This window comes from Numenius arquata, chromosome 15, assembly GCF_964106895.1.
Source record: "Numenius arquata chromosome 15, bNumArq3.hap1.1, whole genome shotgun sequence".
In the NCBI taxonomy this organism is placed as follows: domain Eukaryota; kingdom Metazoa; phylum Chordata; class Aves; order Charadriiformes; family Scolopacidae; genus Numenius; species Numenius arquata.
In genome coordinates, this window is record NC_133590.1 from 12,267,666 (window position 1) to 12,411,844 (window position 144,179).

At 42.9% G+C, this 144,179-nt stretch overlaps 1 protein-coding gene across 3 annotated transcripts; it reads right to left on the reverse strand.

The window, feature by feature from the left end:
• Window positions 1-15,970: 15,970 nt before the first annotated feature.
• On the reverse strand, window positions 15,971-96,700 carry FGFR2 (fibroblast growth factor receptor 2). 3 transcript variants are annotated; one of them, XM_074158944.1, is made up of 17 exons: window positions 96,535-96,700; window positions 80,592-80,858; window positions 79,842-79,916; window positions 72,652-72,821; window positions 65,775-65,898; window positions 48,348-48,538; window positions 45,577-45,721; window positions 43,222-43,418; window positions 33,303-33,454; window positions 29,786-29,907; window positions 29,064-29,174; window positions 28,114-28,304; window positions 24,476-24,598; window positions 23,051-23,121; window positions 20,750-20,887; window positions 19,855-19,960; window positions 15,971-16,135 (listed from the first exon to the last, which is right to left on the reverse strand). In XM_074158944.1, the coding sequence occupies exons 1-17, from the start codon at window positions 96,650-96,652 to the stop codon at window positions 15,971-15,973; spliced, it is 2,466 nt and encodes an 821-aa protein (XP_074015045.1). In that variant the 5' UTR covers window positions 96,653-96,700. The 3 variants fall into 3 exon arrangements, with proteins under 3 accessions (XP_074015045.1, XP_074015043.1, XP_074015044.1); XM_074158942.1 differs by lacking the exons at window positions 79,842-79,916; window positions 80,592-80,858 and having other exon boundaries at window positions 96,535-96,652; XM_074158943.1 differs by lacking the exons at window positions 43,222-43,418; window positions 45,577-45,721 and having other exon boundaries at window positions 96,535-96,652.
• Window positions 96,701-144,179: the final 47,479 nt, after the last annotated feature.

Sequence of the window (144,179 nt, forward strand, 5' to 3'; positions counted from 1 at the left end):
ATAGTCATTTGGGATGTGAAATATCAAATAATTGGGGTTATCATAATGTTAGATGGACCATGAGATCTATTGACTCTTAGTTATCCTAGAATTACGGTAATTACTGTGACAGTTATAATAATATATTGCAACAAAATTTAAAATAGCTTTTATTCATTCATATTTTTATAAGAAAGCAGTGAAGAACTTCTGAATAATAAATGAAGTAAAAGAGTAGATTTCTCTGCTGCTTTCTGTCATTTCAAATTTGTCTTTCAGGACAACAGTACAGTATCAGCAAAGCAACCCGGAAAAATGAAAGACTCCTCAACACCTAAATATTCCTGATTTCACAATAGACAATACTAAAGATACTATTAACGAGCGTTCATTCTCAAAGCCACATTATTTTGCATTCAGCAAACACTTTTGGTATTTAGGTTGCTCCAGACCAGCATGCTGGGCAGGTGTTTTTCATTCAACTAATTGTAATTAGGGTAGCAATAGCTTTAGAATGGGAAAGACATACGCAAATGGGAGAAAAAAATCTAATAATGAGGTGAAATAAAGGGGTGTGGCAAGGAGTAACAGTGGTTTAAAGCTCATATGGGGACTATTGCAGACTACAACAGGGCAGCCACGATCCCTCAATATAGAAATTGCTTCTGGGGGCATTGGCTCAGGCTGGCACTGGGGCCTGATGACACCACCTGGAAGACGTCAGTAGATTGGCAGTTGTGGGCTTCTTTTTTCTCCCCCCCCCCACTATTTAGCCTCTTCCAGGAAGGGCATCAACATAATTTTACTCATGGGATCGTAGATGCAAAAAAGACTTTACACATAGTCCAGCATCAGTATGTGTTGAACTGTTTCTCAAACCCTGTGCTTTTAAAAGCTAGCTTAAAAATGACTCTAAAAACAACTACCTCACCTCCTCTGAACTATTGCACAATGTACAGCCTCCTGCTAGGCTGAGTTCCAATAGCAAAATGTTAGAGTGGATTTTAAATCCACTATGCTCAAGAGTATATTCAAAACCATGAGGAAAAGGTTTGTTTATTACTTTATATCTTCATAGCACATGAAAATCTTGAACACTAAATACATGATTTGTATTACAAGACAGCTTTTTTTAATGGCAAAATTATTTTGTAATCAAATGGCCACAACCAGAAACCATGACAATAACTTAATGACGTAGAAGCTTGCAATTGGCACAAAATAAAGTACAGCTCACAAACTCAGGCTGCGTAAATTGATGCAACTTCCTTGGTTATTCATTTATGTTATTTTATTCATTTATACTTGCCAATGCTCTCATTTACTTTGGTAATTCAGAAACTTAATTTAAGATTTAATATGAACTCAGGAAAGAATCCATAACCCTCAAACATCTGCAGCGATAGCCAACTGATCGATAACAATGATGGCATTCACATGAATTTCAGCGGAGTAAAACTGAGGGCTTGTGCTTAGCTCTGGGATATGTATAATAAAATATTTTTTTTTAAATCACTCTCTTCTGAAATGTAAACCTAATCTAGCAGTTTGGGATCCTGGATACTCCAGGAGGATAAAAGAAAACAGATTTACTAGACAGTAATTGGGAATCTCAGCTTTCAGCCTTATGAATTTGGCTGTTCTTGAAACTCATGTTTATCTGTTGGTTTATACGCTTATTTAGAAGTCAAATGAACTCCCTGATTGCTCAAATGAATGTTCAATATAATAAGTATTTGACAGATTTAACTTCTGTGAGTGAGGAGACTCCATGAACAGATTCAACCTGTTCCAATGTTCTTATTATTAAAATTGCACCAGGATTTCTTTTCTTATACTCTTTATTTCCCTTCTTTCATCAGTTGTTCATAGAGCTGATAAATGCTCTGTGCTAAATCCATTTTACCTGATACTGAGCTGTAAATACCTAGCTTCTCTCCCACTCCCCTCTCCCCAGACATATTTTCCAGCCACTGCTGCCACTTTGTTCTGCCCCACTCTGTCAGACCAATATCTACATTTACTCCTGTACTCAAGACAACCTGGGGGACAAACCCGCAACACAGCTTGAACACAAGCACACAAAGATTATCTGCAATAACAGACACATTCTTCGGTGGCAGTACAACTGCTGTAGAGCCTCTTTTCCACTCGCACGCCGTGACCTGACATCTCCTTCTCCTTTGGTACCTCCTGCTGATGTAATAATGGATGGGACTGTTCTCTGAGTCAGCTGTAACCTTCAGCAAAAGGCAGGAACAAGTATGTTTTCCTGTACTTTTATTCCCACAAAATTACTCTTCTGCTATGCTTCCAAGGCAAAAATTATCATCATTAATACGTTCCTTGTTATTACTTCAGCAGCTGTTGCAATCAGCCAGGAGTGCTGCAACTACTTTTTGGAGAGTTGAGCAAGTGCCTGTGATGCAAACGTGGCAAGTACAAAACTTAACTTCTGCCGAAGCAAATGATTTTAAAGATTGTTTTAATACATGGTCAGAGATGGTAAAACCACAGTGCTCTTAACGTGAGCTCCAAAGAAAGGGGAACAAGGCCAAAGCAAATTCAGTTCAAAATCCAAATAAATATTCACAGAATACTTTGGCAAATATTCACCAGGTTTAGTCCGCATCACATTTTTAATCTGTGGCCATTTCACATTGCCAAACTGATGAGAGACTCCTGCTGTCTACAATGTTGTCCAGAAAGGCATCTTCCTAACACAGAATTTGGAAGGTGATTAAACAAACAAAAAAACACATCCAGAATTAGTTAGTTGCTAAAAGTGATTTGTTTATGTTTGCTATGGACCTTCTCCTCCTCAGGACAACTTTGGCTGGAGCACTGTTTGCATCAGCATGGAGGTGGACCCAGAACTGTGGAATGTCCTGGTTATGCTGAAGGTGCTCCTGTACCCAAGGAGTTACCACAGCTCCATGGCCCTGTGCCTCAATCTTGCATAGCGTGGGGTAGCCAAGGCCCCTAAAAACCCTTTCCCACAGGCCACCTCCACCTCATTTACACAGAAGCCCTGATTCTAGTGTATAAGCACATGCTTTACACTCAGTGGTAATAAAGGACGCGCATGGGGCAAGTATTGAAGCAGCTTGTTAAATTAATGCCAGGGTTTTACAGCCGTGCTGTAAGGGAGAGGAAACCTCTCCGTGTAGGAGATTCAGAGGGAGCCCATTTAAATGAACACAACAGATACCTCTCCAGTCACATCTCCCAAATTTTATTCCCACAAAGTCTATTAGGAAAAAGTGAAGACTGCAGTTCTGACTGCACTGATGAGTTTCAGCCTTATCTGCAGGCATACAGTGTCCATGCACTGAATCAACCACTTGACAAAGGAATTAAAAAGCCAGCAAAAGTTAGTTTTGTCTTAAATACTTGAAGCACAAAACAATTTGCTTATAGCCACTGAAAAAAATGTTGCTGAGAAAGAATAAGCAAGATATGTATATGGAGCATATTTTATCCTCTAACAAATGATTTACAGTATGGTCAGGGTGGAGTGACTTTGAGTAACAGGAGATAATCATTCCCCTTCTGCATCAAAACATGCTCACTCCCTCTCTCCTCATTCTCACAGCTGTGATTACCTTAGGATAATCAGATTGTTCAGTAGGAGTTAAGACAAGGACAACTTCTTCAAACAGGAACTCTGGTTTATATCCTTAACCATTTAGTTTTGCAGCTACACTGGGCTGTTATTGCCTCATGATCTCGGTTTACATGCTGGGTTATCAAAAAATAAAAAATAAAACAAAACAAAAAGCTGCTCATTATTGTTAAGATCACTGTCATGGGCTAAATCACTTTGGATGCCTTTTTAAACTTCCAAAAGTCCTCACCTGAGTTCCTGTATTACTGCTGACAGAGAGCAGGATGCCTCATCCCAGAGAGTGCACTGGCTCCTTTTAGACTTCTGAGGTTGCTGACATTCTCGTCGCATTATGTGCCAAGTTTGTATTATTATATCTGTAATTCTAAAAAATGTTTTAGGCATCCAGATATCCTGCTGGTCATAAGTGTAATTTGAAAGTAAACATCCAATGAGGAGAATTTGTCTAAAGGCTGCTCCAACAAGTTTGTATTAATTTAGGGTTTTTTTTTCCATGTATCTCTTACAGTCCCAATGTCAAAATTACTTTTTTTTTTTTTTACAAATTCATTTCCCTCTTTATCTAAAGCAAAATGTTCTACACTGATCAGACTGAAGAGCCAGTCTTTTCAGATACAAACAGGAAGCTGCTATGCTGTGTGTGAAGATTACCCTGAGAAGCCAATTTCTCCAGGCAATTAATTCCAGTCTTATCAATTAGCTCTTGTGATGGAAGGAATTTTATCTAGTAGAAATTGGACAGAGAACTGGTCTGAAAACTTACAACATTTTGCCAACTGAACTCATAGTAGGGACACTTCTGTGCATATCCAAGGTCGCAAACTGTTAGAATCCTAACAACTTCTCTGATGAAGTATAAATAAAACACAACAAAAATTATCTGACAAGTTCGTGACTGCTGTATTAGTTTAATTAGAACTCTGTGTTTGGACAAGTTAAGAGACAGACTCAATACAGATAAAGGAGTAAGCCCCCATCCAGTGAACAAGTCATCCAAAATCTTTCTTTACAGCATATTTTTCAGTAGGTCTCATTAGAGGAGCTGAGAAGAGATTAATTTCTCTACCAGAGCAAGTCATTATTCAGATATGGCAGGAATGGCAATGATGTTTTGGCAACACATCGAGCTCCTCAGAGTCCTTCGTAAAATGTAGGAATGAACAGAGCAGGTTTTGTGCTCTCTGGCTATCTGCAAAGCTGAGTGAGGGATGTATCAGCAGCATACGGCATTGGTCAGAGAAGGCTGAACTCAAGTGGGTCCTTTTCATTGCCTGCCAAAATACAGCAGCCTTGAAACGTTCCTGTAGGAAGAGGCCGATTTAGAAGTGTCTCTCTGAACCCCACTGTTCCAGCTGCTTCTCAGGCTTCTGACTTCAAACTACAATCCAGCTGCTGGTATTTTCATTCCAATTAAGTTCTGAGTGTTTTTTAAACAAAATATTTTCATAGAGCGACTATTAAGAGATTTCATCATGACCTGATTTCAAACAACAAATGCTGACTGAATTGCAGAGACCAAGTCCGAGAGATGAAGAAACGTATGTTTGGAGATTATAAAAATGCTAAAAGGATTTAACTTGGCAAGCAGAAGCCTAAGAGCTCAATTTGACTCAAGGGATGCCAAAGTATTGAGGGCTGTGGTAAACAGTAACCCAGACCTCCTCTGTAAGCTGTCCATTAATAAGGGACCTGAGGGACACATTATAAAATTAACAATTGGAAAATTTAAAACAAATCCAAAATCCAGCAGAGTGCGTGCAGTGCCCAGGCTATATGGTCAATGCAGTAGCTGTCTTTAGAATATCATACTGCAGAGGCACTGGAGGTGGTTATTCGCTCTAAAAGGAAATGGAGAATCATTTTTTAGGAGGTGAAGTGGCAGCCAGTAAGGCCAGGATTAAAGATCCTGCAGACAGTAGTGTTGATGTGGATCAGGCACACGTGACTTGGGGAGCTCTAACAAGGATGAGGGGATCCCTTTTGGGGGAAAAAGCGAATGTGGGAGAAGACACTTTCACCCCCATCAGCTGCTTCTTCCCCTGATACTGCCACTGTAGGTAGAGAAGCTGTGGGTGGTGCACCAGGGAGCAGAGAAGGTGTTCCCCAAGAGATGAACCTTACAAGCAACGTTCCTCTAAAGGACTTGGTTTTGGAGTTGTAGTGCCTTTCTCCAAAGCTTCCAGCAGCCCTTCTGGTGGAGACAGCAAACAGCAGCAAACTGTTCTAGGCACTGAGCACCCATAACAGCAAGCTGTCAGACTTGATGGTCCAATAATCTGATCCAGAATTGCAACCAATAAACCTCCTATCACAGCAAGTTTGGGATACAGCCTATGTGAATGCTCACCATATCATACCAGTTACAAGATTCCAGCGAAACCAACATTTTTCCATTAATTATGGGAAATGAAAATTGCTGCAGGGGGGCAGTTCCCTTCTGTAACTCCTGACTGCCTGATTGCGAGGGAAAATAGCTTCAAATTGGAAAAGGGGAGATTTAGATTAGATATCAGGAAGAAATTTTTCACTCTGAGGGTGGTGAGAGTGGTGAGACACTGGCCCAGGTTGCCCAGAGAAGCTGTGGCTGCCCCATCCCTGGAGGAGTTCAAAGCCAGGCTGGATGGGGCTTTGAGCAACCTGGTCTGTCCCTGCCCAGGGCAGGGGGGTGGAACTCGATGATCTTTAAGGTCCCTTCCAACCCAAACCATTCTATGATTCTGTGATCTTCTCAACAGTTGAGGCATCATGTTTTGTGGGTATGGCTTCATGTTTAAAGTGGTCAACATGTTCCTTTCATGTGGAACTTCTCTGTAACTACTTATTATCATGAAATGGCCAAGTGCATGGGGCATAAACACACAGTGATAATTTCCTACAGACTCACAGTGCCAGCACTAGAAATGTTCACAGCTAACTAGAGGTCCATGGCCATTCCACCGTCAGAAGGTTACTGGTGCATGAAGCTCATTTTTCAAAATGGTGTGTTAAAAGCCAAGTATCGCACCCTTCAAATATTCTTTGCCTTTCGAAGAACAGCAAAAAGGGGGGATTTAGAGATGGAGACAACTTCCTCACCGCTTTACTCTGGCAGCATGAGAAGCTTTATCATGTGGCTACTGGCAAAAGGCCTACTTTTAATGGCATCAGATGTACATAGATTTTGCTGAGAGAGTGCCTTGTAACTTTTTTGTGGTGAGTCTTGGGTACTGGCTCCATAGCAGATTCAAAACAGAAGTTCAGATAAAGATGGGGTTGTAATGAAAAATAAATATACAAGAATGACTATTGGCCTTCCTTGACTATCAAACACAGAATTAGGTGCCAGAAACACCAAAAGATTTATTAAGTGACCTAACACATAGATGAAGTGAAAAGACAAAAGCTTTTTTTTTTTTTTTTGTTTATTGCTGCAAAAGTTGAGTGCCATGTTCTTTCGTTGTCAGAAAACTGTCAGATTTTTTCCAGTGGGTTAAAAGGTCTTTGGGACATCCTTTCCCCAGTGTGCATTGGAATATATTCTTGATCTCCTATATAAGAATCAATTCAATATGTAGAGTGCATAAGAAGCACAGGCGCTAATGTCTGAGTATCTTTCCCTTTTCATACTATATGAACAGCGTATATTCATTTACACATCTTCTAGTTGCAATCGATAGAACAGCAATATGACACTGCAGTTGTAATGGATGTAACCTCAAGAAACGCTAAGCATTTCTGCTGAAAGGATATACAATGGATGGAAAAATAAAATCTCAAAATGTTTTGGACTCGCTAAATGAATGTCGCAGCTGCTTTGAGGAAAAAGAATTGCATTCAATAGCAAATAAATACATAAAGAAAATTAAGCTACTTCTGCTTGATGCTAGTTTTCTGGAAATCAGTTGCTGGGGTATGGGTCTACATAGAAACACTGTGGAAATCAAGAACTCCAAGGCTATTTAAGAAAGTGGTTAAAATCCAGCATGCGACTTCATATCATTGCTATTAATTAATGAAGTGGGAATGTTCCCCCCGACAGGGAACATACCGTTCGTGACTGCTGTGCCACTCAGAGTGAAAGCAGACGTTGCGCCTGCAGAAACCATACAGACAGTGACTTACCACTTCATTATCTGATGCTCCTTTTACCCCCACTCCTGGCCCCTGGACTGAAAGCAAACCCCTAGATTCTTGTCTTCTCCTTGGCTCTTTATTTCATAAAAATACATTTAGACTTTTGGAGGTGTATTTTGAGAGACAGAAAATACCCTGGAAAAATCACCATCTTCTCTTTGTTTTTACTCCACACTTCTCAAAGCCCCAACTCTAATGACGTTTGAAAAGGATTTTGTGAGCAGTATCTGGAAACTTCAGCTCAACTGATTGATTGTGTTTAATTGCATTTTGGTTTCATCAACGCAGTACCATAAATCTGCGGCTTGTCAAACAGAGGGAGTTGATTAATGGAGCAACGACTGTCTGTAGTCGATTTACAAAGAAATCTCAACAAAATATGAAAGTCTTTGAGGATATATGTTTTTTAACTACTGATGTGGCGTGTGCTCTGGGCTGTGGGTGCCAGGGCAGGAGGTGGAGGAGGCTCCAGCAAGAAAGACAACGGACAGGGCGCTACGAAAAGCAAGGGGACTGCTGCCTCTTTGCTTCTCATCTGTCTGCAACAAGTGAAGCAAAGCCTAAAGAAAACCACAGCAGATTTTTTCCTCCTCCTTTATTGCAACATCAAGAATAAAGGGAGGTCAGCACACATACTACACAAGTGTGAAGCCAACTTACACACACGGAAAAATAGAGGCTACAAGATCCAAGTCTGCATCCAAGGGACATCCTTCATATTTAGGGCACTCAGTATCAGAAGAGAGACCAGGCATGAAATTCTGGGGTGATTTTAAGACTTGTTGGAACCACCCTGAATATAACTGTTGTTTCCCAGCTATTAAGTCAGATGAGGATCCACAGAATTTGTGAACAACGAAGCAAAAAGACAAATAAGGAGCAAGCAAAGCACTGCCAAACACCAAGGGGGAAAAAAAACCACCCCACAATACTTAACTCACAATAAAAACATTTCTCCTTCAGAATTTTTATCTGGTTAGTAACATTTTTATTTACTTTTCCAGAACCCTGTCACGATTACGTCTGTTACACGACTACTGAACGTTTATACGGCATTAGCTTCATGATTTAGCAACTTGTAGGGCTGGATCTACAAAAATTCTTGTACAGATTTAGTCTGTATATATAATTAGCAATGAATATACTATTTTTACTGAAAAATAAAATTTAAAACAAAAGGCTACTGAACATTAAAAAACAACCCAGTGGATTATACTTCATTGACCAGCTGATAAATAAATATTACATCTCCTCTGACATGAAAGAAGTCCTGGATTACATCAACTGAAGAAGTCTACCATTTGTTATAACAGCTGTCAGGGAAAAAGACTCAGAAATTTTAAATGAGAGGGAAAATATGAATTTGGAAAAATATATAGGTAAATTTTTATTACTTACAATTGCCTAGTAGAAATTCTTGGTTGTGTTTGTTTTATTTTTACCAACCTGTGACCTGAAAAATGCAAATACTTTTTTAAAAAAATCTTATTTATAAGTAAATGAAACATAGCCAGGAAAACTGGTAAGAAGAGGGAGTATTCATGAAAGAAAACGCTTCAGAAAAGTTGGATGCGCCAGGCAAGTTGCGTGCTGGCAGTTTCATTTCAACCCCGTTGGCAGCTCCACAGGAGACGAGCACACAGGCATTTGGGTTGGCGGCTTCCTGGAGCTGATGAGGAGAAAATGAACAGTTTCATAAGGAAACACTTTGAATTAAGAGCCAGTGCCAACTGCACAAGTTTTCTTCTCTCACCTCTTTTCTCGCAGCGTATTGCTCGCTTGTGGCCGACCACCACTCTGCCTTCTGCCTTCAGCTGAAGACCTCTGCATGCATCGTCTGCACCACCAGTGTGAAGGTTGCACTGAAAAGGTCCCTCATCTCCAAACTAATTTTGCACCAGCAGAAAATGCACACTGTGGGCTCTGCCCTATTCTCTCCAAAAAAAGCTGGTCGAGCAAAGAACAAAGGCATCCTTCTGCCATGGCGCTTAATTGCTCTCCTCGGGAAACCTCATCACAGCCCAGCTGCAGGTACGCGTGGTCAGAGTTTCCTCAGGAGCACTGACACCAACCTTTCATGGTGGCAAACTGTTCTCAACTGCTCTTGGCACTTAGGACTTATCACGTAACGCTTGGAATTCAGGCATGATGTAAGAAGATGCAACTCCATTTTCTCCAGTAGTGTCACACCCACTCTTTCCAGACTTGGATGTAGCTTGCTCTTCTGAATACCCATACCATCATTCCCATGGCAGATCCTTCACTTACTGAATTTAACGATACATCAGTATTCAGCTGTCAGTTTGGGCACCTCTGTGACAATAAACTTTTGGAAAAGAAAGTACTGTATGCTGCTGAATAGCCCTAAAAAAAATTACAGTTCTGCCAGGGAAACAGGTCTAGACAAAATATTGCACCTTGGCTACCTTCTCTGAGATGTCTTTAAAACAGTCCTTGGCAGTATTGATCTTTTTTCCAAAATTGTAATTCACTTTGGTTCCAGTATAATGGGCCATAGATTTCTCCAGACAGCAGTGACACTGGGGCTTTGGTTGCTGTCCTATTTCTCTGCGCTCTCCTTATTGCCTCAGACAATTCAAAGGCATGGTGCCACAGCAGAAGAGATGAGTTGCTCCTCTGCCACAAGGAAATATTAGTCCTCCCTGGAAATCCCTTGAGGCTTTGGAAAAGCTTTCCCAGTAATTCACTACTTCAGGGGAGGCAACCTGGTCCCAGCACATAGTGCTGGTCAGTGGAAACGGTACCAGGCTCCTCGCAAACCCTCCTGAGACATACTGGCTCCTGACCTCGCTCACAGCGGTCTGGTTGTAGGGACCAATAGCTGGTGCATCAGGAAAAAGCCTGACAAAGTATCGATATGCGCTCTGAGTAATGCAAACATCATTGATACTTAGAAGTGTATTCCTCAAGAAATTTTGGTACTTGAAGGAAAACTCAGCAGCAGCCCGAAGTGGAAATAAAACATTTTAAAAGTGCAATTATTTGCAGTACATGGGTGTCACTTTGAGTTAGTCGAACCATTCTGTTTTGACAAAATCCAAATACTCAATTCTTACTTTGACTTTATACATTGTTGTCTACCACTAAATAGTTGCAACATAAAATGACTTCATTTCCTTCTGACAAGATGACTCGGATAGGGTCATGTCATTCTGATGAGGTCAAAATACTTTATCTTCTGCAAGACTCTCATGCTTCAGAAAGCTTCTGAAGAAACAGTGTTTTCCACTGCATAGGAATTCAATCAGAAAATTTTTGGCCAGCTGTGATAATCAACAGCCAGCCAGGACCCGACTTCTAAAATCCAAATGCCTTAATAGAGAGGGCTCTCTCTCTTGTTAAATACATCACTAAATTGATTTTACTGAACAATACATCCCACTGACAACCTCAACACGAGCCAGTACAGCTTTCCAGAACTCCTCTGCAGACCTGGGTTACCTTTGGCCAATAATGCAGATTTGCAAAATCACAGAAAAGTTTCAGCTGGAAGGGACCCAGGAGACCATCTTGGCCGACCTCGTGCTGAAAGCAGGGCCTGAGATTAGATTATCCATTGCCCCTGTCAAGCCAAGTCTTGAATATCTATGGCCAGGAAGATTCTGCTGCTTCTATAGGCATCCTATACCAGTGTCCAAGTGGTCTCACAGTGAAGAAATTGCAACTGGTGCCTCTTGCCCCTTGTTCTGTCTCTGTGCATTCTTGTGAAGAGAATGAATGCTTCCATCTTCTCTCCCCTTTAGCAGTTTTATGGAAAATCTGGTTAAGGGGAGTTTTGCCTAGGTAAAAGGGGATAAAAAAGACAACTTGCTCTACAGAGTCTATTGCATTTAAGCTGCTTGTAGCATTCAGGACTCACAGTGACAAAAGCTCAGAAGTACACAGACGTATTTACGGGTGCAAAAGGACTGACAGTGTTTCCGTCCGCACAAATTGTTGGAAGTACCTTATGCTTCATCACAACAAACTTAATACATTTACTGTGGAAAAATGAATGTTTTTCTAATAATTAGATTAAATTATGGAGATACAGAACTTCCTGATTACAGAATGGACAGATGACCTTTCAAAAACAGGTGTTGCTTGGCTTTTCTTTTCTCCCTTTCTATGTCTTTTTTCTCTTCTGTGAATAGCAACTTTTTTGCCTCAATTTTTCCCTTACATACATTAGGCTACTTAAGAAAACCCAAATGAAACTGAAGCGTATGAAGGTTTCTGGAAGGTTTGCTAAAGACTTCTAACGGTTCTTTACCTTCCATTAACAATAACCCTCAGGCACTGATTTGAGCAGCCACTCTCTGCACATACTTGGAATTTCCTGGACTACAGAAAGTCTCCAAAACTTGTTCTTCAGTATCTGCATGACATGAGCTTTCCCATCACAGATGTGGAGGACACGAGGAAACGTTACCACCAGCTCACTTGACTGCTGAGTTTTGCTCACTGCTGAGCCACAGGAGATCATGTTTGCTCCAACTGGGGAAGGTCAATGGCACCCGTCATTATGCTGCTCCTACTACTGATTACTTCCACCACCCGAAAGGCATGGCTTTCCACCTAGCCAGCATGGGTCTTGCCCAACCTTTCAGGCACTGCATCTGGAGCTTTTATGGCAGAGACCTTTATTACTAAAAAGTATTTTACTCTAAGACAGTTTATATACCCTGATCAAGACAACTCTCAATCTTTCCTGGATTAATTAATTGCATTGAGATCACTGAATCTTTCACTAAAAAGATTGTCTCCAGACCGCAGGGTTTTTTTACTGCTTTTTTTCAACGTCCTTTCAATGGATAGACATGAAAATTACTAGATTTTCTACAAAGATTTGCTCATTTTACTTCCAGAAATAAAACCATACTTACTTTACTTTTAACAACTTTGAAACTCAGAACACAGTTCAACTCTTGCTTTTGTAAAAGCAAAACAAAGGAGATACTGAACGATATCAAACCAACAGGCACAACGACAGAATAGAATCTCTCCTCTTCTCTGATGTATATAGCACACGGTACTTGTTACATTACAGTAAAAAAGTGAAAAGAAACCAAAACAGACAACATTAACTTCTTTATGGACTTGAGCCATAATAAATTTGGGTTCTATATCCATATTTTCTCATATATTACACAGAGCTGATTTGAATCAATGCTTGAACAAGAGACAAGAAACAATTAGATGCTGCAGGAAACTGATTATAAACAGAACTTAATCCTCATTATCCACATCAATATAAATTCATTTCCTGACATAATGCTACTCTTCATTATTGCTCCTGTTATTAATGGCAACGTTATTTTTAGATGAGATAGCAATCCAAATTCCTAACCCCTTCTTCTCATTAAAGAGCCAAAGGTAGGCAGGGCAATAAAGAATATTTGCTCTTCAGACAAATTTCAACGCTGGGGTTTATTTTCTGCTGTCTAATTTCCTCTTGCAACTCCACACACAGAGGATGGTCTGCCTCTCCCCAGAAACTGAGTTTGTGAAATTGCGGTCTAATCTCCAAGGTATAAATCTAAATCCTTGAGAATAACATAAAAACGAACAAAGGAAAAGCAAATAAACTATTTAAAACAAAACAAAGTTAACCAAATAAGTTTACATTATTTAATAGCTTTCCATCATGTTTCTGATCGTTTATGTACTTTGATTTTAAAAAGCTATCAAACTAGATGCTTTTAAGTTCATTTCAATACAAGCAGAGCAAGGTTCAAGATCTTCCAATACCCCTTAAGAGAATCTAAAAACCAGACGTGTAATTAAGAATATTGTGGTTTCTGTCAGACAGTAGCTACCTAATAGTAATAGATGTTGTGGGGAAAGGGAATTGTTATTTTTTGGTATAGCCAGTGGGAATTTTTCAAACATATAATTCTTAGTAGGAAAGCACGAGTTTTTAACAGGCACTTTTTTAGAAAGTTTCTGGGGATTGGTACGGGATTTCTGGTGAAAGTAAAAAGAGATGAAAAGAAACCAAAGAATAGTTTGGTGCCTGCAGCACTTTTACAGCATTTGGTGAAGACCAGATTCAAGAATCCTTTTCTGGCTTACCTGCAACAGTAATGTGATCATAAAGTTCCCATTTTTGTCTCAATCACTAGCTGTTTTGGTGTGTCTTCCTTCAGTTTTCAAGTTAAAAAAAAAAAAAAAAAAAAAAAAGACTTTTATTCTCTTTCCATGTCAACTCTCTGTCCATCTGCTATGGTTTTTTTTAAATCTCCTATACAAATGGTTCTCCAACCTCCCCAGTATGAATGAGAAACCTCACTAATTAAAGGATACAGCCTCACTAAATAAAAAAAGAATATATTTTATGTCTACACTGTGAACACTTCAAACCATTTTCCAGCAAATAGTGTCCCGCTCTGCAAACACCAATGATTGTACGTATGTTTACTCAAATAACCCATGTTATTCATGAGCAGACATTTTATAAGACAGAGGCATAAGTATAATTCCTGAAAGAATTGCTTTGTAATATCGGATCTACGATAAGGTCAAAAGGAAGCATTTCTGGACGTGTTCCATCACTTGATGTTCAGGAAACCATTTTGTATGACACAAAGGATTAGGAAAAATAAGCTGCATGACATTTATTTTGTAATTTTAACATTAATATCTGTAGAAACATTTTATTGTCAGTACAAAAGTTAACAGATTTCAATACTTCTTTTACCCAATTTAAAAAAAAAAAAACCCAACAACAAAAAAAAAAAAAACAACAAAGGAAAAACACCACCACGTAAAACAGTGTAATTTGCATTCATATTGCATGGCCATATCAGTGTGAGTGTTCTGAAAGTAAAAACACAAGACTTCCGTATAAAGATACAAACAACAGTGATATTTTAGCAGAGGCCAGTGCTATACCTACTGTTATGGAATGGATTAGAAGGAAATACTGGAGTCAGCATGAATTAATCCTTTAAAAAGATGCTGATATTCCTATGGCAAATTGTCATTATAAACAACTTCTCTCTTTTTAACTTAAGTTACAATAGAGGAATAGTCTAAAAGGCAAAAGATCTAGGCCAAAAGATCTGGAACCTATTATCCAACTCAGGGAAGAGAACTGTACTTAATTTGATGCATGTGCAACTCAGGGTAGAAGCTCAGCTCCTTTTAGAGCAGTACATTCTGCTATGGTTATAGACAAAGTAATGTCTTTCCTTACTTTAGGAACCTTCTTTAATATAGCTTTTTTTTTTTTCTTTTTTTTTTTTTTTTTTTGTAAATGGAATGATTCTGCTTTTTGGCCATGGGAAACACTGCTGAAGAGTTAAATTGTTAAAGTGACAGCTACTGAGAATAAAAGACTTTCTTGTTAAAGGATTCGGTTTTGATAAGAATAATCATCTGACACTGCAGTTTTTAACACAAATAAATCAAAAGTTTAATTCCCCCAAATTAGTTATATACTGTAAATATTTCTTTTTTTAAAGATCTGAAAACTAGTAAAGTCTGAGCAATATATCTACTAGTTCTCTGTGCTGCCTGCATAGAAATGCCATTTAAATTACAAAAACACAACAACCCTATAAACGATTAACTGTTTTGTACATTACCAATTAGTTAATAAATTAATGATATACCATTTTCCCTGAAAGCAAAGTATTTTCCACCTTTGGATGGTGAAAATTAAGAAATTCTGTGTAAGAACAGCATTTAGCAAATAGCTGTTAAAAAAGAGACTAATTTGCTAGGTGGATTGGGACATCCATTTTTAAATCAATACAAAAAATAATTCATTGTAAATATATATAATATATATTTATACATATTTTGAATATATTTACATACATCCAGCACCTATATACTGCACTTGTGCTCCGTAAGTGTGTGCCAACATATATTTTCTCCAAATATTACAAAATAAACAAGAAAGGCAGACCCATAGTTTGCCTTAAGTCCAACTGGTCCATTGTACAAACAAAGTCTGTTGCAGCTCACAGGAAGCCAGAAAATTGATCGCGATGGGTATCTAGACACAGCTCATAAACATTCTTCTTTGTTGGGAATATTTAGAAGTCGCAAATTATAAGATTCTTTATGTAGGTTGTGACTGCTTTCCTCCAAGTTTTCTTTTTTTTTTTCCTTTTTCTTTTTGTTTCCTCCATATTTCATATGTACAAGCAGAAACATTAAGGTCCTGGAGAAAAGATTTTGTTTTGTATATGGTAGGTAGCTTGATGTTCTTGTTTCTTTATCTGTCTGCATGATTTCCTTTCATGTTTTAACACTTCCATTCATGTGTTGGTACTTGGGAAGGCAAGGTTCGTAAGGCATTGGATCGGGAGAAAAAACAGAGTCATCACCTGAAGAACATGAACTCCTGGTGTCAGGGTAACTAGGTGAATACTGTTCCAGAGGTCCACTGAGGTCCAGATACTCCTATGACAAAGGAAATAAATTGCATTTTTAGACAGTGAGTAGAACTGACAATAACACCTTACCACTGCTCTGATTTGGCTTGATTATATCAAGGGTAAAAGAACAGTTTAAAAACGACACTCATTCCTGTAACACAATTGCACTAAAAACTGCCTGTTGCGTAAACATCTCATAAAACAAGAAGCTTGAATAGAGAAAGAAAAACCAAACCAATAACATGGTACTTTTCTGACGTCCAACATCACCAGCATTCACCGCGTCAGTGGAAATAAACATGCCAACCACATCAAAAGAGGACTTTTCACTCACAATGATAAAAATGAAATTTCATCCTAAATAGAACCATTTTTCTTTAGCACATGGTAATGATTTGCAGAGGGAAAGATACTTCCAATTTTATATTCCTTTGGTCACTTTGAATATCTGTTTTATATTCTGTGATATTAAATTTGTGTTTAAACATGCAGTGGCATACATGCAAAAAAGAACTGAAAGGAAAACAAAATGAAATTCACTAGATTTGGGTTTTTACACTACATATTCGTGTGTGTGTCTGTGTCTGTGTCCCAGAGTAGCCATGACCAAAGCAGTCATTAAAAAAGGAAATAATATCTGCTGAATCCAAGTTTTGGGTTAAGGCTCTTTTGCTAGAAACAACAGTTTTGGCAGGAGAATAAAGTTATTTTTCCCCTTGAAATGTTCCTTCTCTTTCAACTTCTAAAGGCAGCTGCATTCATTTAAATGCAATCTCTTCATTTGCTAAACCACAAGTTATGATCTTACTGACGAGACAAGTCTTCCACCTCAGTCAGTATTTTATGCTGCTGTGCTTAGGTTTGGGGCAATTTAGTTCTTTGGTTAACATATTTTCTTTAAGTCAGAAATTCAATCATTACCATATTATAGATAAAAAATGGTCACCATTTTTGGGGGGAATGTATGTTTTAAAATATCGACAAATACAGTAGGCAGCAGGAGAAGGCAGTTTGGATCTATGATTACTGCCTACCTCGCTGCCTGGGCTTTTAAAAGATCCACAAGGACAATCTTCACCCTTATTTATATATAAGCAAACCAGTCCTACGTGACCAGACATAATCAACCCCTTTCTAGGCAGACAGAAGCAGCAAGCAGTCCAGTATTTGAAGAAACAGGGCTTTCTCATGGGGTATCAGACACAGCTCGTCATATCAAAAGGCTTGATACAATTCAGTTCTGAATTCCTTAATGAAGGTGGGATCCTTATCCCTTCTCTAGCCTCCTGATCCCATGTCAAGGGCCAGAGACACAGAAAGAGGTATAAGTTTCCAATGTCAGAATGGTTCCTGATATAACGACACAGCGATGAGGCTGACTCTTGGTGACTTCTACTCATGCGGATCAGGGAAACATTGTACGTTGCTCTGGGAAACTGAGGAAACAGGGTCTTTGGGGGAAAAAAAACTACAAAAAAAAACCTTAAATAGCAAAACACCACTAAAAAACCCCCAACAGGTGATGGTTCAGCATGGAGAGGAGCAAGACACGACCATTTAACCAGAAATAATTACTTGCACAAGTGCAGAAGATGATACTATTGGCTGCCCTAGCAAATTTTTGAGTTGTTGGGTAAATCAGGCTGACCCTGTATCAACAGTCTCATTTTGGGGGGAAAGGGAAAGGGCCACTGTGGAAAGAATAAGCAGAAGTATTGACACACTGATCCCTGAAGGACCTGCACACTTTGGGAAAACCGGGCAGATTGCACAAAATCAGAGATCTCAAAATCTATGGAGGAAAACTGGACACACTGGAGTTCTCAGGAGACACTGAGTGAGAACATGATGAGTTTTCAGGAACATAAAATGTGCCGCAAAGACAAGTGAATTAATTTCCTTTCTTTGTCCAGGGTAAATAGGACAAAAGCATTATCTTAGTTGAAAGATTATAGAGATTAGGAAAAACTTTCCAGAAGTAGGGCTAATGAAACAATGCAATGGACTGTCAAGGGGTGATGCGGAAACACAGCAGTGGAGATCTTTAAGGACAAGTTACATAAACATCTGTCAGGAATGACAAACGTATAGTGGATCCTGCCACAGGCCGGTCAGATGGACTGGATGTGTTCCTGAGCTTTTTCCAGCCGTTTTTCCTATGATTCTAGTCAAAAGTAATTTACATAACCTTAAAGGCCTTTTCAGGTTACCTTTGAGATCATTCCAGGTCCATGAGCAGTACAGAATGGGGAAGGCAAGATGGTTAAACACACACACACACACACGAGAAAGTAATATCCTTTCCCAGGCTCAGAATTGCAGCTCAGAACACCTCCCTCTTGAATCTGCAAAGGAGTATCCAAGTCCAAGCCACCCAGCGCTCCGCAGTGGCAGCCAGCCCACCTCCAACCGCTCTTGTGAAATCATATATAAATTAGGCAGGAAAAGACACAGTCAGGACTGGGTGAGGGGAAAACCGTAACGGTACGCAGAGCTGTGTTACTGACTCCGTAGGGAGCGCAGGTTCCTGCCCCACCTCTGAAGGTACCATTTTTTAGAGTAAGCCTTAAAACCAGAATCCAGATAAATTTATAGCTGCTACTAAAGCCAAAGAATCTTTTTGAAGCGGCTCTACTGATAATGATCATAAAAACCGGCAATTCTTTACTCAGGTTCTCTTGTCATCTCTATTGCAGGCAGCCTTTCCTAATGCTGCTTAATGATCCATTTTTTATTTCTCCAACAATTCTGAAAAATTAGAAACTAATGTTCAGCACCAGTATAAAGCGATCCAAATCTTTTTTTTTTCTACCTTTTCCCCCCATATCAAGAAGTGCTATAATTATAGAAAATCTGAAAAAAAATTATTTTTAAATGGTCAAAACAAGTTGTTGCAACTTTCCTCTCTAAGGGTTTTGTTCTTTTTTTTTTCCTCCCATTTTACATGTAATTTCTCAGAAATTACAGGAACTTGTAAAATGTTTCTGTGACACCAAGCATTTTCTCTCAAAAGAAGTTTCCACCAAAAGAAACAACATTTCCATCACTTGTGATCTTCATCAAAGGCGCATGTGATTCAGTGATAAGAGAACTGATCCCTGTGTGAATACCCTCATCAGTGTGTTCCTTGCTGAAACTAATAATATCTCAGACCTCCAAAAGAATGCACTTCAAATAAAACCTTTTGCATTCGTATATCCCAACCTGAAGCAGTGTTAGGCAGGACCTTTGGATAATTGGATGGCTGTTTGCATGTTCCCCATGGGTCCTCATTCCCTCCACCGAGAGCTATTTCACTGAACCTAATTCACTCTCAGACATAAATTCTGAAATCTACCATTGACTATTTCTCCTCTTCTGACCTAGATATCATGGCTGGGAATCAAACCGAGCTCATAAATGAAAAACACCATGAATCTCTCCTTCATACGAAACTCGTGTTGAAACATAAACACTGCCTCTCAACCTGCCACGTGTACTCGATACTGCTATGCTAAAAACATCAAAAGATGCAATGAGAAATAAACAAAAACACTTTAAAGATGTGTTTCTGTTTAGTTACATAGATGGCAAGAAACCAAGGATTTCATAGGATACATAGTTTAGCTGTGTGTAACCTCAGAGGACAACGACAAACAGAACAAGAAGAGAACTTGAGCAGGATTTCATAATTGAATAAATTCCATCTGTCTCATGAACCAGTCGTCCCGATCAGCAGCTTATGGAGGGTAACAATTTACCTACCTCATTAGTTGTGAGAGTGAGAATCCGATCCAAGTCTTCTACCAACTGTTTAAAAGTCGGTCTCTGTGAAGGCACAGCATGCCAACAATCTCTCATCATCATATAGCTGTAAGAAATGCACATTTTCTTGGCTTAATTAAAATCACGCGTCTTTTTCATACACAGTCAATGTTCTTCATCACAAGCAAAGCAGTGAGCATCCACAGCCCCACACATCCACCACTGACTTTACCCAAATTGTGCAATACTACCCTCAAAGATGCATTTTTACTCCTGCATCTCTCTTGCTCAGTGTCTAAATTACCTTTTTGTGGACCCAATGCTGTAGCCTTCTGTTCCAGAAGGTATTAAAAATATCATAAAATATTAAATATTTTTGCATGTTAGGGATTGCAGTCTTTGTGAAGAAATCAAAATGAGGAAAAAAATAAAAATAATTAAAGATTAAACAGAAGTATCAGAAAGAGAAAACACTCTCCCCTCATCACCAGGAGATAATGCTAATGCAGAAGTTCCCAGATGTATTTTATTGTGTACAAAACCAGCCTGATGTACCTTACACATGATTAGTGGTGTGCCTGCCATTTAGGAATTTTCATGTCAATGAAATTAAGCAAATAGGGGTGTAAAAACTCTGACAAAGACTGGCTTGTAGACGATCTTTTCTTTTTTCAACGGGATCGCATCATGGTGTGTAAAGAAGTATCCTCTGTCAAACATTTCCTGGAGACCTTTTCATACCCTTTCTTTACATATCTATACGCACACATATATGCAAAATTTTTAGAGTCAACCAATTCTGAAAATGTTTGATTCTCTCAGGGGTAGCATTAACCACATGAATGCAGTACAGTTTGTGCCCTTTCACCCTGGTACAACAAATAAGGGTCCTTACAGCTCATTGGTGCAGTTGGCAGGTTTATCCATTCGGTGCCCTTCTTTAAGCAGCTTAAAAAGTTCCTCCACTGGGATTCCTGGGTAAGGTGATCCTCCTAACGTGAAGATCTCCCACATTAACACACCAAATGACCAACTACAAATCAAAGAGAAAACTCCATTAGAAGATCTGTCTTATCGCCAAAAAAAAAAAGACAGATGTGTCTGTGGCAACGGTTGCAAATCCATCTGAAGGGGACCTACAGGAGAGATGGGGAGGCAATCTTTACCAGGGAGTAGAGTGATAGGATGAGGGGTAATGGTTTTAAACTGAAAGAGGGGAGATGAGATCTCAGGAAGAAATTCTTTACTGTGAGGGTGGGGAGACACTGGAACAGGTTGCCCAGAGAAGCTGTGGCTGCCCCATCCCTGGAGGTGCTCAAGGCCAGGCTGGATGGGGCTTTGAGCAACCCGGTCTGGTGGGAGGTGTCCCTGTCCATGGCAGGGGGGTTAGAACTAGATGATCTTTAAGGTCCCTTCCAACCCAAACCATTCTATTATTCTATGATACTAGGAGATGCTTAAACCATCATCTGCCCAACTCCAACCGCCCCGAGTGGGACATCAATCTGTGATGTACATCAGATGCATGGGCAGCATATGGACTAGGGACTGACCTCAGCACATTCTCAAACACACTCTTTGACTTTGTCTGGGGTGCTCCGAGCACCCAAGTTTCCAGGGTTACTGCAAAGAACTGCGTCTTCACCAGCTTAATTATTTACAGAACACTCGCAGCCAAGCTGATTGCAATTATGTGGTAGAATATTTTGGAAAAAACAGACTGTTCAAAACAAAAATATTTTTCATCATTCTGCTCTTCTTTTTCTTTTTTTTTTTTTATTAATTTTTGCTACGAAATGAAGGAGGACAGTTTTAAGCCAGCTTTCCTGCCTGCTTGCTACCTCCTCCAGAGCCTGCCTCATCATGCCTTGTTGGCAACCCAGGGCTTTTTGGCAGGCGGCTTTGCCAGGTGAGCAACAGCACACAGCTTGCCCTGGCTCCTGAGCCTCTCTGCAGCTCTCCTGGCCGTGCAGCAGTGCATTTTAGTAAACTGTTTGCACAAACTTACAATAATATTATCTTTAGCCATCTTCAAAGCCACCATGGGGCCAAGGGCCTCCAAGGTCCAGCACTGAAACCCTCGTTGCTCCGTGGCTGCTGAGGAGCTTGGCCTGACTTTCAATCCTGAACCAGAGGAGTACTTTACTTCACATTCACTTAAATATTTTGCCAAGATGTTATTTTAAAATAAAAATTTGATCCATCCTTAACCTGTGTATATAGCTTCCTTTGTAAATAATGTAAAGATTGCAGGAAAAGCCTCACTAAATGCTTTTCTTAAGAAGAGAGTGGCTCGGGAAGTGCAGCCAGGTTAAAGAACGAGGAGACTCCTCTTATTTTCTCCACGCTGTCCTTTTTCTTTTTAACCCTGCACTGACACGCATAACCTTTTACACCTGCGCTGGGAAGCATCGAGCCCTTTACGGTTAACAGCTTCTCTTGGAGAAATAAAAACCATAAGCTATTCATCTGCACTGCATAAAAAATACATGTCTACTTCAACAGGACGCACGCGAGTACCATAGATGGGTCTAGGAAACTGTAATAGGAAGCAGAATAAATCCTGAGCGGTTGCATCAGCCAGCAACTCTGTGCACACATTAAAAGATTTTGAAGTGTCAGAGTCCAATGATTTCCTACTACATGTGAAGTACTGCTGGGAAGCAACAATGCTTCTAAAAATCAGAGAAAACTTTTCCAGCATACCCAGCCTATGCTTTATCATACCTCATCTTAGCACAAATTTTTATGAGCAGTTTTCAGGAACTTTCTTTTCTTTCTCTCTTTTCTCTTTCCCTTTCTTTTTCTTTTAAAAAAAAAAAAAAACTTGAAGGAAGTCCAGAGTATGTCAAAAGCCAAGCAAATTAGATAGACTCTTTGTAGCTGCACATCCGTAAATAAGTTCAAGGGGGGAAACTTCCGCACTGACAGAAGGAGGTTAGCATTTTCCACCTTTCATGTGCTTTGAAGCTGGGCAGATTAGTAACAGAGCACTGGTTAGCAGTCTACCATAAAATCCTCACTTTCTAAGGGCAAGTCCTGTTCCATCTATTAATACGTGAAACAAAACGAAAACACTTAAAGGTAAAGGACAACAGAAAAACCCATTTAAAATATCCCAAACTTTAACAAATACAAACCAAAACAACCCTTCTTCGCACCCCCCAAAAAACCCCATTCAAATAAGGCCACTTACACATCACTTTGGTGCGTGTAAACTCTGTCAAACAGAGCTTCTGGAGCCATCCACTTTACTGGAAGCCGTCCCTGGAATTTTGGAGGGGAAGGGAAGGAAAATTAAAATGGTAGCAATTTACAGGATGATTTCAACCCCAATTTTTTTAAAAATACTAAACGATTCTCGGAGAACAGTCTGCTAATGTAAACCAGCACAAAATTTACCTTTAAAATTTTTGGGGAAAAAAATAATAAAATGAGCTAAAGTAGGGAAACCGTTAAGAAAAATGGATATAAACATTGAAGGTAAAATTAAAAGCATTGATGGCCCCCAGAAAGTTCCCAGACTGCTTGCTAAGAGAATGATAAGATAAGCAGATCAAAATCAAAAAGACCATTCCACTATGGCTCTTTAAAGACAAAAAAAACTCCAATCAATAATCACCTGAAAAAATAGACCTGTCTGCAAAAATAAGCTGATCACTAAACCCAAGAATTTTGTTTTCCTGTTCCACCTTTCGCAGTGACCCAAAGCTCACGGTCACAACTGCTTGTTGCTTTGCACACAAAGTCTGAGCTGCTCAGAGCCCAGGAATGGCAGAACATTTGATGGGCAGAAGGTTCAATTACCTCCAATACTAATGGACGTAACCGGTTACTCTGTCTTCTGCGATATTTCCACTATAAATGCCATTAATCACTTAGAGCTTTATTTTCCTAGATAAGCACCTTAACATGATTGTTATTAATAATTAATATTACACAAAATATTAAAGTCTGCAGAACTGAATGAGTTCTGCAAAGTTCCCATCAAAACCCAACTGTAGTTCATCAGGATCTGAAGAGATACCCCAAGAAGGAGGTGTAGGTGTAAGCTTTTCAAGCCAGGCATCAATAACTACATCTGAAACGTTTTATCTTCTTGATTTGGTACAGGTTAAACAGAAACACGGTGATAGAGTGGGGAGTAAAAATCCATTTTCTCAACCTTTAGCCCCACTTTGATACTACCGCCATAACTTGCACATAACAAGCCAAGTGCAGGCAAAAGGCACAGAGCTGTATGTGGAGTTACCACACGTAACTAGGATTTTTATTATGGTTATTGCTAGCTCTGTTTATACAGTGTTTTTCAAGACCCTAGGGCTGGAATCAACAGGAATATTTCCACTATTTCCAGTGATTGGAGTCAGGGACACACAAAAAACAATTCTTGTATTTTAGCATTTCTAATAAATTAGAAAATATACAGCCTCTTTGGTTATCTTTAGTAACTGTCAGCGTAAGAGGGGACAGAAACACTTATGTCCTTGATCCCTGTTTTCTGTCTGCGATGAAAAGTGAGGCTGCTGTACAAGAAGCCCATTAAGTTTAACACCATAGTTTTGAAGTGAATCATTACAAGAAATACTTGTTTTGAGAGAAAAGAAAACCATCCACTTACATTAGTAGTCTTTTTATAATAATCTATATTGTTGATGTCTCTGGCTAAACCAAAGTCTGCTATTTTCATGACATTATTTTCAGTTACCAAAACATTTCTTGCAGCCAAGTCTCGATGGATACACTGGAAGGAAAAGAAAAGAAAAGAAAAAGAAAAGGAACACTGAAATAAATGGCTGTAAAAGTGAAATTACATCTACACTGTAAGTCTCCTTTAAGAATTTTAACCTAAATCACAAGGTGGGAGAGCTACACATTTACTACAAGCCTGTGAAATATGATTGTCTTAATTACTGCAATCCATCCCCTCAGCTGGTGTTTCCAAGGTGAACAACAGCCCTAAGAAGCCTTTTAGAAAGGCCTGGTTTATTTAAGACACGTATTTCGCTAAGGCTGAAAAGTTTGGGTGGTGACCCAAACTGTGCTGCGCTGTTTGTGATTCACTCTCCGTTACACGTGCCCAGGTACAGGTATCGCAGCATCTTCATCACTTTCATTGCAAATACTCTTAATGAGCATTTAATTAAGTTGCTTCTCTTAGATTGTATCACCTCAGCAGAGCTAAAACCTGACAGTCTGGACCAGTGCAACCATTTTTAATATAAAAGATCTTAATAGAAGATACATGCACAGTATATAATTTTAAACTAGATGTCTAGGGTGTCTGTATTTACTTCAACCACGAGAGTATAACAATTTAATTTAAAAAAATAAAACAAAAAAAACCCAACCCAAACCAAAACAACACAATCTGGGCTGGGCTGTTTGCTTCTTAAACAGCTTTGGTACCGAGACTAAAAATGTTATCTCCTCAGAGATTTTAACTTCATGTCAGCATTATCCTGAGCACTTGCAACTGATTCTTGACACTGAAAGGACATTGTGATTGCTCTGGATACTATTCCTGAGTTTAAGCAGCCTTATGGGGTTGATGGCAGCAGGGGCATGGTAAGAAACACTGCAATTGGAATCCGCCCAGGATATTCTATTTCTTTTCAAGTTAAATATCTTTTTTTTTTTTTTTTTTTCCCCCTTCTTAATTTTGGGTTACTCTTTATGTTGTCCTCTTTATTTCAGCATGTGCATAGACACGCTGGACTGAACCACTACAAAAAACTGTACAACAGCCAATTTCTTTCTTGCATTATAACTTGTTCCAGCAATTTTCTGAGATCTCTTATCCTGCAAGGGCAAAATGAGCCTACATAGCTTCTGCTCCTCACTGGGTTAGTCATGGGGAACTGCCAGGAAAAACCTGCTCCAGCAATGCCTTCATGTGCGCAGGACCAGACTACAGCACATGCTTTCAGCATCAAATCAGTCTTCTAATTCATCATCAGCACACCTATGGTAGCAGAAACAACATAGGCCAGCCTTCCTGCTTCCCTGTCCCTGTTCTCAAACCCTGCAAGAACATCCTCTGAGACACCAGAAACTCAATTCAGTTGCCCAAACAGAAGTACACATTGTCATCTGAGACGCGCTGTGACATCCAAGGTATCTTGATGAAACTACCAGGGACAACGCAGGACCTACAGCAGACCCATGCCTTTCCAGAGCAGCCGGCTGGGGGTACCACAGAGCATCTCAAATGGTACGTAACACCTCTGAGTGAATACACCAAATGATTCAAACCCTGGTACCTTCTGGTAGCATATTTCTGCTTTCTCATACCCTACAGTTTTACAACTGAGACTCTTCCCATCTTCAAAATGTTGCCATCACTGATTTCCCTCTCTGACAGGTTTCATAGCCAGCCCTCTGGCCTTAACGATTTGCTCTCTCTTTGCAATGATCTGGGCCAGTCCTTGTATCTGTAGCTCCCCTGAGGTTCTTGCACAGTACTGGAACGATGGAGAGGACATGCCAACAGAATTTTTAAAAGCATCCATCCAACTTAGAAACAACATCCCATTTCCAATACACAGTTACTTGTAAGGCAAAAACTTTATGCAAGGCAAAAACTAGGTGCCCAAAAATCTTCTTTACATAATTTTTTTTTTTTTTTCTTTTTTGAGGTCTCAGTGAGCCATTTATTGGATTGAAATAACAAGAACACTGGTCTTCTCACAGTGCCTGCATGATGGAAATACCGTGAGAAGACCAGCTCTCTTATTATTCCAGCTCAATAAATGGATCCCTAAGGGGAAAAGTAGCAGTGAAACACAAACAGAAATGGTGGGATATCTGAAGAACCGGAATGCGCAGTTTTACTATGTGCTGCCTTTGTTTTCCCTCTGCCTTGTGCAATGCCTCACACTCTGTCAAGTTCAGCACAGCGCTGATCGAGTGTTTTTGCAAAGGAACTGGATCACGGATGAAATGGTTCTGCCGCGTTGTGCGAGCTCGCACACCTTCTTGGCAGTGTCCTGCAACAGCACTTCAGAGCTGCTCAGGTGGACGCTGGTTCTCAAGATTTGCCAATCAAAAGATTTCTTTTTTTTTTCCCTTTCACAACAGTTCCATTTCCTTGGGACACAGCTCCTTGCCAGGCAAAAGTTTCATTAATCTTAGAAAGAGATATCCTAAGGTGCTTTACCTAATACAATACTCATGTGTACTCCATTAGGAAGATTTTGTCTTCGTGTCATGTATTGTCACCCTCTCTACACTGCTACGGTAAGAATTACTGTTTCAAAACAAAAGAATAAAAGCAAAATTAGACCTCGATTCCCCCTCCCCCTATCCTCTAGAAGTGCAGAAAAGCTATAAAAAAAATCATGGCTCCATGCAACAGGAGTGGAGGTTTACACTCAGCTCTGCTCTTTGGTTAAAAACAGCTCCACATTTGGGAGTGGACATGACTGGAAATTGGTATAAATCCCACGAACCACACCACACCTTGCAGGAAGTGCTTATCATCAATATCGGGTGCTCTGGTTTAGCCATCGGGGCCAAACACCACCCAGGGTATTCATGATTCCTTGTCCACCAAGCCACAATGTGTTTACAGACTTAGTTATACAGGGCTATTTAAGGTTTCATAACTATAATTTAATCAAATTACTGTTTAAAAAAAAATATTTGAACAAAAGTTGAAGTAGTAAGTGTCCAGGGACAGGACAGGATAAATAAATTCTTTCAACAAGCTTGGTCTCCTGACAAACACCAGTAAGTAAAGTGCATAATTTTACAGTGACTAATTCACTCCACTTATTTTTGCCTTTTCTGTTTAAAATTTTTGCCCCGGCATCTTGCGGTCTTCTCCACTCTGCCTGTTATCATTCTGTAAATCCTTTTACTAACTGAATTCATTTATTTCATGTCACTACATGAGCTGATTTGGTCAATTTGACTAGAAACAGAAGGCAAATGGTGCCTGCTGTCTCACGGGTGGAGTAATGTGTAATCAAGTGACCACCTGTGCTTATGAATTCAAAGTGCAGATATGTACACAATATTTACTTTAAATAATCCATTCTGGGCCTCATTTTAGCAATGTCAGTAAACGGCGATTAAAAACTTTATGAATTTTCCCACCGATTTTCAAGAGTACGGATTATGCAATTTGTGTGGGAAAGGTCCTTCTCCCAGCAAATTCTTGAACACAAACGAGATGGAGAACAAAACTAAACCGAAAAAAGAGCTGAACAAACAGGCAGCACGTGCTTTGTGCAGTATTTGCTGAGTTCTACCTACTTTTTGTGAAGCCAGGTACTCCATGCCTCTTGCCAGCTGGTATGTGCATGACACCAAGTCCTTGAATGTCATCTGCTCTTCTGGTACCCTGTTAATATCAAACGAATACTCCATCCCCGGGGGGCGGCGTGCTCGCAGGTACTCGCGCAGGTTTCCTTTGGAAGCATATTCTACTATCACGTACAACGGACCTTTGGATAAACAGAACCGTGTGAAAACTGGAATAAGGTCGAAAGATAAAATGCTTTGATATAAAGAGGCTTTCAGTGTTCTATAATAAATGAACTGAATTAATAAATGTTTAACTGTGAAATCAGCAAGCACAACTTGAAAGAAAAGAAGGTCTGGACTTGGCAAAGTGACTGTCCCAAAGCTCCCCAGCAGGATAGTGGCAGAGCTACAATTAGTGGCTGAAAATACATAAACCCTGACCCAGTGCCTATTCCTTCCATGCCATTTACTGAGAAGCAAGCATTTTCCATCAAAAAATGCCATAAGATCCTAAACAAGGGCGAAGTGCTTCTTAAGATTTTTAATTTCCAGAGGTTTATGCCATTCGGCATCACTTTACATGACATAATTAGCTTTTAATAAAAACACCGTGGTCTTCAGAGGGTAAAGTGCTCATTTCAATTTCATGGGGTACAAGTTCCACCAAAGCAGGACTGACAATTCAGAACAACAGGCATGGGTAAAGCCCCTTTAAAATGTCTTTTTTTCTCTACAGCAAGGGATTAGAGAGTTTTCGTATGATATAGTGCCCTTTCTCATATTAAAGCTGCAAGCATAATGAGAGACAGAAGTTAAAATATTGCTGCTAAGTTAGGGAAATATCTAAAAATCCCATCACGGCATGACTGCTTCCTTAAAAACTCTTGAAAAAATGATGATTAATGAGACTTTCGGAGACCTGTTGGAAAGTCCTGGTTTACATTCTTTTCCCTACTTACCATCCTGGGTACAGGCTCCAAGGAGATTGATGATATTTTTATGCTTCCCAATCATCTTCATCATCTCCATCTCTGACACCAGGTCAGATAGATCTTTTTCTGTAGCATCATCTGTACAAGACACAAGTTCAGGTCACATTTTCTAGCATGCCAGCCCAAACTTCACTAAAACGTGCTTCAAAATGCAGAATATGGGATTTTTTTTCCAGTATACACTGTATGTTTATACAAAGCCATATGTTATGTACTAACAAAAAATAGTCTATACCCTCTTTGATAGATTGACCATCTCTTCAGTCTTATTTGTAAGAGGCAACACAGTGATATCGGACATAAAAACGCTGTCATCCTCTATCAAACCTCCAATAACTATGCCTTTCCTGCAAACTAGCCTTACAATTAAATTCAAAATAAACAGGCACCAACCACCTGGACTGAATGGGCTAGGATCTACACATGGACAGCCTCTGACATGAAGTAAACTGAAAGCAGAGCGACCCACACGATGCTAATACGTCTCCTGGCTTCTACATACTCACAGCTCAAGATAAACAGGCTGTCAAGGGCACAGATTTACACCCCAAACTGCTGCAGGCTGAGGTCAGCTATGTGCTCTTTGACCCCTCCAACGATGACAGAGTTCAGATGCCACAAAAGAAACTTTTCGTGGATAAGAACTGCCACATTGCCCATTCTGATCCCTAATCACCCAATTTTCTTACCTTTCAACATCTTCACCGCCACAGTCACCGCTTCTTTTGGCCTGTCTTTGTCAATCCCCACTGCTTCAGCCATGACGACTTGCCCAAAGCAACCTTCTCCCAGGGGTTTACCCAGCGTCAGCCTGGAGGTGTAAACAGGAGATTAACACACAGCATCTGGAGAAGGGATGGATGCAGCCAGTGAAATTCCAGGGCTAAATTAAAAAAAAAAGCTTTCAACAACTTGCTGTAGCATGAAGCGTTTATCACATGGAACTAATGAGACTCTGGGCGCGCATCAGTTTTCACGCACGCTGCAGCATGTTTTCGTAGGGATGGCATAGCGAGCATCAGAAGGGCAGATCTGCTGCTAAATCCAGCTCTCCACCTCCTTGTAACAAGAGGCCGTACTCGACGGCTAGAGGTGAGACACAGCGTGGAGGGGCAGAGCTTTCACAAAGGGGCAGAGCGGGGCTGAAATTCGGGAGCAGGCAGCAAGACACAAGCTTCTCCTGTCACTGTAACGCGGCCGGTCGTCACCTTTTTCACCTTGACTGCGAGGGGATGAAAGAAAAGGTTTTTTTGTGTGTGTGCTGCCACGTGGTCGCTTTCAAGCAGCTGATGATTTGAGTGGTAAAGGGTGGTATTAAGAGCAGGGGGATATTTTAAATATTATAAACTCCTGTGATAGAACGGCACAGAGCAAACAGAAAGGCAAATCGAATGTGCTCTCAGGCAGCTTAACTGTAGCTCAAAATTCATATTCCTGCTTTCTGTTTGGGGCTGTGGGCTGTGAACATTTGCCTAATGTTCTCTTGTGCCAAAAGGATTAGACAGGACAGAGCCGGCAAGTCAGTAGACATCGTGTTTGGGTGCAGCTGTGGGTAATTATCACACCCATTTCTCTTTTTGCATGGCTGATGAGGTGGCCAGACAGCCGCCTCCTTGGGGGAGAGAGGGGGAGCATGAAGGGGAGAGAACGGGAAGGGAAAAGAGGGTTTCCTGCTGCAAGAGCCCAGGTGAAGGCACCGGGAATGCTTAGGCAGCCGGAATGGTGGCCAGGAGCCACCACAGCCACCAGGCCCACACTTGCTGCCTGTCCCGATGTGGCTCCGCCGAGGCGATGCTCGACCAGCGGCGGCACAAAGGCAGCACCCCCATGGGACACAGCGGTTGGCAGGTCTCAGCATCCCCTACCAGCCGTCTTCTCCACGGCCTCCCCTCCTCGTTCTTCTGACATCCCCGCACATTCCCCGGCGCTTTGATCCTTCAAGGGGCGAGACGGGACGCTTTATTTACCCCCAGCTGGGTCTAGCACAGATGCTGATTCTTGACTACAGGCTCTTTGCTGCCACAAGTGTCATGCGTGAGGGTCACAGCAGCTGCCTCCTGCCTGCAGCACCCGGGCTCTGCTCAGACAGTGGGGGAAACTAAACCTGTTATTATAACAGCATCAATGTAAGAAACCTTTTAAAAAGAGCAGTTATTAAATGGGCTACGCAAAGCGCATTTTGTGGAGCAAGCACCTGGTTGCAAAACTGCTCAGCTATAACAGAGGGACACAGAGATGTCTATCTCAACTTTAGGAGGATAAAGAGAGAAAATAAAAAAGAAACTTCAAAGCCTGTGAGCAAAATCTTTCTGGTTCCAGCCTCAGTGCACTTCAGGGCCAGATTTGGGCTCCTTTCCTGGCAGAGAGTATCATCTAATGTCCAGAAGCAGTGCCATGGAAGAAATCAGGGAGGGTTTTCAGCGACTTCGATGCTGCTAACGTTATCCAGTGTAGGGGCCAGATTCAGACAAGCATTTTCATAAGTGAGTCTCGGCTTTCCATGGTCAAAAAGCAGGATTCACAGATGTGATATATATAGGGACTTGAAATTCAAAGCGTGGACTTCTGTCTTCCAGTGTGAAATACAGGGACAAGTTGTCATCCCGTCAAGAGAAGAGTGTCAGACCAGGGCTAAACGGTTTGAAAATCCCGCTTATCTGCTCAGGCACAAGCCACAAGCGAGAGGCGGCTCCTCCCAAGGGCAACCCGCAGACTCCTGGTCAAACGCGGTCTTTGCCTGAGTGAGAATTCCTCGAGCTGTTTGGGATTGGTTTCTAAAGCAAAAGCGAGTTTAAAAAGGTGCAAAGACTGAAGGGCAGCGTATGCTATGCTGAGGTCATCCTGCATTTTCTCCAGAACTAAAATTGAATTTAGGATCTTGGCAGAGAACAAACATTTGCATTGGAAACTGGTTAATTTATGTGCTATTGCCCTGCTAGGACTACAGTAACAAACCCCTCATTGTGTGCCTCCTGCCCCCCAACCTAATAAACCGCCTCTAAATAGCCTCCTTTCATTGCAAATCTGCTCCACCTACATTTGTGCTGAATGCTGGGTTTAAATGTTTAGCGCACTAAAATTTTCCGCATTTAGTGTATCCCCCCAGGGTACGGGCTGACAGAAGTACATATACAGGCCCCCACTGTTGACTAGAATACTGCAGGTGGCAATTACAGCATTTTGCACTAGTTTTCAGCTACATCATTAAAATGATTTCCAGAACAGTTGTCAGAAGGTTCAAAATTACAGCTCTTCTATCCAAAAGTTACAACGCTGAACTTTGAAAGAGAACTGTTCATGATAAAAGGTGTTATTTTCTCAAGGCCACCTGAAGACTTCTTAGAGTTAGTACTGACTTTAATATATACAATCATGGTTCTACCTGTGTTAATATTCTCTCTCCTTTACATGTCTTTCTGTATATTAAGAAATATGGTTACAGCTTTAATTAGATTATTCAGCAGCTCATTTTGCATGTTAGTCAACAAACTTTGAAGAAAATATTATGTAGCCATACGAATTTGCATATATCAAGATTTAGTACACTCTGCTTGAAACCTAATACTTTTAAGCCACACAAGTTGTATATGTACACAATATGCAAAATGTACCTCTAAATCAAACACCATAATCTCCATTAATACAGGCTACTACAAAATCAACACAAAATACTACCCAGAAGGTCCTGAGAGAAAGAAAAGATTGTCTAATACCATATTCTAGACTTTCTCCATCTTCTACATGATATTTCATTACTTATTTTATAAATATTAAACAATTAAGCTTAATATTTCAACTAAGAAACATGGTTTAATGTTCAGAGGTATTGCTTGAGGAAATCTCAAATGCCCCTCAACAATACTTGTATGTGAACATCTCTCTCAGGCTAAATCATATATATTTTGAAATAACATTTCAGATTCACTCCTTCCGTAATGGAGGAGTTACATTTCAGCAGGGTATCTGAAAATCTACCAGAAATCTGAAAATAAAATCAGAGTGACAGGCAGAGGAAAGTCAGCTTCTATTTAAAAAAAGACTGATTTCAGATAATTGGATTGGATCTTGATCTTCAGAGGTTCACATAATTGAGGTTTTCCTTTAACTAACGAAACTCTGGGAGACACTGGGAAAGATATTTTCTCTCATACTATGTCATGTTTTTCAGACATGGGTAGATAGTGTTAAGGGAAACAGGATACATACTTATCTCTTGGAAATTCCCATTTTGGGTCTTCTGGCAATTCGTACTCCGAGACTCCTGCCAGCATGGGGGCATCGGCGGTGGAGGAGAGGCGAGTAGTTATCCTCACCAGTGGCGTGTTGGAATTCATGGAAGAGCTCGAGTCGGCTGACACCTGTTTTTGCAATGCAAGATGCAAAAAAGGAAAGAAAAAAAAGGCAGAGATGTAATCTTGGCCCAATAACTGAGAAACAGCAGGACCTGATAACCAAGCCAGCTCAGAACAGTGGTATTAGGAAAAAGCGGGTGAATCTACAGTCCTGTTTCTAGTGCACTATTCTCACACAGTTACTCTCCCTTTAAACACAACACTGACTCTAATTGCTGCCAAGGCTGTAAGTCTGTTCCACAGGTGAAAAACCATTTAAGTTTTAAAATACCTTGACTCAGAGGATAAATTCAATAAACTTTTCCCTCTTTTTGTTTATCAAATTAATTTTTTTTTTTAATCAACTGAGAGTATTTATATCACCACCCTCAGATACATAAATGGGCAGCTTATAACATGAGCAGAGGTTACCAATAACTTCTCTTCTTCCACTCGCTTGTAGTTGTCCATGTTACCATTTCTTTTCCCAAATCAGCAGGCAATTTATTACTTTTTGGTGTTACTACTAAATTGAAAATTTCAATTTTTAATTGAAAAAGGGCAATTTTTCAAAGGTTCACATACTTTTCATCAGCGCCAGTGATTAAGATCACATGCTATTACTGTGTAGGAAATGCTGGATTTTCTCACATATTTTCTAAGCATTCAATATTGAAAGCATCAAAAAGCCGTCACGATAATTGGGGGATATTTAAGTTTTCAGTTAACTACATTCTTAATTAAAGATTCCACAGTCAATGTGGAGAAGAGCTCATAAAAATAATTTAACGTTCAATGCTTTGAAACGTAATTCACTTTGGAGTATGATTTCTCATCAGCCTCAACAACATATTCCATCCATGTCACAAAACTTGTCTTGATGTGAATGGTGCATCTTCCATAAGGCTCTTTCCTCAAACCTGCAAGCAGCAGCCTGCTTGTCTGCTGACCTCGAAGTTTTGAAGTGAATACCAACACAAAACAAAATCCCTTGTATTGCCACTCTGTCCCCTCCTTTAAGTGCGAATCCTTCTTCTCTCTTCAGGCTGCGACAGTGTTGGCCAAGCCCAAATCTGGTGGCCAAGGCAGGATGAAGGTTGTTTCCCGATGCCATCGCTGGTACCTGTCCTCACATCAGGTGGCAGGAGGTGCTTCTTGGCCAGTGTTGTTGGGACCGTCCCCAAGCTGGAAGCCTAGAGCATCAGAGTAACTACCACTCTCGACCTTCGTCCTCATCACCTAGAGTTAACTTTGACACCAAGTTTGCTTATGTAAAGTGCCACCAGGATACAAATTTGTTCCAGACTTTTTTACAACTAGATAAAAAAAGCAATTAAAAGCAAATATATCCTAATAGCATTAGAGTGCAAATCAGTGACATACAGGGATATGAACACAAAATCCTCTTGTCTCTATGACACCTGATAGGTGCAACTTGGTGCTCCCTTATTTCAAGTCCAATTAACAATTACAGTGTCTCAGCCCTCAGAATTACTCGAGCTCATCAGAATGGGGCTGAAAGACATTTGCAGCCATGTCATGCTCTTACACAATGTATTTTGACAAGACAACACTAAGGTGCTCAAACGAATTTCTCATCATGACTCTGACAACCTGTTTTGTTCGAGCGGTCTTTTTGCAGGTGGACATCCTCAAACCCATCTCATCAAATGGGGTTGGCTTCTTAACATGTTTTTCTAGGACCATAGATTAAGACTGGAAAGAGGTTTCATAAGGAAGAAAGCGTTAAGGACTGCTATCAAAAAATTAACCTTGGTAATTGGTTTTGCATCTGACTGACAGACCTTTCTTAATATCAGAAGCTCCAGCTTCTGCATTGGAGGTATATCTGTGGATAGCGTAGATATACATGATGTAGATGTATATCTATAATATCTGTGGAACAAGAGAGTATAACTGCACAAATAGGGCTACTTTTTCAAATAAGAGAGGGAGACTGTTTTCCCCCTTGTCCATCCAACCGTCATTAATGTTTATATTTACTTTCAGCACATATAAGTACCTGGCACATTCCTCTAGCCTAATAAATATGGTGACCACTAGGGATATAAACAGAAAACTACTATTAAGACATACTACAGAGTTCTAAATAAATCAGTAAGTGAATGCTGAACAGAGTCCTTCAAGAGGGAGGACTGGGGAGGTGTCAGTTGACTGGAAGTTAGCAAATGTGATGCTCATCCACAAGAAGGGTCAGAAGGAGGATCCAGGGAAATACAGGCCTGTCAGTCTGACCTCGGTGCTGGGAAAGGTTATGGAGCAGATCATCTTGAGTGCCATCACGCAGCACGTACAAGACAACCAGGCAATCAGGACCAGTCAGCATGGGTTTATGAAAGGTAAGTCCTGCTTGAAAAACCTGATCTTCTATGACAAGGTGACCCACTTAGTGGATGAGGGAAGGGCTGTGGATTTTGGCTACCTAGACTTTAGTAAAGCCCTTGACACTGTTTCCCACAGCATTCTCCTGGCGAAACTGGCTGCTCATGGCTTGGATGGGTGTACGACTTTGCTGGGTAAAGAGCTGGCTGGAGGCCCAGCCCCAAAGAGTTGTGGTGAATGGAGTTAAACCCAGTTGGTGGCTGGCCACAAGTGGTGTTCCCCAGGGCTCGGAACCAGGGGCAGTTCTGTTTAACATCTTTATCAATGACCTAGATGGGGGGATTCAGTGCACCCTCAGTAAGCTTGCAGATGACACCAAGTTGGGCGGGAATGTTGATCCACCCGAAGGAAGGCTCTACAGAGGGATCTGGACAGGCTGGATTGATGGGCTGAGGTCAATGGTATGAGGTTCAGCAAGGCCAAGTGTCAGGTCCTGCACTTGGGTCACAAGAACCCCATGCAGCTCTACAGGCCTGGGGAAGAGCGGCTGGAGAGCTGGCTGGCAGAAAAGGACCTGGGGGTGTCGGTAGACAGCCAGCTGAGTATGAGCCAGCAGTGTGCCCAGGTGGCCAAGAAGGCCAACAGCATCCAGGCCTGCATCAGGAACAGCGTGACCATCAGGGCTGGGGCAGTGACTGTCCCCCTTGGGCACTGGGGAGGCCCCACCTTGAACACTTCAGTTTTGGGCCCCTCACTACAAGACAGACATTGAGGGGCTGGAATGTGTCCAGAGAAGGGAAACAGAGCTGGTGAAGGGTCTGGAGAATAAGTCTTATGAGGAGCGGCTGAGGGAGATGGGGTTGTTCAGCCTGGAGAAGAGGAGGCTGAGGGGAGACCTTATTGCTCTCTACAACACCCTGAAAGGACGGTGTAGTGAGGGGGGGGGTTGTGTCTTCTCCCAAGTCACAGGCAATAGGACAAGAGGAAACAGCCTCAAGTTGCACCAGGGGAGGTATAGGATGGATATTAGGAAAAAATTTTCACCAAAAGATTTGACAATCATTGGAACAGACTGCCCAAGGAAGTGGTGGAGTCACCTTCCCTGGAGGTATTTAGAAGACATGTAGACATGGTGCTTAAGGACTTGGTTTAGTGGTGGACTTGGCAGTGTTAGGTTAACAGCTGGACTCAGTGACCTTAAAGGTCTTTTCCAAAATCCATCCACCAGCCATTCCACCAAGATCTTTATTGAAGTCCTGATTTATTTATCAATTTAGTTATTAACATTGCCTTTACTTTCTCACTTTTCTTTGTCATTATAGCCATTGTTTTCATGGGATATCAGGAGAAGTGAAGCTGCAAAATTTAGATAATATCCCTTATGTTTCAGAAATAGCCCAAAATGTTCTGGGGTCTTTTTTTTTTTTTTTTTTTCCCCACAAATACAATATTTGCATTAGATACTGTTCAGATCTCTGCCAGAGTTTCATCTTCTCACTAGCTCTTACACTCATAATTCAGCAGTCTTAGCATGGTTAAAACCTATAAATGTAAACTTGCAATAAACTGAAATACTCTGGTGATGCATTTCACACACAGAAGTGAAATAGTAATAACACATAGAAAAAGCAGATGAAAGACTCTGCCAATTTCCCTTTTAACACAATTGCACATGTTTACTTCACACGATAACTGGATGATTGGCCAGAGATGCTGTAGGTAACCAAAGCACATTAACATGGATAGGAATGATGAGAAATCCAGAGGAGCTACTCAGTGTCTGGGAGAAGAGAAATGGACTGTACTCCCAGGGAATATTCTTCTGATTGATTAACTTGAGCAGTACAAGGAGTTACAGGAGCTCAAGGGCTATAAAAATCTGGTCCAGAAAAGATGAAGCCAACCCAGGGTGGCCTGTGGTTGGAGGAGAATTTCTATTTCAAAATGGCCTTTCACCTTTTCTGCAATAGTAAAGAATTAACCTTTGGACTCATCCCTTAAGCATCTTTTTTTATTGCCTTAGAGTGCACTATAAAACAATGAGGAAAACCCTACCTACTCCAAGGTCAGTAGACATGGTCAACTTTAATCTACATGTATACATTTAAGTAACAGCATATAGACAGCCTTTTTCCAGCTTGCTACTTGCAGCCTTGCTCTCTCCAACCCCTTACCATGCAGGTTCAAGAACCAGTGATGCTCCTGCCATGAACCGCACATTTCAGCGTGTGGAGCTGCTTTCAGTTATGCGGATACTCTTTTTGCTTTCAGTTATGCAAAGACTGAAGGTACACAGGCATAACAGAGGCCATACCAAGCTTTTGCAGCAAGCTTGTAAGTGCACATGGCCAATATACAGACTCCAGGGCCACTTTTGGGTCTACCGGGTGCCAAGCAGCAGCTGGACGCCTTGTCAAAATACATGAACTTCTTGGGCAATCACCCAACTCACCAACATGGGCTTCCCAGAAATAAAGGAACAAAGCAGAGCCAGGGCAGAGAAGCAAGGAAGGGCACCTGACATAGGTGAATTGTACATCTTCAAGGTCTACTCACTGTGTTGGTGATGCCTATTTTCAACGATGACATTACACTAAGGAGGCATTCTGAGTGTTTAATTAAAGCAAGGAAGGCAGAAGTCAGCTTGACTTGAGCAGAAGACTGGAAGGGCTATTGTGATACATTTTAACCTCAACAGGAAGGTAGATCCCCACCATAAAATATTTTTTTGTGCTTCCTTTCTGCTTTTAGGAGGCCATAACCAAGGAAAAGTACCAGCCTCAGGCAGATCTTCAGCTCCATATTTGCACTTCAGAAGGAGAAAAGCCCTCTGTGTCCAAACCTCACGCACCGATGCATTATTATATCCCCATTCTAACAACACTATTTTCCTTTGGTCAACACACTGTATTTAATCAGCTCTGAGATAATGCTTTGCAAGCATTTCTAAGCAGTGGAGCATTTAAAACAAACAAATCTTTGCTGGAATCTTTAAATGCCATGTGGCAGAATCAGCTGCAGAGCAGTGTGTAATTGTCTGTAATTGATTATGAAGGGTGTTTTCCTCCACTGATGATTTATACCATATCCCAAAGCCTAGATCTGTCAGTTCTGGCACTCATGCTGTGAGATTTTAGCAGCCATGCAGCGATTTGTCAGTCTTTTTGAAGGCTCTGCTATAAAAGTTAATTTGAAGTCATATGCATATATGTATATAAATATAAGTAAGTAAGTAATGCTATTAGGTGTTGATAGAAGCGGTCCATCTGAGTGACTGGATCTAGGAAAATATGAGGTTAAACGCATGAAACATGGTTATATACATGAAACTGGGGATTCCTAACGTAAGTACTGGCGTTTAAAACACAAGCACAACTCCTTCAAGAAAAGTGCTCCTTTTGAAACGCTTATACAACAAAATAGCAAATGAGTCCTACTAGGCAAGTCAACAGTTTCCATCTACAGAAATTCAAGGGTAACACAGGAAACTAAAATATGTATTAAAGTAAATGTCTTGCAATACATCCCACTGCAAGTTGTGTATTAATCTTTGTATTTCAGAGTCTATTTCTTAAAATCAATGATATTTTTTACAGCTCGATACTATGTGAGATACTGTTATATTACTGGTTCCAGATTGCTTTTTTTTTCCAGGTTCCAGCTCCCATCATCATTTTCAATTAGCTATTTTGCGTGCTGAGCTTAAGTCTTACTTTAAACCAATCCGTCTTTGCTCATCACTAGTGTCCTCACTATATGAAGGGTTAGAATCAACAACCACAGCAGATATAAATTAATGGGAATGCATTTAAAATACTAAGCATAAGAAATCAGTCCTCCCTTATTTAAAACACATATATACACCCAAGTTGAAGGGGTCCAAATTTGATAGATTAACTGTGGTAGCACTAATGAAATGCTCTAGTGATGGCAAAAACTTGTACTCGACTTTGACTGGGCAAGTCACAAGAGATGAGACCTCCTATAATCACTAGAGCAGCACTGTCTTTTTGTCTGTTTTAATTATAATTTACTTGTTAAAAGAAAAGCAAAGGTTCTACAAAACAGATGTAATATCCTATCAAAGGCTACCCTTTACCTTTTGGTTCAGTGAACCTGTCACCTAAAGCCTGCGCTGCAAATCAGCTTGTGATGGTCAATCCTACAAATACTTCTTCCCCCTCCCTTGCGAGCTGGGGCTGCTGTGCAGAACACGGCTAATACCAACAGAGCACTGCAGAGCTCTGCTTTTATATTAAGAAGAGAAGCTGCTTGCTGGAGTTCCCTGTAAGCAGTTTCCATTTCCAAAACCCGGTACCAGATCTTAGTGAGGCTGAGGATTGTAGGGGGAGGGAACTGATAATTCCTGACTTCGTCATGACCCTTCCTACGAATGTGAAAAGAACCGCATTTTGGCAGGAAAAAAATGCCTGCATGTGGGGAATGATAAAATCCTGTAGTAGCTCAGACTATATAGCGTAGGAGGACCCAGGCCAGCAAACCAAACCATATGTTACTCAGCAAGACTCTTATCCGGCTCAGACAAGATGGCATCACAGTCATGCGAATGCCTCTTCGTGAACCAGGATTATTTTCATCTCCAGATCCTTAGGGAGCTTGACCCAGCAGCAGACAGCTTCGAAAACAATATCAAGAATTCCCCAATCTATGGCCTCATTTCTCTGGAATTCCAACAAATCCCACCACCCAGCCCCGGATCCCTGCCTGGCTCTCACAGTCTATACCTGCCACGAGCATCTCCCCTGCCCGCTCTCACCCATCCTCTCCACAGCTCGGCCACTGTCTTTATTCCTCCCACACACAGCACAAAGGCAAGGGAGAACCTTCATTCAACAGATAAATAGAGGTTTAGTGTCAAAACCTGGCCAGGCTTTAAATACAATCCTCTGACATACAAATAAACTGAAACACAAAGGTAAGCCTGGTGGTAGAACAAAACAAACTGAGTTGAATAATCCGGAAACACACACCCATTAAATAAAACACCTCCTGACTTATTTTTTAATTATTGATTTGTGGCAACGATTCTGAAATCCAAAACCAGCTTTAAAAGCTGCAGAAACTAAACAACTGCTGCAGCCTTAAAGACCAAGGAGATGCCAACCGGAAAATTAAGGAATCTTCACTGTTGATGAGCAAGTCTTCAGGGACTGCTCATCTCATCCTGCCTTGCAAGCTACTACAAACAATTAGTGAAATGAACAGTGAAGTCATCAAAACATAAATACCAATTTCTTTTAACACTTATAGCAGTTATATTCTGTTCCGTGAAGGTATGAAAGCAGGGAGCCCTTCAATGAGAAAATCCTGTTAATAAAAAAGCACTTGAGAGAACTGAGAGTAGTGGAATTTTTGCTTCAGGGTTGAAATGGGATTCACACTTTTAAAATTATACTGTTTTTCAAAAAATTATTCCCACTTTTAAAAGCAAAAAGCCATTTTTGCTAAGAAAATCTAAGGTATAGAACCAAAATAAACTGATAAAACCCAATCTGACAAGCATGTTATAAGACAGAGATTTTTTTTCCTCTATGAAAACAATAGCTTTGGAGAAGGTCCATATTGCATCATTTAATGATAAATAACTGAACTGAGGGCAGTGGTTGGCACTGCTGTCACACGCAATGAAATAACACTGTCCCCCCGAGGAGCCATTTCCAACTGACGCAACTGAGCTCACACCAAACCTTAGGTATTTTTTATGCCGTCAACTTCTCTCTGAGTCATTAAGATGTTTTTATATTCAGGCAGAAATCTAATAAATATCTTTTATCTAAGCAGCTGATATGTATCTCTCTCTGGTTTAGTACACAACACTTGAAAAGCCTTTTCTTTGTCCAGAGAGCTGCACAGAATTTTAGCCACAGAGATGTGTAAATTGAACTGAGGGGCTTCTCATCAGTTTTTCTCATATACTCAGAGGCAGAAGTCCCTCTCCTTCCCAGTGATCCTCAAGCAAATGAATAAAATCATAAAATTACAACAAAACACCCCAAAATTAGCCAAGTCAGACTAAATAAGAATTTTTGCTCATAAAACAAACTGTTTTTCAGATCAAAGTTCACACCCCCAATCTCAAGATTTTGTAAAATACTGCACTTTAGAGGAAGTTGGCTAAAGCATTACTAGGGGGATTTCTCTGTAGCATTTCTAACCAAGGAGATCCAGAAACCCTGAAAAAAAGGGTTCAGAAGAAAAGTAATAATGCCCAAAATCCCAAGAACAAGCTCTACCCTAACTCTGGTCGATTGCGCATCTAAAATTTCACTTAAACTGAAGAATTATTTTTAAGCTACGTGTATTACTGGTAGTTATAATATTCTGGACAGGTTGTGGAAACAACCTGCAGAAGTTCTGTGCAACCTGTTCATGGTGCAGATGGACCTGAGCTAAACCCTCAGATCCAAACCCCTGACCAGACCCTGGATCCAACCCCTGCAGATGGTCCCAATTGTGAATAAAAAAGTGAACCAAAGCCTCAGATGCCAACACCCCTCCACCTCCCAAGGGTGGGGTGGAGGTGTGGAATTCAGTGGGATTAGAGGTCTATCCTGAAGACCTACTGCAAGAAAAAAAATCACATGTTAAACTCCAGCTTCAAAAGAAACAAGCCTTTCAGGAGAGGGTAGTATGTGGGAATGGAGGCTGTTTTGGCAAGCGATGGCCTCTGACAAAGCCAAAGGCCTGTTACTTGTTCAACTGGTTTGTTGCTTGTGGTATTGCCCTCTCCAGAAACACCCGTTGCCAGCCACAAGCAATTGTAAAATATATTTTATGTTATACTGTTGTGTGCATTCTAAATCTGACATTTGCTTTTGTTCCTCACTCGAAAGCATCAACATCTTAATCAAATTGTCCGAGATCTGATATAGTATCTCCCCTATTTTTACTTTATTACAGTCTTTTTTCTATTTTGGGGTGGTTTCAGGATGCTTGGCTATGAAGTTCCCTCCCCTCAGTCTTCAAAATTCTTCCTGGAAAATACCTCTCTGTATCTGATACCTAGTTACCGCAATAATAGTCACCTTAGAAACATTATAAATACGCAATTAAATAGGATTCTGTTCCAAAGTCCATTAAGTCAGTAAAAATTTTTCCATTGACTTCAATGAGCTGTGGGATCAGGCCCCAAAATACTTCAAATACATTTTTTTTTTCCATCTATAGACTGCTAATACAGACCATATTCCATTTTTCACATTTCTCCTCTGAAATCCCTGCCCTAATTTCCTTGCCTTGAGACACACACTGCTGTGTCAAGATGCGCTTTCTTCCCACACCGGTCTCCCAGGTGCCGGATTAAATCCCACCCCTACTGCCATTTGGTTTAATGCTTATTTATTCCCCTTTCCAAAGCATTCATCGGAAGGACGGGCTGGCTTGGCAGTTTGGTAAAAGGTTTTTTAAACTCTTTATCTACTTTCTGTTACCTGTCTGCGCAGAGGGATTCGTTTTGTCAGCTTATGGACAGCGGGCTGGCTGCTGAAGTCCGGCTTCTTGGTGGTGTTCTTCATGCGACACAGGATGACAGTCAGCACCATGCAGATAATTAAGAAGACCCCTATGCAGTAAATTGCTATTTCCACGTAGTCTGGAGACGTCGGGTATTCTTTTTCTTTTTCAGGAGCTGGATTGGAAGTTTTTAGGAGGGAACAATCATGCCACAGAGTTAGCACACGGTACAAGCATAGTTCAGTACAGTGCTTGGAACAACATAAAATGGTAAAATATCCGCAATTCTCGCAGTGACTGCGTGACATCCAGAATACTGTGGGTGTTTAGGCCATCTTGCAATCTGAGAGTAATTCCTCTCTCTAGATCACTGCTTTGACTTCTCAGTTTGCTACTGAGTGAGAGCTTGTGCATGCATGTATACACATACAGACACACACATGCGCCTGCCTAGATAGGTAGATACATAAACCTTGAAATATTGGATGATCAAGCATAACTTGAGGCGAAAAGAAAAATCTGAGGTGTTCAAACTAGGCTCAGGTTCATTTTGTTGCTCAAGTCAAACCTCAAAAGCACTGTAATTCTTTTTAACCACATAAAGACATATCTAAAGATAAAATATTGAATTAGCTAGCCTAAAAGAAAAGTGTCTAAATTTGCAAATAGATGTTTGGGCTTGAGTCTGCATTGCCTGTTTATCCAAAATTTTCACTGGGATCTCAAAATACAGAGGGAGGGCAGGATGAACCGGTCCCTCATCACGCTTCTAAATTCAGTTTAGGAATTTCAAGCATTTTGAGGACCCAGCTGCTTAACTCACTGTGGTTCATGCCGGGTGCCCAACTCCCCTGAGGTCCTTTGAAGAGCCCAGCGTCAGATTAAAAAGCGTAAGGCAAGCGAAAGTTGAATGGCTAGCATTACGTTAATTAACGAGTCCTCTTCTGTGAGGACTGCCTATTTCAAGTAACCTCATCAGCGGTTACCAGTCTATGAGGTTAGATTTTAGTGGGAGTGGTTCTCCATAGCTGCTGCTCTGATTGAAACCATTTTGAAATTATCTTCAAGACAGTTATATGTGCAAACACTGTCCCTAATCCCTTATCTGGGATTCAACCCCCCCGGGATAAACAGCATTCCACAGCAATCAGCGGTCACTCCGCAAGCAACGCACGTTCAAGCTGAAATGTTCTTGCGCCTCATTCTAGGCTTGTAAAAATATTTCATTCAAGAAAATTGGTTAAAAAAAAAAAAAAATAATGCTGTTCAAGCACTTGCAAAATGCAACCACTGCTAGCAGAAGCAAGCTCTACACGAGTACTGTTTTGCCTGCTTGGTGACAGACCACGCAGGCTCGGTGTTCACGTAAGAGGGAGATGTAATAAAGTTGCCTCATTCAGTATTTTTTAATAAAGGGTAAGAAATTATCTGCAGAAAGTGGGAACGTTTCACTCCCACACTGTGAACCTCAGCAATACGCACATGCAGGTTTTGTACCTTTTACTTAGGATTAACAATTAATAAATGGTAAGCACAAGATGACCCAGCAAACCTCAGGTGGTTCACGTTTTTTTCAAAGGAACTCCTAAGGCAGCTGCCAACAGTTATAAATGAGAAAATTTGACTAGTGTCAAAACCAACTACAGTTACATCTTCTAACAGCTGATAACAATTTTCAGGCAATAAAGCACATTGATGTTTGTTTCTTTTAAGGACAGAAACATCATCAACCCCAGAACAGCAAGACATGCTTTGCAGTAAAAGCAAACGACTACTTGTTTTCTTAGAGCATGCAATGTTTAAAGATGCACGGAGCCAATTCCCAAGATATGGAAGGCACTGCTTCTGTACACGATCCGTTGGCATTACAATTAGAATTTCCAGGAGAGATTTGGATGCTAGGTAAAAGTGAATTTAAGCACACTAAATAGCTCAGGGATTCTGATGAGCCAGTACACGATTGTGGCCAAATTAGTCCCAAAGCTTCATAAGAAACTTTGAATTTCCTCCTCTTGAAAAAGTTTACAATGATTATTGTGCTGATTTCTCACTGAAGTGCTAAGGAAATGCAGCTCCTTAGCATTTCTGGTGAACATTTAACAGATGTAAAAATATTTCAGTTGTGTGCAATAGGCATTCCCCCCACCTTTTTTTGTTGTTAGCTTTTTGGAGTTGCAAATACATGACAAGACAATTCATTGGCTTGAGACAACCATGTTTAAAGTAAATCATTGTAAAAGTCCTTTTCTGAGACAGAAGCCGTGCTAATTCTGCAGCAATCAACAAGGGGAAAATAAAAAGAGGAAAAACCACAGAAAGAGAGCAGTGTATACCTGGCAGAACTGTCAACCATGCAGTGTGAAAGGATATCCCAATAGAATTACCCGCCAAGCATGTATACTCCCCAGCATCCTCAAAAGTTACATTCCGTATATAGAGAACCTCAATTTCTTTGTCCGTGGTGTTAACACCGGCAGCCTAGAAAAAAACAAAAGAGGGAAGCAAGAGAAAAAGCTAGACATTGAGAGAATTCTTGTGGATAGGGAGATGGAGCCACAGGGCTTTGCACTTTGTAAAGGCAGAGGTGTAGAGATGCAAAGCTCCTTCCCCATCCACAATCCCTCATCTAAAAGGCGTTTACCAACAGGTCCCAGCTCACCTCAGAAAGTAATCAACACCCTTCACCAGACCTAAACTCACCACCTAAACATGCATGCAATCAAATGACATGGAAAAATTAACCCACAAGGCTTTTTTTTTTTTTTTTACTACTTCTTTTTTTTAATAAAAGGAAGTTGAAAGAAAACAAAGAGAAAACAAAGTAGGACAGAATGCGGGCTCCTTCACATGTAGTTACCTGTTTCAGAGGGAAGAATTTACTATGAAAATATGCTCTCAAAGGTTAAAAAAAAAAAAAAAGGGGGGGGGCCAAATTCTGCCCCAAAAGACACAACTTAGTAGCTGTCTTAAGCAGTGTATGGTCCTTGCATCATTCACTGCACTACAGTTAAATATTGTACATTGGGCAGTGATGCCAAATCTCAGTTTAATCTGAAGTCTGGTAATATTTGGTGCCCCGCTTAGAAGCACAGTGGAGAGAGTAGGATGGTAGCTCAGGACTTGTTCAAAATAGATCAGTCGTGGCTCAGAGATGTGGAGAAAAACTGGACCCCAAAGGTTCAAAAACCAGGAGATGGAAATAAAATATATATTTCTAATTCTTAGTTAAAAAAATTAATGATCTGGAAGGTTTTTTTTCTGATCTCCTTCCTGACCTGCTAAATCTCTGGCTTGACAAGTCATTATGCAGCAAACCAATCAGCATATCAGTGATTATCTAAACTCGTACAAACAGAATATATCTTAGAGCTGGAACTTTCCAGCTGTCCCAAGAGGGGCGCAGCATGTCACCAGTGTCAAGGTCCCGATGATGGAGATTTAGAGAAATCGTTTGCTGCTTTTTGTCTCTTTTCCCTTCAAAAATGTTACTTTGAAATACACGATGAAATAACCACATTTTTTTACCAGGTCATTTTAAAGTAAATTTAGTTGTGAGCTGTAGTCACATTGTTGCCAGTCTTTATTGCTATTGATGGGTTATTACCAAGTTAGTAACGGGTGAATAACGACAGAAAACCCTTCCACCCTGCACAGTCCCAGGTATGCAGGAAGTTATAAAAGACTAAACTGACCTGACTTATGCTTCACTGGGTGCTTATGTGAGCATTTCATATATATATACATATGTATATATATAAATATACACTAATTAGGTCGTAATTGCATTATTCAATGCGTACCCTATATGTGAACTGCAAAGAATGCAGAATTAACAACAAAACTAGACGTAAACACACAGACACAGAAGACATCAAACGCAAGAGAAAATAAAGATCAGCATCAGAAATCAGTGCTTATGGTACACAGGGAATACTGTGGGAATTTTTCCATGGCTGCTGGTGTAATACCAGTTGCATCACCGAAGGAGGATTACACATATACCACAAGGCCAAAGAGTTATCCTACAAGCTGCCTGCAGTCTCCCAAAGCACCACTTTTTCCAGCTTCTACATCCAGCTTGCTTTAAAAAACATTGTTACCTTGTTTACTTGGCAGAACAGAGAGCCAGGCAGACTGGTTGGCCTCCCCTATATAATTGGAGACCTTACAAATATATTCTCCAGCGTCCGCCTCTGTCACATTGTACAGTGTCAGCACTTCAGCATTGGAACTATTTATCCCCGAATGCTAGAATAGAGACCAATAACACAGGAGAACAACGTCACTGCTGCCCAAAACGGACACCAATCTGTCTACGGTCCCACCACCAACACAACATAAGAATACGCCTTCCACTTCATACAGGTATCAGCGTCAAAACATTGAGGGTTCAGGGGTTGTTTGGGGTTTTTGTTGGATTTTGGGTGGTTGCTTTTTTTTAAAGCCGAAGCATCACATGACGAGTTAGAAAACAGCATCATTGGGGATAAAAAAGCACCTGGGCTGGTACACCAGCTGCATGGAACACGATGGTATAAAGCTGCCTGCCAACACGCTGAGCTCGGAAAATTTTGGAGTTTCCTCGGTCAGGCTTGGTCGAAACGCCTGCCAGTGGGAATGACACCACCCATACGCCCCCACACGCCAGCGAAAAATGGACATCTCTGCAGGCTCAGCATCCAGCAAACCCAACCCTGCCAACAAGCTTTTGGCAGCAGGTGCCACGTTACTTTGAAATAAAGAGGCTGAAGAAATGTGAAAGAAATGGAGTAGATTCTCCCAGGTATGTTTTGGACGCGCTCTACCAAAATGTAAATGTCAATGATGTTCTTTGAGAGGGTTTTCATTTTTTCTGAATAAGTCATGCCTGAAACATTCAGAGATAAAGGACTTCACGGAAGCAAAAAAAAAAAGAGCAAAAGTGTTTATAAGCTGCACAATTAGCATTAGAGTATCAAAAGTTTATCTAACTCATTATTTCATTTGTAACATAAACACTTCCATTCTCAAAAGAAGTTCAGATCTCAAAGTTCTTGGATTTACATCAAATAAATTCAAGGCTTTAAAGAAGTCATCACCATCGCCGGCATCTGTAAAGCCTCACCTTTAAAACCTGGAGATAGGGCAGTCCATCTGGTCCGTATTTACTGCCATTCTTCTCTACATGTTTTATCCACTGGATGTGAGGTTGAGCATCACTGTAGACTTTGCAGACAAACTCGACGTCACCTCCGACGACTGCAGAGGCGTTTGCTGGGAGGCCAGCCTGGAGGATGGGTCTGTGCGGCGATCGCTCTGGTCGGGTGGGGAGGGGGAGCGAGAAGGAGCAAGAGAGAGAGAGAGAGAGAGGAATAAAGATGCATAAATAAGCAGAGCTGCCAAGAAAACTGTAAGTGAACTCGAGCCAAAAAGCCCTGTAAGCCTGTTGGCTGACTTCTCCGAAATAACACTGCAGCCAAAACGTATAACAAAAACTACAGTTCAAAGGAGACGACTTGAGCACTACACTTGTAATATAAAGAATCCCTATTTGGGGGGAGGGAAGAAACCTTGCTTAAAAAATGTAAGCATTTTTCATAGGTGATAGCAAGAATTAAGTAAAATATCTTTTTTTTTTTTTTTCTATTAAGCTATTGTAATAAGCACCTCTGAGTTTTGAAACATTCTGACTGGACTAAACCTCCACAAAATAGGAAGAAAGTCTATTGATTAATTTTTAAAATTGATTAACATATTAAAGGAATTTTTCAAAACTAGCAGCAGAAGCCTCAGCACTGAAACACCTTATGCAGGATGCCCATACCAGAGGGCTTGACGTTTCAAAGCACTCTGACCAGTACTGCCACGATAGATCCTCACTATTTCACCCAGACACAGCAGCAGAAATACCAGTTCTTTCTTATTCTGAGCAAGACACAGGAAACAGAGAGTTCTCTAGAAAACTGCAAAGTATTTAATGTGAACCAATGGACTTGCTTCAGCACTTATCAAATGTTCTTGGTCAAACTTACATCACTAGAAATACTGACTGCACCCTGTACCCTCTGGGTACCCGGAGCGCCAAATTTTCTGGGTTCCCAGCCCCATTTTGTGGCTGCAGTATGCAGAGCCTTTGGGCAGAGCATCGATGGGGGCCTTGCCCTCAGCTGTGACAGCAGGGCAGCCTTCCACCACCCTCACTAAGCCTGATCTAAAAGCTGCTGACATCTTCTGAGTGGTGGGCAGGGCACGAGCCCAGCTCCCCAGCCTCCCAGGCCACCAACAGCCTTTTTTTTTGCTTGAAAAGGCAAGTGGGCAAAGCATACAAACTTTTCATTCAAACATCACAAAAGAGAAAGTCCTCAAAATGACAACCCTGGTTACCAAATTTCTTTATTATCCAGTGAGCGGGGTGGACAATAGCACCCTCCCCAGAAAACCTTCCGAGAGCTGCAGTTTCATCAGCCTGGCTGGGAACTCACTGCCCTCCCTGTGCCAACTTAACTCTGCCCCTTTCTTTTTATAAGAATGTAAAGTTAATACTGACCTATATATACTTTCAACATATGAATTAGAAGTGAAAAAGCCCATTGCCCATCCCCAGCCCGAGCTGTCCATTCTCCCCTGCTCCAGGAATTCTTTTGAAGATAAGTCAAAAACCAGCAGACCTAAATATTTATTTTTAGAGGCTGTACACTGTAAAAGCTTTGACGTTATGAGCCAAATCAACTGAATTTCAAATCAAGCGTTCCTTCTTAAACATACTAGTTTCCAATAAATTGTTTCACAAGCAAACATTGCAAGTGTAATAGCAAATAATGCTGCCCATGGAACAATGGGATCTTTTATACAGTCCAATATATTTGGCATGCGGCAAACATCTACTGGGAATTTATTCACCGAGGCTACACTGGCAGCATACTACAAAGCAGCAGTCTTATTTTACTTGTGGCAAAAGTGCGTTTGTGTTGCAGTTATTAAGTTATTCCATGGCTACGTGTGTCATTTTCAAAGATCTAGGAACAGTTTAATATTTTTTAATTTGTAAATTACAGTAAAACATATAAATTACTATTTTACAGTTCTGGAGAGAACTTTTAGTTTCTCACCTTATGCTAAATAAGCTCTAATTCCATCTCCCTCCCTCCTTCATTTGGGTACAAAAACAGCAAGCAAAAATCTCGCTTTAATAGAAACCTTACACCATCTTCCAAAACTTATTACAGCTGCCTTCAGTATAAAATGAAACCTTAGAGAATGTTATTTAAAATGGTTTTTAGAAGTCAGTAGGCCTCATGTTTCATTTCTCCACATCAGGGTTTGATTTCCTTTGTGACCTTATTCTCTGCCCTTAAACAAACCAGAGAATGAGGCCTGAAACATCTTGGAAAAGTTCCTACTATGCCAGCATCAACACACAAAATGTGTTTAGTTTATCCCGATAGCCATCAATGATTTAATCTTTTATTGATGACTGTCAAACGCTTCCTCTACCAAAAAAGAGTAGGCAGAGCAAAGAAGTAAAAGCAAAGTTATTACATTCTTGGTCGCAAACTCCTTTAAAAAAAATTAAATAAAGCACGTGCATATGTATAGGTGTATATGTATAGCCATTTGTGAAATTTCTTCTCTAAGGGTAAATGTGTTAAAAAGCAAACTTTAGTTGCCCTCCAACATATGGAGTTATGATTAGTGTTCATCAGCTCCCTGACTGCAGCAGAAGGGAGTATTCCTATGCCCAGGCAGGCAAACAGCACGGATCAACATCACCATCACGATGCAAATTCAGTGGGGCTTCATGACAATCCTGGAGTCCAAGGACCACAAGAAATACCCTCCGTATTGGGGAAAATAAATAAATATAGAGAAACTTCCACTAATTACAAGTGACCAAGTATAATTCTGCACAGTATCATTTCTTGGAAATAGTCATTTCAGGATGTTATCCTGTCTATCCCTGTAAACCACACCTAAGGACTCCACTTAAGCAAAAGGTACTGTCAAAATCATGTTCATAAATCTCACGTCACTATTTAGCATTTAAAATACAAGCTGTACATTTGTAAGCAGAAATCATCACTCAAACAACTGGCTACACTAATATTAGATGGAAGCGCTGTGTTCTTTTCTACTAAAGACTAGCAAAAGTCAAAAGTTACCTTTAAAAAAGAATCTTAAAGGCTGGTGAAACTAATTTTATCATTAGCCTTAGATAACCTAATAATCAGGATCATCACTAAACTATAGTGACCACATACATCTCTAGTTATTTAACTCAGGCAAACAACATTTTCATACAAAACAAGTTGGCAACCAAATCTCATAGCTCCATAGACTTACTGATTTCAATATTCCCCTTGCTCATTACTACTGAATTGAATCAGAACCTCAAGAAATAAATCTTTACTATTTGCCCACTGAAATGTTAGTGTTTCATTCCTAACACGATTCAAAAACAAGTCAACAGCATATGCTATAATACAGAAAATCACCCCATAGATTAGCTGTCTTCAAGTGTACCAAACACTACTACATCATAAGGACCATAAGAAGTAGTAGATACTAATTTCATTACCATAAATATTAGTTACTCAGTGAACTACATACAGATCTACAAGGTTTTTCATAGATATGCCCTGCTTACTTTAACAGACCTTCCTGGTTCAACTGGAGCGTAATAGATGTTTAAAAGCAAATGTAATGGATGTTTAAAAATTTTTTAATTTTTTTCTCTATATTGATCTGAAAGTAATTGAACCAAACCAATAATTACACGTAAGTCCCCACCTGTTATATTTCATTTTTATTCTAGTTCTTCCCAAAGTCTAACTTTATAATACTTTTTAAAGACAAAGCACATTTAATGCTGGATCCCACCTTAAGAGACAGACACCAGCTTTCTTTATCCAACTTGCAGTTTAGATACAAACCCAACATCAACCCCATTTGAGGAGTCAATTATCTACAAAAGGCAGAGTGAAAATGATTGCTCACATGAGGAGTATCATACTCAAGGCTACAAACATCTAAATTTTACAACACCATAAAAGTGCCCAGGGCTTGAGTGTTTTGCTTGAGCAGAACTGAGAATTGCTTGAGCAATTCTGCTTCCTTATCTGTAGACAAACAGACTCACTATCTGAATTCGACTGACAAAGAAATGTGTCCAATGGCTTAGAAGAAACTGTCATTTAGCCTGTTAATGTTAAAACTTCAGAATACCTTTCTCCAAGAGAGAAAACTGCAAAGAATCCAGGAAAGCTGGAAAACTCCAAGTTTCTGAAAAACTGGCACAATGGAAGGAGCTGCCCCGGAAGCTCCCAACCCTGGAGGACATGTAGAGATGGGTGGGGGCCCATCCTGCCACAGATGATGGAGGGAGAAGAGACTGGAAGAACTGTTCTGGAAATGACTACTGAGCCTGCACACTTCACAAGAGTCCTGAGACTCCTCTTTTGGAAGTTTAAGTCCCTGGACAGGTAGTTCCTACAAAAGGGCCTCATCCCTCTCCCATCCCTGGCTTTATCACCTCCAATATTTTTTGTTGAGCAGCTGCAGCCAAAACAGAGGGAACTCAGAGACGAGAGAGACGGGCAAGTCATGATGCCAATGCATGAGGTGAAGATGCTGTCGATAGGGACTAAAAAAGCAAGCCAATAGAACCCAGAAGACGCAATCCCACCACTGGGGTCCTAGTGCAGGGACGGAAAAGCTGCGGGAAGAGAGGACTGCTCGCCAAGAACAGGGAAGATGTAGGGCAGGATTTGCTGCTGCCAGAGGCCAAAGTAGAGCATATTGTGATAGAAAGAGTGTCTCTGCCGCTACTGGAGTGCTTTGGCAGGGAGAGGGGACAATAACCCCGGAAGGGGTAAGCTCGGGGGCCCATCCCGAGGCCAAGTCTCCTTAGCAACCTGGCTGTGCCAGGGGCCGAGAAGAGCTCTGGTAATTGTCTATCCAAGCCTCCTTGTCACCCCAGCACAGACAGTTCAGGACCTTTCATGGGAGCTAAAAGCCAGAACCAAAGCCCATTGAAGTCAGGGGGGAAACTCACATGGAATTCAATGGGCTTTGGATAAGGCATTCGATTCATTTCAAAAAAAATGAAAACTACTCTTATTTTCTCCTTTTGAATGTGCTTGTTTCCTCTCCTTGCAAATGTGTGATTCAAGTGCAGCCTAGGAAAATAAAAGCTGAATACCAAATGCAGGACCAAACACGAGTTCTGGGGACAACGGGGAGAGATGCTCAATAAAGGGGGGAGAGGAGGAGAGGGAAGAAAAAAGTTACCTAATTCTTTTCCACAATTTTTAATTAGACACATTTATCAGTGCCTTTAATACCAGTTTTGAAATGTTACTGACTCCTAAGAAATCATCTTGATGGCTGCCACTGTGAAGCTACAGAGGGGTCCTTCAACCAATGCCTCTCAGGCCACCAGTAACTGTTCTGGATCAATAGTCCCTGGTAGAGGTTCTGTGTATTCAGTCATCACTGAATGAAAAAATGAAGCAGCTCCAGCTGTCTCTCTGCTTAACTAAAAACACAGACCTGCCATGCCCTCCTTCGCTTGCCCTGGTCAGCACAGCACATTCAGCTCTAGTTGCTTATTTTGCCTGACTCCGAGCGTGGGAAGCCTTCAGCAGCAAGCTGGACCCCGTTGGGTGAAAACGCTGCCCATTCCCAACCACCTTCCTTCCGATCGTGCAACATCTGTTGCTTTGGCAAATGCTGATTATCCTGTAAATTATGGGTCTGAAAAACATCCTAGTGTTTTAGGCCAGACTATAATCACAGGTTCTTGCCTTGTCTTTGGCTTAGCGTCCCGAACTTGCAAGACTGACTCTCATCAATCACAGCCTTTTCATCATTCACTTGGAATGAAATATTTCTCCCCGTGTTTCAGTACACAGCGCTCTCCCACCATTTCCACCGAGCCATGTGCCTAATACAGGAGGTCCCCAAAGGCCACCAAGCTGAGGGAGCAGCACTGCTGATGGAAGAACATGTTGCTACATGGCTCTGTCCCAAAATTAACTGCATGTGTCCTATCCAACATGTCATGTCTGGGGATATCCCTGGCAGGTACTTCTCAGACAGATGCATGTCTGCCCAACACATCCCTCACACCGCCAACAGACCCATGGGCAAGTCTTGTGTGGCATCACTCATCTCTGGGACACCCAGAGCCCCCTCACTCCTCAGACCCTCTTTCATGGAATTATCAAAACTGCTCCAACAGAAAATGTGGTAACTTCTCAGGTGACTTAACCACTGCCTGGAGTAGACAGGAAGGTGAAACCTGTCAGGTACAGCTCCAGTTTCCCACAGGGCCCAGCACACCCCATGCCACCTCAAAGCTGAAATACAGTTTCTTCTCAGAAGTGGCACTGATGGCCATTTCACCCACAGCTTGGGGAAACAACTCTACCTGTGCAAGCCGCTCTGTCTCTGCACTCAATTTTTGGCATCCCTGTTCAGACTGTACACATGCATACTATTATTGTTGGCTTTGATGGTGTTTTTTGGTGGTGTGGGTACCTACCACCAGGTGAAGGCATTTACTAAAGCCACTGGGCCAACCACAGGATATCAGTCTCTGATCACTACCTATTGGGGCTAAATATCAACCATTAAAAGAAAGACTAAATCCTTATCAATCTCTCACCCTCCAGTAAGTGAAGGCCTTCCAAGTTTCTATCCTGCTCTAGCTGACAGCAAAGGAAGCCGTTTGGAAGGAGAGACACAAGGATCACTGTCCTTCACGAAAGATCCCACCTACACGAGCTGCAAATCTGGCCTCAGTTCACGAGCACTCAGAGGCTGGATTAATTACTGTTCTCTGAATTAGAGAGCTCTTTTGAGGAGAGTTCCAGGAGCAGCCAAGCCATGAGGAATTGCAACTCAGGTTTCCCTATAAATCCAGCATTATCCAAGTTCATACAAAGGACTTGATTTGAAACTACGCTTGTTCTCCATATCCCTAGGTGGAGTGGTGTAGGAGGGGTCTAACCAAACAGATGTCAGAGTCCCCACAGGAATTTCCTCCTTCAAGGTAGCTTTCTACACACGGGCCAAGCCAAACCTTCACTTCCTTTCTCCAGCAATAAGCAATTGCTTATGGGGGCCTGTGCTCCGTGAAATGCTGGAAGGAAAACACTGCTAATTCCACAATTTGCTCCATGGCGTGGAGGAGTAAGGGTTGAGTGCTGGCTGCTCTTTCAAAAGATCAGAAACAACTGAGCAGGTGTAGGCAAAACGCCTCTACTAATTAATGTCATACACTATATATACGTGAGCCAGGAGCTGAGCCGCTTCTACCAGCTGCACGTCAGTTTGGTTTCCTTTCTGCATAATATGAAGCACTGCATGTTGTTTATAGCCAATTCAGAAGTGCTGCTGAACTGTCATGTTCCATTTATATGTACATACGTACACACCCCTCAAATCATCACTTGTTAGATAATTTATACACGCCAAGGTAGCACCCGCAGAGAGTTAGGGACAATGCCCTCATCCCAAACCCTGCAAAATGAGAAAACATTTTAAGGCTACAAGGATCACTTCATTAAACACTAAGAGATAAAGACCATCCCTGGCAAGAACGCTTGATAAAGAACAGGAGCCTTTCAGGCAGAGTAGCAAAATAGCTTATGGACCAGACCAGCATTACCGGTGCTGATGAACTCATGCCTTACAAATTTTGGCATCTTTTATCAGTAGGCATTAGCCAACAAACCCTCATACTATTCAATGCTCCTGTACGGCAGGAGTCTCCATGTATAGCATTTCCTATTGGCCCAATGCTACTCGAAGAAGTCATCTCGGTGGCCAAGAGCTCAAAGGGGTATTGCTGCAGCTGGAGCTCCTGGCCCTCACAAGTGAACACAGTCCGCAGGGATCCGCTCACACAGACAGGGGTGAGGGACTAACCTCCATAGCCACTTTCTAAACTCCCTCTGTCCTCAAATTTAGAAGCCTTTTATATAAACTTGAGGCATTTCTTTCTGCTGCTGTGTCACACGCTTCATCACTGCAAACTAATGGGCCCAAACGTCCATCTCTGCTTTGGTTTGTGGACCAGTATCAGCAACCAGCATAAAGTGAGACAGCAGGGAACCAGACTCCATATGTTCCCTGCTGTCCCTGAATGCTTTCTCATAAAATTAAATATTTTAATACTGGCTATTCATGAAATTCGGTTCTAAAGGTTAAAACTTTGACACAGACACCAGAATCAGGCAGCCTCCTACCCACAGCAAAGCCTTTGCCACCCAAGCTCTCCTACTTACCAAGGCCAGCTCAGTAAAAGGCAACATCTTTTTAAAATCTTTACAGAAACTAATCAGGTCTTTGTCCTTGGCTTCACCACCTTCACCTCTGATTTGAAGCAATAGCATGGTTTCTCCAGCAGGCAAAGCTCCCACTGATGTTATCCCATCTGTTTCTTTGGATAGCTCTACAGCATAGCTTCAGCTTGCTGTCCTATCTGCATTTTAGCTAAAATTCATCTTCACATAACACCTCTACAGCGTAAGCTCATCTGCACACCCCTTTCTCATATCGCAGCAAGCCGGGGAAAAGAAAACAAGCAAGACTGACTTATTTGGCTTGATACAAAGCCCACTGATATCAGTGAAAACAGTAGGGGAGAAAAAACCAATCATAATCAGAACCAGTTAAAATCTATCCTTTCAAATCACACTTATATCAGAGGGTTAAAAGAGACAGGAACATCCAGTGACCCCAGGGCTAAGGCAGACAACATGAACGCTCTTGTTTTAAAACATGAAATTATCAACAGGGCTTTGAGACCAGTTTGTCTTTAAAGCAAAGCCTGTTGTCAGGCTGACACAGCGTGGGTTTCATCAGCCCCACGGAGCAGAAAAAGTCAGAGCAGCCAGGGTTGTACAATATTAATCTTGGATTTCGCTTGCAGTATTCCTCGCACAGTGCGTGCGTAAGCAAAAGCTTCATGCATGTCTGAACAAAGAAGGGAGAGGCCTTATTTTGGTTTGAAAAACACACCGGGAAACAGAGCAACAAGGAGCTGAAATTTTCACTGAAATTCTTTTCAGTGTGCCCTAAAAGAACGAGGCTCCAAGAATATGTGAAAAACAACTTGAGACTTCTCACTGACAAGTGGTAAATTTTTTATGGTTCTGGCCATTTCCAGAGGCCGCATTAATTTTTACGCACAGAGCTATCACCCTTTGTACTGTGCGTAGCTCCCAGCACTCGGCTGCTTCACAAGAACCGGAGACAATGCCGGGCTCCAGCACCGTTGGCCTGGGCTCTCCAGTAGGCTCTGCCAAAGGTTTACCGTACGCCTGGCAAAAGCACTTCTCCCACAGGGATGATGTCCTCTCCCAGCTGCGGTGGCTTTAACTCACCAGCGCACCCAGCGATGCCGTAAAGCACACAGAGTTATTACTGCTGTTGTTATTGTGACCTGACTGCATATCTTTCATCCTCCAAATCTCCTTTCCTGAAAACAGCTCTGCCTTTAAAGCAAAATGGAAAAGATTATGTAAACCTTTAAAAACCCTCTTACCTTTCTACACTTCTCCCCCTTTTATTACACAGCACGCTCACTCCACTGAGGAGTGCAGGTGCGGAATTATTGGAAGGACCGTGGCGTTCTGCCTCCCCTGCTAGACACGGCTGACTGACCATACCCGTGCACAGGCTCTCAGGGTAGCAGAGAAGCTCCAGCTCCCAGAGTTTCAATGCTCTGTGCTGGACCATCAGCCTCAGGTCAAATCTATGTTGGACCTCACTCAGCCTTCTGGCCTGCCTCACCCAGTGATGAAGTTTGCCATCACATGTGGTCCCACGCCAGGAGGGGAGATGTCCCTCCATCAGGATCACACTCATTGCTGTGACACAGAATCCATTAGTTATTGTCCGATCATTCTGCTAAGCAACCTTGAAAGTCAAAGTTTGGTTCAGGAAGAATTACTGTCACAAAACCCTAGTAAATAACAAATGAAACATCAACCAACACATGCATATTCGCTTGTAAAGGCAGAATACAACTTAAAAACAACTACTGTGATCACCTAATTTATGACAGTGGTCAAAAATCCCCAAAAGTATATAATGTTTTACTTTCAGAAGCATCTTATCAAAATGGTAAAGACTAACATTATTCTAATTAATATTGTCATGTTGAGTTCTTCACTCAGCTCAAGTTCTGGCAGCATCAGTGTTTTTCTTTCATGAACAGTTAAAAATTTCAACAAATCCATGCAGCCTTTTAAAGAGCAACCTGAAAAAATAATCCTAATATTTTATATTTACGAAGCAGTTCAGTATTCAAGAGCGCAACAAACTATGACTTTTAATGTGGCTTTTAAATTATAATTAAATTAGCTTTCACTTTATTTTCATATTTAAACGAAGCAACTGCTGTTGAAGATGCACCATGGGAACGGTAGTAATCCAAAGATGATCTAATGACTTACAATCCTGAAAACCTTTAAAATACAGCCACCACTGGATTTCAAGTCACAAAATGGTTTGCAGGGCAGTGAGAGGAGGGGACACCAACACAAAGGTTGCAAGTGCAACCTTTTCTCTAATAGCCACAGAATTTCACATTTTACTGATTTGTCCACACTTTGGTACTGCCAAGATCTCACACCTCCTCACCTATCTCACCCCTGTAGTCATCCCATGAGGTTTTTTTCTCTCCTGCATTATAAACCACAATGGGAAGACCATCACACACCTTTTCACTCTTGTATCTTCCCAGTGCCATCAACCCCAGCCGGGGCTGATTACAATCATGCACAACCCCTGATGCCTACTGCTGAGTGCCATCTCCATCCACTTCCACCTCTGCTATGTCTCTTTTAACGTTAATTTAGTTCCAAAATCACTTGTGTGGTGGTCTCAGTTCAGACCCATCTCACCCGTCACAGGCAGCTATCCCATGGGGTTGTCCCACCTCTACGTTTCCTCCCACACTTGGGGACAACGTGAAGAAGTGCAGGCGTAAACTCCTCATTAATAGGGCAAACACGATTAATAAACTTCTGTTTCCCTTTAATAAGGTCTGTTCATCCAGTCTGTATCACGGTTCATTTACAATTTTTCTGTATTTGTGATAATTCAAGCTTTTCTTTTTCCTCTTTTATTTTGTTTTTGTTTATAAGAGGACATAACTACCAATTTACTGCCAAATACACTGCCAACTTTTTCAGTAACAAAATTGTTGAGAAAAGACCAGCCCAGGTCAAAAAGCCCCTCTGATTAGGCACAGACACAGCTTTCGACACGTGCCAATTGCACATTTAACAAGGCAACAGTCTTGTTAGCATCTTCAGACAACTCCTGCAAATTCCTACTTGCATTTCCACAAGTAGGATTCAGCAGGAATTAGAAGGCACGATTAAAAATGATAATAACAGAGCTGAAACAATATCCTGTTCATTATTCATCAAAAGAAAGAGAAATACCTGCCTTGGGGCTGTAATAAGACAGAAAGTGGGGCAGGGAGACCAGTCCTCCCCCAGCAGACTCTGCAGGAAGCATTCCAAACATGACAAATTCACTGTTCGCCCAGCAGATGAAGTAATGACACTAGTATTTGTCCATAAAAATGTAATTTAGCCAGACTACACCAATGAAATCAGAAGCTTTAACGCTATAAAACTAGGGGGTTGGAATATTTTTACCTTATTAAGAAAGGGGATAAAAACCCCATAAGTTTTCATTTTCCCCTTAGCTGAACCATCACACTGTGGTCTTTGTTTTCAGGAGTGAAGCTCACAGCCTCCAGCACTAAACAATTTGAGTAATTTCTTCTCAGATGCACACACCTTGCCAAAAGCCTAGTGCCAGGTGTAAAGTCCACACTCGGGCTTATCAGTACATTAAATAAAATCTTCTTCCCTCTCGGCCTAACCAAACACCTGAGGGCAAGCATCAGTGTGGATTCCTTCATGCTTCTTCCAGCCCCTGTCTCATCACGCCCCACGCCGCGAGCGCTTGGGTGAAGACGTCAAGCCAAAGCTTGCCCATGTAAAGAGCCCGTCAACAACTACAAGCACATCTGCCAGCAAGGCAAGTTTAGGCTTGGTTGTAATACCTACACTTAACTCCTGCCAGACATTAGTGATGCAACGTCCAAGGCATGTATTTAGCTGGTGTCAGTTCCTTTTTCGTACGTAACCCGAATCCTAAAAACAATTCTTTGGAAATTAAGGAAAGTACTGTAGTTAAGTCAAACTAATTCTGAACTTCATGTCGACAAAACAAACCTTGGCAAAAAGCAAATAACAATGCATATGTTTTTGTGAATGCGGGAATGACAAAATGGAAACATGTCTTTAAAAAAAAAAAAAAAAAAAATATATATATATGTGTGTGTGTCCATGCCATGTTCACAGCTAGAGACTCTGAGAGCACACGAAGATCCAAAAATAAAACTGACTAGAAACAAAGGCAAAGTTTTTTCCTCTGCCTAAACTATGGGAAATATAAACAGTGAAGTACCAATAGCAAAATGTTGATTCCATTTTAATCAGATATTTTTTAAGAATGTGCTGTAAAAAGCAAGAGTAAAATTCATCTGCAAGCCCTCTAAAACCTCCAAGAGTTCAGAATAAAAGTGCTTTTCTGCACACCCATCAGTAAAACCACTCATACATGAGATTTCTGGGGCACGAGCTTTAAACTGAGCCATTTAAAATGCTTCCTGGATGAGAAGTTATTCTCACACTGTTTTCATATGAAAATAGGAATTACTGTTAAGGGGCAACAGCGTGGTGCTCTACTACCTCTGGAGTTCACTCCTCAGTAATGAGTACCAAAGGCACGGCTATTAGGCAAATTAGAAACCGGTCAAAGCACGGCTAAACTGGCTGCAAACGGGCTTTTTAAAAAGAAATTATATATATATATTTGTGACAAGTTATGTTCATCTTTATAGTAAACAGCAGGGTCCTCTTACACATTCTTGGAAGATGTGTCGTGCTATAGCAGCTGCTTATAAAACCCAGTAAATGAGGTAATGTGCCGAACTTCAACTGAAATCAAACCATCTTTTGTTTCCCTGGATGATGACATTAAATAGGACAGACATGGCTACCTGCACTAGAAGTGTTCAAAGACTAACCTTTTTTTTGCCATTAAAACATAAATTCAATTAGTTACTTCCATGCTTAAACAGAACTGCGGCTGCTGAAACTGTACTCTAGCGATAATTGCAATCCAAGAGTGATCTAATTATATGCAAGTCTCAGTGGCTGCATTCCCACGTTGCTTCCTACAACCCGGATTCACTACAATACAACTCATAAGTGAAAACCACATCGTTTTCATTCATTTTCCCTTAAGACTGCATGACTTTATATATGTTTAATGAGAACGGAGTTAGTCTATTAGTAAGCTTACCATAAAAATGCGAGTTTCTACCTACTATTACATACAAAAGAACAGAAAGGCACTTCAACTGTGTGTAAAAAACCAGCTGATGGGCTAAACTGTACAAGGGAAAGAACATTCTTTTAATTAAGGTACCGGATTAGGATTCAAGTACCAGCTTTACTTTTTGGCTCTGCCACGGGCTTCCTGTGTGACCCAGGGCAAGAAATTTCATCGCTCCACAGCTCGGTTTTTCATCTATAAAATGGACAGTGACATTTCCTTCTCCCGGTCTCTCCGCATTTCGGTTGTGAGCAATTACTGTGCACTGGCACGTTGCCTTGGACAATAAGTATCCGATATTAATTGATGCCTCTGGGTAGTACTCCCAATAAAAAGCAAAAACCAACTTGTCTCTTTTCACAGGCTCCTAACGGAGTTTCGTATCGCCACCATTTGCCGCTACTGCAACCCAACACGTTTGTATCCCCGAGCAAAGCCCTGCACACAGCCTGCCTAAGTCCTTGTTTTGAAATGGAGAAGAGAGGAAAAAGCAGTCAATTGGGGTATCCTGAACATTTAAAGAATAATGTTGTCCAACCCAGAATATCCTCGGCCAACTCGACTGGATGATTCTCCGCTCTCACTGTCAACGTGCACAAGTCTCCCGTGCGATACAGAGAGGCTGCCAACGACTTGCTGCTTTTTGCTTCACTATTTTCTACTCCCATTGTAAAAAAATAAATTAAGAAAAAAAAAAAAAAAATCAGTGCAACAGTTTTGCCAGGTTTGTAAATCTGAATGAGGCCATCTGAGCTGAGTTGACTATTTTAAGAGGGTTCTTGCAAGTAATTACAAGGTAAAAACGAGAATACTTCACACCTACATTCTGACTGAAAACTACTCAGCCCTGCTGGCTCCAGGCTTTTAATTGTCAAAAGAGTTCAAGGTTTGGAAAGTTATTGGCATCAAGTAATGCTGGATATTCCTAACTAGCATTGTGTCATTACTTGGCATGATTTTTGCTGGGATACCTCCCAAATCTGTGACATAATCAGAGGGTTCTCTACATTACACCATATAGTCAGATGCTCATGTTAGTGTAATATGTTACCATGTTTAATACCATTTGCTATTACTTACACTTAATCAACTCTGGAACCAGTTAAACCATATAGGAAAAGCAATTTCAGAGGCTTTCAACTGACAGTTTTCCACACACAACTTGATCTAAAATTACAACCTGAAGTTTCTAAGATGCGGTCTACAAACGCAATTGCCTCTAAACAAACATCCATAACTTCACAACCCTCTGGGAACTGAAAATTCATATGAAAACAGGGAAAAAAAAAAAAAAAAAGGCACAAAATTAACTTCTGTAGGACTGTTTTAACTAGAAAAACTGTCAGAGTTTCCCCTTCTGGCCAGCCTTAATTTACTGCTTCAGCAATTTTATGCCCAGCCTCCAGAATTATTACAAGCTTTCAGCAACACAGAAATGGCTGAGCTCTCTAACATCAATCCCTCTTTCAGGTTAAAGTCCCAATGCAGCATCTCTTGAGAGAATCACGCTAAATTCAACACAGGTATCTTAAGGTATCTTAAGGTGAGTGTTCCCACCCCTATGTTTTCCAAGTAAACTAGCGATTGCATCCTTTAACTCGTCAAATTAAAAGAAGTAAAATTATTAAGTACGCAGAACTCCAAGATGCAGACTGGGATTTGCAGAAGTAATTTTCGGACTTCTGGTTTGCTATTCTCATCGGGTTTGAGCATCAGAAAATGTTGAATATTCACCCAGGGAAAATCTGGGCTCCTTTGGGTGCCATCAGCTGGGCACCCAGCACCCCAAATCCCTACTTACTTTTGAAAAACCTCATTATTTACTTTTCTGCCTCTCTATAGGAAAGGAATAGACATTTAAATAAATGACATAATCCTTATTACCATTCCATTCATTCATGCAGGTCACTAGAATTTACTGCCAGGAAAAATAAACTTCTGCATAATATTCCTCAATGTAAGACATTCAAAAGGCTCAAAGGGGGAGAGGAGGCGAGAGGGCTTCTGACAAATATTTGCTCAAGTGACCGCATCATCCATGAACACAGTTGCCAGAAAAAATGGGTGAAGAAATTTATGATCAATGTGAAACATGCCAGATTGGGACTGGGGTGGTAACAAGGAAAAAGAACAGGGGACAGAGAAGGGAAGGGGAATTTTTAACCATTTTTGTTTCAGCAAGAAAAACTCCCAGTATCGCAAAAATAGCTTTTCCCTCCAACGTAGCCTATGAAAACACAGTTTTAAGCAAAACCAAAGTTGAATCAATCTAGGCTCCCTAGAGGATTATGGAAAAAAATATATCAAAACCAAATAAACTCCAAAAATGCCACAACTCATCAATCCCTTACATTCTTCCTGGGCCAGGCTCTATAAACCAAGCCTCATCTTTGGTGAGCCCATGCGAGCAGCCCATGCCCTCCAGCAAGAAGGTCACCAGAGGACCAAGGCATGCAGAACACAATTTACTACCATCTCCAGCAACCGTTGCTGCTGCACCCACCATAAACTTTGTTTAACCAAGTGTTCAAATAAAAATGGCTTTGACAGTCGCTCAGTTCACCTCAACAATACCCGTAGCTCACTTTACCGAGGATGACAAAAATATCACCAAAGCTATAAAAATCCTCACCATTTTCGGTGTTGGCTACCTAAAACCAAGTGAGGTGAGCTGGGTGGTTCACAGACTGGCTTTGAAGACTTAAATGTATGGGGGCTGGTGGTAAGGCTTCAGTCTGATGGCATCCCCACCACAAAATCCTCCTCTTCCTCCTCTGCTCCACGAAGAATGGCTCCCACTGGCATTTTCATGGGAAAAGTTTTCATTTCTTGCTGCCTGAGAAGCACTTGGATCTGGGAGCTTCCGCAGATTTAAGCAGTCCCAGACAAAATAAGACGCTACTTTTAAAGAGCATCCAAAACAATGTGAGAGATGCATTTTTATTCATGTTAAAACCAATCAAGAAATAGGGAAATGAAAATTTTGTCACTGTTCTGGTCATATAAACCCAAACTCGCAGTAAGGTTCTCCATCGAAGGTAAGTTGGGCTGTTGTAAGCTATTTTTGTCTGACAATCAAATTAATTTTTGCTTTCAATTGATTGATCAGAAGTTTTACTCGCAGAGCTTGTGACGCTCAGGTCACCTCACAAGCCCGGAGAGAGCAAAGCCCACTCAAGACATACTTCAGAGACTGCATCTCAGATCCCCAAAGGCACTACCAGCAGGTCTTATATCAGCCAAACTGATCACTTTGGGACACCAATGCCTTCAGAGTCAATAAAACTGCTCACGCCCATCCAGGCTAATCAGCAAAAGTAGGGGGTGAATGGAATTAGTTTCTGAGATTTCAAGCCCTAATTTAGCTAAGCACTTAAAGTAAGCCTTATTAAAGCCAACAGGATTTTGGTATTATTAAGCTAACATTAAGCATGTGCTTAATAGTCCTGCTGAATCACAGCTTTGCTACTACTAAGAATCCACACACTGTTTAGTATTTGTCCTCAGGTAAAAGACTTCTTCACAATTTTTGTCATCTGTGTTTCAGGGACTGCTCAGAGCCCACACAACAGGCTACAGTCGGATCTCTGTTATACTGCTGTGAATGCAAAGTACCTTTCCTGAAGCTCCAAATCTCCACTAGCTTCACCAAAGTCAGTATCTAGCTTTGCATTAAAAAAAATAAAATTGTTTCCACTATAATAACTGCAATCTATGGGATCACTCAACAGTTTCCATAACTGCAGTTATTAAAATTTGTGTTAGCACAACTGTACAAGTAATAATTAAATTGTAATACTAACGATTAAAATTGCATCAGTATTTATTATTTGTTCTGCACGGTAAGCTTGTAGGTGTATCACAGCAACACAAACCCGCTTGCACACATGAATACTACATCTTTGCCAAGGCATGGGTAGATTAGTCCTACAGGCACGCGTCAGACAGATGAATACACAAAGTTATGTAGCAATTGGTTATGTAGTCAAATCTTATCTTTAGACTACTGTGAAATCATCTTCAAAATTAATGCAAAACGCATCGGCTTAGTTCTGAATATTTCAATGGAGAAACGCATTCATTAAAAACATAGTCTTACATGTGACTGAGTTTTACTTACCAACAACATCGAGATGGTACGTGTGATTGATGGATCCGTACTGGTTTTCCACTATGCACGTATAATTTCCTTTGTCAGACGGGACCACGCTCTCCATGATGAGACTCCAGTGCTGGTTGCGGACCTGGAAGGTTGTAACCAAAGAGGTTGGGAACTTGCCTAGCACAGCTTCACCCTCTCTCCCTCCAAAAGAACTGTTTTCTGAAGAGTTAACCTTTTGTAATCCATGTTTAAAAGCAACTTCTGTGCTTGTTTGACAGTCCTGGACACTGAAATGCTTTATTTATGCCTGATGCAGAACAGCACGGCTGCAGCAGCAAAAGCTTTCAGACATTCTGCTATAAATTTACCTCATCCCCAACCTGAGCACTGCAGATGTTGATGCATACTCAGTCCTAGCATGCCCACAAGGATGGCACCAATTAGCAGCAGTTTGTCTTGCCAGGCTTTACCTCTCGATCCACTCTAAAGCAAATTCACACCCTCAGGATATTTCCCATCTGTCTCCAAACAATCATCCGATAACATTAACTACCCCATCAGCAACACGGGATGGAGAGGATCCCCTAGCATCTAAGTCTTTCTTTAATAGCTTAATCACACATTTTGGAAAAACAAAGTACAGAAGGGCAAGAGTTGGGATGTCTCCAACAGATAACACAGAGCGGCCACATCTCCTACTGCTCTGGGGTACCACAAAACAGAAATTAAGATGCTGCCTGAGGAAAAACGCCTGAAGAAAATCCTCACGGAAACAGCACATAAGGATATACATTTATTTCCTACAATCCCAGCCGGACAGAATGTATTAAAGGTGCTGATTCTGTTCCCACTTGAACTCAAAAGGCACATTGGCATTGGTCTTGCAGAAAATCGGATCCAGCCCAATACTGGAAGGATATAGAGTCATCCGGTACACATATATATTTCCTGCATCATAAGTTGGCTCCCAAAATGACCTTTTGCTGGCTATCCACTAATCCCTTGTTTTAGCATTACATTTTTGACAAAGCGCTCAAAGATCTTAACATTGTGTAGCTGTAATGTACAACTTTTAAACTGCAAATGGAATAAAAATACAATCTGGTACAGTCATTTTAATCAGCCAAATGGAAAGTGGTAATTCAGTGCAATACACCAGAAAAATTTATGGACCATTCGGTGACACTTCCAGTAACTCTACATTCTTACAAGACCATTACAACTACAGGTCTGAAATCCTGCTTCGTGCCTGATGATTGCATAGGTCCTTATCCAGCAGGAAAAGGCTGCGTGGGGCTGCGGCCCCGGTGCCAAGAGCTGAGCTCCCACACTTGCTGGAGGTAAAAATGCCGTCAGTTCAAAGCTTGGAAGAGGAAAGTCCTCTCTGAAAGGGGCTCCTGGCTTTCCTAGTTCCCCCAGCTAGTAATTAGCTCGTTAGCCAGATATTACTATTATTGTCCTGTTATGGGCTAATTATTATTTTATATATAATATAAAATATATTTTAGCTAACGAATGGCCACGAGGGCTTTGAAAAGCAAGGAAAATGTAGACAAGACTCCAGCAGCAGGTGAAGGGCATGGATGCTACCCAGGTGTTGCAGAAATATGTGACAACGTGACCTCAAAATCTCCAGCCCAAATTTACAGCTCCTCTTCCCTGCCCCCCCTTCTTGATGGTATACCTCAAAACTATATATTAATTTTTTTTCCCCCCACGCTATGAAGAGCTAAGAAATAAGTTTATAAAGCTAGAAAGAGTTTATCAGGGTTATTTTATTGTCTCATCATTCTGTTAAGCAACCTTGAAAGTCGAAGTTTGAATCAGGAAGAATTACTGTCATAAACCGCTGGTAAATAACACATACAGCAGCTACATATTCTGAATATTTTACTTCTTTATGAGTTACTTTGTGGGAAACTTGGTCAAAGTGACCTGTCCTTTTGCCATTACAAGTTACATCACACTTCTGAGAATCACAGCAAGCATTTTTAACCTATTTGACTGCAAAACAGGAAGAACAGACTATGGTTCTGCGGAAGTTAAAACAAAATAAAAATTGGTAACAAGCTGTAAGTAATTAATTCGATAGGAAAACACAAGACATTGTTTAGCATTCAATAAGAAAACACAACTAACTCACAGCCACAAGTGATGGCAATATTAAAAAGTATTTGCGCAATTTCCCTTTTTGTAACTCCAATGAGAAGAGATAATATCTTTATAATAAAACAACAGCTTAAGCCTCTTCAGTTCAAGCTAAACAACTGCTGCAGAGGCCCAAAGCATTTATGACACATTGTCACGCAACTGGATTTATGTCATGGATCTGGATTCAACTAGATTCAGCTTGTTGGCTTGCTGCTTTCTGGTTACAAGTGCAGCACTGCAAAGCCCAGAAAAGCTCCCCTTTGCTGGGGATGACGGCATCTTCTGCTGAAGATTCCCAAATTGAACCTTTCATTTTCAGACACGCAACAGTCCTGCCACGTCCCCGCGACCACGCAGCTTGCAACACCCTGGTCGGCCAGGCTTTGGTAACATGGTCTTTTTAAGTAACCTGCCCTCACTCCCTAGTCCCAGTAAAGCTCTCCAAATATTCCCTAATAAGTTTCGCCAACTGGGTCCCTTGAAGCTGTTTAAATAGATGGCTCATCTGGCAGACAGAACATATTAGGGAGCTCATGTGAACCAACCCCCTAGGAAAAAACACAAGGGCAGCAACAAGCGGGAGCATCCTCACCAGGCACAAGTGTCCACAGCCAGAGATTTATCAGTTGTAGGAAACTCCTCCAACTCCCCAACCTGACTAGCTCCTTGCCAGCTATTATCCTGTTATTTCTACTATTTTGTTGCCTGAAGCCCTACTTCAAAATCCCAGAGAATACGCACACAGTCCCACCCACTCCATCACCTGGTCTTCAGGGTACCCCTTCCAAGTTGTCATTGCCTTTTCTTGACATCGGGAAATTCAGGGACAAAAACACATTCCAAATATCCCGATTCACAGCTTGACCCTTGAGATACTTTGTCGACAATTTAACTGCTTTTGCCCTCTTTTTTTTTTCTTTTTATTGCTTTGCAATACCTATTTTCATATTTTATCTGCGCTTCATACTCAAAAATGATACTTTAGCAAGATAATAAAAATAATCTCAACATGTTTTTTTTCCTGACCAGGTGTGGACTCTTCTAGCAAATTACTGAGGTGCTTTTTTTGGCAATCTTCTCTATCAAACTTTTAACCAATTCTTCAAAACAGTCTCTCCAAACAATTAAATTCTTAAACTAAATTATCTGTATCAACTGCATACAACCATACCCTTAAGATACAGCTTGGAGGTGGGAGGTGGGAAATCTAAACTGGAATCAAAATGCGAAGAAATATTGGTCAGAAAACTAGGAAAGGGCAAGTAGCATTTCACAGAAATGTTTTGCTTTTGGAGTATCATATAAAAAATTGTGAACAGTTCTGTTTAATTTTAAAATACATGTCTTCAGTGAACTGATATATCAAGAAAAGTTGTCACAGCAAAAAATTATTAAAAGGGCTCAACTTTAAATAAATTTCAAACAAAGGAAGGATTAGAAACGAAAATATGATTCCCCGCAAAATCAGCACAGTTCAGACATATACTGATAGTGCTCAGCAGAGAACAAGCTCAGAACATCCACGCAAAAGCCATAGGCTTTTACAGCTCCTATAGAGTCTGCACTCTTTCTTTGCTCTGTATTTACCTGGCTGAATTTAAATGTGTATAAGATGACTGTAGTGATGAAACTTATCAAAATGCATGTGAAAACACACACCTGTTAAACAGTAACAACTGATAGAAGTACATTTGCTTTCCGGGTGGCGTACAGAAAATAAAGGCTCCTGTGGTGTCTCATAGAGGATTTAGATTGTTCACTCAAAGAAATTATAAAATGCCTTTAAATGCACAAGAGCAAGCTATCATCACTTTAGAAACAGGTAAATAAATAAATAAAAAGACTGAACAGGGTTTAGCCATTCAGTAACTGATCCCTTTCTCCTTGCTGTAGGAACTTTGGGTATACCTTGAAAAATCATAAAAGGTTTGATTTTGAAATTCACCACCCAGAATTAGTCATGGTGGAAGAATTTCACTCTGGAAGCTATCTTGGCCAGCATATACACCCTCCTGCTAGCCTGCCTGAGTGCAAATTGACTCAAGACATTCCCCAGGCAGCGGGACAAAGTGCTACAGGCCACTATCTGATTGCGATAAAGAGAATACAAAGAAGAGATTTCTTAGCTCAAGGCAGCAGGAGAGAGGTGGCTGGAGGATTACTGTAAAGCTTCACATTTTCCTTCCCTTTACTTTGTTCTTAAAGTCTTCAAGGAATGATTGCCTCTTCCGAAAGAGATGGATGGCGTTACATCAACTGGTGATAGCAGATACAGCCAAGTTTGGTTCCAGCAATTCTAGTCCCATAAAGTATTATGAATATGAAGATCTCGGGCAGAAATGCCTTACATATAGCAATGCCCAGATTCAAGACAAGCTGGCGGGCAAGAATTACCATGACTTGCTGTGATATCTGGCTGAAGACAGACCAACAAAGAAAGACTTAGTCCTTTCTGAGGATTCCTACATTACAAGTTTGTCAGTATAGAGATGTCAAAAGAATACAATTCTCTCTTTATTCCAGAATAATTTTGAACTAAGCCCACAGTGACCTCAACCTACCCCTCTAACAAGAAGACACAGCCTCCAGAAGCTCTGGAGACCTTGTTCTTTAACACCTATTCACCAAAAATAAGCTTTCCACCTTAAAAAGATGGTTATTCAAAACACCGACAGAACCTGGACTATACATAGGTTTGGTAAGCAGAATGACAATGATACATAAATGCTACCAGATCATTTACAATTTGCTGTATTTCTGAGCAACAACAAAGTCTAAAATCCATGTCTGTTCCCCCTTTCTTTTTCCTTTAGATTAAAAAGATGTAAGAAGTTATGATCTAGAGTTATATGGGTATACTTCACCTATTCAGTCGGCTTTAGAAACAAGCAACTGTGGTTTCTTCCCAGACTACATACATTCCTCGGAAATTGTATGCGCTTAGTACAAATAGCAAAAATTTAATTTGTGCCCCTTAATGGGCACAAGTCTAAATGAGCTCACCCAGATGCCTAGCGCAGGCTAGCAGTGGCAGCATGGAGCTTCACACCGGCCGGTTTCCCCCACTGCAGCTCACCCTCCCAAACCAGAGACCAAGTACCTCCATCCTGCCTTGCAAGACACACATTTTCCTTCACAGTTTTCAAGAGTGATATCTGCGTTTCTCCTTCATGAGACGTAAAGTGTTCAAAATACTGTCTCAGTTAGCATCGAAACAGTTACTTTTATTTTCCAAGTCAGGATTAGTTTCTGGGGTTTTTTTAATTGGCTTTTGTTTTGTTTTCAAATGCGCACTGAGAAAGGTGAAAATCACTGAATTGTAGCCAATTCGTTAACACTCCACAGCGTTATGAAAGGCAGAAGGTGTTGCCAGGTGTACACTCATAAGCAACAGCAATTTATGGTGTAAGCAAACATAGATGGAAAAGTCTACTTAGATAATTAGCGTTCATGCAGGGAGATTTTCTGGGCTTCGCTCTCTGCTAACACAAATGTTGGAAAATTTGACACTTTCTACAGTAAATCTAGCTAGAGAGGAAAGGAGACTACGGCTTGTCCTCCTCTGCACTGGAAAACATTTTTTTGTACCAAGCAGGATCTGAGTCAACAGCCCATGAAGCAATATACACCCTGACTCCACCAGGGCATTGCAAAACACCGCACCCTGAAAATACTGGGGTAATTGCTGGGGTAAAGCAGCCCCCAGGACTCGCTCTTGAGCTTACTGTGTCGTCTGGAAAAGTCAGTTAACTTCTATCTTAATTACCATTACAAATTGCTCTGAGCTCCTCAGCAGATGTTCTAGGCTGGGGCTCACAAACATGACACAAGGTGACTAACTGGGAAACTTCTCATCTTTGGATTGACATTGCTGAGGTGTTGGGTGGGCGAGGAAGGAGGAAGCCACTGACAGAGGGTCCACGGAAGAGGTTATGGTAACTCAGGATGGCAAAGGTAGTGCTTGAACAGCAATTTCCCGTCAAAGTCACACACTGCCATTCCCTGTGAGGAGCGGGATAAGATGACCGAACCCTGACTTCTGACCTGACCTAGGCAGATACCGGGAGGTTAAAGGTCCGTGCACTAACCCCCAGAGCAAGCTGGCCTCCCTAAAACTCTCTCTTAATCAGTAACCACCAATTTAGAATGAACCATCTAATCTAAAGCTGTTTAAAATTCAAACAAACCCTTGTAAGTAATTGCTGTTACTTTCCCTCAAATTCTGCTTCCCATTTCAGTTTCACAGACCATAAACTCCATAGAAAATAATAACTTTTGACTTCCAACCCTTCCTTTATTAAACTGTCTACAGCCACCAGAGCGGATGGCCACATTTTTAGCAACGCAGCTGAAAGTGAATAGAGCAAAAGTCTTACTCTGCTTTGCAAAGCCAGTCTTTAGTTTTCCAAGTAAGTCTCTATAAATAATCCTTAGCTCCACTGCTATGCTACAAGCTTGAATTTGAGAAAAAAAAAAAATATAGAATTAGTGCTCAGTAACCGCCAAAGGAACCACCCGCCTTTCCCCAGAAGAAAACAATTATTTATTTTTTTTGCTTCTACATTTGATCCAAGGCCATTAAAAGAATTTTTGTTGACTTCAGCAAGTTGGTTTTTGGTTTGGTGTTTTGTTTTTGGTTTTTGGTTTGGGGTTTTTTTGGGGTTTTGTTGGGTTTTTTTTGGTTTTTTTTTTTTACAGCCTTGGTCAAGAACAGAAATTGCAAAATCACATCATGAGAACATACCTTATATCCGCCAATACGATGCTCTTGTTTAAACTCTTTCCCATTTTTCAGCCATCGCATGGTGGGTGTTGGGTTCCCCATTGCCGGACAACGAAACTTGACGGTGTTCGCCGCTGGCACCGCGTGTAGCCTCTTCTCCATTTTGTCTGTATGTGTCCAATAGGGTGCCCCTGTTTCAAAGAGATACATCCAGAAATATCAGTACTTGGAAACTAAGCTCCCTTTCCAGCCCCTTCCAAAGACACTAAGTGCCGTGTGTATTCGTTTTAGCAGAGACAGCGTGGTTTAGAAAGACTACACGACTGGAAATCATGTGCCACAAGCGGTGACCAGAGTTTTTGCAAGTCTGTAGCCTTGAGTGGATAATTTATGACAAAATTCCAATAATGAACCACAGATATCCTTTGTTTTGTGTACATCAAGTAAGACAGAGGGACTGAGTTTTCAGCAGACTCAAGTGATCAGGCGCTTTCGACCTCAAGTTGAGTTACCATGCCCGCTCGGCAAGCTTTGGATTCTTGGACCCCAGCTCTGAAGCCACACAGACCAAGACAGAAGACCTGTTGGAAGCCTCAGCCTGAACCTCTCCCCATCTGTTAGAAGGGGGATAAACACAGCTACCTGCCTGCGAGCACGCTAAAACCTACAGTGTACCACGGCAATGGGAGCTGTGCCGTTACTGTCACAGAAACCACTAAAATATATTTACAAATGGAGGATCGGCAGAACTCAGCTATACCGTTGATCATTTTGCCGGGATTTCCCACTCTTGTGAGCCTGCTGAAGGCCAAATGTTCACTGATGTCCAACACCGTGGCACAAAACAGGAGTGTCTCTCTGAGCCCGTATTTACTGGAGCAACCGCTTTTACCAGCTCCTGGCAAGGCGTCACTTGCTCCTTCCCATGCCCACGAGGAGCGCATGGAAAACCCCTCTCTTGTCCAGGTTCTCAATCGTTTGTCACATACCAGTACAGCAAACACAGCAGAACAAAACCATACAACTACCCATCTCTTTTTACCCACCAAGAAGTAAATTTGGAAAGACGGATCCACACATAAGCTTATCTCATGCTCTGGATCCACACAACACTTTGGCCACATTGCACAGCATCTTCATGGCATCGCTTCAGTTGTCTCACCATAACAGTTTTTAAAAAGTTAAAGATTCAAGATCTGTTTAATAGTAGGAAACATTAATTTCTTTTACAATGGAGTTTTCCTGAAGCAAATCAGATTAGTGTGGAATTTTTAGGACTAGAGGGGTCCAGAAAAATAACTCCATTTCTCTCAGCCCTGTTTCATTTCCTTCATTAGCAGCCTAACACTCCACTATAAATAAACTCTTCCGTTCCTCAAATATTTATAGCAGTTCTTACAATCAGTGCAAACTCAGAAATCCTGCCACCCCCCTCTCTAAATAAAAATACAGCTGGATAGAAAATACAGGAATAAATCCTTTAACAACGTCTCTCTCAGTATAAAGAAAACATTCCAAAAGCAAGCCTTATAATGATGCTAAGACCGATAAGTGATATTTTTTTTTTGCCCGAAGTGGCAATTACTGTTAAAATTAATGAAGTAGAAAAGCAAAGCAAATTTGTGCATGTAATCAAAACAGAAAATCAGGTAACTATTGAAAATTTAGCTGCAACACTAAGAAATTGTTACACGGACTAAAGTGAATTAGGGATGCAAGGAAAATCACTGTTTAAAACCAGGATTGCATTAAAACAACAGAAGACTTTAAACAAAGCCAACCAAAGGAATTAACTACTGCACGCAAAGACCAAATTACATTACAAGTATACCAGGCAAAGGCAGAATTACATGTTGGTACTGATGTTTTAAAAGGGTATTTTCTCTGGATCGCTAAACATCTTCCACAAGGCAATGTAAGGCGACCACTATTGGGCCCTACCCACAATTCCCACAACGTCAAAGTAAACTGTGGCAAGTCAAAGCCAATCAACCATCTGAACCAGTTATATTGGTACCTCAAAGGGAGCAGAGTGCCTAGATTTGACCCCAAATGGGCAATGCCAACCCAGCAACTTTGCAGCCAGCATGGTCACTGCTCATCACATCCACCACATGCACCTTCTCACACCTACAGAAGGAGTCACCAGCAAGCACAACCACTGAACCACAGGCTCCTCAGCTTGCCCAGGCGAGCACAGGCTGGATGAACCCAGCTCCAGAGAAGCTCCCATCAGGGTGCAGCCTGGGACCAGGGTCAGGATCCAACCACCAAGTTCCCCAAACAAGGCTGCTTTGTGCAGTCAGGTTTCTACTGCATGCTGGTGCAGCTCATCTTCTGGTTTTCTTGCATGGAACTCCCCTCTTCCATCAACATACACCCTTTAAAGAAAACAACTCTGCTCATAGAAAACAAGTGCTCTGATAAGCTTCATATACAACTAATGCACAGGGAGGAAAAACTTTGCTCTATAGAAGAGGTGGGAGCAAAGAGGACGGAGAGGAGTGAAGAGAATGGAGGAATGGCAAGAATGGAGAGACGTGTCTCAGTTCTGTGCCATGGAGAGAGAGGGAAAGGAAACTCCCCGGGCTGAGAAAAAAGGCTCTGCTTGGAAAGCTTCCCCTCGCACAACCCTCAGAGAAACCTGCGATGCTCCAGAATTCCAGGGGAGCTTGGAGAAAAACACGCGGACATCACATGTTGAAAACGCTTCAAGACATCCCATCATTTTTCACTAGGCAGTAGCAACGTATATTGGCAGCTCCTCAGTACATTTGAGGGAAAAGAGAAAAAGGCAGCAACATCCACAAACCATAACACTCACCCTCATTTTGTGCTTTCGTACAGCGACTGATTCGATTAACGCACGGCATTTCTCTTTATCCATTAAATTGCCAAAACCTAAAAGCAGCTTTTACTGCTTCTGTTTGCCTTGAGAGGAAAAACATCCAGATAGACTAAAAGCAAGAACAAACACAGTTGACGAGTATATACCATCAAGTGCCAACTCCTCTTACAGACTGTGTCCATGGCATCCCCTCTTTGCCAACAGGACAGGTGGAAGTAGGTAGCACCGCTGTTAAAAGATCACAGTAACAACAGGGCAAACTCTGGCCCATAGCAGTAACGAGCAGCAGGGGAACGGGTGGGAATTCCTGATTGCTTTTTAGAGCTCTCATTAGTGAAGAAAATATCCTGCTGACCCACACTGCACTCCACTGCAAATACATTACATCTAATCAGGCAAATCTCCTGCATGTGAAATTGAAATTAGGCAGCCCAGGGGACCACTTCACTTCAGGACTCCTCAATTTTTATTTGGACTTATCTAATACAAAGAAATACAACTCCAAGCCTGCCTGACAAGCACCTCGAGCAGACAATAGCGCGACTGAAATGACCACATCAACACACCCCCTCCCAAGGTTTTCAGTACTATTGTATTTGACCTTTAATTAAAAAACACTTCTAGGCAACATCCAATTTTTGCTGCTCCCTTGAGTGGGTTTCCACTCTACAGGATTTGATGAATTTGAACCTTGTTTCATCCTTTCTGAAATTCTTCAAGGCATGAAAAGAACAGCATGTGGATTACATTTAGATACTTTTTGTTCTTGGTGCCAATTTACCATTGCTTGGCCCAGAAGAAATTGTTTAAAGGGTGATAAGGAAAAAAGCCATAAAGCTTCCAGTCACCTGACTAGAATTCAAGGCAGAATAGCAACATCTTCAGGGCTACCCAGGAGTCTCCAGACTAAATTACGTGTTGGTGGACCTCAGTGCAACCATCACGACAGCTGCTGCCTTGCCAGCACCAAGCCAGGATTATAGAAATCCCTTAAATTAGGGTTATCTATCAAAATCACGATGAGGACAAGGCAACAAGCACCAACAATGTATTTTCCACCGCTGCCAGCAGGAACTGACGATGATCAGCCCTCGGCTTTGTAAAAGGACGTCCCAGGTCAATGTCCTTGGAGATGAGTCTCCAGAACCAAGCTGAAGCACCTCTTTAGGGCAACAAAGGGAAAAACTGAGCTGCCAACAAAGTTGTTTTGTGGAGAGAGAGGACTATTTTGCAGTGGAACCAATCCTGCACCTTCCCCACAAGCACTAATCCCTTCAACAAAAGCTGGAAGTAATAAAAAGCTATGCAGGATGCAGTCTGGAACAAATCTACCACAGTGTTTTTTCAGACAGTTAAAATATCTGTCAAGCTAGAAGGACACCAAATGCAGAGTGAAATCTGCTATGCATGCCTTTTACTTAAAAATACACACAGGGCAAATGGTCAAACGCACACGTGTACACACGAGTGCCCTCCTCTCCCAAGAGCAAGCTGCTCCTTGCAGCTACTGAGCCACTTACAGCCTCCGTTGTCTTCAAGTGCAGTTGTGTTTTCTGGGCAGCCTTGAAAATTAGGCTAGATTTCCTCAACAGCCTCACTGCCTGCACTGGAAAACCTTGGCCTCTGAAAATATATTTGTAACAGAGGCAAAGAAAATAAAAAAAAAAAAGCTTAAAAGAATACTTACCATCGTAAATAAAACAGCTCTAAAAGGTTTGCTTTAGTTTTAAATATGCAGGAATGAGAATGCCAAGGTTCAGTTTCCTGTGGAAGGCACTACAGCCATTTCCTGCCTCATCACATCATAATTAACATGCCAGGACAGCTGGACTTTATCAGAATTGTTTCATCAAAAAGCAACAACCTTTGAAGACTATGGCCTTTTGTTTCCATCAGTAAAGGCATAACCAGGCCAATTTCCATTGCTTATCCTTAATGATCACAGCTGTAATTTGCATGTAAATTATCAGTTAAATTGTTTTAGATCTGCAAAGCTCAAACCATGATTCAGGAAACACTTAAAGACTTCTTCTCTTACAGAGCAGCAAGCAGGGGCTCTCGTGAGAGCCTGGACTTCCCCAGGCAGGAGAAGGCGGTAAAGGACACTTGGCCACTACACATCTGCCACACGGCAGGCTCAGGGAGGCTATTCCTCAACTCCTCATTCACTCTTCACTCTGTCTTGCAACAGTTTCTTAAACTAGATATAAAAATCTAGAAGGGGAATACCAAATAATACTGATGGGAAGGCTTAAGAGACGCTAGATACGCAAGCTTTGGTCCCATCCCAGCTTCCATGCAGCTCTGATCTTGCCAAATCACAACTCTCTTTCAGCAAAGTTGTATTAATCCAACCAAGTTGCTGTGATGCGACTTCTCATTGAAAACAGATGGTTTGTAGGGATGCAGTGCCATGATCATTCCTCCGGTTCCGGTTCTTCCTGCCAAGCTCCCAGGCATGAGGAGGATGACCGCTCTGCTCCCTGTGCCCCTCTGAAGCTTGCGAGAAGTTCCTGGGCACCTCGATAAGTGCAATCTCACGAGGACTTGTTTGTACAATGCTCCGCTCAGGAGCAATCTGTCTTCTTGCAGTTTCCTCCCCTCCGCACCGCAAGAGCTGGTGCTCTCCCCGCCGTCTGAGATGTTTGAACGTTCATGCTCTAGAGGCATCTTTCATTTTGAGCAGGGAAAGTGCGACTGACCCCTGCTAAAGTACACAGCCTGTCCCTGGCGGACGGAAATCATCAATGGCCTTTCAGCAGCTCCTGAATCAAGATTGATTAACAGTAGCTTAAAATGATAGCTCCCATTACAAGGACATCACTTGTGTTACAGAGGACACCACGGGATAGTTCTTCCCTGTTGTGTGGAAGGGCAGGGTTCCTCACCACGATGTTACAGAGCACAGATGCCTTGAGATCAGGTCCTTTTCCTTTTTCTCTCGCCATAGGCACTTCCAGAATCCACTTGCGCTCACAGTGAATCTCCAAAGCCATCAGGGTTAGATGCATGATTGTCTTCGCTAACACACCAAAAATATTGCAAGCCCTTTTTCTGACCAGCTCTGAAGCGATAACAGACATAGGGATGTTTCCTAAAAGGAATTTCTACCCACGAGTCCCTTCCAGGGGAAAATGCTAACGTTGCCCAGGTTGGTTGGTTTTGCCCAGAAAAGTTCTTTTAAAAGCAGCGTCCCTTTCCCAAACTCGCCAATTATCTTTGCCACGACATTCCTTTGTCAGAGCAGCCTCCAGCTGCTTAATCTCAGCCACTTCAAGCTGCACCTGTGAATCAGGCCAGGCTAATCACACTAACAGATGGCAGGGGCCAAACAGGCAGCTAAGAACTTATATCATTTTAAATAGCATCTAATGTTTCACAGCTTCAGACCAGGGGCAGTCGTATACAACAGCGACTAACTAGAGGAGCTGAAATCAGGCTCCTGACTTTATCATCTCAGCAAGTGTTTCGAGCATACAGTAGAGCTGCTAATTACTAATCAGGCTGAGGAGAAAATATACTACCTGGCTATGGAGTTCGGCAACTACCTGACATCTCGGGTGAAGGATTTCTGTGTTCTGCCTGTTATTGACTTTACGAAGCACGAGCGATAGCAAACTACCAGGCACCACGGGGATTTTGCAACAGTGCATAGGGGCATAAGGAACCAATATGAATTTTACATATTTTTTTTCTTAGCAACTGCTCTATTTAGAGCCTATTAATAGCTTTCCAAATTCTCTGAAGGGACCGAAGTTTAACATTCGGATAGGTTTAAAACTCTTTTAGCCCATTTTCATCATGCATAAGTAACATAAAATGTGGGTTTAGTGCTGGATTGCTTTCTTTGCGACAAAACCTTGAGGTCCTTTGCAGATAAAAGAACCTCATTGTCTCCAAATTCATTCTCCCCAGGGAGATTTCTGCCAAGATTAAGGATCGAAGGATTTGCCTCGTTACAACTTAATTTTATTTTTAAAGTTTCCATACCACCTTTTAACAAAGCGAGCTGGACCTTTGCTGCTTCTGTTAAATTTCAGCTCAGGTTCAGGGAAAGCTAGAGAGAGGCTAAACCAAAGACTGAACTTCAAGGAGAAAGGAAACCACAGAAAAGCTAGCAAGAAGGGAGAAAGAAAGTACAGACCAGTAAAGCGTGTTCAGAAGAATATTAGTTTATTTTTCTTTTTCTTTTCCAAGTTATGGACTACGTGAAACAGAAAACAGAGAAAGACAAAGATACGACTATTTTACAGCCCATGCAGTTAACAATCAAGAAGCTCTGAAGGCAGGAGCGCGAGAGACGGGACATTATTTGCCACGTGGATCTTGCTACAGTGACTTCTGGCAGCTCGCTGTTACTTACTCATCTGGTTGCTGTCATTCACAAAGTCCTCGGACCCATCATTGTCATCTTCATCATCCCCAGAGGAAAGAGCATCTGCACATTAAAAATAATCAAGTCTTTAAACCGGCCTATTTTTACAGACAAATAAACCAATACGCTACATCTTAGATTATCTACCAGGGAGAACAGATGTTGTGTTAGTTGTGCAGAAGCTATAGAAAAAGAAAATCCAGTCACAAAATGTGTGTTATTCTTATAAAATGCTAACAAAACTAGCTAATAATCCTGAAATGCTACAGTTACCAAAGGGAGTTTGCTAACTCCAAAAAAATCTCTTTCCACTTACAATTTTTATTTTTCTTCAAGACATTCAGTTGAGCAGAACTGAGTGTCTCCAGAACAATTTCTCTCTAAACTTAAAGGATGTAGGACACCCCTGTTCCTCTTCTGATGCGATGTGAAAAAACTTGTGTTCATTTTACTGGCTTTATCATCATCACAGTGACTGTATAATTTAATACTGTCATAGTGGCATAAAACAGAGGGCTACTCAGCAGCTGTTAATCACTATAGAACCCGTGAAGTAAAAGGAATATATACAGAGTCCCTTTCAGGGTCAGGACAAGGGGGAAAATACCTGAATTAACTACAGAACTCAGCTCAGCTTCACTGTGCCCGAGTGGACTGTTTCACGTTAAATCAAAATGTGTCTTTATATCACATTTTACAGCTTCTACATGCAAAAAAACCTATGTTTAACTCACTCACCTGTAACATTTACAATGAAGTACAGAGTATCACTGTCTAGGGTCCTAACAGCAGTGCAAGCATAGAGGCCCGAATCTCTGGGTGTAGCATCCTTAATTTGTAAGTACTCCCCAATAATCACTGTCCTATTGTCGGGCCCCAAAGGGACCCCATCCTTAGTCCAACTGATCATGACGGCGTCTTTCAATTGACAGCGCAACTCAAGCGGTTCTCCTGGAAGTGCTGAATATACATCTGGCTGAGAGATTTGGTATTTGGTTGGCGGCTCTGCGAAGGTGGAAGGAAAGGAGGAAAAAGAGGAAAGAGAAGGGAAAGGAGAGAATTTCCAACAAAAGTCAGTGAGGGCCCTTTTCATCCACAGAAATCAAGTTACGTTCAATAAAAAAGTTGCATCCAGATTAGCCCAGCAACCTGTCTCGTAAAACTGAACCATATGCAGGTATGGGATAGGCTTTATTTTCAAGAAGTCCACCACAAAGAAAGCTCAGCCTCTTTTGATTGGTGTCTCGGCACGTGCCTTGTCCCAAGTGTCACGCAAAGGCACTACCCTTCTCACTGGTCACAGCAAGCCAGCCCTGGGGAGATGAGTGCTGCTGAACCCGGGGGCTTCAACGGATTTAGAGGTGCCAGAGGAGTTCAAAAAGCAAATGGAGTTTTATATCTTAGCATTTGTGTCTATGATTTGAACAAACATTTATCTTTCCCCTTCCGATTTTTTAAAAGAAAACAAATTTAAAAAGAGAAAGAAAAGAAAAGAAAAACGGTTTTTGGCCGTTTTTGGCCAAAAACGATGGCCAAAAACCCCTTCACTAGCTAAGCTAATAAACATGACTTCCTAAACACAGCATATATTATATCCTTTTTTTTTTCCTCCCTGCACCTTTCCCAAAGTATATTTGCCTTCTACACTGCCAACTCTGCTCCCAGTGACAGTAACTTTTTTCTTTAATGGTTTTTTTTTTTTTTTCTTCATTTCTTATTTCACAGCCTCTCCTGAACAGAACACAGCAGAAACCTGGGAACACAAACAAAGCTTTCAAAGTCACAGCATACGCAGAAGTTCAAAACAAAATGGCTCATCCATCAGTTCCCTTTTGTAACTAAATAACGAGAAGAATGTCAAACCACAGTCTTTTTCCAAAAAAACATCCTTGGAAAACTACATCTGCCTATAGTTACTGGGGCTTCACCACCCCCTTCCGAGGCCAGCTCCGAGCAGGGAGAAGGGAACCGTGGCCCCGGGCACCCAGGATGACTGGGCACAGGGTGGAGGGACTCCCCACACCACACCTATACCACACTCGAGCTGTGCCCAGTATAGGGACTGCTTTTGTAACTGGTTTCTCCCTCCAACCACAATATCCCTCTCCCATGAGCCTCCTGGCCTCACCAGTGCCGGCATGAAAAGCAAATAAGGGAGAGCAGCATGAAGGCATCTTCTGTTTGCTCAGGAGGAGGGTCACACCGCACAGACAGCTGCTCCCCGGCACACATCCTTCCCCACGCAGGCACCAACTGTGCACCCCTCTGTGCACATATAAATAAAACACACGCCTCTTTCTGTTTGTTTGAGAGTCTGAGGGAATATTAGAACAGGCGACTCCTCAGTGTCCACCCTTGCTTCTAAGAATATCGAAACCCTGAAACCTGTGTTCCTTGTCCTTGGACACGGTGTTCTCATTGCTTGTGTCACACCTTCAACAGAGAAGTCTGAAACAAGCGTCACATCTGAGCTAGCCTGTGGACAGGAGTTTGGAAATGCTGAAGCTCTGACAGTAGTTCAGCTTCAGGTGGTCCTGCAGGGAGTTGGACTTAATGATCACAGAATGGTTTGGGTTGGAAGGGACCTTAAAGATCATCTAGTTCCAAACCCCCTGCCCTGGGCAGGGACGCCTCCCACCAGACCAGGTTGCTCAGAGCTCCATCCAACCTGGCCTTGAACACCTCCAGGGATGGGGCAGCCACAGCTTCTCAATTCTATGACTCTTCATGATCCTTATGAGTCCCTTCCAACTCAAAAACAGTCTATGATTCTATGAGCACCAGAAGAGGCCACCACAGGGGGACACTCGTGCATTTAAGTATTGGGTTATATGGATGCCCTTGAAAACAGCGTGCCCAATTTCTCCTCCCACTCATCCTGGAATCATGTCATTTCAGGGAGTTCAGTGGGAGTTTGCTCGAAGCCAAGGGGAACACATCCAGGGATGTGCCCTTGCAAAGCTCCTCCTGGCTTTTTCCCTAGTGCAAATATATTTTTTCAAACAACAGATTTGACACACGCATCACATCAAGAAGGTGGGCAGGACAAGTACATAGAGCCATTTAAACAAGACCAGTTATGAAGACTGTAAAGATTCTTGGATTTAGATTTTATAACAAGGTCTCTCAACTTTCTAGTATGCAAAGTTCCAGCTCAAAGTCTAGGACAAGCTACAATACAGCTTTATACTCCTTATAATTCAGTCTCACCGATCTGCACGATCTGCAGTGCAGGTGTTTCACTGAGCACTATGCTATGCTGTTAATTTCCAGAAGGAGTAAGGGCTCCTTTCTACATATATTTTCTAACAGTAATGACTATATTTGAGTCTGCTTGAGATTTTTTTTAATTCAGATTCCACTGTAAAATAATAAAAAAGTAGCTGAAGCCAGCTAGCTAATTTTCTTTGAAGTATTTAAGACTTCTTTGTAATGCTCTACCTGCAAAGAAAATTTCTTTTACGGAGTTTACGCTGTGCCAACACTGTACAGGAGTCTTTAAAAACGTCTTTGTTTAAACTTTTTAAAAGCCACTGAGGGTGAAGATAACTCAACCCTCCTTTAAGTGCATTAGTGGCTTTTGCTGAGGAGCCCCAGGAAACTTGCAGGATGGTCACAGGGTCCTCCTGGGCAGATCGGTTGCTCTCATACAATTACAAAGAAAATAGTTTTCTGCCTCCCATCCTGTCCTTTTTAACTATTATCTCCAAATTTACACTGAGTCTCTCAATACAAATCCAAATTCAAACTCAAGAACAGCAATTTATTTCAAAATTAGAAAAAAAATCCTTTTATAAGGAGAATTACTAGTATACTGAAGAAAAACAACTTTCAAATAGATATTAGCATTTGGTAAATATTATCCTCCTCCATTTCTTTCTCTCTTGAGTATCAGGGAAGATACAGCACAGAGTGTTGTCATGAAATAATGAAGTCATGTTTGGAAATAGTGAGTTATTTCAGGTAAGCCTTTGTGTTGCCAAACTAGAATGTAGCAGCACTTAAGACTGTCACTTTTTATAATGTTTGCCTATAAACTTTTTCCAGTGTGGGTTTGAAATGGTGCCCAAAAGCAAACAGAGAACAGGTGGGATTCTGAGGCATGAGTCCGCCCAACAGCTTCGCTGCGAAAATCAACCAGTTTAAACTGTTAAAAAAAAATTCCCAGCACCACATAAACAACGTACGCTGCAAAGTTAACTCTCTCTCCAGGACACCTCATGAGGATTTTTACACTGCTCTGAAATTTAGGGACAAATGTTGAGCTCATGGGAACGCTGAACAATCATATCAATTGTTCCCCTGGGGCTGACATCAGGATTCTTTCCCTGCTTCCACGTTTTTTGAGCGTACCAGAGAAATAAAGCTGCAAAGTTTGCTCAGCCCTCACTCGTACCCATCCTCTGGTGTTTTCGCCTGCATCCCTCTTGAATTTTCCCTTAGTGCAAATAGCCGGATGGGAGAAGGGGGCAGTAGCCCTGTAGAGCCTGCAGCACCAAGCAAGGCTTGACGATCTGGTATCACATCCATGCTCCTCCAGCCCTCTCTGAACCTCTGCCTTGAAACTCCATCCCTCAGCCACCACCATCAGCCTGTACATCAGCCCTTTGCTGGGCAAGCTCTGCACGGCCACAGGAAGGCGGCACGAGATGCCTTTCTTAGCAGGTTCTCCTGCAAATCCTATAATTGTAGCATTAGTTCCTACTGCAAAGGTGCATTACCTGATGTGAATAACACCCGTCCATCACCTCTGAAAAAACAAACAAGCAACAAAGGCACGCATAAAATTCCTGGTGGTGCTCTTAAACACTGGGGGACGAGGGAGGGCACATTGCTTCTGCTATTGTCTGCTCTCAGCTACATCCTTATTTGTAATAGCGGTGCACACAATGTATTTTAACTTTATAGGTGGAGCTATTGAACAATACCGCCATGGAAAACCATGCTGCTGTTAAATAAACAGACGTGAACTTTTTCCTTGCCTGCTCATACAGTCTCGCAGCATGGTTTATGCCATCCAGCCATCAAATGGAGTAAATACCGTTTGTACAAAAGCCACGGCCACAACAGAGGGCTGGGGACATTCTGAACGCTCTATTTCAGATTATTATGAGATAAGCAATTATATTCCAAATCACGCTGCTGTTCAAGATTCGGTCACTGAAACGGGAGATTTACACTTCCTTAGATTTTAAATTATTATTATTTGTCTCCATTTATTAAAATGTTTAACAAAGAGCTGCTTATCTTAAGGCTCAAGGCATTTAGTTACTTAGTTACAGAGCCAAATAACTAACAATCAGCTAATAGCTAACCCCAGCAAAGATTCTCACACAACTCTCCATTACACAAAAGCCTCAGACCCCATCAAGCCACTTTCCCTTCAAAAGGCTTTAGTAAATAACTAAACACTCACCACAGTGTGCCCAGAAGGGTCAACAGACCTGACCCGTCAAGAATCCAGGAGGTTCATTGCAAAACTGAATGTCTCCACGGGGAACACCAGGCTGCCAACCACTACCACCGCTCCTGCTTCTCCTACCCCTTCTCCTGTTTGTCCTGCCATTGAGGAAGGTCCAGCAGGACCAGGCTGGATGAGCCACATGGAACGGGGCCGTCGAGCTATGCCTGAAGCAGAATAGCCACGGGCCCCATGGCTTTGGGAGCAGAACCCAAGGCTTTCTGCTTGCTCCAGGAAGGAGCCTCTGCAGGATCAGGATGCCTAGGGATCATCACTCAGGTCTGCAACCTTCCCTCCCACCTCTCAGCAACAAGCTGATGGGCTTCTCCCTCAATTGAAGTTGGCAGGCTATTATTAACAGTAGCTCCATGTTCTTTTCTGGTGATGGATGATAAATTCAGCCTACAAAAAGAGACAGCCACCAGTTTAAACAAGCAAAGAGTCATTCCTGGCCACAGTGACTCCCATTAGCCAACAGCAAACCAAAGCCACAGAGGCTGAGCACGTCTCCTTATACAAAGGGGGACAGAATAGCATTTGCAACTCATCCATCTGCTCCTCCAAAGTCTCTGGATTCCTGCTGACTTATTTGTACTGCGTTTCCGTCCACTAGCTGCCAGCTCTGCCCAGCTCTGCCTCCGCCAGGCATCATCAGGAAGTCTCTGTTCTGATAAAATACTTTCCTTTCCAAGTTACTACAGTTCCCTCTGTAATTTTAATATACAAAAAAAAAAAAAAAAATTAAAAAAACCCAAACAAAAAAATTTAAAAAAAACCAAACCTTTGTCACTGAACAACACTCCAAAGAGCAGGAATCATTTCTCCCCTCTCTCCAATGTATAAAAACATTAATTGTTCAAATTTGACAAAAAAAATCTAGACCTTGTAGAAAAGCTTCATCAAACACAAAGCATCAAAGAGATATCCCCGATAGATACAAACATAAATATGCAGCGGATTCTAAACATTCACTTGTTCCTTTAAAACAAGCTCCTGGGCTGCTCTATTTGAAAGCAGTGTCTTCCACAAAGTGCTAAGCAGCAGACTCTCTAAAATAAATTGAGATGTTTTTCCCTGGCATCTTCTTTAACCCTGTTATCCTTATTCTTTAAGGACCTACTCATCTGATGGCTGGACAAGAGACAAAAATAGACTAAAAAAAAATAAAAATCCAAGGAGCAGGAAGAATCCTTTTGCCCTGGAAGGGAAAACTTGCAAAACAAAGTGTTGCCACATAATACATGCCTGGTGCTCTAGCAAGCGTGTAGCTTCCAACCACACTGACCTGCTATAGCGTGGACCTCCAGCATCATGTCAACTCTTATTGAGCGTTACATAGACTAAGACCATAAAAAGAAGTGAATCTCCTCCAATTGAAGCACTCGCCAATGTCATCATGGGTAGGGGAAAATATTACACTGCACTCACTTGTTTTCCTAAGCTTTGAAGACTTAGAAAAATAAATAATTCTGGTGAGCAGCAAAGAGTTTCACCACTTGTGAAGAGAAAAGCTCTGCGTATGCACCTCAAAAGTTATTCCCACATAATCACATCTATCTGCCTTGTGTAACACTCTTTGGCAGAAGAGCAATTAACGGAACTGCAGCTCCTTGAGGTAACTACCCCCAGGCCGCATTTAGCCCTGGCTACAGACACACGGGCCACATCACACCCAGCAGGAGAGGGCAAACCTCATGAGGTCCCCTGCCTTTTTGGTGTGTTGGCTGACATGGGGCGAGGTGCATGAACTATTTCAGCATGGCTTTGACGGCTGCAAAGAAGTTGGGTTGATGTGTCTCATCCTGTGGTTAAAAGACGACAATTCCTTCTCAAAAGGAAAAAAAAAAAAAAGAAGTTGTACTTGTCTAGACTTCGTGCAGAGATTAAAAATTCCTACAACTTGTAGCCTGCTTGCTCCTACCTGTCTTTATAGTTGTGATCGTTGAGTTATGGCTACATGGCCACGCAACATGCATCAAAAATGCCAAGTATCACATGCTCATGGGCTTGGCTGTGTGCTTTATGCTTTTGGAAGCCAAGCCAGGGAAGACTCAGAGCATGCCAAGTTCAAAGTAAACAGCGGAGAGACCAGCGAGGCCACCTCCCGCTGCTGGGAACTGCCCTGCAATTTCTTCCTGTTTGTCCCCATTCTTCACGGTCTGCTCCTTGCAGGATGAAGACTTCTTTATACAACAGTCATCAGAGGATTTATCGCCAGGTACAGGACAGAGCAAGAAACAGCAAAGCATCAGTACGCCTTCTGCACAAAGACTTGGTAACCAGGGAGGGAGAAAACACCCCCAGCCTTGAGCAGCTACACCAAAATCCCCAAAATTATTGTGCTGCCTTTTATAATTTCATCAGTATGATGAGAAACTACAGGCCACCTTCAGGATTTGAACCTTTTGGTTCCAGGCACCAAATCTTGACCATTTCTGTTCAAGCCGTAAGCTCCATCAGCTGCCTATAAAGTAATAGAGTGATAGTCTCTGTGCTAAGTGTTCTGGGGAGTACAATACAAACCTAACACACATGTAACACAATCTCAAAAATAATTAACTACTCTTCAATCTCATTACAGAAAAGGCTTCTCATGTAATCTATTATACAATACAACGGGGAAATGTATCACCTTTTGCCAGAACCTCAAATGAAAAGCTGGAAAAAAAAAAAGTAAAATTAACCTTCTCTCTCTCAAAAGCAGAATCCAAGACTAGGATCATTTTCTCACTGTTTCTACTTTCAGCAACAGCAGAACATCAAATCTTCCTGACTGCACATAACCAAGTGGCAGAGCAATTTAATCAACTCCCATTGTCCAACTTCGCGTTAAGCTCTGCTTGGGAAAGGCCCCTTATAAGACATACAGCCTTGGGAAAAAGTGTGAGCATGTATATTTAGTCGCAAAGGATTTTTCTTGGTTTTAGTATTTCCTTGCATCTATTCCAACCTGTAGCTTTTTTCAGGTTCTTTATTTGCATTTCAAGAGCAACATGAAAACATAGCAGAATATAGCATAAATCAAAACATAAAAACACAAACTTTTTCTTCCAGGTTTGCCAAAGGCCATACTCAGAACTATAACTACTTAACAAGCAAAAGAAAGAAATTAAAACTGCGAGGTTAAAAATTGCACAATTTCATGTTCAAATGTTAGTTCTGGATGCAGAGAACATCCATTCAGATTCCCTATAAGCAAGTCAGCAGTTGTTTCTTTTGTACGCGGTCCCATTTTTACTTGACTATACAAATCCTCTTAATTTTAGCAGCTCGTCTGGAAGTCTCATCTTGCCTGTTCCCTTGAAATTCATCTTCTCTCACTTCCTAAAGTGGGATTTGAAAAAAAGTCACTGGAAACAATATCCCCCAAAACATCCCCCCCAGCCTTTTGAAAGTCCTATCCACAACCAGTGGATATTCTCCAAATACTTCAAAGCTTCAAGACATACCAGACCAACCAAGAGCAACATCTAGTCAAAAGGCATCAGAGCTAATTTAACTCCAGCTCCACACCAAGAAGCATCACCAGTGGTACCTGGGGACAAGGAAGGAGCAGCAGAACAAGCCCTGAAGTTAAAAGCTAGGCTGGCTACCTGCACTTCCAGGTGGCCCACAACCATTTACATGGCAAGGGTTATTTTTAACTTGCTGACACCTCCGTCACTCCCCACTGCAGCAGTGGCTGTGGGCACTTTGCCACACTAATGGAAGATGGTTCAAATGCTTCTGAATTGTTCGGAGAAGGGCTATTACCGAGCAGTGGTGCGCTGCAGATTTATTACAGAGCCTCCATGTTAATCCTGCACAGCTGAAATACCTGTGAGCAAACAGTATCAGATAAATCTGTGTATTTCAACACTGTAATATCTAAACAGGATTATTTTTCATGATTAAACTATGTTTAATAGAGCCAAGCTCAAGAAACCGCTCAAAATTTAAACTGGGGTTGCAAAATGATTTTTAAGAACTGTTGGGCGGCTTTCAGAACCATAAATCATATTGCTTTCCTTGAAACAAATTAAACATTGCAACACGGAGACACTGAGCAGGGCACTTCACGAACTGGCAAAGCGAGTCCCACGAAAGCAGGCTCTGCTCTGCTGCCCAGCTCACCTGTGCCCTGCACACCCGCAGCCCAAGGCTGAAGAAAGAGGACCATGAACCTTATGTAGCTTTTCTACACCACAACGTTTTATTACGTGCAAAACTAAGTTGCAGCACGGTTGCTCTGGTCAAGCCCTGTTCCATCCAACCGCAATTTAACCTCCTACAGACCCATCCCGGTCAGGCATGCCCAGCCCCAGCACCCAACTCCCAACCCTACTGAGAAACAGCCACCAGCCCCCTGGGAGAAAGCCCGAGGTGGGAACTACCACATCACAAAACTCCTTCCAAAACAGAAACTCATGAAAAGGTAAGAGAAAAAAAAAAAAAAAAGTAAAATACAAACAAAATATGATTTTCTCCTCTCCAACCAGCTTTTCATCCTCCTTTTTCTCCCTTCCAGTCCCCAGCACATCGCCCTTCCCAGTACACCCTCACAAACACGAGCCCGTTTCCTTGGTACAAAGGAATTTTCCCCTCCTCTCAGTTCCTGTGCCTTTGCTACCGTAAGGCAAAGTGTTGCGAGGCTGCTCGACATCGGTTAATGTCCCAAACCGATGAGCCAGTTCTTTTGCGGGGGAGGAAAAGCAATAATTACACACAACTTGCAACGGCATGTGAGGAGGGGAATGAAAGTAGGTCAGATCTCACAACTCCTCGGCTTCGCTGAGGTTCACCAAATGCTTTCACTTACAGTCATTTTAAAAATACAATTAAAATAATAATGGCATGGCAAGTGAAGGAAGCGGCACGGTAGAGTTCAGCTAGTGCTTGGTTTGCCTTTATGTCCCTCTTTTTGATACGGATAATGTCATTTGTGTGGTGACAGGCAGCAAAAGGACCTGAACCAGCAGAAAGTGAAACCCACGAGACACATCTCTGTACCAGGTGCTGACTACTCTGATTCTCAGAACTAGGTCCAGGAAAATCAAACCCCTAAAAAAAAGGGTTCTTTTTCAAAAACAAACAAACATACAAAAAACCACAGCAGTGACAATTAAGAGATGGGAAAGGATAACCTGGAGATGTACATAATTAGTATATGAATTGTAAGCAGTTTTTAAAAGGTTTTTTTTTTTTAAAAATCCACCAAAATATGTACCCAGAACATCTCATTTTGCAGCTGTCCCCGTTGAGAGGCGCAGTCCCCGAGCAGTAAATGCCGACGCAGTTTTTTGCTGACGTCTCAACTCCAACTGAAACCCAAAGGGCCAAACTTCCAGAACAGCCCGGCGCTCCCAGCGCACGTTTCGTAATTATAACAGGAGCTGTTGGCTGCCGCACTCTTGCAAATCTGGTCTTTATTTAAGATTTGCCTGTACACAAAGTTGCTCCAACTTCTCTTTCAATCAGTTTAAAAGGCAGTTTAGTCCCGGGTACTACAAGATGGCATCTCTGATTTTGGGGGCATGCTGTGCCAAATCCCTCTCAAAAAAAACGCTACAGGAACAACACAGCGTGAACTTAAATTCAACGATCTGAATTTCAAATCAGTTCCCAAATTGCTGTAAGGATAACTTTACCCCAGCAGGCTCCATGCCAGATCAAGTTTCCCCAACATTGGACCCTTTTAGGATTCAACTAGACAGGGTGCTGGGCCATCTTGTCTAGACCGTGCTTTTGCCAAGAAAGGTTGGACCAGATGATCCTTGAGGTCCTTCCAACCTGGTACTCTAGGATTCTGTGAGGTATTGTCCACTTTCCCACAGCCACCACTAACATAAACTGGTGCATCCCCATCGTCTCCACAGAAGAAGCTCCCATCTGCAATGGAGGAGCCCAGCCTGCGACCAGGTCCCAAACCCTTGGTGTCACACTGCTTCAAAACTTCCTTCATCATTTCAGATGTGTTTTGGGTTCCTGATGTCTTTTCAGCACAAATTTTGCACTTGTTTAACTACACTGAAATAAATTTTCTCTTCTAGTTAAACCAGGTGCACTATTACAAATAGACAGGACTTAACTTGCCCAAGTGGGTGATGGTTCTTTAAAAACACGGATTTATATCGCTAAGGAGTGCTGCTTTGAAGAAAGTCTGCCCTTTCGCTCTAAACCTTCAACCTTGAGGACTCACAAATGTTTAACATGCAAAAATCTGACCCTTCTAGTACTAAAATGTTCTCTATTAATGATAGAAAAAGGGACAGTGAAGTATTTTTCTCACACTCCCATCTGTTCCTAAACTAAATATTTATTCTAAGAAAATACTAATCTTTGAATGTATTTGTATAAAGGCAAGTTATCAATTCTAATGAAGCTGGGAAGCTGGATATAGAAATATGCTCATTAAGAGCTATGCTATGGTTATTATTAAAACACCACAATAGTCCATCGTCTCATGCGTACACAACCTTGCATAACTGGAGTCGTCAGCATTTTCATTGTAAATTCTGCTTCCAAAGGTTTGTAACTTGCCTGTAAAAAAGAAAACATTACTATAGCCTGAAATTTGTTGCAAGTTCTCTGCCAAGGAGGAGCTATTTTAAGATTAGAAAACTATGTATCCATTGGAGTTGGTGGCTGGTTTGGCGTTTTATCTATACAAGTGGTTTTTTTTAAAAAAAAAAGATTAAAAAAAATGAAAAACCCTAAAACTCAGCATCTTTGAAAATCTTCTGGCTCAAAAAAAAAAAAAAAATCACTAAAGGAATCAAATTCCTAAAAGTTAACTCTTTTTTTTTTTCTTCAAAAAGCTACAATTGTAAAATATGGCAGATAAGCCTGAAATGTGCAATTATTTGTGCTACTTTGCAAAATAGTTGCCACGCTGACACATTACCAACTCCCAGTGTCTCATCAACACCGACTGTAAATAACAACCCTACCCATGCCCAATTAGTCTGCAGCTCAAGACCATGCCTCTGCTAAAGGACTGCGGATTTTAAACGCAGAATGGACACATTAAGACTGATTTAATCTGGCTGCTTGTACAGTTCCCCAGAATCTCAGCTAGCAATTCCTGTACCGGGCCAAATAACTTACTGAACCGGATCCCTGAAAGGGCATCCAGCCCTCACCCGAAGCTGTGGGGATGTCACATTCCTCCATAATGGGCTGTGATAATTGCCCTTCCTTCAAAAAAAAAAAAAAAAAAAAAAAAAAAAAAAAAATCACCACCTTTCTGATTTAACTCATCAGTTTGAATTGTTAATCATAATTTGCAGATATCAAAGCCACTGTTCTTGTTAAAAAAATTAAAAATAAAAAGGTAACAATGGAACCCTGGGTGAACTTTTTGCTTTATTTTTCCTACCAAATTGGAAGCAGCATCCTGGTGCTTCTCCTCTGCCCCTGTCCCAGGAAGATGACCACCGTGCAGGGTCCCACCAGCCCTGCAACCTTGCATCAGGGTGGCACCGGCAGGGAAAAGACCCATGGGGTCACCCCAGGGTGGGCCAGGAGTCATACCACCACCACAGCATCCCCCCTCCACATGCAGCCCTCCCCAGGGAGCGTGGGAAGAACCTCACAAGACCCCACATCCCAATCCAGGCAGGTCACGGTGGCTAATGAAGGAACTCCAAGTGGACTGTGCTAACCACTGTGACCACAGGTGATGTTAACCTTTAAGCACTGCCAACATTTTTCACAAAAAGGGAGGTATTGCTCTGGGTACGGCACTGAATGTGTTTATATTTCTGTGTTGTTTGGAGCCAAATAGCTGTGACTCTGCTAAAACCCAAATGACAAGCCGTTGCTCAGGTCAGAGCCCACCATAAGCACCCATCACCCATGGAAAAAGGTCTCTCCCCTTCACTGCTGCTCCTAGGAACCTACCAAATGCACATTTAAGCCCATTTTGAACTACTGTGTTTTTCACAGGACACAGAATTAGGCTGTCCCTTGTGGAAAGCTTCAATTAGTCCTTTGAAATTTGACCTAAATTAAGAGAACTGAAACACATTGTCACTGCGCCAGGCGAGGGCTCTGAGTGGGTGCTCCAAGGACAGTGTCAAGGCATCGCATGTGGGGTGGACACTAAATTAGCCACCCAGCAGAACGATAACATACAGCCTGGGCAAGGGAAGGTCAAGGGGGAGCTTGCTATTTATCAAATATATGTCTAAACTAATTATTCAGTTCACAAAGTAGCCCTTCAACCTATGTGTGCGGTCAGAGCCCTTTTGAAATGTTGGCTATCATCAAAGGCCTTCGTAGCCTGCGTACACAGAAAGAGAATGGCTCCTTTGTACACGCTGGGGTAGAATTATTCCTAAATACTTAAAAGCAGAAAGTCTTTATACTCCCTAGGATATAAAACATACACGTAAACGCTTGATGCAAGCTCTAATTCGATAGTTGACAGTCCCCAAACGAACTCCTCCAGGTCCTGTTTCTGCTCACACAGCTTGAGGACGAAAGCACCACGACCAGTAACCACCACACTCGGGATCCAGCCCTCAGTGAACACTCGCGATATCAATAAGGACTTTAAAATAGTTCAAGATCCCATTGTCAGCATCAATACTTCCATATGTACCTGAGCAATATCTGATGGTCACAGGAGAGATCCAGAGCTCAACCAGTCCAGCATTTTATAGAACCACCCAAGCAAAACATGCTACCAAAGAGATCAGATCAACTGCAGGTAACCCAAAGCAAAGAACCTTGATGCACCACAAGGTCATGCAATGACCCATCTAGTTGATTTCCCTATTAAATAAAAACTGCTTGTACTAAACTACATACTTAACCAGGTACTCTTAAGAAAACGATTGCAAATGTCCCCAAAGTTCTGTTTAGCCAAGAGACAAGAGGATATTCTCCATTACAATCAAAGGAACGAAGAGCCACATCCAATTCCTGTTAACGTTGCATACAGCTTTTTGAATATTCTGAGTCACTAAGATAAGTAGTAACAATAAAGGCACCATACATCAAAAAAAGGACAAAATTTAGGGCATATCCATGAAGGAAGACTAAGGAACAGATCAACACGTGTCACCAAAGGTCGTGGCCCTGTCGACCTTCTCAGCTGGGATGAAATGTCATAGCTCTAATGACTGCACAGTCAGCAGCCCTGCTGAAAATGTACATTATTAGAGCACCTGACTCCCCAGATTAGCTGTGGCCAAAATGTTTGGCATCTACTAAATCAAAAAAAGAAGTCTGCTTTGTCTTTGAAGAGATTTTTTGAAGGGTTTTTTGTTTTGTTTTCGGCTTGGAGAGCTTGTGGGTGGCAGTGATGGAACCCAGAGAAGGTGATTGTGTAAAAACTTGAGGTTTTCTTTTTTAAAGGGGTTTAACAAAGTACATAAAGGAGGTTTTATTTCCCAAATCTCAGATATAAATCCCACACAATTCTGCAGCATAAAAGCTCTTATTATACCATTAACTTAGAAGCGTGGTGGGTTTTTTTTCTCGTTTCTGGTAATCATTCGGGTTCTCACATCTAAAATTGTTTCATGTCAGTAACATTCCTGCCCAGGGAAGAAGTTTTAAAACCGTTTTAACAATTTACTCTTTGATAAAACCCAGATTCTACCCCCTGGATATTCGCTGTGGAAGAAACATATTTTTATACTGTGCTTTTTAAAATAATAGAAGCTATTCTTTCCCTGAAAATGTGAAAAATTATCAGGTATCATTCAAAAAAATATTACTCTTCTCCTTGTAAAATACTCCACCAATCATGCAATCACATTCTTTCCAATTTAACCCTAAAACTAGGGGACCTCACTACAAACAGCTAATCTGAAACCAGAATTATTCATGATTTTGTCATTCCTCTGAAAAGCCAAAAAAGGCACCAGATGTGCAATTAACAAATCATACAGCAAGTGGTGATGAGAGTTGGGCTTTCGTTTTTAATTCTCAAGTTACCTTCAAAAGAAAAAACAACAACAAAAAAAATCTTTGCTATCAACAACGTCTATGGCTGACAGATGACAATATTGCTGTACTTTGTTAATTTTTTTTCAAGAACGCTTGCTGGGGAGGAGGGCTCATCGTCTCTAAATAGTTCATCCCCTGCCATCAATAAAAATGTACTTGGAACGGATTCTAAAAATGTGTTAGTTGGTGACGTCTATTTTTAGAGGCAGTGGATAGAAACAAATAAGTTTTGCATGAAAATGTATTAAATAAAAACAAAGCCGTATCCGTGGACATCAGTAGTAGAATGTGTAAAGGCCAAATTCTCTCCAGCGAGCTTGCCGGATGAGAAATGCTCTATTGGTTTGACAGTTGAGTTATTAGAAATTTAGTCGCTCCTCCAAAGGACAGATAAAACCTTATGAAGGACGCCCCGCTTTCACCCTAAGGTGCTCAGAGAGCAGGAAAGATCCTACACAATACAGTGAAATCATTCTTAAATACAATCAGCTCACAACAATAAAAACCAAGCAGCTCTTCCTTAGCTGCTTAGAGAAGAAAACCACTTCGCAAAGCCTGAGGAACGGATGTACCTGGAAGAACATACCAACAGGTGCAGGCTCAAAATAGGAGATTTTTGTCAAAACACCTCTTCCAGTGCGAGGGGCTCAATTAACCTCTGCTTTCACAGCAGTAAACTGCAATCCCTGCTATTCAGATCTCAACATCTACACTTCCAGAACTCGCAATCCAGACACTGTACCGATTGTTCTTGGATATTAACAGCAAAAGGGAAATTTATCCCAAGTACAAACACCAATAAAGCTGCAACACTCTTTTTCTGCAGACAGCCTGGCAAAATTAAACATTCAGGCCACATGAAAACTATTGGATTTCTTTTTCCCTGAACTTCTCAGGTTAAGGCAATCAGAGACACGCAGCCAAACAGCCGTGTCCTTCCTCGAGACAGCAACACGTAACACGTATGTAAGTGCACCGGACTGGTTTCCTTAAAGACCCATTCCTGAAAACTTTCAGCCGCACTCTTTGATTATACAACGTGATGACAGTCCCAAGTGAAATCACTGACACCACTTGCTTGCATAAGATTAAATAAACGCATGCTCGCGTGAACATGGCCCGTGTGCGAGCAGGAAAAGTCAAAAAACATAACTCTTGAGGGCTAATCTGTTACTTGCCTTAGATTTACCAAAGCACATAAAGATGTTGACTTCTATTTCAGATGTTCAGGCATTTAAAATTAACTCGTTTTGCGGATTTAAGGATTCTAGAGTGATTTACCTTCAGGTTCCAGCGTAGCGTCTTCAACAACTAAATTAAACGAAGGTCGAGCCAGGCAAAGTCCAGCCATGGTGACCACCACCAGGCCGATAAGGCAACCCGAATCCCAGCTGACCATCTTTTTAGAGTAAATTCCTGGTCCATTTCCATATCTCCATGTGGACTTTAATCCCATCTGAACACCTCTAGAGAAGCATGGAGAGAAAGCGGTGCCTTCGGCCAGGGTAATACCTCCTCCCTTGGAACGACGGCTGCTGCTGTGGGGAGGAGAGAGATTGAACACTGTCAGCGAAAACATCTTAAAACACGGACCAAAAAAAAAAACTTCAGAAAGCCCCGAACGAAGCTGAGGTGAGAGGGGGAGGAGGAGGAGGATGGGAAAAATAGTTTTCCAGCTTCAAGAATATGTGAAAAGTGAGTGACTTTTCATTTTCTGTTAGCGGTTTCCATCATCACCTGAGGCGTAACCAAGTCCTCCTTGTTTTCACAAAATCACTTCTCAGCACATATTTAAAGAGCTGTTTTACTGACAGAAAAATATACAGTTTTTTAAAAAAATAAAACAAGAGGTGCACACATGTGCAGGCACATAACCTGTAATGTTACAAAATTACCACAATTATACAAATTATATTCTTGTTATTGTTTGAAGGTTTATGTAAGGTTGCCTTTTTTTCTTTCCTTCACCTAGGCAGTTCTGCAGCCAGCTGAATTTGCAAGAATTTTCCGCGAGAAAAAAAAAAAACACAGCTGAAAAATACTCTTTAGACCTGGATAACCTGTAAAACCTTTATTTCACCTCAGGACTTGCAGCTCCCCTGTGGATGTACCTTCTTCTGACTCAGTTCAGTGTCCTTTTAAAGCCTGAGGGTCCTGTACAGGTGAACGGCTCCAGTCTTTGCAGGGATACTGGTTAGCTACACTGCGTTACAGGCAATTAAAACCTGTATAAAGTCCAGTACAGATTGTAATTTCACAGGAGACCTCCCCAGCATCATTTTCCATTCATATGTGCTAAACTACATGCACGCACATTTCTCTCTCTTTCAACAATGCTTGTTGATAGACTTTTATCCCCCATCTGAAAAGTATATATTTTACTCATAGTAAAACTAATTTATTAAATGGATGGAGTTAACTGGTAATCCAGGCATGGGTTGATGGAAGAGAGAAGCAGTACAAAGTAACTGGCACTCCCTTCAGGGGACCCTGTTGCCACCACGCTAAGATGCCAGGTGAGGGTCAGAAAAGCATCCTCACAGAGCGATTTAACAGCTCAACCAGAAAATTAGACCTGATTTTCCGCTTCAAAATAAAAGATGGTAAACCTCAGTAAATAGAATAACTAACTGCAGCAGTTGCTCTAATCTGGCCAATGATTCACCTTCGATGTGATGAAACCCAACTAAAGCTTAGAGAGCACTCATCTTGATGGGAAAAATAACACAGAAACCTCTTTTATCCTCCTGCCCTCACTCTTTAAAAGCAAACAAACAAACAAACAAACAAACAAGAAAAAAGGGAGGGGAAAGTGTAGCCATAAAGGCAAACTTCTCAAAAGTCCCTGTCATTTGGATGTGGTACCTCAGCATACAGTACACAGAAACACACACAAATATTCTCCCTTTATAAAGCCAACCATTGAAAAGCTTACTCAGATTTTATTAGCCCTTCGCTACCTGCACGTACAAACCAAGCTCACAGTGCTAGGGACAGAAATGCTGGTGAGGCATCTTTTGTCTTAGGTACTACATACAGTGACTTCTGAAGTCCGTAGAAACAGATTTTAGATGACATAAGGAAGGCACTGGGGGAAAATAAATAATTCACAGTATTTCAGGTGAAGCTTTGCTCACCTCAGCTGCTATCGGCTCAAAGCTCTGTCCTTCCTTTAGAGACATAAGCACAGCCTGAGCATCCCAGACCACAAGCGAGAAACCACCATTAAATCTCCAGTGAAAACACCACCAGACCACTGCAAAAACATTTGCGAAGAGCTTTCCGAGCACTTCTCTAAACAACCAGGTGGAGACCTGAAGAGAGCTCTGTCTCCGGGACCGGTTTACATTGGGTGAAGGACCGGAGCTCCTGGACTCCACCAGCCAGGTCAGCCGCCTGACTCGCTCTCCGACAGCCACAGCTCCGTAGCTCAGTTTATCCAGCTGTAAAAGCGGGTAGAAACGCAAACTAACAGACTGGATGTAATGCTAATTTAATTGCCATAAATCATCCTGTAAAACCCGATTTCAGTTTATCACAATTTTGCAAGTTTGCAAAGTTTAACCATAATTTTGCAAAAAAAAAAAAAAAAAAAAGAAAACATACCAGAATGCCAGCATATATTCCACATTCTTTTTTAGTATCATTAATTCCACTTATATTTCAGCTGTTTCAGATTTTCAGGCTATATTAAATGCCACTGACGGCACGTTTGTGGTTCCTACCCTCATCCTCTAAGTCCTGAAACGCAGCACAAGGCTACCTGTCCACGCATCTTCTCACCTGAAGATTTTTGCCAGCTTCTGCACCTGAACATCTGCCAGCAGAAAGAACGGATTCTTCATCCACAGGGCAGCAGAAAAATTCAAAACCGTGGCTTGCAAAGGTGCAGCAAAGCAAAAATCAGAGCTCCGGACCCATTCATGGAGCCAAATCACCTTTTACCATCACAACAGCGACTGGGCTTCGAGGATTGCCCTTTCCCAAACGAAGCACAGTCCAATGAAGATGAAACAAAACCAAATTCTTTTCATAGTTTAATCGCCACAGTTGCTGGGGGACGAGTCTCTGGAAAGACCTCCTGCGCTGGATAATTATGTACCTCTATCTCAATGTTTGGAACACAGCCCCAGCATGCTTTTTGGCCTCCACAATTCTGGCTTCCTGACTACAATACCATAATCCCTCCTGGAGTCTCAGACTCAGTGAAAGCCACACGTAGTGTTTATTTTTCCCCTTGAAAGGGAACTCTGTCTCTCTTCTCAGCCTACACTTTGGGGAGGAGTTGTCAGCCTCCAATGATTGATGGCTCTCCTTGCCACTCGCTCATCAAGTCAATTTTCACCTCGTCACATACCTGCCCAAATTTCTTTGCCAAACTGACAAGCATGGGAAAGCAGACTGGTTTGGGAGCCCAACCAAATTCCTCCAAGCTGTACTTCAGTTTAAACACACTCACACACACAAACAAGTAGTACTTGTTCAGCAGTGGCATTAATTAAATTCAATGCTCAGTGTTCTTTTTAATCTACTTCCATTGTTGTTTATAAGATGTTTATCACTCCCCAGGGAGAGTACAATTTGTAGAGTATGTTAACCAAATCAATACATTGCTCGTTGTACGGCTCTTCAGCATCTTTCTCCATTAGGCAGGGAATAGCAAAATCTGAATGAAATATGGATCTTCCCTCCGCAAGGAAATCTCAAGCGTCCTAAAAGCCCGGTAGCTTCATCAGAAAAATCCAGGTATGTGCAGCTTTAAAATTAACAGCTTCATATACACATACACAAATATATATGCCTATATATATATACACACACACACATACATATCTAACAAGACTCTTCATCATAGTTCAATCTCCAAGCAAATCTGAGCATCACAGCTATTAAACATTAATTCTGGAGGACTAATGGGAACCGGCTGGCAACTTCAGTACTTTTGCATTGTTTGAACTTCTTTCATTTGCTTTCCAGGACTATCCTGTTTTTCTCAAGTCTTTTGCACTAAGAGATCGGGGGGAGGGGGGGGTAAAAAAAAAAAAAAAAAAATCTGCATTTTAATTGACATTCCACAGGGAGAGAGAAGTCCAGAGGCTGCTGATTGCTGTCTATTCAGCCCAAACAGGCTTTTCAGATGAAAATGAGTAAAGGCTAGTGGAAGATTTACAGGGATTTGGTACAAAGGAGACAATGAAGTTTTAAATGTTGATAGCGTTTCACACCAAACGCGTAATGGGTCCCTGTTTGAAGGGGCCGTTTTGCATTTAAATAAATATATATATATATATTTCACTGAGGATTTTTCTTTTTCCCCCTGATCTCAGGCGGGGGCAGCTCCGCTCCCCCGGCACCGCGGCGGGCAGGGACCTCCCGCTCCCCGGGCGGCCCCGTCGAGGCGGTGCCGGAGTCCGGACCGGGGGGATGTCGCTCCCCGGAGGCTGAGCCTCCCTTCCTCATCCCCCGCTGTCACCGCCGGACACCGTCCCCAGGGATATCCCTGCATCCCGCGGCCGGCACGGACCCAGCGGGGAACCGTGTTGCTCAGGCTTCCCCCCCCCGCTTCCCTCACCGCGGAGCAAGTGACAGAAACACCGGGGGGAACCGGCAGCGGGGGAACGGAGCCCCGCACCGCATCTCGCCCCAGAGGGCGCCGGAATCCCGCACCCCGTACTGGGGGAGAGAAAGAGCCCTGCATCCCGCCTCGGAGGGGGTGCCCGAGCTCCGAACCGCATCCCGCACCGGGGTGGGGGGGGTGCCCGAGCCCCGAACCGCATCCCGCACCGGGGTGGGGGGGGGGGTGCCCGAGCCCCGAACCGCATCCCGCACCGGGGTGGGGGGGGGGGGGACCGAGCCCCGAACCGCATCCCGCACCGGGGTGGGGGGGGGGGGGACCGAGCCCCGAACCGGGCACAGCTCGCCGCAGAAGGTGTCCCAGCCCCGCACCGGGATCCACCCCAGCCCCGCACCGGGCACGGCTCTCCCCGGGGGGTGACCCAGCCCCGCACCAGGAGGGACCCTATCCCCGTCCCGGCGCATCCCGCCCCGCCGCCGGCGTGCCCCAGGTGCGAGGCCCCATCGCCGGCAGCCGGAGCGAAGCCCCAGCCACCAACACACCCCCCCGCCACCTTCCAACCGCCCCGCTTTTTGTTTTTTAGGGGGCTGCACCTTCCCCCCGGTGCCATTTACCTGCGGCGAGGAAGCTCCGCGGTCAGGCTCCGGCTCCCCCCGCCACAGGCGGGACTGAGGCGCGGAGAAAACTCCTCGGCGGCCGCGGTCACTCCGCGGGCGGCCCCGGCGGGGCCGGTTGGCAAACCCGCAGCGGCGCAGCGGGGCGCATCCCCCGCGGGAAGGCGACAGGAGGGGAAGGCGAGGAGAGGGTTAGGCGAGGCGAGGAGCCGGCCCGGCGGTGCGGTCCCGTCCCGTCCCCGGGCTGGGCTGCAGCCGCTACCGCCTCAGAGGGGCGAGCCCGCCGTGCCCGGCGCCAGCAGCCTCCTCCCCCGCCCGGGCATCGCCGCGGGTCCCGCTCCGCTCCATCCAGCCGCCCTCCCCGAGCTTTGTCGAGCCGACAACCCCCCTCCGGTGGGTGGGTGGTTTTTGGTTTTTTTTTTTTTCCTCTCTCTCTCTCTCTCCCCCCCCCCCCCCCCCGCCTTTCCTTCTCCCTCTGTCGGCGAACTCCTCCGGCTCCCTTCCTCCCTCCCCTGGTCACTCCCCCCGCTGCAACCCGAGCCGTTTCCTGGACGGCGCTGCTCGGCTCTGCCAATCGCGGCGGCGGCGGGGAGACCCTTCCCCCGCACGGCCCGGCCCGGTGCGGTGCGGGGAACCGAGAGCCCAGACCCCCGGCCCCGCTCCCGGCTCAGCCCGGCGGGTCGGGGCTGCTCCCCCCCCCGCGGTGGTTCCCTGCGCATCAGCGGGGTGATGGTAGGGCGGCATCTCAAAAATGGTACAAGCTCAACAGCTTCCCCCCCCCCCAAAAAAAAAAAAACCAACCCTCCAAAAGTTTTATTTTTGGCTCAGAATTCAGGGTTTGTTGCAGCTAGAGAGGGGGGAGTGGATAGCACCCACTCAAAAAATCACCCGCAGTTTAGGAGCTTTTCCGTGAAAAGCCCGATTTCAGCTGCCGTGTGAGTTTGCCTGACGGTGCACCTTTAACAGCTGTACGTGCGGAACAGGGAAGGTTGCCCAACAGTTGTGCAAATGTTGTCACAAACATCATTTGCCTGCACACACAGATTTAAAGCTGCATAATATCGGTACTCAAAATTCAGTATAACTTAAGCCGACACTTAATAAAACATTCGCTTTAGACACCATTAACTGAAAGGTTGCTAATACTGAGTCCCTGTAATGCTTGCTTTGTAGAATCAGCTTGACAACAGAATCAATAAGTGGTGGTTGCCTCAAATTAAATCAGCGTTGATCAATTTAATGTTACTTTGTTTAAGCATAGCCCTACTGTACATTTGACACGTTGTGTGTGATATCGATCACGGGGATTTTCAAGGACTGCGGCTGCACGGCACAGTGTAACTCTCTATTTACATACTTTCAGACGCTGAAAACTTGAAAACAAGTTTTCTGTAGAACATGCACTTACCTCCCAGAAAGCGCTTTCCCACCATCCCCAGCAGTAATGCAGGCTTTATGAGGGCCGGCAGGCAAATTTGTAATTGATTAGAAACACAGGTTTAATTTTTTTTTTTTTTCGTTCCTAAAGCAACAGACATCTGAATGTTCTAATTGAGAAGCTGAGATGTCACAGTCAAGATCCAATTTTCCCAGCTCCGAGCATGTCCATCGCCCATTGAAAACATTGTTAACGCATTCTCACATAAATTATTGTCCGACACAGGAAGCTGCAATACCTTTCCCCATTCACCCGTATCTTTGCAAACTCTGAAAGAAAAGGAAGCATTCCACTAAAAATGACAAATCAGAACACCTATTTCCAACGTCTGGAAGCACTTGTCAGATTTTATTCTTTTTGGGGATGAAAAGATAGCAGTCTATCAATAGCAGCCTTTTCTCTTAAATGAGTCACATTCTCCTAAAGTGGCCCACAACAGCCCAACTCCTCAATCTGAGAAAAGCAGAAGCATGTTTGGAATTAAAAGGGGGGGGTTGGGGGGGGGATCAATTCTGTCATCATATTTAGGCTTCAAGAGATCTCAGTGGGCCCAGGGAGCCTTTCATAGCAGTTAGGCTGCTGAATGAGAGCATAATCTCTTTACAGTTTTTTCCTCCTCCTCTCAAAGTGGCTGGGATCTTTTCTGTGAGCCCTCCTGCACGTGAATGGTGTGGCTAATAAGCCTATTAATGAGGTTCCACAGCGGAGTGTGAATAGGTAAATAAGCCCCAATCTGTTGAGGTTCAGGAGCAAGGGCAGTAAAGCCATCATGAACTAAAGGTGACAGTTTGAACTGAAATAGGAACAACAGCTCCAGGTTTCAAGCGAAAGAATAGACAGACAAGGCACGCATTCAGGCTCCTTCTACCCCCTACCGAGTCCTATTTTCTTTCCCATTCTTCCTCCTTTATAAAATGTCTTGAGTAGTCACCCATTTTTTCAAAAGCTCTTGAGACGTCCTTTTTCATCCTGGCAATGATACATCAATAGGGAGGAAGGAAAATGAGGACACCAATGTGCTCCTTTGCACCGCAAGTTTCAAAAGCAGGACCAGCGCTGTCCCCCCTCGCATATGGGAGCGGGGGAGGAGAAAGAAAGTTAAATTGAATCTTTCAGCCCTGCCAGCTCTTTGTCACCGCTGTCAGCTGGACCCTGGTCCCCCTCTCCGCACGCAGGCAGGGATACAGTTAATGTTCAACAGGGGCAGGGTACAAGCGAGGGGCTCCAGATGCAGGGAGGGCACAGCTGGGCTCAGCCAAAGAGGTGAGGAGACAAATTAATTTCCACCCGGCATCTCTTTCACCTGGCTGGGTAAGGGGAAGATGTGCCTGACGTCAGGCTGCTCCTGGGCTGGATCTGCAAGAGCCCAACTCAAGGGCTCTTAGGGATGAAGGCAGAAGGTTAAGCAGAAGACCAAGAGTTTGTGTCTATGGAGAGGAGAGGTGAGACAGGCAACCAATGCCTCTGAGTAATGTAGGAAAAGTCACCTTAGAAGAAAAACGTAACACACAACATCTGAGCCCTTCTCAGTTCTAATCCTTAGAGAGCCTCTGACATTTCTTTCTAGTGCCAGAGACATGAGTGTAGTCAGGGGCCCACGGAACCCAGCTCCTCCACGGCAGCCCAGTGAGGAGCAAGCCCCAGCCCCTGCCACATCCCAGGCAGATGGCGAGGGAGGCCACAGGTGCCTAAGCCAAGCAAATTCTCCAGCACTCATCTATTCTCCAGGTGCTGGACCTGCTAACGTGTCACATTTCTATCTGATGAAAATAGGAATATAACGCAGAAAACTAAATTTTAAAAAGCAAAGCTACACATTAAAGTTTTAGAGAACTATAGAGAGATATCCTCTAGGTCCTAATTCAGCCATGCACATTGCTGAGGGTTTAGCTTCTCCATGGAAAACAATGGGAAGTAACAATCCTTCCCTGTTATTCAAGTTGTCCTGTCCAAAATTTTTGCTTGACCACGCTCGATACTATTAAATACTTGTCCAAGATTTATTTTATTTTATAGTTCTTCTAAAGCTAAGTGCCTAAACCCAAAATCTGGCAGATAAAATGTTTACCTGGCTTCCAAAGTATTTATGGCTCCCTTTCCTGGCAGCTTTGAACTTTTCTTTAGGGTGCCAAAGAAACAAATCATAGGAATCCACTTCTGAAAATCATCTTCTTTTCAAAGATAGGTGAAATTGCTCTATCTATGTGTCAGTGTCTTAGGGGAAAGTCACGTCATATTCATATAAGAGCGAACCCTTTCTAACATAAAAGCTGCCACCGAGAGACTTCCATCACTAGTCCTCTCCGTGTATTACTTCAAGATGCTGCTAAACTGAAAAACTGAGATAAAAATGTCTTTATTTTAACGCCAGTGGATCAAATAATTATCCATAAAAGTGTGAAGCAGATGGGCTACCAAGGTCTTCCGCAGCAAAATGTATACAGGAAGGAGGGGGCTGCAGTTCCCAGCCCATAAAGGGACAGTTTTACTGAGTGTTCATTAACAAAAAACCTCTCATTTTGGTTAAGCTACAGAATGTGGCAAATTAACTACTTTTGCCTATCAATTTTTTATCTCTCTGCATCATGCACAGCAGAATCTTCTAGCAGCTACTTCTTCAGGCAGTAAGGCCAGGCAGTTGGAAAAAAAAGAGATTATTTTCACTGCTATCGTGTCAATGTCTTGTAATGGCATTTTGAGTGTCAAAGCTCCCTCCAGACTGTTATGCCTCGTAGCCATGTAACCTTTCTGGTACTCCTCTCATTTTGTGTGTCTTAAAGAAAAGATATTTGTTGTTATGATTACGCTGTTGCAAGATATATTTAAACAGGAAATGTGGTGTGTTATGAGCAGGGTATTACGCTGGGATACTGGACATCTGATGCTTTCTGCCCTTCTATGTCGCCTTTCCTACGCAGCCCTGGGAAAGGCACTTAATTTGTCTGCGTCCAAGCTCTCCAGCTATGAAATGAGAATAATAGATGCTTCCTGTCTCCCACCCTTTATCCAGTTCATCTATTTAGATGGTAAGCTCCTCATCTCTGACCATGTTTTTATGCATGGCTTAGAACAATAGGACACTGATCTCAGCTGGAACCTCCAGGCACTTCCATAATGCAAATATTGAATACTAAATAATCAAAATAAAAGAAAATCCTCAATTTATTATGTATTCTCTCATAAAGAATTTGTCACACGCTGTCCTGGTAGAGCACCTCTGGCTCTTGGGGCACAGCATCTTTTCTAAAAGAGTGGAAAGCAGCATCCATTGAAGACTATCTTTTAATAGTGAGCTCCCCTAAAGCAGGCCTCAGAGAAACCGTGTGAATAAACCCCTTTTCAGCGCTGAGCAGGGCACAGCGAGACAGAGCCAGACTTATAAAAATGAGAAGACAAAGGCTGCAAAGACAATTTGTCTTTCTGTTACGGATCTTGGATATATTTGGCTGGTTGGCCCATGCGCTTCTTACTTCTGTTTCCAGTTGATCAATACACACTGGTTTGTTTTACTGAAGCTCTGTTGTCTAACTAGACCCACTGGTGGTTGTGGCAGCTTCCCATGCAATGTTACATCAGATCAGATTTTTCTCTGGTGACGCCACAGGGTTCAGCAAGCGTGCTCTGGCTTTCAGGCACAACCTCGGAGCAGAAGGTGTGAAGTTGGGCTTACACCAGGGTTCCTGGTACAGTTTAAACCCTGGAAGGGGCAGAAAACTATATGGCAGGGACCCACAGTGTTCCTTCTGGGCAGGGTGCTGTGACCCAGCCGTCCCACACCACCGAATCCCTGCAGACCCCTTCTGCTTCCCACATCCTTCACTGCGGTGCCAAGCTCCGCGTTTCCAGTTCACTCTTTCAGAGGCCCAGCTGCAGACACAAACAGGCACAATCACTCTGTAGCATTAAAAAAAAAAAAAAAGAAATAAATGCCCTTTTTTTACTTTCCACAACCCTGGTTAATGAAGAACTAAATGCCTCCGACTGTATCCCTGCCTCATTCTTCTCATCCCTCAAACATCTTTAAGTCAGCATTCCCCAAGCAGTTCATAACCTTTCTTGTCTCCCCATCCTTTGCACGTAATTTTACTTCTCTATCTCCTACCATAGTTTTCACAGGGATTTGCTTCTTCCTGTGTGTCTCTCTCAGTGAAAGCCATGCCTTTTACAAGCTCCGGTCCCCAGTGTAAGATGACCTCCTCCTCCCCTTTGCCAGGTGATTAAGGTGCCCGCAATTTCACTTGAGAAACTGGATTGCCTTGGAGAGAAGCCAGTGACCTGCCCAAGAAAGCCTCCATGTTAATAGAGGTGCATCAAGGTTTAACAGCCCTTGTTTGTTAACTCTGTCACCGTGTTCACAAGCTGCAGTCCAAAAATGGCATAAAAAGGTAATGGTCAGGCAGGTAAAGCCCAAACACAAATAGGGATTTGCTATTTGAGAGAGGCACGCAGAGTTCCTTAAACAAAAGTCATAGAATCATGAAATCATAGAATCATTTAGGTTTTAAAAGACCTTTAAGTTCATCAAATCCAACTGTAAACCTAACACTGACAAGTTCACCACTAAACCATGCCCCTAAGTGCCACATCTACGCGTCTTTTAAATACCTCCAGGGATGGTGACTCCACCATTTCCCTGGGCAGCCCATTCCAATGCTCGGTAAGTCAGGTTTTATCATAGAAAGGTTCCCCAAGCCACCAGACAGACCCAAACCATCCTCTTTCCCTGCTCACACAGACCCAGAAACACACTTTTCTCTTTCATTCTTTCGTCTTTTAAAGGGAGGGCTGCAGGGAAGCTCAGTTTGCATGAAATCTAGACTTGCATTACTGAATATTCATACACATACCAATGAATATTCATATATGTATGAATATACAGCAACATTTCAGGGCTGCTTTTCATTTAGGTGGCCAAGTTGAGGTCCTTTCCATCTCTTAAAGGATAGCAAAGGTCGTATCGGTGATTGCTGGATGAGAAAAATGGAGTAAAAATCGTTCATCTCTTCTGATGTCAACTGAGCAGAGAAACAGATACTGCCGGAGACTCCCAGGGCTGCTGAACGCCACGGATCAGGAAATGTTTTACATTGTGGATACAAGTGAGGAGGCCAGAAACTTGATTACAGGGGAGACTTAGTTAAATATTCACTGGGATTCATTATGTGAAAACCACTAGAAAGGAACATGTTTCTACAGGAAGGGTAGAGCTGTTTTATTCTTGCTTCTGTTCTTGCTTCTCTACTGAGGGCTGCGCACACCAGCTACCGTCCTCTAGTGGGAGGAATACAGCAGCTCTGCGCGGACGCGAAGAAAGGCTTTTGCTGGTTGGTAACGATAGCTAGAGCTAGTGCTCCTTTAATTTGCCAAGGGGAGCCTCGTAGAGCCGACAGGACTTGATTATCTGACCACCTTGCATTTGATGAGCAGGTAACCTCAGCGCTTTGGGCAAGAGGAATGTTATAAACAAGGTTTATGAAATCTTAGAGCTGTTGCTCCTTCAGTCTGCAATAACCATGAGTGCAAAGACCGAAAACAAGCTGCACAAAAGCTCAGAGACCGGGAAAACCCCACAAGGAACTGACCCTCAGTCGCACCCTGTTGTGAAAAGGCGATGGCCGGGTCCCAGATCGCCACATCCCAGCCGGCATCGATGTGACCAGATGCCGGTGAAGCCATCACGCTGCTCATCCCACCTCGCAGCGCAACGCTTCCCCCTCGGCCACCAAGCGTTGAGTGAGCACCGAGCGCTCGGGGACAGTCCTCGGCGCTGCCGTCCAGCTGGCTGCGCAGGAGAAGTAGTGCTTCCTGGCCCCGGCCCTCGGCTGTTTGGGAAGATCAGGTCCTAAGAGCATAAACACAGGGGGGGAAAAAAAAAAAAAAAAAAAAAAAAGGAAAAAAGGCAAAACATCCCGGCAGATCCCCCACGATGCTTCCTGCGAGGAAGCGGTGTGTGCGGGAGGACGGGGGTGGCCTGCTGTGCTGTCCCCTGCCATAGGATCGTGGAATCATAGAATCGTTTCGGTTGGAAGAGACCTTTAAGATCATCAATTCCAACCGTTATTGCTCCTTGCTCTGGGCACAGACGGGCAGTGCTGGCTCCCGGCTGGAGACCCGCAGGACCCTGTCCCAGGGGTGTCCCCACGGGGGGCTGCTTAGCAAGAGATGGCCTCTTACAAACCATCTCTTCCCCCCATCTCCCCAGGCTGGACGGGTCCCAAAAAATTGCACGTCCTTTGAAAAGGGCCGTAATGATGACGAGTGACAGATGATAAATCCCTTAAAAGAAGCTTTTTACACAAGGCTCCGATTTTTTTACTGGCATATTCAGCCCCATTACATGCAAATAAGAGCAATTCAGCAATGAATCTGAAAGCAACGAGTTTCATTTTCACCACAGAGGACGAGAAAAAAGTGCAGCAGGGAGTCAGGGACTGGAGAAATGTTGAAACCTCAGTTATAGAAAGCCTTAGCACTAGTGAGAGCTTTTCATGGCACGCAAAGGGTGAAATACCGTGTTGGCCAGTGAGGTAGCTCTATGGTAAAAACACACAAGGCAATTTCTCTCCTGTAAATTTTATTCCCTGAAGCCTTACATTCAGCAATCTACTTTCTGAGGGGGGAGAAAAAAATAAATAAAAAAAAAAAAAATAAGAAAGGGAGAAAGGGAATCGGCAGTCCCACCCTGCTCAGCGTGTAGCAACAGGCTCCCAATTAAATTCTGGAAAACAGAGAAACTGAAACATTTTAAACAGAAACTACTGTGATCTGCAGTGCACAACCAACAGGAGGGGCGTGGGGGGAAGCAAACGGTGAAAAATTGAGCTAAAAGCAAAGGAGCTGCATTTGTAACTGTGCTCACCATGGAAAACATCATTTATAGATAAGAAATAACACACTGTTTAACCCTGTTTCCACAAACAGACAGGCAGGGGTAACTACAAGCGATAGCTTGGCAGCTCCACCTCCTCCCAGGGTGAGGTCTGGGGGCCAAGGGGTCCCCTGGTTTGGGGAGAGGCAGAAGGAGGGAAGGGAAAAGATGCTGAAAGAGGGAAGAAAGGGGCTCATATGGCGCTCCCATAAAAATGTCACAAAGCCAGGACACGATGTGGAAATACAAGGTTTCTCTGCACATACGTTGGCCTGCTTGAGATACCCGGGTTCCTGGTGGTTTGGGTGTAAGGAGCAGACCAGGGGCATTCTTCCAGCAGAATATGAAAAATAATGGGGTTAACCCCAACTTCCTCAGGAAATTATTTGCAAAAGATCCCAGCGGAAAATCATGCTGTGATTCCGTCTGGTTAGAGATATCCAGTTGCTTTGTCCTCCAGGAAAATCTGTCCAGTCCTTGAATGTCACACCCAGGGTTTAGTATTGAGGCTTCCTTTTCTTGGATGCTGAAAAGATCCCCAAGGAGGCCCAGAAGAAAATTCCTCTTCATGCTTTGCATCCAAAAGTCTGACAAATCTGTCACCCATTTGGAGTTCTTCTCTCAATAGAGAAAATGGTGGGAGAAGGAAATTAACTTCACCAGAGGGGAAAAACTTCTTCCCAAATCTGTGTCCGTATTGGAATCAGAGAATGGTTTGGATTGGAAGGGACCTCTAAAGGCCATCTAGTCCAACCTCCCCCTGCAATGAGTAGGAGCATCTTCAATCAGATTAGGTTGCTCAGAGCCTCATCCAACATGACCTTGAACATCTCCAGAGATGGGGCATCAACATCTCTGGACAACCTGGGCCAGTGTTTCACCACCCTCATTGTAGAAAATTTCTTCCTTATATGTAATCTAAATCTACCCTCTTTTAGTTTAAAACCATTACTGCTTGTCCTATCACTACAGGCTCTATTAGAAAGTCTGTCCCCTCTTTCTTGTAGGCCCCTTTTAGGTACTGGAGGTGGCTATAAGGTGTCCCCAGAGCTTTCTCTTCTCCAGGTAGAGCAACCCCAACTCTCTCAGCCTATCCTCATAGCAGAGGTGCTCCAGCCCTTGGAGCATCTTTGTGGCCTCCTCTGGACCTGCTCCAACAGGTCCATGCCCTTCTTATGTTGGTGTCCCCAGAATTGGATGCAGTACTCCAGATGGGGTCCCACCAAAGTGAAGCAGAGGGATAGAATCCCCTCCCTCGTCCTGCTGGCCACGCTGCTGGGGATGCAGCCCAGGATGCGGTTGGCTTCCCAGGCTGTAAGCGCACAAGCCGGCTCATGCCCAGCTTTTCATCCACTTTTCAGCCTGCTGTGGAGCTCCAGGTCCAGGAGGTGGTGAGTCCACCAGTGTGATATATGCTGGGGAAGAGGCAGCAGCCTCCAGGCTGATCGGGTTGTCGGCTGGGGTGGGAGCTGAACTGCATCAGGAGAGCAGTGAGGAGAAGCAGTTCACAGCTGTTTGCATGATACATATCTTGTGAATAAATAAACCTCATCTCCAGCGCTGCCGCTCTCTAAACATCTACAGAGACGTGCATTCGCTCAAAACATTCAGAAAATAAACAGAAAGAGTGCTGCCCGGCTGAACCTTCCTCCAGCCAAAACCCAGCACTGGAAAACTGTCCCCTTTCAGCACAGTCAAAAGTCTCATCAGCCCCCCAAATTTCTCTTCTCAAGGAATGCCCTGTCTCCATTTTCTGATGCAGAGATGCCTCAGAGGCCATAGGTTAGGGGTTCCAAAACCTGATGTACATTTTTTTCCACATATACAGGGAGGCAGAAGGAGGTAAAGAATAGTTAAACGCAGCACAAATGAAAATTAGCTTAAAATGCCCCAAGCTGCAATTCAGATGGATTACAAGATAACCTCAGTAGTTTCAAGAATGTAACAAGAACAGCCTTAAATCAACATAAATACTTGCTCAGCCATTTTCATCTCAGGATTAATGTCAGATTTTTTTTTTTTTTTCCTCTTGTCCTGTGGCAGTAAAAACCATTTTCCAGCTTTTTTAGGGAAGGCATTTGTGGTTGCCAGGAAAGGGGGTGGGAATGGTGATGGATGCGGTACCATGGGGGTAGAAGCAGGGGGAGCAGGGTCTGGGCACCCTCTGGAGAGCAGGAGTGGAGCTGGGCAGGGAAAGGTCGACGCTGGTGGGTACACCTGGTGTGTTATGGTGCTCCAAATACCAGGATTTGACAGAATTTGGTGGGGAGCCAACATCCTGCCAGCTCCCCTTTGTTTCTACCTGCTCAGTTGTAGCAAAAGGCAGCTTTAACCATTTTCAGTGCTTTCTTGAAGCTTTTTTTGTTTGTTTTTGAAGCTCTTATGGACCATGCCCAGAAGACACTGTGATGTGTTCCCACACTACATCCCCACTCACCCTCAGCAGCATCTCAGGCCAAGTGACAGCCTCAGGATGCAGCCCTTTATCCTGGGGTGAATTCTGGAGATTTCTTGATAATCATTAAAAAAAAAAACAAAAAAAACAAAAAAAAACAAAAACAAAAACAAAAAAAACAAAACAAAACAAAAAAAAAACAAACAACAACAACAAAAAAAAAAAAAAAAACAAAAAAAAAAACAAAAAACCACCCAGAGAGTCACCTGTGGCCGCTGGGATAAATTTCTGCTTTATGGTCGCCTGCAAGCTGGCCGGGAGACACACCCTTGCTTGCCGGAGTACAGATAAGCTCCCGAGGACTTCAAAGGGATTGCTGAACCAGACTGCAATGAATTTCTGCCGAAATGTAATGCACAGCATGTGTCTGAGGGGATGGAGAAGAGCTGGGGTGGTTTAGATTAGATAGCACTATTTGGCTTTTGAGGGGCTCGAGGAAGTGAAGGACGCGTAATTGTCTTTTAAAGTGTAATATTTGACTTCAATTCACCCTCATGGCAGAGGGGCTTGCAGATAAGCAATGGAAATTATTTCCGTGTGAGGGCTGGGTATCGCTTTCATACAACTAATCTCCCCGAGATCAGTTTTCCATTCAGCACATCATTGTGCCGGGGGAAGGCTCAGTTCCACACACTCGGTTATGTCTGCGCCCATCAATTTATTGCTGAGCGACCCTATTGCTAGGGAGCATCTCAGGACCATGGCTCCCTTCATTCATACAGTATCACAGTGAACGGCGACAGCACCAATGCTGGTCGTGACTGACGAGCTCCTAGTCACGGGGGAACCCATATCCCAAGTCACACCTCATAACCCAGCTGATGACCATCTTTCCCATGTCAGCACTCCTCGCTAGTTAGAACGCGGATATTTTACCACCTGCTGGACTAAAACGTAAAATAGGGAATCCTTTCATCAGAAGAACAGCAGAAGGAAGAAATAATGTCAAAAATGCCTGGACATTACTTGGGGTCTAGTGCCAGCTCTGTTGCTGTCTGTCCTGGGGACACTATAAACTCATTGGAGATGGGTCAGTCTCTTACACAATATTTGCATGTATCCAGCATGCCAGGCCCTCTCCATCTAACAATAACATTAAAAAAGAAAAGGCCTAAGCAGCTAGTTGGCAATATTTAATATGCCAATGATTAGGGTTTCTGGCCATTGCACGCATGCCTCATCTACTGGAAGTTTAGTGATTGTCTTTATTCATTGTTTGTGTCCTGCTCTGCTCTGTGAAGGAGTACAAATACACAGGCTTTTACATATTTATCAGGAGCTTAGGGTATGCTCTCTTTCTTGTCAGCAAGATATTTTTTCTTTCTGTTTGAAGTAACAAATTCTTTCCAGATTTAAACATGAGTTTCTTCTTTCTTTCTCTGCACCCAGATTTCCAGCCTTTATTCAGTTTCTCCTTAGGTGAATATTCCCCTTTTGATATCAAGATTTGTTTTCCTTGAAGAAATGTGCCAGACCACGCCAACAACATGAAAAATCACTGTGAATTTGTCAGCAGAAACATTTGCTCTAGAGTAAGTACGAGCCTGAAGAGCAGAGTCAGAGTCAAGGCTAGGACACTGAAGATTAACTGTTTGTTCCATTAAATAATTTACTGGCCAAACAGCATGAAGCATTTTAAAATGCAGTGTGTGTCTCAGGCCAATAAAGAAACATCTGCCCAGCAAAAATTACCTACCCGTAGTTCTCAATTGCGTGCTTTGAAACTCCTTGTATAAATCTCAACGCCTCGCCTGTCTGGAGGGTATTCTTCCCAACTTAGTACACATAGTCTCCTGGCGAGCTACAACCTTAAAATGCCACCCTGCCTGTCTCTGCTGATGAAATCCATGAAGGCAGAAGAACACAAGAGCTTTCCCAGCTGCCAGCCCTGAGTGCCAACCAGGAATCACAACCCAGCAGAGTTTTTCAGGTCCACACCTCACTGCCAGTAAAGGGAACTTCTGGAAGGAAAATTCTTCTCTCTGTTTATTTTCAGTAAACACAGGGAGATGTACATATGTACTTTTCCCCAAGACACTCTTCAGTAAGGTGCTCTTTTCCCTTTAAAAATGAGAATACTTGTCACTTACAGGTTTTTTTTCCCCCAACAGTGTGCCATTTTTGAAATGAAAGCATTGATTTTTCTGTTGGTTTCAATAGCTACTGGGCAATAAGCTCAAAAAAGTCCCACAAATTTGTGAAGCTGCGTTATACACAATGAAGAATAATTTAGCACTGGCAAAAGGATGGATTCTGACTTTAGCACAGTAACAAATCAAAGAACTATTTTCCAGTATTTTATCCCTTTGGCATTACCTGCTTTTCACAAGATCTTCACATGAAGTAAACTGGCAATTCAGCTCTCTTCTAGCCCTGCTTTGTTCACAGTAAAATAACAAGTTAAAATAATTAGCAACATTTATTAGAATGATTTCCTGAAGCACAAGAGAGGAGTCTGACTGATGTAGTTGTGGGGACACAGTCTGAGGGCTAATCAAACCAACTGACCAAAAAAATTTAAATGTAAAATCATGGGAAACACTAGAGTCACGATGTTGGTTTCCCCAAAAAGCACTTTCTTGTTTACCTACTGATTCCAGAGTATTAAGACTCATTATTCACATACAACACAATTAAGTTTGGCACTCCCTGTATACACTCATTCACCACTATGATTAGCGACAGAGAAAAGTCAAGTAGACCTCGTATATAGGCCTTTCTTTTCCTTTTTCTTCAGGGCTCCTGTATAGGAGCAGCTGAAATAAGCACAAGAATTCATCTAGATCATCATTACCAGATTAATCTAGCAGATCTATACAATGCTGAGAGTATGCAGGGTACTCTTGGGTTGTGCGGGAGGCTTCTATGGGATTGTATCGAACAAAGACCCTCTTCTCACTTGCCTTTTTCTTCCTTCTCCTCAAAAGCCTGTTACTAACTGCTCAGCACAGCCGTGGTAACAGCCTTGTTAGCTCCTGCTAGCCAAGGTGTTTCCAGTGGTGTAGTAAACATTTCCATGCCCATACTCATCCCAGTTCATCTGCATGGGATCATGGACTGGGGGGTCACTGGGGCAGGTAACAGTGGTTTGGATGCCGCTGCATTGGAGCTACAGCTCCTCTACAAGGGACCAGGAGAAGGAGAGGTCCTGCTCCAGCCAGGGAGGTCTCTGCCCTGCCAGACATAGGGCCTTTTGTAAAACTCCCCTCTACACAGCAGCATACTACGGGAAGAGTAGAAAAAATATACTTAATAGCTCACAGTCACTACCACCATTTTATTTTGCATTCCTTAAATATTTAAGCCCAGGGATTGTTTTTCCAGGAAAATGAGTAGAAAGAGGGCTGCTGTACTGTGCAGTTCATTCCTTGGCCTGGGATATTTCCTGGTGAATTATCCCTTAGTGCTGGTATTCTAACAGGCAGGCAGTAACCCCTTCCCCAGGACAAGAAAGGATATCAGGAAGCTCTACAGAGGTGATCTGGTTCCTTTTAGGTCAAGCACATTTAATGTCAGTGAGAAATTATTGGAAGATTAGACAAAAAAATAAAAATAAATCACAGAACAAACACTTCAGAAAGTGTCATTTGTTCTCACTTTTTCCCCATTTCTTCATGCAGGAGAGGTTAAGATTCAAAGCACGAAGGTAAGCAATGATTTAATATAACATTCAAACCATTTTATTTCACCCAAGTGGAGACTTGCAGGGTCTGATCTGAACTCTTGCATCGCCTGGGTCGTATACTTGCTCCCAGTACCTCCAGCATCAAGCCCATAACTTCTGGTTGAACCAGATCGTTTAGAAAAAAATAACCCCATCTTAATTTAAGTTTTCAAAGAGAGAATTCATCATGTCCCTAGGCAAATTGTTTCAGATATTAAATTCCCCAGTGGCCAAGAATGCACACCTTATTACTGGTCTGAATTCTTCAGCTTTAGCTTTCAGCCACAGAACCTCATTATAACTTTGCTTTGTTAAAGAGCCCTTTCCCCACACCAGTACTCTCACACTAATAGTTTGTCCACACAGAGAAGCATGGAGTGATGCACACACTGTCGGAGAGCCTTCGCATGGAATAGCCAGTAAACCCAGTGTAAATTTACTGTACAGGAATTTCCTGAGTAACCTCAATTAAGGTTGGTTATCCAATCTTTTATTTTGACCAATTTAATATTTAGAAGAAAATAAAGCTTGGTCAGTGCGGTGGGAGGATGCTCCTAGCATGCACCAGCTGTGCCATATGACCAACGGCATGCCCCAGGTTTGCTGGTGGCTCTAGGCAGGAAAGAGCCCTTGGAGCCACACGTCACTCCTGCTCCCCTATTTCCCTCCCTGGTGCCCACACTCCAGCCAAGGGCACCATCTCAGGGCGAGACGCAGCCCTGGCCATCCCCAACCCTGATCACACACGCCACACAGGGCAGTGCTCATGGGGTGCTTGTTCCCACCACCAAGTGCTCCTTGTACAGCCATAGAATCATAGAACTGTCTCAGTTGGAAGGGACTTTTAAGATCATCAAGTCCAACCATCAACCTAACACTGACAAAAACCATCACTAAACCATATCACTAAGCACCACGTCTACCTGTCTTTTAATGACGATTCCACCACTTCCCCAGGCAGCCTGTTCCAATGCTTGGTAATCCTTTTGTGTAAAGGTTTTTACTAATATCTAATGTAAACCTACCCTGGTGCAACTTGAGGCCGTTTCCTCTTGTCATACCACCTATTACTTAGGAGAAGAGACTAACCCCCACCTTGCTACAACCTCCTTTCAGGGAGTTGTAGACAGCAATAAGGTCTCCCCTCAGCCTCCTTTTCTCCAGGCTGAATACCCCCAGCTCCCTCAGCCTCTCCTCATCAGACTTGTGCTCCAGACCCCTCACCAGCTTTGTTGCCCTTCTCTGGACACGCTCCAGCCCCTCAATGTCTTCCTTAGCCCTTGTTCTCAGAGGTTACCCTCACACACTACGACACTGTCCATCTCCCTCTGCAAAGCCTAGGGTTGCACAGCTATAGCCCTACTGTAACGATTTTCTGACCAGTGGAGAGAGGTGATTTGCAGCAAATGGGTTATGGAAGCAGACAGAGTAGTGCCAACAGCCACTCCTTTGGGGTGAAGCTGTGTCTCAGCAGTTCCTGGCCCCCAGTGACATGCTGAGACCATCACAGCTCACAGAGGAGGGCATGTGTGTCCCTCTGAGAGACCCCCCCATCCCTTCTCCCGTGTTACAATAGACCAAACTGCATCAAACATCATTAAAACTGCAATAGTAAGCATGCGCAGGGCTGGGGCTGCTGTCGTCACCGCAAGCCCGAAGTGCAAAAAGCCACAGCCACGCACAGCCACAAATCAGCAGGAAAACGCACGGCAAGGAGGCTGTTTCTGTGACCATCTATACCTCACAGCACGGGGAACGTGTGTTGTGTTTGGCACAGAAAACTTCAAAATAAACAATACAGTACCTGATTGTTATTTTCCATTCAACTTTTGAAGGCTAAAGCAAGGAAAGGCGAAGGGGGAGGCGAAGCACCGTTCCAATAGGTGTGTCTCGGTGTCTCCGGCGTGTTGCAGCTTGACAGTTCCCCCCCGTTGCGTGGGCAGGGTTCATGCAAAGAGCCCGACTCGTAACTCCAAGCTATAGCATAGCACGAAGTTAACTCACTGCATGCCTCGTGGCACCCCACACGAGGTACGATAATGACCAGCACGATATACTGCCCTCTTACTCCTTCTTCAGGCTGCGATGTTCAAATATCCTGCAACGTGCAGCGATTCGTTGAGATTTGAGAGCTTTTCTCTCTGCTGGGTGAAGAGGACAGAGGTGAACAAGGAAACTGGCAGCTCTGGGCACAGCAAGGTCTCTGGTTTTCCGCACGGGATGAGTTGGAAGGTGATGATTTCTGCCATGGTCAATGGTAGCCGCATGTGCTGGGGGTGCACACCATTGGCATCCTCAGAGGGAAGCTCCGCTCCAAAGCATGGGATGCTCCTCTGTTGCAGATGCCACGTTTTCAAGGAAAAAAAGCTGCATTGGTAACAAGCAGCTGTTTGATGACATACCATCATAGGCAGCAAGCCTGTGTTTTAGTCAAGGTACTGGAGGGCTCTTGGTGACGAACATCCCATTACCCATGATTCTTATAAACCCAACATTTTTGTGGAAGAGGCCATTCGTTTTCACACTCAACTCTTCAGTGCTAAGACTGATAACAAACAAATGTGTTTTGGCTCCGAGACAGCTCCAGCTTCAAGAGTTCTGCATTTTCCGATCATCTTTATTTTAAAAAGATGTACTTCTTGGCTTTACACTACAGAGCCAGAAACTGTTTCTTGCATGTCAAAGGGGGGGAAGAGGCTTACAGCATATTTCAGCCACCTCAGGAGACTATAAAATGCAGCAGCATCACTCCACTTAGCTCACTTAAGTCATCTCCCCATTCGCTCCCCCGTTTACCTGTTTCCAGACTGCCTTCAATTTTGTTTTCGGCATAGCCTCTGGAGTCAACAGTTAGTTATTTTTCTCATTTGTATACCAAAAGAGCACTCATTATGGAAATTATGACTTTTTAGGGCTTCTTGTCATCCCTACAGTATTTTGTATAGCAAAATAATTGAAACACAAATCAAACCCTTGACCATTTTCAGTCTGGTGACCCACCAGACTTAACTAGCAGCAAAGGCACGGGGTACCAGGGATGGAGGAGGGTGTCCGGGTGCAGCAAGCCATCAGTCTCACCTCAGGTCTTGTGGGGCTGCCCCCAGCTTTTGAGCAGAAGAACAGGCAGAGCTCAGCATTTCTATCAACTTCTTTGACCAGAGAGGCAGAGGGGAAATTCTTAGAGAAGCTGGAAGTGTCATCTGAAAATGAAAGGGGGCCATCAGCATGGAGGGAGTCAAAGAGGAGAACTCCCAGAAGCTTGGTCTTGGGGCTGAATGTATTAGATATTTTCATTAATATTCTTGGCATGGGAAATAAGAGCATGTTGATGAATTTTGCTGATAGTGTAAGATTGGGACGGACTGTCAGTCAAATAGAGGAAGATGGGAATGTCCATTCTGGGAGAACGAGATCAGAACAGACCAGAATACAAAAGTAAACTGAATTTATTAGTACAGTGAACAGAGTTGTGCTGCTCAAGACTAACAGTGACAATTTACGTCAAGCTTATCCACTGAAAATGACAAGAAAATGTAGAAGACATGGAGGTTACCTGGAAGCTAGAAAGTTTCTAGCTATTGAGAGAGATTCTGAAGTATCTTTCCAGACGAGTGCAAATTCCTACCTAACCCTAGTCTGGAGCTAAGTAGATACGCAGAGGATTACATGAGGTGGTTGCCTGTGACAGCTGATGATGGGGTTCAGTATTTCTGGTAGAGGCAGGAACCTTGAGTTGCAGCTGCTCACATCTGTTCCACAAATCACACAGAATGGTCAGGTTTGGAAGGGACCTTCAGGGATCATCTAGTTCAACCCCCCATCAGAGCAGGGTCACCCAGAGCAGGTTGGACAGGAACCCATCCAGGTGGGGTTTGAATATCTCCAGAGAAGGAGACTCCACAGCCTCTCTGGGCAGCCTTTTCCAGGGCTCCAAAAACCCTCAAAGTAAAGTTTTTACCTGTGTTGAAATGGAATTTCCTGTGTTCCAGTTTGTGCCCATTGCCTGTGCTTTTGCTAATTAAGTCATCATGAAAAGGGCCATCTCCACTACTATTTCCTACTTTTTTTTTTTTTTTTTTTAGGGACACCACTATAGTCAAGCTGAACATCATAGCTCCATATATACATTTATTTGCAAAATATTTACTCAGAAGGGTTCAAAGCAGACCTTGCTCCACACTGCAGCAGCATCATGCCTGACAGCAGAGATCTTCCTCACCCCCACCACCCGACCGAACAGACTTTTCTCTACAAACAAATCCTTCACAGAGATTCTAGCCTTTGTGTATATGAAACTCTAGTACCCTAAACACATCACATACTTCAGAGGGAAGAGGCAAGGTACATAAGGTCACTGTCTTCTGAAGTTTCTGCAGCGTGGCTAGATGAAAGCCAAAGCCACCCATAGCAAGATGGGGTGATACTGAGCAAACCAAAGGAGGAACCCTAAGAGTAAAGCTGGGGTGTGGGCAGGGAGAGGAACATTCTTTAACGACTCGCTTAGAAGTGAGTGTGTGCTACGCTCGATACACGAAGGCTCTATTTCTCCTCTAAGTAGCATGATGTTTCCAGAAAAACCTGGGTTAGAAATAGAGATATTTGCAATGCTTTTATTGCCATTATAGTTCATCCAAGATGATGTGTCTGGTTTGAAAGTCGCAAAAAAAAAAAAAAAAAAAAAAACAAAACCAACAACCATAGTCTTGTTAAAAATGCTGCCAAAAGGCTAAATGAAAACAGCCCGCTGCTGAATCCTGTGTTTGCAGCATTACCAGTGGGTTTTTTCAAGGGTGTTTATATAGACCGAGTTTCATTTAACAAGGCAAAAGCCGGAGCTCTCACATACTCCATTATTTCTCTGCAGGTCCTTCTCACCAGGGTTAAGTCTTTACACTACTTCCAAGCAAAGCAGCCAAGAAAAAGAAGAAACAAATGCTACTACTACTGAGCACAGAGGCCTCCTTTGCAAGAAATGTGATTTACGGAATGAAGTTCCTGGCATGTCTGCCGCGGGCTGTCACAACGTGTGCCTAAAATCCAAGGCTGAAACATGATCCTCGTTCCTTCCAAGATGCGTTGTGGCTTCTAGCAAGTTCTTCAGAAAGCACAAGCAACCCTTTTCTCGGGAGCTCTGCTCCTCCTGCGTGCTGCTGGTCCCGAATCGCTCTTTGCCTACCCCAGCGCTCTTTGGGGGCGAGGACCCTCCTGATTTCCTACAAAGCTGGTGTCAGTGAGCCCTGCTTTGTTGAAAGTTCTGGAAACTGTTTTGTGTAGTTTGGAGAATTAACACCAAATTTTAAAACGAAAGAGGGGAGATTCAGATTAGATATCAGGAAGAAATTCTTTGCTGTGAGGGTTGCCCAGAGAAGCTGTGGGTGCCCCATCGCTGGAGGGGTTCAAGGCCAGGCTGGATGGGGCTTTGAGCAACCTGGTCTGGTGGGAGGTGTCCCTGCCCAGGGCAGGGGGCTTGGAATTCGATGATCTTTAAGATTCCTTCCAACCCAAACCATTCTATGATTCTGTGAACACACTTGGAGAGACACAGAGCAAAGCCAGTCCCTGTACCTCAGCTTAGGCTCTGTGTCCATGCTATCTTCAGCTCTCCACTGCCCACACTCGTACATCAGACACCTGATTGCTGGGAACTGAACCACAGTGGAGATCTTTGCCCATAAGTTGCCAAAACAGCAAGCAGACAATAGCAGCTTGAGGTCTTTCTGGCCCTAAATTGCTGACATAGAAGACATTTTCACGCCCTTTCTGCAATCCTTTAGGCATTCCTTTTCTTCTACGTGAAGCAAATGCCTTTTCACCATTAAGCTTTTCCTCAGCCGCAATTCAAACCCAGAAAATATTTTCTCTCTAATGAAAATTCCTCCTCATTTTGCTGCTGTCTTCAAAACTAATGAGATAACAGCATTTGTAGACCACCATGGTCTACCTTGCGTTGCACTAGCAGAGACTTCACCTTTTTGCCAGCCTCCCCCCAAGCTGCAGGGTACCCAGCCCTTGCCCACAGGTCTCATCACATCACATGTTGGCTGATCCCATGGGAGACAACCCCAAGGACCTCCAGGTGGGAAACTGCAGGAGAGCAGAGGTCAGAAGCTCCTGATGGACTTCATTAGATTATTTGTGTTTGCAGTCTTCACTTTCTCCTATGATTTTGGAGAAAATCCAGTGTATCAGTTACACAAAGGAGAAATGTTGCTAACGTATGTCATCTGCTCGACGAACAGGTATTTTCTAAGCTAATGAACTGACAAAGTTTTCCACAGAACAAAAAGACAGACATAAGTGAGTCAAAAAAAAGTCAGCCTGACCGTTGACTTTGTGTTTGCTTCAGTGGGTTTTGGCCGTGACCCCACTTGAGCCACAAAGTTTTGAAATTCATGCGTTTCTTCATTCTCATCTTTCAGTTTTACAGTAGACGAGTTTTTTTTCCCCCACAAATGTCTCCGAGGCCATGTGGGATGTGGTCCAGCTCCCATTAAGGTCAATGGGAGTGCTGCCACTGGCTTCCCTGTGGGTCCCAGCCCTCTCCCATTGTATTACATTTCCAACTGCAATTGGAGACAGCTTATTTCAATTTTTTCCTCTCCTAGTGCCCACAATGGGCAAAGTATTTTCCAAATAGAAAAGAAGGTCCCACTGAATGTCCCTAAATTCTCTAGAGATACTGGAAAAATCCTTATAATTAAATACATTTGACATGCAAGATCATGACTGTTCTCTAATAATTTTTTTTTTTTTAAAGTTTTCTCTCCCATGTAGCTTTGCTTTACTGTAAAATAGCAGGGATTAAATCCTGATTCTGCTGGATTTTATAGGAGTTTTTCCAATTAGCTTCATTGGGGCCATATTGTCTTCCATCGTTTCCATCTTTAACGCTATGAGACCACTACTGAAAACAAGAACCAATGACAGCACAAGGGTCAGTTTGTCACTGCCCATCACACACTTATTTGCCACATATCTCAGTCAAAATGCACCAAAAAAAAAAAAAATCTATAAAAGGAATGGAAGTGCATGCAAACTGTATTAGTTTATCTTCAGAAAAACAGAAGCCTTATGCAAAAGTTAATTGCACTCAAGGAGCGGTGAACACAGACTAACAGCTGACAGCAGAAATGGCAGGGCAGCAGCTCCCCGCTCTTACACAGAGACTGAAAACATCATGAACTATTACAAAGTCCACAGCAAGGATTTAAGAAATGCCACAGTGCTGAGAACCACTTGGAAGTGGAAACATTAAACATAATTCTGTTTACAGAAGTTTTCATCCTCGTATTAATGCATGTTTTGGATGACCTGATTAATCTTCAGAAAAAAAAAAAAATTAGCAAAGTTTCCCCCAGACAGCAAACCAATAAATAGTAAAATGTTAGTTACACTGTCTGATGTGAAGTGCTAAGGAAAACTGCTACTAGCGGTACTAACCTTGAACCTTTATATAAATGCTTCAAAACAGATGCTTTAAAGACACCACAGACATCCCAAAGCATAGATTTCATGAAGGAAATATGAATTTCCAGTGATTAAAAAACCATCTTTATGCATGTCTTCTCCATAATGAATTGATTTGGGCTCAATCTAGTTTGCTAGGAAAATTCAAGTGATATCTGCCAGCCACCAGAAAAACAACCGACAGTGACTAAGAGCCCCAGTTTGCTGCATGTGCTACAGCGATCTGTGGCATCTTGTTCTCATTCCTTAAGTGAAACCAACCCAGTTACATTTTGTATTCACGATCCAGACTTGAATGCAAAACCGTCTTCATAGATGTTCCCATCTACCCAACTTCTTCCATAATTTCGGGAAAAGGTAGAGATTTGCTGTTATTGTGCGTACGCCACATAGTACCACAGATTAATTACATCATCCAGCACTGCCATCCTGCCACCAGTATGCTTCTCCTCAACTGGAGTTTTTATTGATTATCCCTATTATTTGGCATATTGGGACTTATCCTTCAGCAGCCTGGCAGGGCTCTGCCTCCTACCAAGAGGTTGACTGTGCATGGAAGATCCTGCATTGCATCAGTGCTCTTGCTGAGACATTTGCATTATAGGGCTAAGCCAAAATGGCTCACTTAATCAGAGGAGGGAAGTGATTAGAAAAACCCACTGCAGGTAAGAACCCTGTGATGGAGAGGCAGATCCCTAACCGGGATGCTGGGAAGGCTGGGAGGATATGTTCCTGCTGTGCCAGGCTTGCTCACGTGCTAGTGTGATCATCATGGAAATGTTTTTTATAGAAATATAGAACAGGTCAGGTTGGAAGGCACCTTGCAGGTCATCGTTCCTCTTCCAGTTGGATCTCACATATACCTAGGCTTCCTGGTTTTGATCCATTATTATCTTCTCTGCACTGATCTTGTTAACATCTGCTATGGTTGTTGTGCTGTTCCATCAGCCTTGATGGCATCAATACTGCCTTCTTTACTTGCAAAGGCTGGAACCCTAAAACCAGGCTGCCGTGGCTCCCCAGCTGCCAGACCAGCCTCTCAAAGTCACAAATTCTGCACTAGCGTCAGGCTTACGCATACACTCACGCTTTATTTACCAAGGTAAAGCGAGCTGCACGCATTCTTTATTTACCAAAAAAATATCCACCTTTGGGTGGCATGAACCCAAAGGAGGAACTCTGAAACCACTTCCTGCTGCTGCTGGAAAGAGGCAGAGCCAAGATGCCTCCTGCAATCAGCCTTGGTTGAATTTGTGGCCACCGGGCCTGAGTTAGAGCATCCCTCAAGCCTGTCCAACATGGCTTGTTGGAGGGACTTTAGCAGCGAAGGCGTGTGGTAGAGGCCACTTCTGCACACCCAGTTCTGGTCTTAGTCATCTGCCTTTTATATCAGCTGGTTAACTAACTGCTGTGGCAAAAAAGGGTTTGTGGATATCTAAAGGTATATAAATTCCATTAACTAAGAGAGATACATAAACAATGCCTGGAGCTTCTACAGCAATATCTAAAGTGATGAATATCTGATTAGGGTATCAATCCATAGCATCTTCTGTCCTAGCCATGACTCAAAAGCCGTGTATTAAGTTCTCGTCAGAGAGTTTGGGTTCTCCTAATCACCTAGCAAGGGGTTTGGAGGGTGTACTAGACTTCCTCTTTATCCCCGTTTTCTCTCCTCTGTGTTTTGGTGGGTGGTAAATGAAGGAAAAAAGAGCATGCCTACAGTGAGATGCCCCAGGTGGGGGCTCCTTGTGTTCCTCTGCCCAAAAGTGCCAAGCCCTCCTGGCAGCTGAAATTGCTGCCCTGGTTTTTTGCATCTGCTGGTTTTCCCAGCTGTAGGACTGATTTCCTGCAACATGAACAAGAGAGAGAGTTTATATTTCTAGAATAAGCGACATTAGTTTTCCCCCATTTTAGGCAGACTATTAGCCAGCCAGGGGCTTCTCAGCAACCTTGATGAAATGCCACTTCCTATTGGAGCTTGGACTGAGAGCTGGAAACAGCATCCTTGGTGTGAAGGTATTATAGCTTAAAAGAGAGGGCAAGTCAGAGATCTTTTAAGTAGCACCATACTTCAAGTTGATGCACTGAGAAGCACCAGCAGGGATGGCAAACTATTGGTTTGAGTGACGCATCTCCAGGGAATCCGAGAAGGAGAAATACACTTTGTCTATTTCTTTAACATTTTTAAGTATTGATAATACTACTTCAAACACAGCAAGTAGTTTTACCTCTAACTATCAGGACAGGCTAGACAAATACCACTATCCATAACTTAAAAAGCAGACCTGGAGCCCCAGTTCAGCAGAGCGTTTATTGTACATTACACATGTGTAAGCCCCACTGAAGCTAATAAAAGTTAAAGATATATTCACATTATTTGTTCAACAGGGATCAGCTCAGGGATGTCCTTAAAGTATTTCCAGGGTTCAAGGAACTGAGCCGAAGACACTGTTCCTGGTCTCTCTTCTATTCTCATTATTTATATATTCATTAAGAAAGTTATTCACTTTTTCTCCATCATCTTTCACAATAATGACTCTCCACAACAGCTGTAGACAAGATCCCTCCCCCATTTGAGGGCACATAATCCTTAGCATGGGCAAGATAAACAGGCTCAGCTGCATAAAACAAATATGGATTTTACTAGTATTTTTTTCCATATCTAAGAAAACCTACACTTTTTTTTTTAAACATCAAAAAGTAGAAAAGTGGAGCATATGCGGCCAAAAGTGGTTATATACTTTGTAAGTTTATTAAAAGTTAGAATTGTTGTTCACAAACATACTGAACGGATTTCACTAGTTTCCCATGATGGAGCCCGGCCTGGCATTGCTTTAGACATTTTACTGCGGCAGAAATGTCAAGCATGCACTCATCCCTCCGACTGCCGCTCAAATCAAACAAACCAGGCTAGACATCTAATAACAAGCTTTGTTCACTCCAGAATGGCAGCTATGGACATACACCTCGGTTTATATATTATTACACGCACAATCTGAAAAGAACACTGCAGAAGCAACAAGCACTGCTCTTTCTTTTTGAAATGAACAGTTTGAAGCTGCTTATTTAACCAAGGAAAGGAAAAAAAATAAAAATGATAAACACAACACATAGGACTTTCAGTAAGAAAGTGTTCATAATTCCATTTTCCCTGTCATAAATTGTGATTCATGTAAATAGACTTTTCCTACTTGTAGCAGTTGGGGACATATAAGGAAACCAATGTTACCAAAACTTGAAAGTCAATTAGAACTAATTGTTTTGGGTTAATTTATGAAGGCAATATGACATGCCTCGTTTGCAGCTCCAGCGTCAAAATAAAGAACAAGCACAATTTATAGTTTGTTTCATATATAAAAAAACCGAGAAGTTCAAGTGTTAATTTTTTGCAGCTATGTTCAAGAGATGGTCTGAAGACAGAAGAACACTTTGTGAGGTCTGCTGCTTCTCTGGTGGTTTGCTATTTCCCTTTTTAGAAACCAAAAGCCCCCATTCAATTGGCATCTGACAGCTTCGCAGGGTTCCACAGCAAAGAGGGGAGGAAGGCGCTTTCCCCTCCGTGTGTGTCGCTGCTCTCTTGGAAGTCAACTTGAAGCAGTCCTAGAGATGCCTCCATAACTAGACCCTCAAAATGAGCAATCCAGTGCCTTGAATAAGTATATACATTAGCCTCTTTACATTTCTAAAATTCTATGCCTAAATTCTAAATATTTACCCTAGCAAATATCATCCAGCCTATGGAATGCAGCCGCAGAGAGCACCGCATAGATGGGCGGAAAGCCTTTGCATCCAAAGACCAGACCGAGTTTCTTCCAAAACAGCTTCTTATCATAGTAACGCAAAAAGGTCACAGTAAGAGTTTGCAGCCTCTCTCAGCAAAGGGAATAAATGTGCAAACAAAGCCATTAGCAGTTTCCAAAATAAACTCCTACACTCCGTGGCCGGGGCTGCAGCATGCCACATACGCACTGCACAGAACCGCCTGCTTACATGTCAGCCCAGCAGCTGCAAAGAGCTGCGAGCCAAACGAGCACTCTCCATTCGACCACAGAAATGCCGCCCCAATTAATTATTTTGCTACTATAAGCTTAAAAGCATTAAAGATAAGTACAGGGAGATCAAGAGAAGGGTTTTCACCTGTCAGCCCACTTCTTTAGTGCTCTCTCCAATTAAAACTCACATCAAACAGGTGCCTCTTTAAAAATAATTAAAAAAAAAAAAAAGTTGTCCTGGAGGAGCATATTATTCCTGAAAGGATGTACACACAAGTTACCAGGGAGCCATCTGTGCCACAAAAATTTCAGCAGCAACACAGCAGCCAGAAGAAAAAAATACAACAGAAAAAACCCACAGCAGTAAAAGCAAACATTCTGATTTAAGATATGGCAAAAATGTTTGAGTCAGCTCTAATAAAGATTTTTGCTGATTATTATTTTCCTTATCAGGCTAGCAGGGACGATTCACCTCTCTTGCACTTCCCTGGTGCCCCAGGACAGGTGACCCTCTCTCCCTCCGTCCTCCCTGTCCAGCTCCTTCTCACTCCGCTCCCGGGGGCTGTCTCCTTTGTCTCTCCTCTCTCCTGGAGTTTGTTTTCCTGCTGCTATGGTTCTCCTGTTGCTGGTATAAACAGGAGCAGGAGTCTCCTGCGTGACTTGGGCTCCATTTGCTTTGGTAGAAGCTCCCAGTCACATCTGTGAGACCTGTACTAGGTCCTCCAAACACCAAACCTTTCAGACCTGGGCTTACCCTCAGCCTACAAGTGTCCCACAGATTTTGTAGCATCAAACCAAAGCACACCCTCCTCACTACCCTCCCTCAAGTCTCCCACTTAATCTCCTACCTTCAGATTGTAGAGCCCACGGAGCAGGAAACACGTCCTTCTGGATTGAAGAGGTCCCGATATCTTCTGGCAGCACCAGAAACTAATAAAGCCATATAAAGCCTGGTTTGAAACAAGCATTCAAACAGCTGAGGAGGAGTTGAATAATTGATAGTGACAGGTATTAATGGGGCAAACAAATTTACTGGGGCTGCAATTATACCCAGGTTGTACTTGCCTGAAATGTTAACTGTCTGATGAGACTTAACACCCAGCTAATTAGCTCTAAAACGTAATTTCCACTTGCCACCACCATCGTTTACTCATAGAAGGGAAGCAGAGTGTCTGGCAATTGCCATGGCCATCAATCCAGGACCAGCAGCTAATCCTGTTTTATTACCATCATTAGCCAAATACATGAGCCATCCAAAGAGCAGCTTCTGCTCTTCCCCTCTCTCCCAGCTCTCCAGCCTCTGTGTCTCCACACACCAGATACTGCTTCCCAGCCCACCCAGGTTACTATCTCCCAGTTCTCTTCCCCGTTACCCCTCCCGTCAGAGAGGTATTGATGTTACACAGCTGGCCTGAGTCTTCTTGTGGTCCAGCATGGCCCTGGAAGCACACCTCCTCCCACCTGAAGCTCTGAGAGGGGCTTCCCCACAGTTGGGTTTAGTTCTGAAAACTAAACTCCCTTTCCTGAGGCTTCATGTGTCCAGTCCTCCCCAAAACCAGTTCCTCTGCAGCTGGAGCTCCTACCTGGGCTCTGCTCACCCATCCCCACTCCTCTCCTACTCTTTGCCCTCTCTCAAGCTCTCTGTGCTCTCAGAGAAGACACCGCTAAACTCTCAGTAAAAGGGTCTAAGCTGGCTAAGATCAAAAAGCATTTACAAAAACATCCTTAAAAGGTTTAAAATACAAAAGACTAATATAACCAAGAAGAGAGTGTGTAAAGAGTGTGCAGGCTCCGGTCAGGGGGGCCGTGGGGATTTGCAACACCTGAGAGGTGAAAATGTGCAAAGATCCATGCCAGGAAGCAAAACTGAGGAGAGTAATCCACGAACATTCAAAGTTTAGCTTATTTCAGGGAGAGGTGAGAAGAATAAATGAAAACCATTGTTAGAGCCTTGCATGAAACAGTTTGCAGATTTTATTCATTTAACTTTAGCTGGCCCTTGGACTTCTTTTTGCAAAAGGCATGTGTCTTTTCATTAAAAAAAAAAAAAAAAAGGTGGCAAAGCAGGGCTTTAAAGAATATTCTTCAGTACTTGAGTTATTTTACCTGCATGGCAAGGAGCAGGCAGGCTTTCTTCCAGCCTGCAGAAAGAAACAAAGAACCAACTCACACCTGCGTCTCATGCCAAAGTAAGTAAACAAATGCACCGTGAGTTATGGGACCTTCATTCCCTCAGCTGCGTTTGCTTGTTTGCTTGCCCAACTCCTTTTCTTCATGGCAACGGGCCATTTAAAAAAAATCCTTTATCTGCTACTATTTACATTAAGATTTCTGTTTTACAAAGCATGTCACAGAGAGTACAAACCAACATCTTCAAGCCCAGATGCCAAACGTTGGGTTTCTCACCGTGTGCTCACCCTCCTAAAGCAGAGCCATCCAGTTTCTCAGAGTACAAAATTCCACCAGATCTTATTTTTTTCCCTTTTTTTTTCCTCCGCTATGAATGCCCCAGGCCAGACACCCACTTTTTGATCCGTTCGAAGTCTGCCCGAGCTGCTGGTAAGCCACCCCAGGAATTTGTGAGCGTATCGATCCCTGCGCTGACTCTGCTATGTCAGGAATCCCGCCGTTGTGTTGCTGCCTGATAACCGGGAATATCACCAGATGAAAGGAGAAGCGGAATGAGTCGGGGGACAGAAAAGGGGGACAGAGCAGAAAATACCAGAAAATAACCTTACCAACATCATATGCTAACTTAACTGACTAAAAGCACTTTCTTTCTGCATTCTTCCCCCAGCATCAAATGACAGACCCAATAATGTTATCATGTGCCAGCCCGCACAAGCCAAGCCTTGCTAATCTTTCCTCATTCATTCTCTCTGCACCGCGGCTGCAGTGCGCCGTCCCGAGGAGCTGAATTGCCCCTTTGTTATTTCAGGTACAGTTACTAGCCCTGGTACAAACCCATTCCTCCTCCTAAGGGTCCCCATTGTCCCTTGGTTGTTTACTGTGGGCGCATTCGGGCTCGGCAGCGTGGGGACATCTGGTGACTAGCAGCACTAAGCATCACCCAGCCGCCCGGCCTCCCCATCCAGGCGCTGAAACAAAGCCCATCAGTATCTCTTTGTGTGGCAGCATCTCAGATGAGAAGGGACCAGATAAACGAGGTTTCTGGAGGGGAGGTTTATCTTTCCTTTTGTTTCCTTCGTGGTATCGTAACCCCAGATAGGAAGGACCGCAGCCCTGGTGCAAGAAGTCCATTCAGCTGACTGCAGCCTGCACTACCCAAATCACAATGTATAAAGTGACACTAAGGCACCTCACCTGCAACTAACAGCCACAGACCAGCTTTGTGTCCTGTTTGCAATATATATTCTCATGCCATGTTGTGTAATTCAGTGATCCCAAGCCAAAACCCTAACTCAAAGCAACTAGTGGGTGGGAGGTTTTCAAAGCAAAACAAGCTGGTGGGAAGAGTTTTCAGACACTCACCATTGGCCTGTTGAACCCCAGTTTCACCAGGAGGGGCTGTGACAAGGGACTAAGCCAGGACCAAGCATGTTGGAAAGGCTCAAGGAATTTGCCCGCTTGATAGAAAGACTTTGTGCTGCATTTATTGTCTGCTCTTTAGAGAGGAGGAGACTAAGGAGCAAGGGAGAGCTGTAGTGCAGGGGGCTGTCAAGGAACGAGAGAAAGTAAGAGCGGATGAATAAAGCTGCTGTACTTTTTTTAGTTGCGTGAGACAACCTTACAGAAAGAAAGACACAGCCAGAGCTCTGAGGAGCATGCAAACAAAACTCATCGTGGCACAGCAGGAGAAAGACAACATTAGGCAGAAAGGAGGAAACTGAGAGATTAAAAAGTTAAAGAACTGGGTCGTTTAATCAGTAAGGCAAACCCTTACCTTAAATTAACTGCATTTAGACAGTTTGTAACAGTTTGTATTTATGTTTTGCAATTGCTTTACTCATGGGTGGCACGATTGAAAAGTACATAAGAGTGAGCCTGTGTCGGATCCATCCCACTTCCCATAGCGGATGCGGGATGGCATCCATAGCAGTGGATGCCTGGTCCTCACAGCTCCTACCAGCTTTCTGGGGGATTTCTCAGTGGCTTGTTTCATCTGAGTCATTGCGTTTCATAACAAGTGATGACTCCAGCCTTCAATCATCTGCTTAGTTCATTATTTAAAGCCTTTTTATTTCTGTTCTTCACAATATCCTGTGGCAATGAGTCCCACAGTTAATTTTGTGGGGGACAAAAATATTTTTGTTCTTTACTTATCTTACCTGCTACTTGATCTTTTCACTACCTATGCTCTTTTCATTGTAAGAAACAGTCAATAACTGTGCTCTAGTTATGTCTGCCTTGTAAACTTGACCAGGTTTCCCTCTCTCCTCCAGATCAGTGAGAGGATTGTTCAGCAATCAGCTTTGGGGAGAGCATATTTTCTCAAGGAGCAGGCAGCAAGGAGGAAGGCAGAAAAGAGACATTAAGACTAACGTAACGGAAAGAACAAGGCTGTGGGAATTGAAAAGGTGTGAGGCACAGCTTGGGGTTGAGTGATTGATGTGAGGTCTTAAAGCAAAGCCCAGAGTGTGATGAGTTTCATTTTCATAAAAAACACTGCAGTCATTATGTGGTGGCCAGAAGGCTGTACAGCACTAAATATTGCTGATGTTTAAGAGCTTCTTTTTAAGAGCTCGGATCTTAAAATATCATGTGTGGGCACCGGCAAGCAGTTATTTGTGGTAAGTGGTTACCAACGGACAGAGAACCCAGCTACCATAAACATTGCAACTTTATTTTCTTCCTTTGTACTGCTATTCCCAAAATGTGCCAAATAAAACACATTCTTCTAAACAGGCCCGCTATTATTTTATGGCCTCACCATGCTGGGTTAGAAATTGCAGTGTCATGAAAACATCCTTTAAATAAATAATAAAACCCGATATCCCTAAGACAGGGTCTTTCATCTTGAAGGAGCCTGCACAGCCTCACAAACCCCCCACCACTTCCACCACTGGGACAGGTAACAGCATCCCGCAACACCGCCCAACAGTTAAGGCCAGCAAATGTGGAGTAAAAACCGTATGACATTTAACAAGCAGTGGAAATGCAAGTATCAAAAAAAAAAAATAACATCCAATTATCCTTACTGGGAAGTGGGCCAAGAGGCTGGAGCGAGCATCCCTCGGTGGGTTGCGAGAGACCAGGGTCCTGTTGCGGCAGCTCCTCGGGGAGGTGGGTACCACCAGCAATTCATTGCTTCTAGCAAATTAATGAACATTAAATTTAACAGTATGAACATCCAAATCCTGGAGTTTTTGTGAGTGATCTTCCACCTACCTACTGCCTGTATGATATCTGATATTGTCTTGGTGCTCCGTGTAGTTTGAACGCAACAAAGAGCACAAAGTAATTAATCTCTGGGAGCTTATTACAAAGCTACAAATTCCACTCGATTTCCATGCTGTTTGTCCATCTGCAAAAAAATGGTTTTCCTGAAAACACCCTGGTAGCCCATGAAAACACACAATATGTCTTCTGCGTTGTTTGCTTACTGCTGTGGGAGTGTTTTGCACACAGAAGTAAAATTTCTAACCCAGAGATTTTACAACTTAAATTGCAACAAAGCAAGGTGATGAATGCAGTTGAAGGACAGAACGAGGAAAATTAATCTCAAGACGCAGAAAGAATTATGTGCTTGTTACAAATACACATGCGCTGCAAGTTCCCGAGTGAAAGGCAAGATGGAGAGGAAGATCAGAAGCTTACCAGAAAGGATGAGTGATAAGAGATTTACAGAGCTTTTCCAGGAGAGGAAAAAGGCTTTGCCTGACACAGGTTCAAATGAGTCAGGAAACAGAAAAAGCAAATTCAATGCCCAGTTATAAAAAAATCTGAATTTTTAGCCCTGACACAGCATTAATCATGACCCAGACTGAGAAATGCAGCGGAGACCACAGCCTCACAACAAAATGCAACTCCTACCCAATGACCTCATTGCAAGTGACGTCTTCCTGGCATGGGCTGGCCTCTCTGGAGAAGTCTCCAGCCACCATCCACAGCTGGTGTGTTTGGGCACTGGAATCACACCCAGACGACATTCACTTCCAGCTGGAAATCAGTCAGATCACTGAGATCATGCTCCCAGAGAAGAGGTGAGCAGACATCCAAAACCTCACGCAGAGTCGTTGCTTCCATGTAGAGACTTTAATTTTTTCTTCGTAAAATAAAACAGTACTTGTGAGAATCACGTACTTCAAGGTAAGTCCAGTCATTTTGCTCCATTCAACTTCATTCTATAAGTGAAGTCCATCATTCTGTGAATGAGGTTGTTTCAATATGACGTCATCCAGCAGTAAATGCAAATTTCAGTGATTACGTCAAATAGTGTCCCAGAAAAAATATACCTTCCCCTTTCATACTTATTACATACACTCAGGAAAGAAATGCAAAAACATGTTTGGTTTTTTTTTTTCATTTTACTTCCATTACTTTTTCTTTCAGGTGTGGAGTGACATTTTAAGTAAGGAAGCAGACCAAGGGACCATTTTCCCGTCATTAGTGGAGAACAGAGGCTGCAGGATTTTAATTTAAACTGGTTTTTCGCACCGATGGTGACAAGAACAACAAGGTTGTGCCATAAAGCCCCTCTGTGACTTCCTCCAGATTCCGCTGCAGCAGAAATGCCAGTAAAAATGACAGTTTTCTGCCGGGCTGCGCGGAGCAGCGTTCCCCTGGAAGAGATGCCGAGGCTCCGGCTGCCCTCAGGCACGGCCCCGAGCTGTGAGCGCTGCCTTTGAAATGTTCCCGAAGTCTGGATTTGGAAAAGGAAAGGAAATAAACATGTTTCAAAGAATCCCCTCTAAATTAAATCTCGTTTTAGGAAGTGTGTGGGTTTGGGATTTTGTTTTTAATTTTAAAACAAACAATTCTGTTTGGGGGTAGCACGTCGGAGGAAAGCAGCCTGGGATAAACGGGAAAGCTGCAGGGAGCGCTTCCAGACACCGAACGAGGACCCAATGCCTTTTAATTCTCTGTTCGTAACTAGTGGTGGGAAAAAACTAGAGACATTTAGACTTTTAATTATCTAACTGTTCTTTCAGATCAGGCAGGCGATGTGCATAGTGATGGCATTAGTCCTGCAGCAGATGAGATCTGCAGATCCAGGCTCACATCTGATTACGGGTTCAAATCTGTGGGTGCAAAATTAAAGGCTGAATTCCAACCAATTTTTAAAAGTTGTCTTTCAAGTGGTGAAAGGAGAGCCGCCGCCCATTCCCCAGCTGCCCGTGATTTATCCGGGCTGAAAGCTGGCCCAGCATCGTTGGCAGGTAAAGAGGCCCTCGGTCTTGGTGTTCAGGGCTAGAGACAGTTAAGGGTACTTTTCCCTGTAAACTGTGTTTAGGAAAGGAATGCCTTGAATTTTGATGATATTGGCCTGGCTCTCGGCTCCAGGGCGGTAAGGCAAAGCCGTGCTACTGCATTCCACTGGCGATGCTGAGGAGCAAGTATTAGCCACGAGTGAGCAGTAAAGGCAAGTGATTAAACAGCAGGGCTGCCCTCCATGTCCCTCCCGCTGAAGGACGAAGAATGATGCAGCAAATAATAGGACGGTTGCAACAGCCAGGCAGAAGCTGAAACGGTTTAAATAATAATAATAATGAAAAAAAAAAAAAAAATCTCTTTTTGTTTCTTGTCTGGCAGACTCAGACAAAAGCTGTTTCCTTCACATGAAATGACCTCTGCAGGATCACCCCCACAGAGGATATTCTTGCTGGTGTACTCCTATCAACTGGCTTTTCCGAAGCTGGACCGTGACAGCACCCACATATCCTACTCCTAATTTTGAGCTGCTTGCAATTAGGAGCAGAAAGTCGGACGGTTTTGCACAACGTTCTGGGAGAAAGCCGGGCATGGCTGAGAGCTGGCAGAGGAGACACAGCTTCTGGGCAGAAAGCTGCAAGGAGCTTCGCTCAGTGGTGTGCAGAGCTCAGTCTTTCCGTTCAGAGATCCAGGCCCGAATGCAATGCTCAGATCCTCCTTCCCCATGCCCAGAGCCACACGCTTGTTTTCCGAGGGGGGAAATAATAGCGGAGGCACTGGAATGACAATAGTCCCTCCAGCTCAGCAGCTCAGGTGCTGTCTCCTGGGCACGGCTGCAGCTGGAGGAAGGTAGAAGCTCCCTGTAATCACCGCCGAGGCCACATTCCAGGCTTTAAAATGGAGCTAAGACCCAGAGGGCAGTCTGTCCCAGCCCCACATAATTTCCTCATGACTCCCGGCGGTTCTGCTGCTCCGCTCCCCGTCTCCTCTGCTGGCACTCGCACTAGACTCACGCTGTCAGCTTGTTCACCACGCCGGCGTGTCAGGGGAGAGGCAAGACAGACAAAGCTATTCGTGATGCCAAAAGGAGAGAGAGAGAGAGACATCTCCCAATGCCCTGCCAACATCCAGCCATGCAGTTCCAGCCGACTTCTCCCACCGGCAGTCTTCAGGTGAAGGCCTTGCAGCAAATCCGGCTCTGCTTCACCCCTGTAACCTGGCTCCACACCATGGAGCCTGGCTTCTGCCCTGTTCACTGCCCAAAGGAGAAATCCCTACAGCCATGTCTGGAATGTCATCCTTTGGGAGGTCTACCCCGTTTGATGACACCCACTTCTTGACTGAGGACTGGCAGCTGTCTGAGATGCTGCTGAGAATCTCAAGGTAGCGCTTGGCTCCCCAAACTGGAGACAGAACAACTGGGTTCTGTAGACCCACAACAGTCAATATATGCGTTGTGCTTGAGGAGCAAAGGACTGGGCCATTCACTGTCCTCCTTGTGGAGGGTGTCATCTGTTCACCCCATAAATGCTTTTCAACCCTGTGACACCACTGATGAACTCCTTCATTCATTTTGACACATGAGAGGAGACGCTGGGAATGCCAGGCTTCTGGAAACCCTGAAGTTGAGCTAAGATGCCCCAGCCCTTAGATCTGCCAGGTTTATGTGCTGCGATGCCCAGGTTAACACAATTAATTCTAGAATCAAAATTCACTTTATACAAATTTGGAGGCACTGGTAGCAACCCAGAAGCTGAAGACTAGAATTTACCACAGGAGCAGTATCTCTGGTGATCGTTTTTAGTTTACATAAAGCAGCCTGATGCCATTAAAGTCCATGGACCAACACGAGCTCGTTCAGCTTTTTCTTATCTCCAGGTGACGTACATCAGGAGCATAAATTTTTCTCCTTTCTCCTGTTAGCTTTACCACTTTATGTAGCAGAAAAGGTCTTTCAGGAACTAGCTCCTTTTTAAAGCTTGACCCTGATGACTCTTCAGTCCTCAGTAGCTTGAGACAGTCCCTGTAAAGCCTCACCCTCACCCTCAAACCCTGTATTTCGATAATATTATTCTCTTATCCCAATGCTCCTTCAGTTTTCCTGTCCTGGGTTGCCAGCAGGCAGGCTGGGAATGCATCAACAGGGCTGAAGAGGAGAAGGTGATGACAGAGGCTGTAGGCAGAGACCCACATCTGGACAGGAGAGGAATCCAGAGGAGGAGCAGTCTCTCTGAGTCATTGCGTCCACCCAGCGGGACTGATTTATCCCCAAACCCAGGCTCCAAAGACAATGCCGCAGTCCAAGACAGGCTCTCCTCCTTTCCTACCCAAGCTGTTTGCCACATTCCTGGTTGGATCTGCACCATGCCCACCCAGTCACATCACCCTTGCTCGTAGCCCTGAGACCCTAAAAGGAAGCACATGTCCTGGTGTCCACGTTGGGGGGTGTTGAGCTGGGCTTGTGAGCAGCGCACCATGAACTGCTGATTTCACTGGCCATTTCCTAGATAGTAATTATGGCTTTGGTGGCATTTCTAACATCAAATCCTAGTTTTAATTCCATTGCAGCAGGGTGTTTCTTTCTTCTCCCTGTTTTCTGCCTGATTACATGAGATGAACTGAAGAGCCAAACTTGAAAATTAATTCCAGTTTCCAAATTACCTTTCACACTTGCTGTTAATACCATTAGTATTTTATGTTATTCCCATAGATACATTACCGGGCAAACATACACAGTCCTTGCCCTGAAGAAATTATGGTACAGACTTGCGATGTGACAAGGAACAAGTCCTAACAGCGCGGGGGCTGGAACGAATGAGGTAATGAGCGAGCAGTTGCTCATGGCAGGCACGTGCACAGCTCGGAGGATTTCTGCTGAGAGATTAAATAATTTTTGTTTATTTAATTATTAAACTCAGAAGAATTTCCAGCAACCCTCGTGGGACCTGGAACCACGGTTTTGACTCAGGTCTACTGCTCGTGTCTAAATTAAAAATGAAGAACAGATGGTGGGTTATTAGATGGCTGCAGCAGAAGCTGACAATCTGTTCTGTCCCCACGTAGGCAGGGGAGCTCTGGGAAGTGAATGCTACAATATGTGGTCTCCGTTCCCGGCTGCGTGTTGCAGGTGTTGATCCAGTGCCTCTGCACATAAATGAAGCAGCCAGGCTCGTGTCCTCTAGCCGAGCCTCTCCACCAGCAGATGTGATCGGAAGGTTACTTGCGAAGGGAGAGGAAGGAGATCGAAGGGCAGAGTTAAGGTACATCTCCCATCCTCACCGAAGTTAAAGCCCTACGTTGCAGACAGAGCCAGAACCTACTTTGTCTGTAGAAAATGCAGGTTGAATTCTTCAATGTCTAAGAAACCGATATACTAAAATATTATCAAATCCTCTGTTTTGCTCTAACAGAACCAAGGAAAAGGCCAATGACAAAACAAATAGGCTGAATTAAGAAATCAGTGTTTCATGTAGTAAGAAAGAAATCATGTTAACACACAGGGAAGGGCAGTATTGGAGGGTGCTTTTGAGAGGAAACGGGTACAGCTCGGATGTGCTTATGCAGTGAAGGACAACAGAAGGCTGCGCTACAAGGTATTTTTAATGGACATGCAGTATCTCCTTAAACAGCCTAGGTAGCAAAATGTAGTGCCAAAATAATTCGTGAAATCATCCGGGTCCTAGAAAATGAGTGTTGTACTCTTCTGTTAAATACGTGTTTCACACACTCCACCTGAGCAGCGTGCATGCCTTGGACTCCCTTTCAGCCCAATGACCTTTTTGCAATCTCCACATCCCAACTTATTGTGTTGAGCATTTGACAAGTGCTTCAGATGTGAAACAAACCCCTACCCAGCACTGCCTGGACAGCAGGCTTTTGGGAAACCTCAAACCTCATCCAACCAGGCAGCAGCATTTTCCAAGCCAAGCAGAAGAGGCTGCAAACCACCCCAGGGAGATCGTGTCCATTCGGGGTTATTTAGGAGTGCCCTCTGGAACAAGGAGAAGGAATTATCATACTGGTAAGGGTCTTGGGAGACCAAAGTTCAAAATTCCCCTCTGCCTCTTTGAGACATTGCACAAAACCATTTAATTCTGCTTTTCAGGTCTTTGTAAAATAGGAACAGTGCGATTCTCCCTCCTGAATGGAGGGAGATCATAGAATCATAGAATGGTTAGAGTTGGAAGGGACCTTAAAGATCATCTAGTTCCAAACCCCCTGCCATGGGCAGGGACACCTCCCACCAGACCAGGTTGCTCAAAGCCCCATCCAGCCTGGCCTTGAACACTTCCAGGGATGGGGCAACCACAACTTCCCTGGGCAACCTGTTCCAGTGCTTCACCACCCTCGCAGTAAAGAATTTCCTCGTAATATCTAATCTAAATCTCCTCTCTTCCAATTTAAAACCATTACCCTTTGTCCTGTCACTACACTTCCTGACAAAGAGTCCCTCTCCGGCTCTCCTGTAGGCTCCCTTCAGATATTGCAAGGCTGCTATGAGGTCTCCCCGGAGCCTTCTCTTCTCCAGGCTGAACAACCCCAGCTCTCTCAGCCTGTCTTCATAGGGGAGGTGCTCCATCCCTCTGGTCATCTTCGTGGCCCTCCGCTGGACCCGTTCCAACAGGTCCATGTCCTTCCTGTGTTGAGGACTCCAAAGCTGGACACAGTATTCCAGGTGGGGTCTCACGAGCGCAGAGTAGAGGGGTAGAATCACCTCCCGCGACCTGCTGGCCACACTTCTCTTGATGCAGCCCAGGATGCAGTTGGCTTTCGGGCTGCCAGCATCATCAGGTGGCAGATGCTACATAAATGGGGACAAAGATTACTACAGCAAAGGGCTTGAAGGTATGAAGTCCAATGACTAGAAGTTCAAGCCCTTTAAAGCCTGGCAGCGTTTTTCCCCGCTCGCTCGTAGCTGACCTGCCCCACGAGGAGCAGTTCTGACGCTTGGGGCTATGTGGCTGCTGGATGTCACAGCACGATGCAGCAAGTCAAAGGGCTATGAAGATGATTAGATGATTAGGGGACTAGAAGAACTCTCTGATGAGGAAAGGTTGAGGGACTTAGGTCTTTAGCCTGGAGAAGAGAAGACTGAGGGGGGATCTGATCAATGCCGATAAATACTTAAAGGGAGGGTGTCAAGAGGATGAGTCTTTTTTCAGTGGTGCCCAGTGACAGGACAAGAGGTAACAGGCACAGACTTGAACATAGGAAGTTCCTTCTAAACACGAGGAGGAACTTCTTTACTTTGAGAGTGGCAGAGCCCTGGAACAGGCTGCCCAGAGAGGTGGTGGAGTCTCCATCTCTGGAGACATTCAAAACCCACCTGGACACGTTCCTTTGCAACCTACCCTGGGTAACCCTGCTTTGGCAGGGGGTTGGACTAGATGATCCCCAGAGGTCCCTCCCAACCCCATATCATTCTGTGATTCTATGATTCTGTGAAGTGTTCACGGGTGGTTTTTCTTAGCAAATAAAGTCTGAAATAAACTCAAGACTTGAGGAGATTTCATGTAATTTTTTCTAGGGCTGTTTGCAGGGGGAGGTAGGACAGTTTCTCCCCCGTTGCCCTCGTCAGGTCCAAGCCTTCACCGCGGATGCTGTACGGTAGCAAAAACCGCACATCCCTACTTACTGCAGTGTGGAATGAAGAGGCACTTCTTGCAGTTTGGGAATCATGAACTTCAGCAGGCGCTCCCTGCACTCCCATCCGACTGAATACCTGCCAAAAAAAGAAACCTGTCATTTCTGTAACAGCATGCATCTCTTGTTTGCCGTGGTATTTTTCAGGAGGAACATTAAGTCTGCCTTAGCAAAAAAATTAACATCTGGAGATTCTCAGTTTTAAAACAGCAGGTAATGTGTTTGGCAAAGGACAAATCTATGACAAAGAATTTAATAACAGAGGGAGACGGGATAGCTCATGGGACTGGTATTTTAAACTTCCAACAGGGGTGTGAAATGGTGCTTACCGGTAGTAAATGGAGGAGTATTTCTAAATGTTAGTAACCCCTGCATCACAACAGCGCCTTCCTATTTACATATATATTAAAATGACCATGACTTTCCTGCTTGTGTTTCCTCTCCAGAAACATTCTGGCAAATGAGATTATTAATGGAAAATTCATAAAAAATAAAGAATTACATGGAAATGTTGGAGACCATTTTTAAAAATGTGAATTCCTGATTTGCAACCCTTCCCATTTCTTCAGGAAATCTGCTCCCAAGAGTTACATTTGTGACCAGTGTTGGGTGTTCACACAAATACACACACTGCATCCACAGTGATCTGTGGTCCCTTCTTCCCTGCTCCCCCTTCACTTTGATACCTTGCCTGGCAGCACACTGGAGCCTTTAGGAATAGGGAGCTTGAAACTGTAATAAAGCTGTAATAAATGAATAGCTAGACAATCTGGGTATTTTTTCCTTAATACATTCTTGCAGTTCTTACAGAACTTACCACCTGTTTCATTTGCCTGTGATAAATTTAATAATGTAATGAAATAAAATAAATACCTAAATACCTTGGCCTTTTTAGCCACAGATTGTCTGGGACAGCCAAGGAAGAGAACAGACCAGGGTCTTCCATCCCAAATACAAACAACTCCTTGTTAACTGCTATGCAATAGAAGTACTTTTACCAGCCACTCATTTTGCAACTTCCTACTGCTCTCAAATGTTAGACTGGAACAGAGCTTGTGTACTGAGGAGACTTGAAAGCACCAGGGAGCTTAGGACATGCTGTAAAGATTGCTTAAGACCTATGGACCACATTCATCCTGGCAGCCGCCGCAAGTCAAGAGATTCACTTGGTAGATCCATTTGGCTCCAGGTGCCTGCAGTCATTGCCATGTGCTGAAAAGTGTCGAATCAACTCACACTCACCCGTTTCCCCATGGATTCTTCCAACAAGACACAGATCCACTGTGGACTTTGCGAAGAAACCACTTATTTTCGGAGGACATCACTGCAGGCTCATGTACTTGCCTGAAGGACAGGTAAAATGAAAGAAGTCACAGTCAAGAGTGTCTCCTCACTTGCCAAAGGATGAAAACTACCTTTTTTCTCTCTCCCCTTTAACTGGTTTGAGGAAGGAACAAATTAAATTGGGCTACAAAAGTGCTCCTAAGCCTCGAAGACCATAGGGCAGGAGAAGGAACATGTTCTGTCATCTGAAAAATCAAAGTAAGTGAAATGCTAAAACCACAAGATTTGTTTACTACAGGAAGCACTTACATTTCCAGACTTGAGAGCAGTTTCTCCACAACCCTGATTAAAATTACTCATCAAAACACGACACAGAATTAACTTCATTTCATATGGTGAACAATTATGCAGCTTGGGTGGAGTGGAAAGTATCCAGCATGTTATTAGTTAGTGTTTAGCAGAGACCTGTGGTGAAATTTCTCCTTTCTTCCTGTCTTAGAGCTGTATGCCAATGTAGACTTTTACCAAGAAAAGCAAAGGTGAGCAGAGATGAATAGGAGCTGGAAAAGCTCAGACTTTAAAACAGCAACACAGGAATGAACAGCAGAGAAACAAAGAATTTTTCAAAGAAAAGTTTTACTTCTTGTTCCTCCTATAAACCAGTTGCAGAACCAAACTACCTAGAGTTGCATATTGCATGATACAAATAGTTTGTTATAGGACAAATGGCTATTTTTAAAAAAAAAACAGCTATCCTGGGTGTTACAGAGCTGAGACAGGGTTTAAATGAACCCTTGTGTTCCCAGTCCCCGCCTGTGCGATGATGTCCTTGCGTATGAGACCACATTTGAAAGAAAAGGCATGTCTTTCAATTTTGATTAAGTCGATTAATGTGTTCTCTTCTAGCACCCTTTCTGTGCTTAGCAAAGTCACAGGATTAGGTTCCTTGTCATGCCTTTTAGCATTTCAGTGCTAAAGAGAGCCTGACAAGCAGCTCACCTAGGAAAGAGAGACGTAGAAAATAGTTCTGTTGCAAATTCAGTGGTGGCTGGGACCTAAGTCCTGATGCAGCTTGTTTTAGTAACACAGCTTGGACTCGGGCAGTATTTTTCAAGTAACACTAATCCACAGTGGATTAACATTTCACCTAAAGCATAATGGCTAATTGTCATAAATCCATCACAAAATTACAGCAATTATAAATAAGAAATGCACTTCAAGAAAATGAACTCACTGTAGAGGGGGAAGAAAAAAGTATTTACTAGGGCACACAGCTGAAAAAAACTCATGCTGACAAAGCACGTTAAAGATTTCATGTAGGACTCTTATCATAGGCAGCTCATGTTTGCACAGCCTTTCAGTCAAATGGGTTTTACTAAAGGATATTTGAACAAGAAAAGAACCCTTGAATCAGGCAGACACCATGGATGAAAGACTCACCACTTTGACAAAGCTCATACACGCAAGCTTAAAACAAAAGCATGAAACTCCTCCAGATTTATAGCCAACTTTACTCCTTTCACAGAGCTGGCTTTCAAATACTTTGTGAAAAAATGTTGTCATAACAATAAAGCGTGAATAGGCAAATCCATGTATTCCCAGTTGTTGTCCCAAGCAAACAAGAAAAACATTTCACACTTCACAATTAATACAATGTCCCTTTGTCCCAACACATGAAAGAGCCATTTAAAACAACTAAATGAAGAGATAGCTACATTTTTATTAAAGTCTGGATTTTTTAAAAATATTCAATGGATTTTCATATTTTCTTTTACAATTGAATCTTTTCCACCAGCTCTGGCCATAGAACACCATCAGAAAAAGCCAGAAGAGATATAGAAGGGCAATATGTTGTATGCTCTGGTTGTCTGTCATCAACTGAAACTAAAAGCTCTGCTAGTAAACCCTGGGGCCTCTGCCCTCGAGTGGTGAAGACCAGTGCCAATGCATTGACTGGAACCTTTAAAGTCCAGAATTTGTTCCAAAGTGTCAGTCTGCAAATAGTTATTGATATATAGCTCTATTGACACACTGGTTCCAACAGTAACATCTTTAGCCTCTTCCTTTGGGCGCTCCTGGTGTACCTACCACCACAACATCACCCTAAGCACCACTTTAAAAAGTAACTTAGGACTCCAAGTGGGTCTTTTGAAGATCAAAGCCCACGTGGTGATTGACATTCCTGAAACCCTTCCAACGTTTCAGGCTCTGGCCACATGAAGAGCCACTTGCTGGCTACTGAAAGCTGAACAAAGAAGGTGGGAGGTGCAATGGCCAAGGTAATTTGAGACTGACGATGCACAAAGGCTCTGCTTCAATCCCTGTTCTGGGCTGAATGCAGAGATGGGCTCATCCCTGTGGGAGCTGGGGTGGGTTTTCCCTGGTCACGGCCACAGGGACTCAGACCAAGAAGCTTTGTCTTAAGGAGTGTAGGTTGGTGATGGTGGTGGTGGTCAATACCCTGGAAAGACGTTGCTCCTTTGTCCCAGGAGCACACCTGAAGACCTGTCAGACAGTATTGGACAAATCTGAAGATCCCAGTGCCAACAAGGAGAGCCAGAGCTTGACTGGTTTCACAAGTGTTATGGTTTTCT

Excerpts from the sequence above, each read along its gene's own strand:
- FGFR2 (XM_074158944.1), bottom strand. The coding sequence starts at position 96,652 with ATGGTCAGCTGGGATTCGGGTTGCCTTATCGGCCTGGTGGTGGTCACC. Across the intron at positions 80,859-96,534 it reads CGCTACGCTGGAACCTGAAG|AGCCGCCAACCAAATACCAA; the intron begins GTAAATCACTCT and ends CCACCTTCGCAG. Across the intron at positions 24,599-28,113 it reads AGTACCTGGCTTCACAAAAA|TGTATCCATCGAGACTTGGC; the intron begins GTAGGTAGAACT and ends TTTTCCTTCCAG.